Source organism: Meriones unguiculatus, chromosome 12 (genome assembly GCF_030254825.1).
Source record: "Meriones unguiculatus strain TT.TT164.6M chromosome 12, Bangor_MerUng_6.1, whole genome shotgun sequence".
Lineage (NCBI taxonomy): Eukaryota > Metazoa > Chordata > Mammalia > Rodentia > Muridae > Meriones > Meriones unguiculatus.
This window is the reverse complement of record NC_083360.1, coordinates 71,801,722-71,945,900: the sequence shown is the minus strand read 5'-3', so window position 1 is coordinate 71,945,900 and position 144,179 is coordinate 71,801,722.

Here is a 144,179-nt window from a genome sequence, read left to right as displayed (position 1 = left end):
AAATTTAAATAAAAAAAGGTGAATAGAAAAAAAAGGACATGAAGTTAGGACTAGTATGAATGGCAAAGTGAGTCTAGTGGGAGGAATGGGAAAGGTATGTGGTCTGACTATCATCATGGTACATCATGTGACATTGTCAAAGAATCAAATTCCCAAAGAACAACTAACTTAAAAAATTCTAATTTAAAATTTAATAAAATTTAAAAATCTAAGAAAAAAGAAATAAGCATGCTAATCTTTAAGAAAAATTAAAAGGGACTGATGAGAAAAAGGACAGAACATGTGTCTCAGATCAGAATACATTGTCTCAGAATACAATCGTGTGATACATATATATATATGTTGATATATATATAATTTCTTACTATCATAGTGACATTATACAAAAGTTATTTATTCTTACTCTACACATGTTCAACTCTGATTTCCTATAATTGTCTAGTAACTATCACATTGTAGTTATACTCACACATATTTACAACTATACACTGAAAATTATAGACTAAGTTTTGACTTAAGTCATACTCAAATTTCAGAGTTTTTCTGGAATAATTATGGACTTAAAAACCAAAAGCAATTTCCAAACATTTTGCCAAGGTTATTGGCAATGTGGAACTTTCTTTTGTGTAGCTGTTATGTTTAGTTTTAAAAGCTATCCTTCCACAACCTAGAATCATTTGGGAAGAGAGTCTCAACTGAGGAATTCCTAGATCACATTGGCTATGTCTGGGTGGATTATCTTGGCTGTTAATGGCCTATCCCTTGTAAGCGGTGACACTCTTTGGCGGGACCCTGAGCTGTGTTAGTGGCGAATGCTTGCTGAAGCAGGATGCGGGCAGTATGTACAGCCCCTTCCTCCGCACTGGACTATGGATGTGTTGTGCGACGCTCTCTCAAGCTCCTCTCTCTGCAATTAGAGACTGTACCCTGGAAGAGTAAGTCAAATCAAGCATTTTCCTCCAGCTCTTTTGGTCAGGATGTTTCATCACAGGCACAGAAATGAAAGTAGAACAGCAATGTTGACAGAATCCTTTAAAAACAAACTTTTTTTTATGATAGGTTATCATCTGGTTTAACTTGTTAAAAAATTTCACTATCATAAACCAGCTGGAGGAGACAGAAGCCTAATACTTAATCAAATTCAGTAATGTCAGAATAAGTGACTTCTGTTTTCTCTCTCCATTTCTGTATCTTTTTGTCAATCTATCCCTCTGTCTATCTTTCTCTCTAAAATCCCTCCCTCCCACCCTTCTTTATCCCATTTTTGCTAAGTTCAGAAAATGAACATTTACATTAATTATTTTTGGAAACGAAATTATGATTTGAAAAACTACCCTCTTTCAACATGGAAAGCAATTAAATTAGATAGAAACAGAATAATGGATATGCTTTAAACAATAACACAGAATAAATCACTTTGATACAAAACTCATACATATGTAAATCAAGATTAACATACCAATATTTAGTATAATGTACCAAAATTAATTGACTCATATTTACATAAATAAGTTATTGCCAGTAAAAATGAAATGATGGAAATGGATAATGAAGGAAGGATGCATAGAAGCCTGATTTTGTGAAGTTACTCTCTCAGTGTAGATGAACCTTAGCATTCTTCATTCTAGGCTCACATTCCCTAAAGATGCAAATGAACCCACCATTTCTAGCTGATACCTGCGAAAGTTGAAGGTTTTGTATAATCTCCCTAAAGTGAGAACAGTTAATACAATTAAAGAAGATAACATTATTACTTGCTATTTTAAATTTTTTCTAAATATAGGAATTTATGTGAAAAAGTAGTACACTAATCTTAAAATTAAAACAAAATCAAACTTTGAGTATGAGGGAAAACGTTGTAGTTAATATATAGAGAGATTATCTAGACAACAAAATTAGACAGCAGTTTTATTATATAAACAGATCATTCAACTTTATACACAAAATATTGAATGCATGGTCATTATGTCATTGAATCAAGTAGACAGTTCCAATATTTTCACTCAAATTATGTAGCAGATTCACCATCAGAAAGAACAGTGTTCAGCCTCTTCAAGAGAGAATTGTTAGTAAACCCAAAACATTATTGAATGTACATTTCTATATAAGCAAAATTTTGGTTACAAAATGCCTTTTATTAACTTAAAGTGAATCATTTCCAAACGTAGTAAAAGAGTGGCCTGCTGGCAGTTTCTCTGCATGAGCCTAGGTAGGCTCTTAGCTGCATAACGGGGAGCTGTTCCCTCAGTGCTGGGGAAAGGGAGATGCTGGTTGTGAAGTTAGGCTTCTCTATTCCCACACACGGAGGCTTAAAGGAGAATGACTCAGTGCATCTGGTGTAAAGCTCATTAGTTTTCAGCTCCTCCAGATTTAGTGACTAAGATCACTTGGTTTTGTACTGAAGGCCATATTTTGCCACTGCTTCAAAAACTCCTGTAGATAAATCTCCTTTCTTGCATGTGCCCTTCATGATCAGACAGTAAATAAATCGCAGTTTATTTTTAAATTTTAATTTATCTTTTTTAGATTAATTACAATTGTAGCCCCTTCCCCCATTCCCTCCCAATACCACCCACCCTCACACATCTCCTCCAATGCCCCTCTTTAAGTCCAGTGAGAGGGGAAGTTCACCTCCTCGTCCATCTGACCCTACCCTATTAGGTCTCATGAGAACTGGCTGCATTGAATTCCTCTGTGGCCTGATAAGACTGCTCCCCCTGCCAACACACACACACACACACACACACACACACACACACACACACACACACATATACAGGGAGGTGATCACAGAGCCAGGCATTAAGTTCATGTCAGAGACAGGCCCTGTTTCTCTTATTAGGGAACCCACTTGGATAGTGAGCTGTCATGGGCTATATCTGTGCAGGGGTTCTAGGTTATATCCATGAATGGTGCGTGGTTGGACTATCAGTCTCAGAAAATATCCCTGGGAACAAATTTTTTGGTTCTGTTTCTCTCCTTGTGGAGCGTCTGTCCCCTCCAGGTCTTTCTAACTCCCAACTCTTTCATAAGATTCCCTGCTCTCTGCCCAAAGTTTGGTTATGAGTCTCAGCATCTGCTTTAATATACTGCTAGGTAGAGTCTTTCAGAGGCCCTCTGTGGTAGACTCCTGTCCTGTTTCCTGTTTTCTCCCTCTTCTAATTTCTGTCCTGTTTGCCTTTCTGAGTGAGGATTGCTCATATTACCCACGGGACTCTTTCTTCCTTAGCTTCTTTAGATGTACAGATTTTAGTATGTTTATCCAATATTATAGTTCTAATATCTACTTATAAGTGAGTATATATCATGTGTGTCTTTTTACTTCTGGGATACCTCACTCATTATGATCTTTTCTCGATCCTACCATTTGCCTGCAAATTTTATGATTTCATTGTTTTGAATTGCTGAGTAGTACTCCATTGTGTAAATATAACACAATTTCTGCATCCATTTGTCCACTGACAGACATATGGGCTGTTTCTAAATTATGGCTATTATGAATAAAGCTGCTACAAACATGGTTGAGCAAATGTCAATGTTCTATACATGAGCATATTTTGGATATATGCCCAGAAGTGGTATAGCTGGATCTTGAGGAAGTATTCTTCCTAATTTTCTGAGGAAGCACCAGATGGATTTCCGAAGTGGTTGTACAAGTTTACATTTCCACTAACTATGGAGTTGGGTTTCCATTTCTCCACATCCTATCCAACATGTATTGTCACTTGAGTTTTTGGTTTTAGCCATTCTGATGGGTGTAAGGTGAAATCTCAGGGTAGTTTTGATTTGCATTTCCCTGATAAGTAAGGATGTTGAGCATTTTTATTATTATTTTATTTTTATATTAATACAGTTTATTTACTTTGTATCCCAAATGTAGCCCCCTCCCTCATTCTCTACCAATCCCACCCTTCCTCTCTCATCTCCTCCCTGCCCCTCTCTAAGTCTGCTGATAAGGGTGGTCCTCCTCCCTTTCCATCTGACCCTAATTTATGAGGTCTCATCAGGACTGTCCTCCTCTGTGGCCTATCAAGGCTGTTCTCCCTTGGGGTGGAGGGAGAGGTCAAAGAGTCAGCCACTGAGTTCATGTCAAAGACAGTCCTTGTTCCCCTTACTAGGGAAATCCACTTGGATGCTGAGCTGCCATGGGCTACATCTGAGCAGGAGTTCTAGGTTATATCCTTGCTTGGTTTTTCCTTGGTTCCTCTGCCATCCGATATTCCTCTTTTGAGAATTCTCTGGTTAGCTTTGTACCGCATTTTTTAATTGGATTACTTTATTTGTTGTTATTTAACTTCTTGAGTACTTTATTTATTCTGGATATTAGTCCTCTGTCAGATATAGGGTTGGTGAAGATACTTTCCCAGTCTATAGACTGTCATTTTGTTCTGACTACTGCTGTGTCCTTTGCTTTGTAGAAGCTTTTCAGTTTCATGAGATCCCATTTATTGATTGTTGATCTTAGAGTCTCTGCTATTGGTGCTCTGTTCAGGAAGTAGTCTCCTGCGCCAATGATTTCAAGGCTCATCCCCACATTTTCTTTTAACAGATTTAATGTGTCTGGTTTTATGTTGAGGTCTTTGATCCACTTAGACTTTAGTTTTGTGCTGGATGATAAATATGGATCTGAATTTTTCTACATGTAGACATCCAGTTAGACTAGCAGTGTTTGTTGAATATGCTGTCCTTTTTTTCCAAGGTATGGTTTTGATTTCTTTGTCAAAAGTCAAGTATCTGTAAGTGTGTGGGTTTATTTCTGGGTCATCCATTTGATTCCATTGATCCTCCATTCTGTTTCTATGCCACTACCATGCAGCTTTTTTTTTCCACTTTGTATCCCCCCCGTGGTTCTCTCCCTCCTCCTGTCCCAATCCCTCCCTTCCTCTACCTTCTGCATGCATGCCCCTCCCCAAGTCCACTGATAAGGGAGGACTTCTTTTCCTTCCTTCTGATCCTAGTCAACTAGGTCTCATCAGGAGTGGCTGCTGTTGTCTTCTTCTGTGGCCTGGTAATGCTGCTCCCCCCCCCCAGGGGGAGGTAATTAAGGATTTTATTACTATCACTCTATACTACAGCTTGAGATCAGGGATGGAGATACCTCATTTGGCAATTCTGTGTTTTTTGTTTTTCCATATGAAGTTTAGAATTGTTCTTTCAAGGTCTGTAAAGAATTGTGTTGGTATTTTGATGGGAACTGCAATGAATCTGTAGATTGATTTTGGCAGGATGGCCATTTTCACTAAGTTAATCCTTGCGATCCATGAGTATGGGAGATATTTCCATCTTCTGATATCTTCTTCGATATCTTTCATCAGGGACTTGAAGTTTTTTTGTTTTTGTTTTTGTTTGTTTTGTTTTTTTCAAACAGGTCTTTCACTTGTTTGGTTAGAGTCACACCAAGGTACTTTATGTTATTAGAGGCTATTGTGAAGGGTGTAGTTTCCCTAATTTTTTTCTCAGCCCTTTTTTCTTTCATATACAAGAGGGCAACTGATTTTTTCGTATTAATTTTCTATCCAGCCACTTTGTTGAAGGTGTTTATCAGCTGAAGAAGTTTTGGAGATCACTCAAATATAAATTTTATATTCTGCAAATAGTGCTACTTTGACATTTTCCTTTCCTATTTGTATCAATCATCTTGATCTCCTTTACTTGTCTTAATGTTCTCACTAGGACTTCAAGTACTATGTTGAAGAGATATGGAGAGGTTGGACAGCCTTGCCTTGTCCCTGATTTCAGTGGAATTGCTTTAAGTTTCTCTCCATTGAGTTTGATGTTGGCTATAGGCTTGCTATATATTGCCTTTACTATGTTTAGGTATGTGTCTTTTATTCTTGACCTCTTCAAGACTTTAAACATGAATGGATGGTGGATTTTGTCAAATGCTTTTTCGGCATCTAAGGAGATGATCATGTGGTTTTTCTCCTTCAGTTTGTTTATATGGTGGAATACATTGATGGATTTCTGTATATTGAACCACCCTGCATGCCTGGGATAAAGAGTACTTTGTCATGGTGGATGTTATCTTTTATATGTTATTGGATTCAGTTTGTATGTAATTTATTGAATATTTTGGCATCAATGTTCCTAAGAGGATAGGTCTGAAGTTCTCTCCTTTTATTATTTATTTATTTATTTATTTATTTATTTATTTATTTTGCTTTGGTCTTTGTGTGGTTTAGGTATCAAGGTAACTGTGGCTTCATAGAATGAATTTGGTAATGCTCTTTCTATTTCTATTTTGTGGAATAGTTTGAAAAGAATTGGAGTTAAGTCTTTTTGAAGGTCTTGTAGAATTCTGCGCTGAAACCATCTGGCCCTGGGCTTTTTGGAGGAGGAAGACTTTTTATGGTTGCTTCTATTTCCTTTGGATATATAGGACTATGCAATCTATTTACCTGATCTTGATTTAATTTTTGTAAATTGAATCTATCAAGAAATTTGTTCATTTCATTTTGATTTTCAAATTTTGTGGCATATAGGTTTTTGTAATAAGACCTAAGAATTGTTTGGACTTCTTCAGTGTCTGTAGTTATCGCCCCATTTTCATTTCTGATTTTGCTGATATGGACAGTTTCTCTCTACCTTTTCATTAGTTTGGCTGAAGGTTTGTCTATCTTGCTGATTTTCTCAAATAACCAGCTCTTGGTTTCATCGATTCTTTGAATTGTTTTGATTTATTTCAGCTCTGAGTTTGATTATTCCCAATTGTCTACTCCTCTATGGTGTGTCTGCTTCTTTTCCCCCGCCCCCAGGAGTTTTAGGTGTACCATTATTTTGCTCGTATGAGATGTCTCTAACTCCTTTCTGGAGGCACTTTGTGCTATGAACTTTCCTTTTAGCACTGGTTTCATTGTGTCCCAAAAGTTTGGGTACTTTTTGCCTTCATTTTCATTGAATTTTAGGAAGTCTCTAATTCTTTTTCATTACTTCCCTGACCAAGCTGTCATTGAATAGAGAGTTGTTTAGCTTCCATGTGTATGTAAGCTTTTTGTTATTTCTGGTGTTGTTGAGGTCTAGTTTTAGGCCATTGTGGTCTGACAGGATACAAGGGATTATTTCAGTCTTCTTGTATGTGTCGAGGCTTGCTTTGTGCTGGACTATATGGTCAATTTTTGAGAAGGTTCCATGAGGTGCTGAAAAGAAGGTATATTTGAGTTTGGGAGAAAAGTTTTATAAACGTCTATTAGGTCTATTTTATTTAGGACCTCTGTAAGTGTCATTATTTCTCTATTTAGATCTGTCTAGATGATCTGTTCCTTGGTGAGAGTCAAGTATTAGAATCTCCCACTATTAAGGCATTGGGACCAATGAGTGATTTAAGCTTTAATAATGTTTCATTTATAAATGTAGGTGCTCTTGTATTTGAGGTATAGATGTGCAGGATTGTGATGTCCTCCTGGTGGATTTTTCCTTTGATGATAATGAAGTGCCCCTCCTCATCTTTTTTGATTAATTTTGGTTGAAAGTCTACTGTATTAAATATTAGAATAGTTGCACCTGCTTGTTTTCTGGGTCCATTTGCTTGAAAAACATTTTTTCCAGTCCTTTTTTCTGAGGTAGTGTTTATCTTTGTTGAAGAGTGTGTTTCTTGGATGCAGAAGAATGTTTTCACAATTATTTTGTTAGTCTGTGTCTTTTTATTGGAGATTGAGTCCGTTGATAGACAATAGTGACCAATGAATATTAGTTCCTTTTATTGTGGAGTTAGTGGTGTTACTGTGTTTCAATGCTTGTTTTCTTTTAATTTTTTTGTTGTAAAGTTATCTATATTCTATGTTTTCTTGGATGTAGTTCTTTTCATTGTATTTGGAGTTTTCCTTCTGGTATCTTCTGCAGGGCTGGGTTGCTGTATAGATATTATTTAAATTTAGTTTTGTCATGGAATATTTTGTTTTCTCAATCAATGTTCATTGAAAGCTTTGCTGGTTATAGTAGTCTAGGTTGGCATGTGTGGTCCCTTAGAGTCTTCATGACATCTGCCCAGGCTCTTCTGACTTTCACAGTTTCTGTTGAGAAGTCTGGTATGATTCAGATAGGTCTACCTTTATATGTTACTTAGCCTTTTTCCCTTGCTGCTTTTAATGTTTTTTCTTTGTTTTGTAGATTTAGTGTTTTGACTATTACATGACATAAGAAGTTTCTTTTCTAGTGTAGTCTATTTGGTGTTCTGTAGGCCTCTTGTATGTTTATGGACATCTCTTTCTTTAAGCTGGGAAAATTTTCTTCTATTATTTTCTTGAAAAATTTTCTGGACCTTGGAGCCTGGAATCTTCTTTTTCATCAGTTCCTATTATTCTTAGATTTTGTCTTTTTATGGCAGCCTTGATTTCTTGGATCTTTTGTGTTTGGAATCTTTCTGATTTTACTTTTCTTTGAGAGATTTCTGCAAGTGTATCTTCAGCACCTGAAATTCTCTCTTCCAGCTCTTATATTCTATTGGTGATGCTTAACTTTGTGGTTCTTTATCTTTTCTCTAAGTTCTCCAGCTCCAGGGTTTCTCAGTTTATGTTTTCTTTATTGATTCTAATTTTGTTTTCATGTTTTGCACCATTTTCTTTATCTGTTTGAATATGAATTCCTATATTTCCATTTTGGTCTCTATTTTTTGTTGTTGTTGTTCATTTTCTCTTTATATGCCACTGAATATGTCTCTTCTTGTGCCTCTCTTTTTTTGGTTGTATTTGCCTGCATTTCTTTGAGTGCTTTGTTTGTTTACGCTTTACTTGCCTCCATTTGTGTGGCTATTTCTTTGAGAGATTTATTTCTTTCCTCTTTATGTGCCTCTAATAACTGGATAATCATAGCTTTAAAATAATTTCCTGTGTTTTTGATGAAGTAAAATGTCCATTGCTTTTGAAGGTTGCTGATGAAGCCACAATGTCTCCTGATTTTTGTTGTATGTGTTCTTATGCTGACCTCTAGCCATCTGCTTACTCATACCCTTTGCTGTTCAATTCCTAGAACCTGTACTTCAGACTGGGTCCAATTTCTCTGATGTCTGGAGTATTCTTCAGGGAATGAGAGAGGTCCACGGTTTGAGTGTGTGTGTTGGTGTTTCAGCTGTAGCTAAGGGAGGTAGGTCTAGGCACAGGTGCACAAGTGAAGGTTAGCAAGTGCGGGTGTGTGTGTGAAAGTGTGGCTTGAAGGATAGGGTGCTAGAAAGTGTAAATGCATGGAATATGGGGATCAATCGTAGGAGGGGTGCACGTGTTGGTGCTGTTCAAAGGTTCTATCTGAATACGTGGGTTTTCTGAATACCTCAGTGGCCTACAGATCTGTGGTACTATCCTCCTTGCATTCACATCTGTCTGGGCTCCTGGAATTGTTTGCCTGGACACCACTGGTAGACACACAGAACAAGGGCTTCAATGTTGAGAACACTGTCCCAAGAATCCCAAAAATCACTCAGTAATTTTTTTCAGTATTTATTTTTTAATTTATTTATTTTTATTAATTAAAATTTATTCACTTTGTATCCTAGCTGTTGGACCCTCCCTCAGTCCCTCCCAACCCCACCCTCCATCCTTTTCTCCTCCCAAGCCCCTCCCCCATTCTACTGATAGCAAAGGTCCTCCTCCCCTTCCATCTGGACCTAGCCAATCAGGTCTCATCAGGACTGGTTGTATTGTCTTCCTTTGTGCCCTGGTAAAGGTGCTCCCCTCCTCAGGGGGAGGTAATCAAAGAGCTAGCAACTGAGTTTATGTCAGACAGTCCCTGTTCCCCTTGTTAGGGAACCCACTTGGGCACTGAGCTGCTATGGACTACATCTGTGCAGAGGTTCTAGATTATCTCCATTCACGGCCCTTGGTTGAAATATTTCTCAGAAAAGACCTCTTTGCCCAGATTTTTTGGTTCTGTTGCTCTCCTTGTGGAGCTCCTGTCCCCTGCAGGTCTTTCTCCCCTTTCTTTCATAAGATTTCCTGCACTCTGCCCAAAGTTTGGCTGAGTCTCAGCATCTGCCTTCATACCCTGCAGGGTAGAGCCTTTCAGAGGCCTTCTGTGGGAGGCTCATGACCTGTTACTTGTTTTCTCCCTCTTCTGATGTCCATCCCACTTGCCTTTCTGAATGAGGATTGATCATCTTACCCAGGGTCCTCCTCCTTGTTTAGCTTCTTTAGGTGTACAAATTTTAGTATGTTTATCTAATGTTATATGTCTAATATCCACTTATAAGTGAGTTTATACCATGAGTGTCTTTCTGCTTCGGGATAACTCACCCAGGGTGATCTTTTCTAGTTCCCACCCTTTGACTGCAAATTTCATTATTTCCTTGTTTATAATTGCTGATTAGCATTCCATTATGCGAATGTACCACAACTTCTGCATCTATTCATCTATTGAGTGGCATCTGGGTTGTTACCAGCTTCTGGCTATTACAAATAAAGCTACTGCAAACATGGTTGAGCAAATGTCCTTGTTGTATACTTGAGCATCTTTTGGATATATGTCTAGGAGTGGTACGGCTGGATCTTGAGGAAGCACTAGTCCTAGTTGTCTGAGAAGGTCCTAGATTGATTTCCAAAGTGGTTGTACAAGTTTACATTCCTACCAGAATGGAGTAGAGTTTCCCTTTCTCCACATCCTCTACAGCATGTGTTGTCACTTGAGTTTTTGATCTTAGCCATTCTGATAGGTGTAAGGTGAAATCTCAGGATCATTTTGATTTGCATCTTCCTGATGGCTAAGGACAAGAAGAATTTTTTAAGTGTTTCTCTGCGATTTGATATTCCTCTATTGAGAATTCTCTGTTTATTTCTGTACCCCATTTTTTTAAAAAATTGGAATGCTTGATTTGTTGCTGTTTAACTCCTTAAGTTCTATATATATATTCTGGATATTAGCCCTCTGCTAGATATAGGGTTGGTGAGAATCCTTTCCCAGTCTGTAGGCTGTTGTTTTGTTCTAATGACAGTTTCCTTTGCTTTACAGATATTTTTTTTTTCTGTTTCATTGGGTCCCCTTTATTGATTGTTGATCTTAAATCCTGTACTGCTTGTGTTCTGTTCAGGACGTTGTCTCCTGTGCTAAGTCTCATCCCCACTTTTTCTTCTAATAAATCTAATGTGTCTGGTTTTATGTTGAGGTCTTCGATCCACTTTGACTTTAGTTTTGTTCAGGGTGATAAATATGGATCTATTTTCATTTTTTCTACATGTAAACTTCCAGTTAGACCAGTACTAGTAGTTGAAGATGCTATCTTTTTTTTCCATTGAATGGTTTTGGCTTCTTTGTCAAAAGTCAAGTATCTGTAGGTATGTGGGTTTAATTCTGGGTCTTCTGTTCATTTCCATTGATCCACCATTCTGTTTCTATGGCAGTGTCATACAGTTTTTATTACTATTGCTCTATAGTGCAGCCTGAGATCAGGGATGGTGATAACTACAGATGATCAATTGTTGTACAGTATTGTTTTAGCAATTCAAGTCTTTTGTTGTTGTTTTTCCACATGAAGTTGACAATTATTCTTTCAAGGTCTGTAAAGAATTGTGTTGGTATTTTGATGGGAATTGAGTTGAATCTGTAGATTGCTTTTGGCAGGATAGCCATTTTCACTGTGTTAATCCTACCAATCCATGAGCATGGGAGATCTTTACATCTTCTGATATTTTCTTCAATTTTTTTCATCAGATACTTGAAGTTTTTGTTTTTTGTTTTTTGTTTGTTTTTTTGTTTTTGTTTTTGCTTTGTTTTCCAAACAGGTCTTTCACTTGCTTTGTTAGAGTCAAACCAAGGTACTTTATGTTATTAGTGGCTGTATTGAAGGGTGTAGTTTTCCTAATTTCTTTCTTGGCCTCTTTGTCTTTTGTGTACAGGAGGGCTACTGACTGTTTTGAGTGAATTTTCTATCCAGCCACTTTGCTGAAACTGTTTATCAGCTGAAGGAGTTCTCCTGTAGAACTTTTGGGGTAACTCATTTATACTATCATTTCATCTGTGAATAGTGATACTTTGACTTCTGTTTCTATATTTTGGAATAGTTTGCAGAGAATTGAAGTTAGATTTTCTTTGAAGATCAGGTAGAATTCTGTGCTGAAAGTATTTTTGAATTCCTTCTTGAATGCCTTCTTGAAACCAAGTATATTGACTTTCTTTGATTATGGAATTGAATATCAGTGTTTTTTTCAAAACACAGAACTGTAAATTGTTATACCAACTCATGACTGTGAAACTGATGTCAGAATTTGAAGCTCAGAATAAAGCAGTGATTCACATCACATTATTACCAGTAACAGAGTTAGTGAACAGAATAGAAATATTGAAAATCTTTCAGCACATACCCTCTTTCAGATTCCATATGGCTTTAATATAGCTATTTCTGTAAAGTAAGAACAAGATGGTGGATCTCAAGTAACAAGGTATATATTTATCTTTGGTGGATAAAGGCATTTAAAAAGATCACACTAAAGATTCAACTTCCACCTCTAAAAGAGAAGACTATACCTTCAGAAGGTACAGGGTTGTTCAAATATAGGAATTGGAGGAGTGAACATTGTAGGTTATAGGGTATTCACATACAGCGAGATTTTCTTCAGAAAATACTCCCCAACAATGAATGCTATTTGGGATACTCACTTTTGCAATCTCTGTACTTATTGTGGGGAACAGAGTTCTTTCATCATGTTCCTGAATTCCATTTAAATTTATCCATATAGTGCTGAACAATTTTGGTAAAGTGTTTCTCTGTTAACCTTCCATTATTATTCACCATTCCTATTGTTCCTGTTACAGGAGGAGATTAGAATGTTAATTCCAGTTACTGTTTCTGTTTCTTCATGTAAAAGCGGTTTTTGGCAAAAGTTAATCATCATATCCCACACTCCTAAGATTATCCTTGCAAGTGGATATTAAACATTAATTGGCTCCAAAGGGTAACTACTCTCACAGATACCTGCAAGATTAATTTTTCCAGAGTAAAAAGCTGAATAGAGTGTTTGAAATAAAATTTTCCCTTTTAACTCAACTGTCTAATATCTTCCCTTGAATAAATATTTCATGGCTGTTTGTTTGCTTTGTTGGTTAGTTTTTAACACAGGATCTCTTGCCGGCCTGGAACTCTCAGAGAACTTCTAATCTCTGCCTCCCCAGTGCTGGGATGGAAGGTCTGAGCCACCACGTGCTTTAATGAATAATTAACTATTAGGCAACAGCAATGAAGCAAGGGCAGTGGGTACAATACTGAATAAGAAACTTGCTTTTCAAAGATTTCACATTGAATCTGTAGATTGCTTTTGGCAGTATGGCCATTTTCACAATGTTAATCCTACCAATCCATGAGCACAGGAGATCTTTCCATCTTCTGATATCTTCTTTGATTTCTTTCTTCAGAAACTTGAAGTTTTTCTCAAACAGGTCTTACACTTGCTTGGTTAGAGTCACACCAAGGTACTTTATGTTATTAGTGGTTATTGTGAAGGGTGTTGTTTCCCTAATTTCTTTCCTTTTTGTCTTTGGTATATAGGAGGGCTTCTGATTTTTTTGAGTTGATTTTGTATCCTGCCACTTTGCTGAAGGTGTTTATCAGCTGAAGGAGTTCTCTGGTTGAATTTTTGGGGTCGCTCATGTATACTATCATATCATCTGCAAATAGTGACACTTTGACCTCTTCCTTTCCGCAGCTTTATTTATAATAGCCAGAACCTGGAAACAACCCAGATGTCCATCAACGGAGGAATGGGTACAGAAATTGTGGTATTTTTACACAATGGAATACTACTCAGCAATCAAAAAGGAGGAAATCATGAAATTTGCAGGCAAATGGTGGGATCTAGAAAAGATCATTCTGAGTGAAATATCCCAGAAGGAGAAAGACAAACATGGGATATACTCACTTATATAGTCCTATAAGATATGATAAACATAATGAAATCTATACACCTAAAAAAGATAATCAATTGAGCGGACATGGGGTAAGATGATCAATCCTCGTTTAGAAAGACAGATGGGATGTGCATTGAACGTATGACAGGAGTCTACTGAGCGCATCTGAAAGACTCTAACTAGCAGTGTTTTCAAAGCAAAGACTCATGACCAAATCTTTAGCAGAGTACAGGGAATCATAAGAAAGAAGGGGAGTTAGTCTGATGGGGAAAGGATAGGAACTCCACAAGGTCCAAATATATCTGGGCACAGGGTCTTTTCTGAGCCTGACATTCAACCAAGGACCATGTGTGGATATAACCTAGAACCTCCACTCAGATGTAGCCTGTGGTAGCTCAGTAACCAATTGTTTTCCCAAAGTGAGGGGAACAAGGACTATTTTAACAGGAACTCAATGACTGGCTCTTTGGCCTCCCCACCCCCGAAGGGAGGAGCAGTCCTGTTAGGCCACAGAGGAGGGCTTTGCAGCCAGTCCTGAAGATACCTGATAAAACAGGATCAGATGAATGGGGAGGAGGTCCCCCCTATCAGTGGACTTGGAAAAGGGCATGGTGGAGATGAGGGAGGGAGGGAGGGACTGGGAGGGAATAAGGGATCAGGACAGGGCTGGGATACAGAGTTAATAAAATGTAACTGATTAAAAAAATAATAATAAAATAAAAAAACAAAGATTTCACAATAGACATATTACACCTTTAATAATATGTAATGTAAATAGAAATAAAATTCAAGGCAAAATACAAGGGCTGAGCTGAATGGGTTGTACAAGTCAGTAATTCTCATAATTGAAGCTAATATTTGAGGCCACCTGGAAAACCACTATGTATCTGAAAACAAGATCTCACTCATTCAAATTGGTAGTTCTGGGCTGAACTAATACAAAGATACTGAATACTGGTCAAAACTAGATGTTTATTTTTCCTCTGGGGTGAATTTGTGGTAAGAAGCTTGGGGTTTTTACCAATGATATACAAAGCTAGAAACTAATGAAAATATATTTTGATCATTATTGTTATAGAGGTTCTAGGAAACGTGAATACCTGATTTTAAACCGGAATGGTTTGATTTACAGGAAGATTGGGTAAGTAGGAAAGATGTAAGGAGTGGCTTCAGAAAGATGCACATAGCAGCTTCTACAGAAAAGCATTTAAAAGTTACAAGGATCAGCCAGTTTAAGTGACTTTGTTTCTAATAGCACCCTCTCAATACTATTAACATTCTTATTATCCAGTGTTCTGAACAAAAGAGACAGAATTAATGCTGGTCTGTACAGTGTTTGTTTGTTTGTTTTCAGTTTGGCACCTTGGTGTGGAGTCAAAAGGTACTTAAAATTCTTTTCCCGAGGGTAGGATGTTAGAAACTGTTTCATGTGTTCCGAGATTTTTATTTTTATTATATATATATATTTTTAATTTTTAAACTTCCGGCCTTAAACATTTTTTTTAAATTAATTAATTAATTACAATTTGTTCACTTTGTATCCCCGCTGTAGCCCCTCCCTCATATCTTTGTAGTCCCACCCATCCTCCATCTTTCCCTCCTATGCTCTTTCTCTAGTCTCCTGATAGGGGAGGACCTCCTCCCCTTCTGTCTGATCCTAGCCTATCAGGTCTCATCAGGAATGGATGGATTGTCCTCCTCTGTGGCCTGGCATCTCTGCACCCTCCACGGGGAGCTGATCAAAGAGAGTTCATGTCAGACACAGCCCCTGTAACCCTTACTAGGGCACCCACTTGGAAACTGAGCCGTCTATGGGCTTTCTCTGAGGAGGGGGTGTAAGTCTGAGACAGCTGAGACCAGAGCGCAGATGAGCATGACGACTTAGTCAAGAGGAGACTCTCCATCAGGAGGCAAAATGGTTTTATCGTCACCTCATTGCAGACTCACTCCATTGCCTTCAAACTCTGTAACTTATCAGAATGCAGCCAGTTTTTCCAACGATAAAAGTTTGTTTTATTTATCTGCGTAAAACAAAAGTTCTATTTCCTCCTCCAATTATACATTTTCTAGTTAAATTTAATTAGGTAAAAAGGGAAAATTCTAGACATATTTTCTCTTTCGGCCGTGCTTGCCAGCAGACGTGGTGCCATGGGTCATGTGATCTGATGGTGGAGGAAAGGCCCTGGTTCTGTTTACCTGCTCGCACATGAAACACAGGAAGGGCTCCTTGCGCTGCGTGCGTGTTGTGGACTTGGCCCAGCAGCACGGCTATAGTAAGCGCATCATAAAAACCATCATTCATGACCCTAGCTTCCGGGCTTCCCTCCTGAAAGTGGTTTTTCGTGATCTCTACCGATTTAAGAAGTGAGGGACCCCATAAAGTTACACCATGTGACAGATCTCACGTTGGAGGTTTATTAGGAGGTCCTATACAGAGGCTACCTTTGGGCGAAGGTGGATGGAAGAGAGCAGGGAAACAGGTGCGTGGCCTTTTGTAAGTGGATATAGTGCAGGCAGAGAGGGAGGATATGCAACTCTTGGCGACAGTGAGAATATGTCACATCTTGGCTGCTAGTGATAACCTATCCTGCTGTCCCTGGGTCCCTAGAGCAGGCGGTGGAGATGGCTGATTGCTACACTAGACACATCAGCTTGATCACTTATTATGCACACATAAAATGATATAAAACTGTGTATTTAAAACTAAATCTATGGTGTTCTCCATACCCTCTGACTTCTTAAAATCTTTCTCTCTTAAGTCAGAGGATGGAGGACACCAGAACATGGCCCACTGAATCAACTAAGTAGGGCCCACGTTGGCTTACAGAGACTGAAGGGTAAAGCATGGTGCCTGCATGGGCCTGCACCAGTCTTCTTATATGTTATGGCTGTTAGTTTGGTGTTTTCTGTGGGACTCCTAATGATAGGAGTGGTTATATCTGATTCCTTTTCCTGGTCTTGTGAAATTTTTCCACTCTTTTGGTTCTGGGGATAGAACTCAGTTCATAAGAAGTCATCCTACTCTCCTTACCTACAGTTCTGTCTTGCCAGTCTGCCAAACCATACAGAACATGGCAAAAATGTACATGATCTAAAGGTTAATCAAACTTAATTTTATATTTTGGCATTTTTAAAATTTTTTTACAAATAATCAGAAAATTTTATGAAAATATTTGTACTTGTCAGGCTTAGTTCCACTAAGAGTCACACTTGGTTTTGCTGTGTATCTACAGCTCATCATTGTTTTTCCCTCTCTGATAGCCATCTCACTATCCCGAGGAAACAACATCTCATTTGCAATCATTTCCACCTGTAGTCAAAGATGGAAGTATCTTAGAGGCCATGTGAGAATTGCATTGTTAACCAAGAAGACATAATTAAAATTATCTCAATAAATGAAACAGAGTACAGTGTTTCTTCTGAGAAAAATAACTGCTATCTAGCACTCAGTTTCAATACATATTACCATATCAAAGCTTTTGTATGTTATGAAAATTCCAGGAAAACTTTTCTGTCTAGGAATGAATAGGGACAAATGTAGCTGAAAATCATGTGGGGTTGGAAATACTGTGGCCATTAAGACACTATAGAAGACATCTGTGGTAGGTTCTCCTTTTTCCTCTCTTCTACTGCTTCTGGTGTCTATCCTGTATGCCCTTCTGAATAAGAATTAAGCATCCTCCCTAGGGTCCTCCTGGTCACTTAGCTTCTTTAAGTCTACAGATTTTATTATGTTTATCCTATATAATATTGATAATATCCATTTATAAATGAGTATATTCAATGCATGTCTCTCTGCTTCTGGGAATACCTCATTCAGGATGATCTTTTCCAGTTCATTTGCCTGCAAATTTCATGATATCCTCATTTTTAAAAGCTGAGTAGTCTTCCATTGCGTAAATGTACCACAATTTCTGTATCCATTCTTCGGTTGAGGGACATATAGGTTGTTTCCAGATTCTGGCTATTACGACTCTAAACAGCAGAGAATGAAAGCAGATACAGAGATTCACAGACAAACTTTGAACAGGGCACAGGGAATCTTATGGAAGAAGGGTGATATAAAAGGACCAGGAGGGGACAAGGAGACCAACAAAGACAAAACAAACAAACAAACAAACAAACAAAAAACAGCAAGAACAACAGCAACAACAACAAAAACAGAGCCCAGGGAGAGTGTTGAGACTGATGCATAATCAAAGACCATACATAGGGAGGACCTAGACACCCTGCTCAGATGTAGCCCACAGCCAGCTCAGTCTCCATGTGGGTTTCCTAGTATGAGGAGGACAGTCTCTGACATGAACTTATCTGTCTGCTCCTTGATCACTTCTCCCTGGTGGGGCAACCTAACAGCTCACAGAGGAAGAGGATCGAGGCAGTCCTGGTGGGACCTGGTAGGGTCAGACAGAAGGGGAGGAGAAGTTCCCCTATCAGTGGACTATGAAAGAGGGATAGGCAAGGAAGAGGGAGTGAAGGGAGGACTGGGAGGGGGCTACAACTGGGATAGAAAATGAATAAATATTTTAAAAGACACTATGTCTCTGTGCCTCCTCCTCTACCATTGCACTTAATATTATCATATAAAACATGTTCATGCTAATTTAGCTTGAATCTTTTGTCATTCATAATACAGAATAAGTAAATATCCCCTCTCTACAAAAGTTAAGCGTTAGTACTTAATTATTTTGGAGACTACTGCCCTCTTATGCTTTTCCTTTTTGTGGTCTAACACATGAAGTCACTGACAGAAATTTCAACAGGATTTCAGATCACTTTTTACAAAATGCTAGAACTAAGGTGAGCTACTGTGTAAAACACCAACAGGGCCTTAAAAGTTACTATTAAGATGTTATATTAACAGGACTTATGTGAATGGAAATTGTATTATTTTTCACTTAATGGCACACAAAGTCCTTTACACAGCAAGTATTGAAAAGGTCATGTAATATAATATGGCATCTGAGTATTGATCTCAGTTCCTTCATCATTTTCCTCAAACTTAGTTTTCTAATAGAACATTTGATTTTTCATTTGTTTTCTTACTAAACATATTAAATTTGAACAGTATATGTCATGCATAAAAGAAACACAGTAGATTAATTTGATTTTCTTTTTTGAGATTGCAATAAACCCATTTAAACAAATGTCTGAACACGTCACAAAAGCATGATATTCAATTCATTTGTTGTCATAGTCAATGCTGAAAACTGAACAATTTCCTTAATGTTTTTCTTCAAGGACTTATCTAAACTTAAAACCTGTTTTTTCCTGGTTTGGTACTAGTTATTTCCATAGCTGTACCTTTGCTCTACTGGGATGTCACTAGTCTTGCATTATACTATCTCAATACTGCAGAAATTTCCAAGAACAAGAAAAAATTCAATATATGTTAATTTTTTCTCTTCATTCATTTAAAATCGCATCCCGTTTCTCTGACAATTTTTTCATTTGTATGTTTTTGCATGTGTTTCAATATATTACTTTCACTTCTTGTTTTGTTTCCATATGAATTTATTTATTAAAATAGAAATGAAGTTCCTAAGCACTTAAATTATGATTAATAAGCCAAAGAGTGGTCATTATAAGTGCCAAATAATTACTGTATTTTTGATTATTGAAAATGTATAACAAATACAATGTTTGCTTTGCCATACTAACTAAATTATATTGCATATTTAGTATTAAAAATCTGCAGTTGTTACACAGCCATGGACAATGCCAGAGACTCCTTTGCATCTCCAGTATTGGCTTTCATAAGAACACTTGATGCTGTTTAAATTCTGGAGTTCTTTATAGATTCTGGATATTAGCCTTCTGTCAGATATAGGGGTGGTGAAGATCCTTTCCCAATCTGTAGGCTGTCATTTTGTTCTGACGACAGTGTCCTTTGCTTTACAGAAGCTTTTCAGTTTCATGAGGTCCCATTTATTGATTGTTTCTCTTAGAGATTGTGATATTGGTATTCTGTTCAGGAATTGTCTCTTGTACCAATGAGTTCAAGGCTTTTTCCTACTTTTTTTTCTAGAAGGTTTAGTGTGTCTGGTTTTATATTTAGGTCTTTGATCCACTTGGACTTTAGTTTTGTGCAGGTGATAAGTATGGATCTATTTGCATTTTTCAACAAATCATTTAATCCAATTAAAATGGTATACAGAGCTAAACAGAGAATTCTCAATAGAGGAATATCAAATGACAGAGAAACACTTAAAGAAATGTTCAACATCCTGAATCATCAGGGAAATGCAAATCAAAACAATCCTGATATTTCAACTTATACCCATCAGAATAGCTAAGATTGAAAACTCAAGTGACAACACATCCTGAAGAGGATGTGGAGAAAGGGAAACCCTACTCCATTGTTGTTGAGAATGTAAATCTGTACAACCTCTTTGGAAATCAATCTGGCACTTTCTCAGACAATTAGGAATATCACTTCCTCAAGATCCAGCTATACTACTCCTAGGTATATATCCAAAAAAATACTCAAGTATACAACAAGGACTTTTGCTCAACCATGTTTGTAGCAGCTTTATTTGTAATAGCCAGAACTTGGAATCAACCCAGATGTCCCTCAACTGAGGAATGGATACAGAAATTATGGTACATCTACACAATGGAATATTACTCAGCAATACAAAAAATAAGGAAATCATGAAATTTGCAGGCAAATGGTGGGAATTGGAAAAGAACATCCTGGAAAAGTAAGGTATCCCAGAAACAGAAAGACACACAGGGTATATATTCACTCATGAATAGATATTATATTTAATATAGGATAAACATACTAAAATATGTACACCTAAAGAAACTAATCAGGAAGGAGGATTCTGGCTAAATTGCCCAATCCCCATTCAGAAAGGCAAATAGAATGGACATCAGAAGAGGGAGAAAACAGGGAACAGGACAGGACACTGCCACAGAGGGCCTCTGAAAGGCCCTGCCCTGAAGACTATCAAAGCAGATGCTGAGACTTTTGGCCAACTCTTGGGCCAAGTGCAAGGAATCTGATGAAAGAAGTGGAAATAGTGAGACCTAGAGAGGACAGGAGCTCCACAAGGTGAGCAACAGAACCAAAAAATCTGGGCACTGGGGTCTTTCCTGAGACTGATACTTCAACTAAGGAGCATGTATGGAGATAACCTAAGACCCCTGCACAGATGTAACCCATGGCAGTTCACGGTCCAAGTGGGTTCCATAGTAATTCAAAGAGGGACTGCCTCTGACATGAACTGATTGGCCTGCTCTTGGATCACCTCCCCCTGAGGGGGGAGCAGCCTTACCAGGCCACAGAGGAAGACAATGCAGCCACTCCTGATGAGACCTGATAGTCTAGAATCAGAAGGTAGGAGAGGAGGACCTCCACTATCAGTGAACTTGGGGAGGGGCATGGGTGGAAAAGGGGGAAGAAAGGGAAGAGGAAGGGAGTTACAGGGGGAGTACAAAGTGAAAAAACTGTAACTAATAAAAATAAAATTAAAGTAAAAGATTAAAAAAATAAACACTTGATAAATTGCAATACTATTTAATAAAATTGGTGATAAGGACTACACGATTCGATTCTCTATTCTTTGAGAACCTGTGTTATACAGAGACTAGTTAGAGTTATTATGCTGGCTAAATTTTTTTTTTTTAGAGAAAGTTAATGTGTATCGCCTTTACACATCCTGTTATATTCATTATTCTGTTTAGGTTATTTACCCCCTTGAGTTCTCTCATTAAAGTTTTACTAATATGTAAAGTTTCATTCTGTGAATAAAATCCTGTTCAATAATTTTAAAGACTATTAATAATTTTAATTTTTAATTTTTATAATATTAAATATAACATTTGAGGAAGTTAATTGAGATCTTAAAATTAACTCTTGGCAGAAACAAATCAGATCTATCTTTATTCTTTAATTTCATTTATCTGTGTGTGGTTACAACTCAAATGATTTGCTCCAAACACATTTAACTAGGCATTAAATTGAAATTTAAGAGGATCATTATTGAGGTTAAATAGAATCATTAATGATTTCTTAAAAGACACATATTTCTGTATACATCCACTATATAGCTAAAAATCCTCAACAAATACCTTTTGTTAATAATATGATATAAAATCAATGTCATAAATGATTTCAACATGGTCTATCTATTAAATAGAAAAAGTATCATCTGTAATTATTAAAACATAATTTTCGTCTCAAAGCGGGACAAACTAAATATTGACATGTTTATTAATCAACTTTCTATAATGAGTGTTATGGGAACCTAAAATATTAGGTGTGATTTAAACCTAATTTATTCTAATAAATGTATATCATTTGATTATATTTGTACAAATATTTCTATGTAAAAATTATACTTTTATACAAAATGGACTGGACTTTAACTTTTTCTGCTCATGTTTTGTGTGAGATAAAACATGTATTCAGAGAACAATTAAAACAGAACTTCATATTAAAGTAAAGTAAAAATTATGCCAATAATGTATTAATAAATATGAGTATTTAGATATTCTATTAGAAAGATATCTGAAAATTACAAATTAGATAGAAATTCTATAACATTATTATGAAATAATGTCTGTCAAAAATATTTCATGAGAGAAATAATAATTGAATTATTGGAAGTAGACTGAATTGAATTAATGGAAAATTAAAATGTAATACAACTAAAGTAATGTTGCTTTAGATTAAAATAATGTTTTTTTTTCTTTGTAATAATGAATGAAACTTAATTGTATCACTGCATAGGCACACTATGTAAGAAGAATTTTCCCAACAAAAATCATTCCCTAATGGCATAATGAAATGAAAAAAAAATATGATTTAAACAGATGAATTTATATTCTAAAATTATATGGAGTAACAATGGTTCTGAAAACAAAATATAGAGATGACAATGGAGTTGTGACCGAGCTACCCATGCAGATAGACTCCATGTTAAGCAAGTCAACAAATATTAAAGACCCGTAAATTACCAAACTCTTAATATGAAAGTCTTAATATGACTAAAAGAAATACTACATGAATATTTTTTTAATCAGCTTTAAACTACACTTGGGGACACTCTGGAGTCCCCAATTCAGAGAGCAAATCATGCCTACATTTAATGTGGTGATCAGTATTGCTTACATTTACATTTATCTACCTAATAATTTATTATTCTTATTTGTGTGACTCTTAAAAGTGAAATGAAACTAGTTTTAGACTTTGAGATGATAAAACACCCAGTGATAAACTCATCAGGGTATATGTGTATGTGCCTGTGTGTGTATATTAGTACTTCACAGCCAACCTTTGGGCAGAGAGCAGGGAGTCTCATAGAAGAAGGGGGAGACAGAGAGACATGGAAGGGACAGGAGCTCCATAAGGAGACCAACAGAGCCAAAATATCTGAGTTCAGGGGGTCCTGAAAAGACTGATGAACCAATCAAGGACCATGCATGAAGAGTACCTAGACTGCCTGCTCAGATGTAGCCCATAGAAAGCTCAGTCTCCATGTGGGTTCCCTAACTAAGGGAGCAGAGGCAGTCTCTGACATGAATTTGCCTGTTCTTTGAACATTTACCCTTTAGGGTGTGGCCTTACCAAGACACAGAGGGAGAGGATCCAGTCCTAATGCGACTGGATAAGCTAGGGTCAGATAATAGTAGAAAAGGACTACCCCTGCTGAATGGTCTATGTAAGGGGGCATATAGAGGGAAGAGGGAGAGACGATGGGCCCAGGAGGAGATGACAGAGGGGGCTGCAATTGGGATACAAAGGGAATAAACTGTAAAAAACAATCAATTAAAAATTTGAAAAAAGAAACAATGAACAAAGCAGTCATGAATTTGAAAGAGAATGTGGAATAATTTATGGGGGGGTTGGAAGCAGAAGAGGGAAAGGAGAAATGTTGTGATTATAGTGTAACAAAAAAATGAAAATAAACTGGAAATTCCAAAGAATAAGCATCCCTTTCCCCATATACTGCTTAAAAGTTTTGTGTATTTCATTTACTGCTTTGTTTTATCATCCCTCCGCTGCTGAGGCTGAGTACTCTCTTTAACCTATGTGTGGTTGACAGGTTATCTCTGTGCTTCCTGGGTAAGGAATTTCTACCAGCCACCTACTTGCTCTAGCCACTTGATGTCATGCCTTTCTTTCCAAATGGAGTCAGAGTATATCCAGTTTATCTCTTCATTCTTTTATATTTATTAATTTATTATTATTAATTTCTTCATTTTGTATCCCAGTTGGATCCACCTCTCTTATCTCCTCCCAGTCCCACCCTCATTCCCTCTTTCTTCCCCATCCCTCTACCCTGACAAGAAAGTCCTCTTCCCCTACTGTTTGACCCTAGCCTAAAAGGTTCCATTTGGACTAGGTCCTTTTCCTCTGTAAGTTGGCTAAGTCTCCTCAGCAGGGGGAAGTAATCAAGGAGCAGGCAACTGAGTTCATGTCAGACACGGTCTCTTCTCTGTTTACTAGGGAGCGCACATGGAAAGTGAGTTATCTATGGGCTATATCTGAGCAGGAGGTCTAGGTCTGCTCCATGCATGGTCTCTGAAGCATCAGTTTCTGCAGTCACTCCTGGTTCTGCTTTTTTTTTTTTCTTTGTTGATCTCTTGCTGTGGCTCCTGTCCCCTCAGGGTCCTCTTTTTTAAATTTTTTATTTAACTTTTATTAATTACACTTTATTCATTTTGTATGCCCCCATAAGCCCCTCACTCCTTCCCTCCCGGTCCCCCTTCCCCCCCTTTCTGCATGCATGCCCCTCCCCAAGTCCACTGATGAGGAGGTCCTCCTCTCCTTTCTGATCTTAGTCTATCAGTTCTCATCAGAAGTGGCTGTACTGTCAGGGTTCTAGGTTATCTTCATGAATAGTCCTTGGTTGGAGTATGAGTCTCTGGAAAGACCCCTGTGTTCAAATTTTCTTGTTCTATTGCTCTCCTTGTGGAGTTCCTGTCCTCTCCAGCTCTTACTATTTCCCACTTCTTACATAAAATTCCATTCACTCTGCCCGACAGTTGGCCATCAGGCTCAGCATCTGCTTTGACAGTCTGCACGGCAGAGGCTTTCAGAGGCCCTCTGTGGCAGGATCCTAGGTTGTTTCCTGTTTTCTTTTTCTTCTGATGTCCATCCTCTTTGCCTTTCAGGATGGGGATTGAACATTTCTACCATAATATGGTAGAATATAACATATCTAACATCTTCTACCATTTCCTGTGTCTATCCTATTTTCTCACCTGAGTAAGAATTAAGCATCCTTCCTAGGGTCTTCCTTGTTTTTTTAGCTTCTTTAGGTCTGTAGATTTTAGTATGTTTACCCTAAAATAAAGTACAGGACTGGTTTCATTGTCATCCTCTGTGGCCTGGTAAGACTACCCCCTCCCCAGGGGTAGATGATCAAAGAGCAGGCCAATCAGTTCATGTCAGAGACAGCCCCTGCTTCCCTTACTAAGGAACCCATTTGGAGACTAAGCTGCCATGGACTACATCTGAGCAGGGGTTTTAGATTTTCTCCATAACTAAATTAAATAAATAAATGAAGGTGCAGAGCTAAACAAAGAATTCTCAACAGAGGAATACTGTATGACAGAGAAACACGTAAAGAAGTGTTTAATGCCATTAGTCATCTGGGAAATGCAAATGAAAATGACCCTGAGATTCCATTTCACACCCATCAGAATGGCTAAGATCAAAAACTCAAATGACAACACATACTGTTAAGTATGTAGAGAAGGGGGAACCCTCCTCCATTGGTGGTGGGAGCTACCTCAGGACCCACTAAACCTCTCCTAGGCATATACCCAAAAGATACTTCACCATACAAAAAGGACATTTGATCAACTATGTTCATAGAAGCTTTATTCATAACAGTCAGAAACAACCTAGATGTCCCTCAACGGAAGAATGGATACAGAAATTGTAGTACATTTACACCATGGAATACTACTCAGCTATTAAAAACACAAAACTATGGAATTTGTAGGCAAATGGATGGCACTAGAAAAGATCATCCTGAGTGAAGTAGCTCTTTATTCTTTAGGTTGATTTTGGTCAGGGAATTTCATTACAGCAACAGAAAGTAAAATAGTGCAAATGGTCTTATAGGATCACTAATAATATAAATTATTTTATATATTCTTTTAGTTTAGCATAGAATTCTGGAGTTAAAATATTTCTTCTTTTTTGTAGCAAGGATGATCTCACAAATTTATCTATCTATCTATCTATTTATTTATTTATGTATTTATTGTAGTTCATGATTGAGCGTCACGTAGATGTTGGAGGACAAAATTAAAGAATCGCTTCTCGCCTATCATTTCACTGTTCGTGGAGACTGAACTCAGCATGTCTCACTGGAACACTGGTGTTTTTACCTCCACTGTCATCTTATTGGCCAGAGAAGCAAAATTTTAACACATAATTTTCTTACACAAATGGGGTAATAAAGTCTGCAACAAAATGATCAAAGCACATGGACACTCAACTAATACAAGACGCCTCGTATAGCAACCGCTTCTACAAACACGCAAAGGAGTTTTAGAAAGATTGTATGGGGGTAAACTAGATCTCTGTCAGAGTGCAGGAGTTTTCACTCCAGTGTTTAAGCATGTGTGCGAAGAGGAGTGGTGGAGAAAGTAGAGAGACAGCTCTAAGGAACACAGTATTTGTATGGAGAAATCAAGAAGAAAAAAACCTGGCCCTGTGTCTCTTTGTGGTACTTCTGAACTCTGGAGGTTAGCTGAGGGTTCACAGGTGTCCCAGTTCGTGTGTGGTTGGTTAGTTGCTCCATACTGGCACAGGGACAAGGGCCTCATTTTCCACCATGTTGTTGATGTTAACCCTGGTTCTGATTCATCTGCTTTGTGGCTCTGCTACCTTGACCACATTTTTTTGTTTGTTTGTTTGTTATTTCACTGTCTCCTTCAGTATCTGTAACAGAAATACAATTTATTATACTGTACTTCTAAGTGGTTTTATAATCTTTAATGTATAAGAAGTACACATCAATACTCTATTTCTTCTCATCTGAGTCCCACATATGTCAAATATTTACCTTAATTACTTTTATGTTGCATTTCTAGTGTGTTAACTTTGTCTTTTTGCTACAACAATTTACCATACAAACAATGCCTTAAAATTTGCTTGAAATCACTCTCTTACATTTCAGTAAGATAGTATAGCAGGGCTCTCACAGAAGAAGCAACTGACACCATATTTGAATGACACTCCCAAAACAAGCAGAATATTCTGTATAAGGAGATTTGTGAGTTTTACCCATGCAAAAGTTATTGATTCATTTACAGTTATTAATATGTTCGTTTAGTTATATTTTACCTTTAAAATGAAAGAAAATCATAAACCAAAGAATATATTTTTATATATAAAAATAAGTTCTAATTATATATTTAATTAAAACAGATTAATAACTTTCAACTTTAGGTAAATTGTATGTATATTTTAAATTAATTAAAAATATTTAAATGGATTAGAAATAGTAAATCTAATTTAAATTAATTAGAAACGATTATGCCAAATGAAAATACCTTGCTTAGTAGTAAAAATGTGTTTACATATAACATTATGATAGATTTAAATATGTCTACTCGATATTTAATTTTTCTGAGAATGTATCTGCATCATTCCATATATCTGAAGATAGGTAATGTTCAGTGTTTTCACACTGATTACAATGTGCATGGCCAATCTGTCATAAATTGACCAAAGTAAATATTCCCTATGGATTTTCATTTGGAAGTATGCATTGTAACCTCTTCACATGAGAGATTTTTGTGGTTGTTTAATCTCCACAGTGGGTGGTAAAACTGAGGTATTAATTTTTCTGTGGCTTTCAAACAGGATGATGCAAGAATTCAACTTGGTCTCATCAATCTATACAGAGGTGGGTACTCTCCATTACACAGTGTTCAAAAGCAGTGCCATCATCAACTCAGGAAATGTAAGTCATCACTTATTTCCCGAAGTAGCAATTTATATACATAGTGACTTCATCAACATCCTCTTTGTAAGAACTAGTAGAAATATTTAAATTGTTTTAAAGCGCATGGCAGAAGGGAAGTACGGGGATAAAGACAACACGGAAGAGAAGGCAAAGCTATAAAGCATGCAAATCCCTCTCCCTCCCACCCTTGGACACATCGCTCAGCATCCTGTACTGGCTGATCACTACAGACAACAGCGCATGCGCTTCCTCCAGTCCAGTAGCGTCTACGTGGTGTCATTTGTATTCACCTCGGGCAGACATAGAGCCTCTGCTCATTTCATCAAAGAACTATTTATGAGGCTGTAAAAAAGATGAGTTTCTCCGAATAGTCTCCAAATTAAACTTTTTAAAGTTTAATGTTGGCACACAAGAATAATTACAGTTATAAACCGTTAAACATTTAGAGGAAATTTATAGGATTGAAGGGGAAAAATTTACAGCTGTGGCCTAATACAATAAATTCCCCTGTAAAAGCAGAACCACAGAAACATTTCTATCTGGGACTCCTGAAAAAATAAAATGCTATGTTAGCATTACCCAAACATGCAGCCACTCTATCCAGGCATTATTTATACAAAAAGATGAATACCTTAGTAAGATACAGTTAATTAACCTTGCAAGCAAATGTCAGTATTATATATATATATATATATATATATATATATTTACATCAGTGGATAGAGTACACTAAATGAATTTGTGAAATTAGGCCACATATACTTGCTGAGCCTAGAAGACAGTCCAGTGCCTTTGAGCTGTTTGTTTCCTTCAGAGGTTAGGCAAACAACAGCCTCACTCTCCTACATGGTTGCAGCTCTTTGTAGGGATCACATGTTTTGTTTTGTTTTGTTTTGTTTTGTTTTTTCTCTTTTTTTGGTATTGTTAAAACCATATAACTGCAGTTCACTGTTCATGTTAAACTAATCACGTATATTCCTCTATGCCCTTATACCATAGAGAACACTTAGGTTGGTTTTTTTTTTTTTTTTTTTTTTTTTTCTGATTTTTACCCTAATTGGTTCTGAAATCTAATGTACTATTATTGTGATGTAGAGTTGTCAGGGAAAATGTTCATTATTGGTGAGAAAAAAAATATGTGGTCACCATGGTAGGAATATTTAATTAAAAGCTTCCCCCTGTGTAAAGTTGGATTCAGTTGATCAGGCAACTTTACCCATAACAACCATGACTTTCTATGCTAATTTTGTCTGCTTTTGTGAGCTTTGGTAGCATTTAATTTCCATATATATCTTGCACATTTCCTGTTGAATTCTTAGCGTTTCCATAGTTTTAGCTTGTTTGAAAGGATATGTCGTTAACTGTACTGAATATCCAGTGTTTTTTGCAAACCCTTTGCTGAATTACGATAACACTTGTAATTAACAGGGGCCAAGAGGGAAAAGGATAGCTCAGATTATGCCCTGGATTACATTCTTCTATGATAGTCTGAACGATTCTGCCACTTACTAAGCTGCAATTATTCCTGAGATTATAGGACACTTCTGAAAACCATCACACAGTCATACACACATCCATTAAAAGAAGGTGAAAATCATAAATAAGCAAAGGAGACTTATACAACCTTTGATCATACGCTGGTTAGTTATTTATTAAAATAATTTAAATGCATAAATAATTTATTTAAATGATTATGTGCATCTCTGAAATTCTGGAAATGTATATGTACGATAAAGGCTATGTTCTCTTAGACATTACTGAAGGGGGTCATCTAAGTTACTCTGCTCTGTATGAATATGCATAGAATAGACTGTCCATTGCTATAACAAATAACTTAGGGAGAAGTGTGAAAGTTTATTTTTAACTTCCTTCAGAGGTTTCACTCCACATTCAGTAATCATCTAATACATACTTCTTGGATAGACTATCATGGTTGAGAAACACAGCAGAGCAACATTTCTCAAGGTGACCAGGAAACACAGAAAAAGTCAAGTGTTAATGATAAGATATTCTCCAATAGTCAGCTTCTTCCAGAGAAACGACATCTACAAAAATTTCTGCTTCTCCCCAAAGAGTACATATCATCAGTGACCAAGTCTTTACCACATGAGACTCTAGGAACATTCCAGATGCATTCTATGACATCAGGGAAAACACATTAAGTTACATATGGTCACATCCTCCAAGTTACAAATACGCACTAAGGAGAAGAAGGAAATACCTGTTACTAAGAAGGGTTTGAACACACTTTTTAATCGAGATTGGCCTACACTGACCAAAGGAAAAATCTTTATTATCACACTAAAATATACAAACAAACAAAACAGTAGTAGTGATGAAAAAAAAACTTTTAGAGCAGGGAAAAAATATTTAACAGTGAATTAAAATGAGTTATATGGATAGATAATACAAATGCTAGACACTGTTATGTGTCCCTGTGTCTGTTTCTCTCTCTCTTTCTCTCCCTCTGGGTGTGTGTCCATGTGTGTGTTTGTTTGTTTAGGATTCACATTAGGATCCATGGTTTTGACATTATTTTTTTCAAATGGTGAGACTTGAGTATATTTTTCTAGCTTTGTTGAGATAACAGTAACAAAATTGATTCATTTTTTAAAATATTCAGTATCAGCCGAGGCAATATAAACTCTAATGTATGACCCAAATTTTGGACTCAGTAAAAAATGCGGATTATACAATATTAATTTTGTTCTATAATTGAAAAATAAGTAAGCCAAGAGAATATTTGGAATATAGGATATTATGATGACAATTTTGTCAAATAGCAAATACCAGCAACAAGGTAGGGGACATAATATTGTGACAATTAAAAAGTAACCAGAATAAAATCTTCAAGAAGACAACAGCATATTTGAGCATAGATTATTTTAATCAAATTTAATAGTATTTAAAAATAATTTTACTGGGCTGAGAAGATGGCTCAGAGGTTAAGAACACCCACTTCTCTTCCAAGGAGGTGGTTCAATTCTGTGCACGCACATGGCAGCTCACAACTGTTTATAACACCAGTTTTAAGGAATCCGATTTCCTCATGCAGGCATACATGTGGGCACACAAATACACATGAAATAAAAATAAGTAAACACAAAATATTATTTTACATTGGTACTGGAATGAGGGCTTAGCAGTTAAGAGTACTGGACACTCTTCTAGAGGATTTGGGCTGGATTTCAGCACCCACATGCCAAATTACAACCATTTACACTCCAATATCATGGTTTCCAACCGCTTATTCTGGCTTCTGCAAACATCAGAAATGCACATGTTGATAAACATATGTGCAGGCAAAATAACCACACTTATAAAATACAAATAAATGCAAAATAAATGTATGTATGTTTATTTTTGTGTTCATGTCTCTGTATATACATATATGTGCATATTGGTTTCTGCGGGGGCCAGAAAAAGTGCTGGATCCCTTACAATGAGAGTTACAGAGTGGTGGGACAATGACAGACCCCAGAACTTATTAAGGACTACAAATAATTGGATTCAATAAAGTGAAAGAAACCAATGACACAAATGAAGGGAAATAGAGAAGCAGGAGTAGATCTCTAAGGGTTTTGGGTAGGTAGTGAATACGATCAAAATATAAAGTATGGAATTCTCAAGTAATCAATAAAAATAATTTTAAAAATACAGAGGAAAAATAATGAACTTTTTTCCCCTGGATTTTCATAGAAAACTCATAGTCATAAATTACCAGAGAAACCTTAGGTAAAGTTGCAGAACAGTGTGTGGAGTAAGAGAGTGGAGAGAACACCACAGCACTGAGGAAGAGGTCCAGAGGACTGTAAGTATGTAGCCTTTCAGCATAATTGAAATATGTAGTCAATACAAAGCATTGGGGATAATAAGAAAACAAAGTATCACGTAAGTGTGTTACCACTTAAATCAGATCCAGCTTAATATTTAGGAATAACACCACATCCCGTGGAAGGGGATCCTTTTACATTCTGTTTGTTCTGTTTTAAGGAGCAGCATAGCACTGGGGATATAGATACTGCTATTTTTCGTCTATTTTCACAGTTCTGTTTGCTCATTGGTTAGCATTTGAAAAGGGGAAAAAAAAAAGATTGTAGGAAATTTGGGATGTTGTGAACCAGAAACTGTTTCCTGAGTCACCAAGGTTCTTTTCTTTCCTTAAGTCTCAGTTATCCTGTCCAGTGTTTGACTGGTGCAATCAAGGGAAGGAGCAGCATGGATGGGTGTCAGATGATTATAATTTGTGTTTTTGTTCCAGCAATCTCAAGTCTGAAATATTTTCAGAATTGCTGCAGCTGCAACTGATGCCATTTCTGAGCAATGATCATAATAATTTGCAAATATACATGGATTAGCATGGGGCTAATATGAGCCCGGGAAGCCAGAGTGCTGAGCAGCTGCTCATTTTGGTGCATAAATGTCCAGTCATGAGGGGCCAGTGCCTTTCTACCAGACTGGGGCCTGTGGCCTCCAGTTTGGCACAGGCATAAGTTACAAAATCTGTGCTCTCAAACCAATACATTAAAGTTTGCAGCTATGGAGGAATTTTTCCAGTAAGGAAGTATACATGCAGAGCTCAGGGTCATTTTCTGGAGATTAAAAAAAGACTCAAGGTTAAGGCCTTTTCTTACATATTTAGGTTAAAATTATTTGGAAAAAAATATATATATTTTTTTAGTTTTTAGTCTATGCAACTTTTGAAACTTTCCTCAATATGATTTAGTGAAAAGCAGAAGATGGAAAACATTTAATTTTTAATCTGTTATATTTTGTACAGTTTTTTTTCTATCAAAATGTATATTAACGTGTGGGAAGAATCCAAAGATGCAAATTAAATTTTTCTGAGTCAATTTTAACAATTTTGCATTTGTGTGTGTGTAAGTGTGTGTTCATGCAGGTGCATGTGTGCCCTCAGCCACGCCGTGCTTTGCCTGTTGAGGTCATGGAACAACTTGGAGGAGTAGTTTCTCTCCTTTCCTGTGGGCTCCTAAGATTCAGATCACCAGGCTCGGGGGGGAAAGAGCTTTTACCCATGAAGCCTTCCCTCTAGCTCTTGTCGACTTTTGAAGGACTTTTCTTTAATAATTTAAAACGTATTTCTTACTCAACCATTAAAGTGTTTTGCTATTTAAAAGCAACCAATCAATCAATCAAACAAACAAACCATGTTTAAAATAAGTTCTTGAGAAGAGTTATTGGGCTGTGACCAATAATATTCCATTCCATATATGTATCATATTCTCATTATCCATCCATCCATCTGTTGACAGACAGAAGCTTTTTCCATTTCTTCGCTATAATAAATAAAGCAACATTAAAGGTAGATAGATGTGGAAGTATCTCTGTAGCAGAATTCCTTCCTCTGTAGAATTCCTTCACTACATATCTGGGAATAGTATAATTGGATCATATGGCATTTCAACTTACAGGTTTTTTTTTTGAGAAACCCCAAACTAATCTACATAATGGATGTATTAATTTTTACTCCTACCAGCACTGAATGATAATTCCTTTTCCCCTGGATCCTCTCTAGTTTGTTGTCAGGTTCTTGATGATAGCCATTCCAACCGGGCTACGTGATACATCAGAGTAATTTTAATTTGCATTTCCCTGATGAATAAGGACGTGGAACACTTTCTCAGAATAGTTACTGGTAATTTGTGTTTCGTCTTTTGAGAGTTATATGTTCATTTCATTGAATCATTTATTGATTGACAGTTTGAATTGGGGGTGGTTGGTGTTTGATTTTGGAAGATTTTGTAAACTCTGGATTTTAACCTTCCTTTTGAGGTATAGTTGCTAAAAATTTCATTTCACATTATAGACTACCAATGTTTACTTCGCAGTGTCTTTCTCTATGCAGAAACTGTTCTTTCATTCACATAGTCCTAACCATTAGTTCACCGTCCTATTTCCTGTGCTGCTTTGCTTGCCAGAAAATTGTTGATTTTCCCAATATCCTGAATAATATTCTCTGCACTTTTCTTTAGCAATTTCCAAGGTTTCAATTATGGCTTTTGAAGTGCTTCAAGTTGATTTTTGTACATAGTGAAAGACAAGAAACTATTTTTATTCCTGTGCAGATGTATATCCAGTTTTGGCAGCACTATTTGTTGAATAGGCTAGCTTTTATGCCCTGCTTATTTCTGTCAGGTTTGTCAAAAATTAGGTGGTTATAGCTATTTCTGTTTATTTTCCTTTCCTCTATTCTATTTTTTTGATCTAAGTATATATTTTACTTAATTTTCTATTGCAGTGACAAAATACCATGACCTAGTCAACTAATGAAAGATGCATTTAATTTGGGTATTACCAACTAGAGGATTACAGTCCATGGCCATCACAATATGAAGCACAACAGCCAACAGGCAGGTCTGGGATGGAGCAGTGGCTAGGAACTTACATCTGCTTTATAAGAACAAGGCTGTGAGAGAGAAAGCTAGCTGAGAATTTCATGGACTTTTGAGACCTCAAAACATCCCTTAGTAATACACCTCTTTCAACAAGGCCATACCTCCTCCTTCCAAAGCTTTTCTACAAAGTAGAAACATAGGTCCACAAATTCAAATATATGACCCAATGGGTGGATGCCCTTCACTTTCAAACCACCTCATTACCTATTTTTCTGCTATTTAAATTGGCTTTGCCTTTATAGTTCTGTAGTATAAATTGAAGTCTATTGTGGTAAGTCAAGACTGTTCTTTCTCCTCAAAATTTCTTTGGCTTCTCATGCTCTTTAATTTTTTCAAACTCATTATTAGATCTATGTGTGACACTAACATTTTGATGAGTATTGCATTGAATCTCTAAAATTAATTTTAGTTGTAAAACCATGTTTATGATATTAATTCAGAGTATTCCAAAGCATTCACAAGCTTTCCGTTTTCTAATAATTTGTTTGATTTCCTCTTTAATTTTTCATTGTAGATTATTTTTCTTTTTTGGTTACATTTCTTTCTTTTATTTTTATTTTCTGATTTGTTGCTGATATTCTTTTCCTTCTTTTTTTTTTTGAAAAAATAAATTTATTTCTCATACAACATATCCTGATTACACCTTGCTTCCCTCTGCTCCTCCCAATTTCTGTCCACTTCTGCTTCCCTCCAGATCCACTTACTTCTGTCTCTCAATAGAAAAGACTAAGCCTCTTAGAGATAACAACAAAACAAAAATAAAATTATATTATGTACTTTATATTATTTCTCTGGGGCTTCTATGAATAAAGGTTTTTTTTCTAATTCCTTTCAATGAAAATTTATTTTAGTATATGAAATCTACATTTTTTCCTATAACTCTATAAATTGCATTTTATTTTACTAATTTTATTTTCTTTAAATTATATATCTACACATTACAAGTTATTCACTTTTTATTTATTTTATTTTTAATTTTTCTATTTTTGTATTAATCACAGCTTATTTACTTTTTAAAATTTTTCTTTATTAATTACACTTTATTCACTTTGTATCCCCCCCCCCCATGGTTCCCTTTCTCCTCCCATTCCAATCTCTCCCTTCCTCCACCATCTGCATGCATGCCCCTCCCCAAGTCCACTGATAGGGGAGGACTTCTTTTCCTTCCTTCTGATCCTAGTCAATTAGGTCTCATTAGGAGTGGCTGCATTGTCTTCTTCTGTGGCCTGGAAATGCTGCTTCCCCCTCAGGGGGGTAATTAAAGAGCAGGCCAATCAGTTCATGTCAGAGACAGTCCCTGTTCCTATTACAATGGAACCCACTTGGATACTGAACTGCCATCTGTGCAGGGGTCTTAGGTTATCTCCATGCATAGTCCTTGGTTGGAGTATTAGTCTCAGGAAAGACCCCTGTACTCAGATTTTTTGGTTCTGTTGTTCTCCTTGTGGAGTTCCTATCCTCTCCAGATCTTACTGTTTCCCACTTCTTTCCTAAGATTCCCTGCACTCTTCCCAAAGGTTGCAGAGGAATATTGAATGGCAGAGAAACATTTAAGGAAATGCTCAACGTCATTAGCCATCAGGGAAATGCAAATCAAAACAACCCTAAGATTTCACCTTACACCCATCAGAATGGCCAAGATGAAAAACTCAAGAGACAACACATGCTGGAGAGGTTGTGGAGAAAGGGGAACCCTCCTCCACTGCTGGTGGGAATGTAAACTTGTACAACCACTCTGGAAATCAATCTGGCACTTTCTCAGACAACTAGGAATAGAGCTTCCTCAATACCCAGCTATATCACTCCTAGGCATATATCCAAAAGATATTCAAGTACACAATAAGGACATTTGCTCAACCATGTTTGTAGCAGCCTTATTTGGAATAGCCAGAAGCTGGAAACAGCCCAGATGCCCCTCAGTGGAGGAATGGATGCACAAATTGTGGTATATCTACACAATGGAATATTACTCAGCAATAAAAAACAAGGAAATCATGAAATTTGCAGGTAAATGGTGGGATCTGGAAAAGATCATCCTGAGTGAGCTATACCAGAAGCAGAAAGATGCACACAGTATATACTCACTCATATAGACATATAATTTAGACATGCACACAGTATATACTCACTCATATAGACATATAATATAGGATAAACCTACTAAAATCTGTACACCTAAAGAAACTAATCAAGAAGGAGGACTCTTGCTAAAATGCTCATTTCCTATCCAGAAATGCATAGAAGCTGGACATCAGAAGAAAGAGAAAAGAGGGAACAAGTCAGGAGCCAGACACAGAGGACCTCTGAAAAGCTCTGCCCTGCAGACTATCAATGTAAATGCTGAGACTTATGGGCAACCTTTGCTTATTTACTTTGTATCCCAGCCGTAGCAACCTCCCTCATTCCCTCCCAATCTCACCCTCCATCCCTCATCTCCTCCCTGCCCCTTTCCAAGTCCACTGATAGGGGAGGTCCTTCTCCCCTTCCATCTGACCCTAGCTTATCAGGTATCTTCAGGACTGGTTGCCATGTCTTTCTCTGTGGTCTAGTAAGATTGTTCCTCTCTCAGGGGAGGGAGGTAAAGGAGCCAGTCATCCTCCCTCCCTCTTCCTCCCCTATCCTTCTCCCCTAGTCCACTGATAGGGGAAGTTTCTTCCCCTACTGTCCGACCCTAGCCTATCAGATCTCATCAGGACTGGATGCACCCTTTTCCTCTCTGGACTGGTTAGGTCGCCCCACTAGGGAGAAGTGATCAAGGAGCAGGCCACCGAGTTTATGTCAGAGACTGTCTCCTCTCCTCCTTCTAGGAAACCCACATGGAGACAGTGCTGTCTATGGGCAACATCTGAGCACGAGGTCTATGTCCTCTCTATGCATTACCTCTGGTTGATGCATCAGTCTCTGCAGTCTAGCCCCTGGCCCAACCCCAGAAATTTTTTTGTTTTTGTTTCTGTTTTTGTTTTTGTTTTGTTTGATCTCCTTGTGAGGCTTCTATCTCCTCCGGATCCTTCTAAATCACCCTTTTTCCATAAAAGTCCATACATTCTCTCCAAAGTTTGCCTGTGAGTCTCTTAACTATAGAAACATGCCTCCAAATAAACACAGTTTGAATTTTTCCTTTTCTAGTATTATATCTTTGATGTCTTGCTTTTGTCCAATTGCTATACTAATATTTCTAGTATCCTATCTCATTCTGATTTGGGAAGAAACGTTCTCAACTTCAACGCTCAGGGTGTATGTGTGCATGTGTGTGTATGTTACATATTAAGGCAAGAAAAATAGTAATATAAATAATATAATTAATATGTTAATTATAAAGAAATATGTGGATTCATCATTGCAAAGTAAATTGTACATATAAAAATCAAAATATTATGACTTTTTCATTAAATGTAAATATATCCAGTTTATTTGATACAAATTAATTGTAGAAACAGAGTAGAAAACTCTGAAGTCCAATAATGGTTATCATAGCCTTTAAAATATAAATATAAATGTTTAGTTGAAAAAGTATATATAAGATTTTCATTTTATTATAATAATAAAATATAATTAAAACTGTGTTTCAAAAAAAAAGCTAAATGAAATTTCCATAATTGAGAACATGTAATATATTTTAACACTGTGATTTAACTATTCTACAAATTTTAAGAAATTATTTGCCATATTTGATTCATTTGTCTATTTTTTTAAATTGCTAATCTTATACTAATTAAGAAAGACAATGACAGTTTTAAAAAAGTTATTACATTTAGGAAGATTTATTAGATTTAAACAAATATTGTGTTTAAATTTGTTTTCTCTGTGTGTGTTTGTGTGTGTGTATTCACTGTGTGTGTACTTGTGTATGAGTCTGTGTGTGTATATATATATATATATGCATATTAATGTGTTTTTCTTTGCTTTGCATTCTCATGTATGAGTCTGTGGAAGTATATGTATAAGAGGGGTTTCTGCATAAGTGTGTATATTTTGCAAAAAGAAATAATAACTTGAATAATCCCATAAATAAATTCATTTATGATTATTCCATAGATTTAAAAAAGTAAAAGAAAACAAACCATTATAGGTAACAGCACAATTATTCATGATCAAGAGGTATTTGATGATTAAATTCCAGTGTGGGATAATATTACTTAAGGTTCACTATTAAAATAAAATGTAAAGCAGCTACTGTAAGTAGTTTGAAATATAATCGGCATGAAATTATTTTTGTCTAATAAATGTAACGAGATTACCTACTGAATCTCAAAAATTTTAAGTAAATGAAACAAAACAATGGTAGATCAAGCCTTATTTATATAACCGCATCATAAATTACAGTTTTCCAATGGACAAGGTTCATGAAAGATGCTCAAATGTTTATTCATTAAATAAATGAACATCACCTACAAATGTAAAACTAATAGAGAAGAGGTGAAGTAAACAACACACAATGCCACAGTTTATCATAGATGTAGATCAATGGACATTTACCTCTATTTCTATTTGTAGTATAAATTGGTCATGTCACTTCAGGGAATTGTACTGCAAAATCTATTAACATGGTACATATGCCCACTGACCCAGAAATACCCCTTACTCCAGAAATGCTTGCACATGAACATGCATAAGAGTGTTTGCAGAGAGCAGTGCGTACAGTAACCAAACAATGCAAAAATAAGACTATCAGAAATAATGGACCTGACTAATGAATTGTGTAGTCCTAGAATATAGAAGAAGAGATCCAGTGTACAAATGAATGAAATTTTAAGCACAATTTGAGTAAGTACAGACAAAATAGTAGCTATATATTTTATGATTTATATGTTTTTAAGCAGAAAGGTATTGTTTCAAAATGCATGTTCAATCAACATACCTATACAAATAAATAAGAAAGCATTTATTCTAAACAATTGGCTCTACGCAGTCATTAAGATCTGCCTTAAATTCTAACAATATCTACCATTTTGCCTTTGTAGGCATTATGTGAGCATTCTTTTAGAATGATATGGCGAATGGCACAAAACATAAGGTATAGCCTGTTTTATGTGTGCATATTCAACAGAACCCAAAATATCTCCTAATAAATCAGATATATTTTAGGTTGTATTGCCATAATGTTAAATAAAAATTGACTGGAAATGTAAAAATTACACTGCCTAGAATAAACACAATAATTTTGTTTTTGTTCTTTTGTTTTTCTGTTTTATTGCTTTTTATTTTTTTAATCTAACATAGTAGTTTTGTGGATTATTTGGTAATTCCACGTAATTCACCCTGATCACACTCACTTCCCAGTCCTCCCAGGTATATTCCCCAATCCTTGTGACCTCCTCCCAAAAAAAAGAAGAAAGAAAAAGAAAGACCAAATCCAAATTGTGTTGTTCATAACTCACTGGAGCATGGTCAAACTCCCAGTGGCCAGCCCCTTAAGTAAACAGTTCTTCCTAAACCCTTACCTCTGCCAGAAGCCACTAAGGAGAGTAGTAAACCAGCATCTCTGTCACAATTTTTAAGAGTCCTCTTCAGTGTCTTACTGTCTGGAATGTTTCTTTTTGGAGGTGAGGGGTAGAGGGAGAGGTTGTCACAAAAGCCATTTATCTTTCTCAGCTTAAGTGTGCAGTCATTAATACTGAATAAAAAAATTAGAAAGAAAGAAATAAAAAGGAAAGGACACTATTGATCACTATTGATCAGGTTATGATGGAGGAGAAAGTTTTTTACAAGTATGTGGGAAAATATACCCAGAAACAGACACATCTGGGTGAACTCAGAGTGGCCATGACCCTGAGCCCGGTGGGGAGAAGGCCTTGGAAGGAAAACCAAAGGCAACAGACAGAAGGCCAGAAGTACAAAGGGATGGATCATCAAAATGTCTGGATTATATAGGAAAGTGATTTGAGGACAGGGCAGCCCAGTCCCTGGGCTGGAAAGTTCAGAGGAGAGGGTCAGGTAGAGCAGCCATACTCTGTAACTAACATGTAGGAACTATCCTAAAGATGCTGCAAGAACCTAGAAGCCATGTCTGTTTTTATATGTTAAACAGGTACCTCAGCTGCTTGCACTGGGTTCAAACCTTAACAGATACCATTATAAAAGTAGCTTCTTGCTCTTTACAATAAGAGGGAGCACAGGTCATGGATTTCCACGTGGTCTTTGGCATAAGCATGGCCACACACCTCAACATGTAGCAATACAGTCCATGGACATCAAAAGGGCCCTGCGTCACAGCATGGATCATTGACATGAACAGGGCCTCTCGAAATAATAAAAACCAGGAACATCAACTTGCCTTTCTGTGGCAACAAAGACCATGGACATCAACAATAATTTTAGTTTGAAATTTTGATTCAAAATTCGTTAAATATACATTGAGAAAGAAAACAAGTTGATAATTTATGATAACAACAAACTAAAAATTTTAGTTATAAAAATAAAATAGCAATACTTTTTGAAAAAGATATGTTAGGTGCATCAATAGTATTAATTTTTTAGTTGTCAAATACCTATTTTTGTTTCAAATTTAAAATTCAAATGTTTCTCACAAATTTAAGTACATTATAATATATCTAGATGGTATTTATGTACAGTTCATATTGTTAAAGTATGACCTAATTTTTTAAAAAGTTTTGTTTTTCTTAATATGATAGTATTTTGTTCAGTGCCTGTTATATTTGTAGTATTTCATTAACTTCCATAGCCAAAAACTTGCTATTATTTTTCATATTTTTATCCATAGGGTCAGTATATGTTATTCGATAAAATAAAAACAATGAATATATTGCCTTTTCATAATAATTGTTCATATCACCTTGTCAAAAATTTATTTAAGTAATGAATATTCAGCCTCAATTTCATGTTCAGCAGAAAACTTTAAACTGTTGCTAAGACTTATTTTATTCTCTGAAACTTTCAGAATAAAATAATAAAATTAGAACTTTGTTAACTTTTTTGAAAATTTTAACCAACCAGAGTCTTATTAATATCAGTGATTCCTGTAAGTGTGTGGGCATAGGAGATTGAAATATTATAAGAGCCAGAGGATCGGAGAGTTTGAGGTGAGATTGTATTTTCTGCTAACATCAGAAGCTACAGTCATAAGCTCTTATCATTTGCCTGACCAAATGTAATGAACCAAGGATGATACCAATGAACATTTGAAAATGGGTAGGAAAAGAACCCAGCCTTAACAGTATGCGAAGAACTACCAGCAACTGAAAAAAATCTGGTAGTTGAGATGGATCTTCTCAAGAAACATTACACCTCCTGGTTGTCCAATGCTAAACAGCCTTGAAATCATGCACACAAGTCAATTTAAACAGACTGGATCAGATACATGTGAGTGCTAACAACTTATGATAAAGGAGGACATGAATTTGAAGGAGAGAGGGATACATGGGAATGTTTACAGTAAGGAAGGGAGGGTAGAAATTGAAATCTCAAAAATAAGCAGGTTATTATTTCTCTCAGTCACCTAACGTAGCTTCTCAAAACATTTTCTACCCCTTCTGGAATGGAACACTTTACCTTTCACAAGACTTCCCTTCTTGTTAATAACACTACTAAAATTCTCCATCCTGTGTTGGGACTAGAAAGTCTTGTTTGCTAGTCCTATGTCGACTTGACATACAAACTAAAGTGATACAAAAAAAAAAAAAAACAACAACAACAACAACAACAACAAAAAAAAAACGTTATCTCAATTGAGAAAATGCCTCTCGCTGTAAGGCATTTTCTTAATTATTGATTCCTGTGGGGAGGGCCCAGCCCATGGTGGGTGGTTCCATCCTTGGGCTGATGGTCCTGGATTCTATTTAAAAAGCAAAACAAAACAAAACAAAGCAAAACAACCCACAAGCAACAATAACAACAACAAGCTGAGCATGCCAGAGGAAACAAGCCAGTAATCAGTATCTTTGTATGGCCTCTACGTGGGATCCTGCCTCCAGGTTCTTGCCCTATTTGGTTTTCTGTCCTGAATTCCTTTGATGATAAACAGCAAATGAACACTTTCCTCCCCAACTTACTTTCGGGTGTTTCATCACAACAATGAAAATCTCAGCTACGATAAAAGCTATGGACAAATAACTCATGTTTGAGATTGTGTACCTGATATCGATACACTGGATACCTGAATGAAACCATATCTCATTTTACATGTACTCACTGTACGTCTTTCCCTATCGATGGGAATGGGAGTCAATTATTCATTAGAATATGATACTGTACCTAAATATCCAAAGAGTACTAAGATGATTAGGAAGAGCAAAATAAAATGTATGTAGATATACAAGCAGCTAGCTATGTATTTTACAAATATTGTTTGAGTCATGGCTCTGGGTCAAAATAATAGAACAATAGCCATAGAAGACTAATATCAATATTTTAATAAAAAACAGAGATACATCCATGTGTTCAATAGGATTTTAAATGTGTTTTAGATTGGGAACATTAAAGTTGAATAGATAAGATTGCATAGTTACTGTGGAAGTGTTTGTTTGGCTTTATTAAGTAGTAGGTGTCCATTTTACATCAATTGACACTTAAGAGAGGCTTGAAGCTTATTATGAGTGATGCTTTGTCATCAGTTTATAATTTCAGGACGCTAATATAATTAGATTTTTAACACATAAAATTTATAGGAATATTTATGCACTTAATCGAAAATTTAAAACCTAGGGATAACAAGCTAATAATTGTAACAACTAATAGAGTATCTAAATAAATGTCACTATTTTTATTAATTGATATTTAATTTGCTGTTGCTTGCCTTGGTAAATGTTAATTAAATGCCAGAAAATTCCTCATAATTTGAACATATTAATAATTTTATAATTAAGCCTTTATTGCTGCCATAATTATGAGTTAATTACAGAGCTCCTAGATTTACTGTACACTTCACAGAGAACCCAGTGATATCTACTTTTCTCCACAGGTCAATAAAGTTGATTGCCTGGTAATGGTTAACAGAACACCAAAATCTGTGTGTGAATAAATACACATTTTCAAACAAAACAGTCAACACATCAAATTAGGAAAATGAAATAATGGAATGCTGCCATCATTCCTGCGTTAACCTGTTTCCCTTAGGGCTTACCTGGTTATTTAGAAGTAAACAGAATTATTTTTCTCCAGATTTATCTAAGATCGTATTAGAGAACGTTTTCCATTTTTTGGGAACATGTCACAAGATACTTGAGTGTTATCTTTATAATAACCTTACAAACTATAATTATCACCATTTTACCGCTGAAGAAAGTAGTTTAGAAACTAACCTTTGTGCCTCTAGTGTTAACTTTTTCTATACACACTGAATTTTGTTTCATTTCCTCTACTTACACCCCATGTCCTTGGAGCTATCAGTTTCAGTATCCAAGTAAAGCGGCATTACCTGTTCTCTTTATTTTCTGACTGCTAATTAACCATGATGAGGTAATTTGAATGAGAAATTTACCACACACGCTCAGGTATTTCAATGCATGGTCCTCAGCTGATGCTCAGTTTTGCGAGCTTATTGGAAGTGTGCCTTGCTACCAGTATGTTACAGAGTAACATTTCAAACCTCACTGTTCTCTTTTCTCTTTGCTTTGTGCTTGCATTCAAGTTGTAGGCTCTCAGCTTCCCTCTTCTGCTCCAGTGCCTGCTGCTTACTGCCAAAACACCCCTGTTATATTGGACTTCTATCCCCCTGGAGACATAAGCCAAAATAAAACGCTTCAACAGCTGTCTTTGTCTCTTTGTTTTATAATCAGAACAGAAATGGTATCTAAGGAAGAGTATATGATGAAAATGTGACTATAGTAACTGACTCTTCCAAACCCCGTATTTACAAGCTAAACTTTCACCTACATGGTGAAGTTACAGCTGAAGAGCCCAGACATCCATCGGTGTACACATAGCCAGCTAACTGTCACAGAACATTCAGTGTTGCACAAAGGTATAGCAAAATTTACTCACACCACTTCCCTAACATGTATTCTTGGTGACTGGAAGAAAAAGTAATAACTCTGAAGCTCTGCTTTCCAGATCTGATTGGTAAACAGGGCTTTCTCTTGAAGAAAGCCTTCTGCAATAAGCTCCCTGTACCTGCCTTTTACTCTATTTTCAACACGTTTGAAGTAACTTTTTCCCTTTAGAAAGCATGATTTTTTATTATTTTTAAAGAAAATATATGTTGCAGGTCAGTCACATTTGTATTTAATATTCATCTTTCACTTAGTCTTCACTCCCATTTGTTTGGTTCAGGTTCTGTAAACAGATGATGTGTTTTGTTGCTCTCTGTTAATGTCTTCTGTTTCACTTTCTGCCAAGATGCTTTTATGACAGAAAATTGCATTCAATTTTAAAACAGTAGGAACACAAGCACGTGTGTGCATGCACACACAATTACACTAGGGTAATAGAAAATTAATATTGTTTTCCAATTCATAGAATTGTTACACAAGCCACACAATTGTTATGTTTTCGAATACAATGAAACAATGGTCATGTTTTTATACTATTTTGTCTTCCCCTCTATTTACTTTGTTTTATAGTCTATTTGTTTATTTTAGGTAAGCATAGTTATTATATATTGGTACATATACACACAAACATATACACATATATACATACATATATGTGTGTGTGTGTGTGTGTGCATACTCCTATATAAACCAAAGAAAGAATATTTGAAAAGTACACTTGAAATACCATAATAACAACTACTTATTTTTCCTGATAGGACTAATAGGACCTTTGTTTTTGTTTGTTTTTACATATATAGGAATTGAAAACTGGCATTATGCATTAGGATCCAATAAAAAGGAAACACAGGGACAGAGACACACATAGAATAGTTCTTAAAAAACAAAGACCTTAAATGAAAACAGCACAGCTAATAAAGACTGGCCAGAGATTATTGGGAGCAAAGGAAGCTCTCAGGGAAGCATGAGGAATGAGTGTTAGCAATGCTTAGGGCATGGCTCACATGGAACCCAAGTGGGTGATCTCATTGCATCACATCAAGTATCTCTATGAAAAATATATTAAAATGGTTGAATTTACATTATTAGGAGAAGAAATATGCTTTCTTCTCTTTGGATCAAAAAATATTACAAAACAATCAAACATTTTACAAACTCGAGGGCTGTATTTAAACTTTTAATATTTATATGTAAACTTTCAAAATGAATATATTATATTTGTTACTAAAATTAAGTCATATAAATATTTTCTTTACACTATTTATGTAGTTTATAATTAAAAAAGATATAATAATCAAGCATTAAAACAATTATATGAAACCAATAAAACACACACACACACAAGTCTCCTGTTTAATGCCTTGGTTTATTTTTTGATATGAGTAAATCTTTCCCAAAGTGGTTGCACAAGTTTACATTCCCACCACGAATGGAGGAGGGATCCCATTTCTCCACATCCTCTCCAGTATGTGTTGTTACTTGAGATTTTGATCTTAGCCATTTTGATGGGTGTCAGATGGAATCTCAGAGTCATTTGGATTTGCATTTTCATGATGCTTAAGGAGTTTTGGCATTTCTTTAAATGTTTCTCCACCATTTGATATTCGTCTGTTAAAAATTCTCTGCTTAGCTCTGTATCCCATTATTAATTGGATTATTTGGTTTGTTAGTGTTTAATTTCTCAAGTTCTTTATACATTCTGCCTATTAGCCCTCTCTCAGATTTAAGGTTAGTGAAGATCTTTTCCAAGTCTGTAGGCTGTCATTTTGTTCTGATGACAGTGTCCTTTGCTTTACAGAAGATTTTCAGTTTTGTGGGAGTCCCATTTATTGATTGTTGATCTTAGAGCCTGTGCTGTTGGTGTAGTGTTCAAGAAGTTGTCTCCTGTGCCAATGAGTTCCAGGCTTTTCCACACTTTTTCTTCTAACAGATTTAGTGTGTCTCGTTTCATGTTGAGGTCGTTGATCCACTGAGATTTTACTTTTCTGCAGGTTGATAAGCATGGATCTATTTGCATTTTTCTACATGTGGACATCCTGTTAGACTAGCACCATTTGTTGAAGATGCTGTCTTTTTTTTTTCCATCGAATGGTTTTGGCTTTTTATTAAAATCAAGTGTCCATAGGTATGTTGGTTTATTTCTAGGTCTTTTTGTTTTTTATTCTTTTTAAATTTTTTTATTAATTTCAATTTATTCACTTTAAATCCCAGTTGTAACCCCCTCTCTCCTTCCCTCCTGATCCTACCCTCCCTCTTCTCCCTCTCTGCCCCTCCCCCTTTGCCCACTGATAGGGGCTGTCCTCCTCTCTTTTCATCTGACCTATCAGGTCCCATCAGGACTGGCTGCACTGTTGTTCCCTGTTGTCTGGGAAGGCTGTCCCCCCCCCCTCTACTCCCAAGGGGAGATGATCAAAGAGCCAGAAACTGAGCTCATATCAAAGACAGGCCCTATTTCCCTTATTAGGGAATACACTGACACTGAGCTGTCATGGGCTACTTATGGGGTTCTAGGTTATCTCCATGCGTGGTTCTTGGTTGGAATATGAGTCTCATAAGACACCTGTGCTCAGATTTTTTGTTTCTGTTGCTCTTCTTGTGGTGTTCTCTTCCTGTCTTTCTATCTTCCCCTTGTTTCATAAGATTCCCTGTACTCTGTCCAAAGTTTGGCTATGAGTCTGAGCCTCTGCTTTTATACCTCAAACAGTAGAGTCTTTCAGAGACCCTCTGTGGTAGGCTCCTGTCCTGTTCCCTGTTTTCTCCCTCTTCTGATGTCCATCCCACTTACCTTTCTGAATGAGGACTGATCATCCTACCCAGGGTACTCTTTCTTGCTCAGCTTCTTTAGGTTTTAGTATGTTTATCCTATTTTATATGTCTAATATCCACTCATAAGAGAGTATATATCATGTGTGTGTTTCTGGATGTCTATATGTATAAAAATGCAAAAAGATTCATTTTTATTACCCTGCACGAAGCTAAAGTCCAAGTGGATCAAAGTCCTCAACATAAATCCAGACACACTAACTTTGTTAGATGAAAATTGGGAAAGAACCCTTACTTCATTGGCATAGGAGACAACTTCCTGAAAAAAAAAACAAACACCAAAAACACAGGCTCTAAAATCAACCATCAGCAACAATAAATGGGTCCTCATGAAACTGAAAGCTCTGTAAAGCAAAGGACACTGTCATCAGAACAAAACGACTACCTACAGAATCTGAAAGGATCTTCACCAACAGTATATCTGATAGAGGGCTATATATTCAGAATATATAAAGAACACAAAAGTTAAAAAGCAATAAATCAAGTAATCCAATTTAAAAATGGGATACAGTACTAAACAAAGAATTCTCAATAGAGGAATATTGAAGGGCAGGGAAACAAAGAAATGCTTGAGAGTGAAAAAATGGCGGCACCAGGAGGACACTACGTGTGAGGAGCAGGACATTTTCCATACAGCCACCAAGAGACTGAACTCTGGGCCCTAAAAAAACAGGGATCATGTTTCCCAGGTGAGAGGAAACCCCCACAGTGAGTGAATCAGTAGGGTCCACTCTCAGGTCACCCAGCCAGAACCCTAAGAGATCCCAGCAACACACCTGTGTGTCCTGATCACCTTCCAAAGCTGAATGGTGGGCACAAAAAACCTAGAGAATGGGAGTCCCAGTCACAAGAAAAACCCACAGGGAAATAAGGAAATGGGACTGACCTCAGGTCACCCAGTCTTTCCCAGGAAAAGGTCTGCAGAAAGGTGGACGTGTGCACTGAACTGAGCTCCAGCCATGAGCACAGAGACTTTCTGCATGCCCAACTCTCCATCACAGACAGAATTGTGAGCCCCAGGGCACCAGAGACTGGGAGTCCCTGTTGGGAGAAATCCCCAGAAGGAAGGAAGCAAACGGGGACAGACTTAGGTCACCCAGTCTATCCTGGGAAAAGTTTTACAGACTAGCAGCCAGTACTGCCAGCCCAGAGACATGCTATGCACCAACTAGCCTCCTGCTACTTCCATGAGAGATGTGCTCACCTGCCACAGATTAACACTTGGGTACTGGGGTACAGAGCTCTAACCTCAGAACTACAGAAGCCTGGGATCCCTGAGATCAATCCCCAGATACTGCTCTAAGATGCAAACAGTTATCCCTAACAAAACTGACCAAACCATGGGACACCCAGATTAGAGCAGCAACTCACTAAATTTACAGCAAGAAACCCAGAAGCAGGGCAGCTGTCTCCAGGATTTCTCCAGGTGAGAGGAGAGCCCTCTTGACTAACAGGGACCACAGTTACCACTCAGGTCTGTATGCCTGAGGTAAGCTGTGGCAATTCCTGAAAAACACCAGCCATACGGTGACCATACCCAAAAAGCTGAGGAGGGTTCCTTCAGGAAAAACCGTCTTCCTGCCAAGGGGATTCTCTCACCACAGGATACCAGGAAGCACCGAAAACAAACACCCAACACCTAAGATAGCCCAGTGGGTAGAGGCCAGTGTAAAAGCTCAACCAACAAAAGACAGAGCAATATGGCATCTCCAGAACCCAGTTACCCAGGGTCAAGTAGCCCTGAATACCCCAGCATAATTGAAATTCAAGAAGATGACTTAACATCTATGCTTATGAGAAGGATAATAGAAGAAATAAAAAAATGTGTAAATAACTAGAGGAAGATAAAGTCAAACAGATTATGGCCATCTGTAAAAAAAAAAAAAAAAATGGATGGTTTTGCAGGAAGTTGCAGCCAAATAATTTGTGGCCTTTAGAGACGTAATACTTAAATCACTGAAAGAAATAAAAGAAGTAGACGATTGTTTAAACAAATAGGTGAAGGAATTGAAGGAAAAACAGGAAAATACAGTCATACAAATGAAGGAAATCAACAAAACACCTCAAGATCTGAAGCTAGAATTGGAAAACTTCAAGAAAACAGGAATGGAGGAAATTGTGGAGAGAAAGAACTTAGGGAAGAGTGGGGTGTTGAAGTCTCCCACTATTAATGTGTGGGGATCTATGTGTGGTTTAAGTTTTATCAATGTTTCTTTTATAAATGTGGGTACCCTCATATTTGGGGCATAGAAGTTCACGATTGTGATGTCTTCCTGCTGGAATTTTCCCTGGATGGGTATGAAGTGTCCTTCCCCATCTTTTTTAATTAATTTTGGTTGAAAGTCTATTTTGTCAGATATAGAATGGCTACTCCTGCTTGCTTCTAGGGTCCATTTGCTTGGAAAGCTGTCTTCCATCCCTTTACCCTCAGGTAATGTCTATCTTTGTGACATAGGTGTGTTTCTTGTATGCAACAGATTGCTGGGTCTTGTTTACACGTCCATTCTGTTACTCTGTGTCTTTTTATTGGAGAATTGAGTCCATTGATGTTGAGAGAGATTAATGAACAGTGGCTGTTAGATTTTTTGATTTTGATATTGGCTGTGGTCATAAGTTTGTGTGCTTGGTTGCTTTTTGTCTTACTGTAGTGAGGTTAATTATTTCCTGTGTTTTCTTGAAAGTAGCTAGTTTTCTTGGGTTGTATTTTCCCTTCTAGTGTCTTCTGTAATGCTCGATTTGTGGGTAGGTATTGTTGAAATTTGTTTTTGTCATTGAATATCTTGTTTTCTCCATATATGAGGACTGAGAGTTTTGCTCGGTATAGTAGCCTGGGCTGGACATCTGTGCTCTCTTAGGGTCTGCATGATATCCATTCAGGCCCTTCTGTCTTTCATAGTCTCTGTTGAGAAGTCAGGTGTGATTCTAATGGGTTTGCCATTATATGCTACTTGGCCTTTTTCCCTTGCAGCTTTAGTATTTTTTCTTTGTTCTGTATACTTACTGTTTTGATTATTATGTGGCAGAAGGATTTTCATTTCTGGTCTAATTTATTGGATGTTCTGTAGGTCTTGTGTATTCTTATTGACATCTCCTTTAAGTTTGGGAAATTTTCTTCAATGATTTTGTTGAAAATATTTTCTGGTGCTTGGAGTAGGGAATCTTCTTTTTCCTCTATTCCCATTTTTCTTAAGTTTTGTCTTTTTATTTTGTCTTGAATTTCTTGGACAGTCTGTGTCAGGAATTTTTTAGATTTAACATTTTCTTTGATGGATACATCTATTTCTTCCATTGTATCTTCCACACCTGAGATTCTTTCTTCCACCTCTTGTAGTCTATTGGTTATGCTAACCTCTATAGTTTCTGGTTTTCTTCCCTAAGTTCTTTCTCTCCACAATTTCCTCCATTTGTGTTTTTTTGTTTGTTTGTTTGTTTGTTTTTCTTATTTTTTCCAATTCTATCTTCAGGTCTTGAACTGTTTTGTTGATTTCCTTCACCTGTATGACTGTATTTTCCTGTTTTTCCTTCAGTTCCTTCAGCTGTTTGTTAGAAAAATCCTCTGTTTCTTTTATTTCTTTCAGTGATTTAAGTATTTCCTCTTTAAAGCCCGCAAACTGTTTGGCTACAACTTCCTGTATTTTTTCACAGATAGCCATAATCTGTTTTTCATCTTCTTCTATTAGTTTACTGATGGCCACAATCTGTTTGTTTTTCTCTTCCTCTATGTCTTTACAAATGGTCATAATCTGTTTGACTTTATCTTCCTCTAGTTATTTACACTTTTTTTTGTTTCCTCTGTTATCCTCCTCATAAGCATAGATGTTAGGTCATCTTCTTGAATTTCAATTATGCTGGGGTATTCAGGGCTACTTGACCCTGGGTAACTGGGTTCTGGAGATGCTCTGTCTTTTGTTGGTTGAGCTTTTACACTGGCCTCTACCCATTGGGCTATCTTAGGTGTTGGGTGTTAGTTTTTGGTGCTTCCTGGAATCCTGTGGTGGGGAGAATCCCCTTGGCAGGAAGATGGTTTTTCCTGAAGGAACCCTCCTCAGCTTTTTGGGTATGGTCACTGTACGGCTGGTGTTTTTCAGGAATTGCCACAGCTTACCTCAGGCATACAGACCTGAGTGGTAACTGTGGTCCTTGTTAGTCAAGAGGGCTCTCCTCTCACCAGGAGAAATCCTGGAGACAGCTGCCCTGCTTCTGGGTTTCTTGCTGTAAATTTAGTGATCAGCTGCTGTAACCTGGGTGTCCCATGGTTTGGTCAGTTTTGTTAGGGATAACTGGTTACCCCTTGGAGCAGTATCTGGGGGTTCATCTCAGCAATCCCAGGCTTCTGTAGTTCTGATGTTAGAGCTCTGTACCCCAGTACCCAAGTGTTAATCTGTGGCAGGTGAGTACCGCTCTCCTGGTAGCATCAGGCTAGCTGGTGCACAGCAGGTCCCTGGGTTGGGCCAGTCTGTGGGACCTTTTCCAGGGATATACTGGGTGTCCTAAGACTGTCCCTGTTGGCTTCCTTCCCTGTGGAGATTTCTTCTGACAGGTATTCCACGTCTCTGGTGCCCTGGGGCTCACAGTTCTGTCTGTGACGAATACTTGGTGCACAGCAGGTCTCTGGGCTGGAAGCGTGGGCACCTGCCAGTCTGTGGGACCTTTTTCAGGGATGACCTAATTCGGTCCCGGTTTGCTTCCTTTCCTGTGGCGTTTTCTCCTGACAGGGACTCCCAGTCTCTGATTCCCTGGAGCCCACAGCTTTTTCTGTGATGGAGAGCTGAACATGCAGCAAGTCTCTGTGCTACTAGCTAGAACCCAGTTCAGTAATGGCAGTGTGCACCTGCCATTCTGCAAGATCTTTTCCAGGGAAAGACTGGGTGACCTAAGGCCAGTCCCATTTCCTTCCTTCCCTGGGGTTTTTCTTGCCACTAGGACTCCCAGTTTCTGGTGTTATTGTGCCCACCAGTCAGCCTGGGAAGGTGATCAGGACACACAGGCATGTGGGTCTGGTCTGGTGACCTAGTGCCTGAATGACCCGGGAACTCTTCTAGGTTCTGGCTGGGTGACCTGATAGTGGACCCAACTGATTCCCACTCCATTGGGGTTTCCTCTCACCTGAGAAACATGATCTCTGTTGTTTTAGAGCCCAGAGTTCAGTCTCTAGGTCCCTTTATGAAAAATGTCCTGCTCCTCAGAAGCAGTGTTTTGGCACTGCCATCTTTTCAAATCCCAACACAATTGTTTACAGACCTTGAAAGAAAAATTCTCAACTTCATATGGAATAACAAGAAACCCAGAATTGCTAAAACAATCCTCTACAATAAAAGTTCTTCTGGTGGTATCTCCATTTCTGATCTCAAGCTGTACTATAGAGCAACAGTAATAAAAACTGCATGGTACTGGCCTAGAAACAGAATGGTAGATCAATGGAACGGAATAGAAGACCTAGAAATAAACCACACACCAATGGACACCTGATCTTTGACAAAGATGCCAAAACCATACAATGGAAAAAAGATAACTTCTTCAACAAAAGGTGCTGGTCTATCTGGATGGCTACATATAAAAAAGTGCAAATAGATCCATACTTATCACCCCGCACAAAACTAAAATCCAAGTGGCTCAGGACCTCAATATAAAAACAGACACACTAAACCTGTTAGAAGAAAAAGTAGGGAAGAGCCTTGAACTCATTGGCACAAGAGGCAACTTCCTGAAAAGAACACCAATAGCACAGGCTCTAAGATCAACAATCAATAGATGGGACCTCATGAAACTGAAAAGCTTCTGTAAAGCCAAGGATCCCATCATCAAAACAAAATGAATGCCTATAGATTGGGAAAAAATCTTCACCAACCCTTTATCTGACAGAGGGCTAAAATCCAGTGTATATAAAGAACTAAAGAAGTTGGAAAACAACATTCAAATAATCCAATTAAAAAAAGGAGAACAGAGTTAAACAGAGAATTCTCCATAGAAGGATATTGAATGACAGAGAAACACTTAAAGAAATGCTCAATCTTATTAGCCATCAGGGAAATGCAAATCAAAAATGACCCTGAGATTTCACCATATACTCATCAGAATGGCCAAGATCTCAAGTGACAACACATGCTGGAGAAGTTGTGGAGAAAGGGGAACCCTCCTCCACTGCTGATGGGAATGTAAACTTGTACAACCACTCTGGAAAGCAATCTGGTGCTTTCTCAGACAATTAGGAATAGTGCTTCCTCAAGATCCAGCTATATCACTCCTAGGCATGTATCTAAAAGAGGCTCAAGTACACAATAAGAACATTTGTTCAACCATGATTTTAGCATTATTTGTAATAGCCACAAGCTTGAAACAACCCAGATGTCCCTCAACTGAAGAATGGATATGGAGATTGTGGTACATCTACACAATGGAATATAACTCAGCAATGAAAAACAAGTTAATCAAGAAATTTGCAGGTAGATGGTGGAAATTGGAAAGGATCATCCTAAGTGTGCTATTCCAGAAGCAGAAAGACACACATGGTATATACTCACTCATATAGACATATAATATTGGATAAACCTACTAAAATCTGCACACCTAAAGAAACTAATCAAGAGGGAGGACTCTGGCTAAAATGTTCCATCCCCATCCCAAAAGGGAAAGAGGATGGACATCAGAAGAAGAAAACAGGAAACATGTTAGGTGCCTGCCACAGAGGACCTATGAAAGTCTCTGCCCTGCAGACTATCAAAGCAGATGTTGAGACTTATGGCCAACTGTTGGGCAGAGCACATCAAATCTTATGAAAGAAGTGGGAAATGGTAAGATCTGGAGAGGACAGGAGCTCCACAAGGAGAGCCACAGAACCAAAAAATCTGAGCACAGGTGTCTTCCCAAATACTCATACTCCAACCAAGTACCATGCATGGAGAGAACCTAGAACCCCTGCACAGATGTAGCCCATGACAGTTCAGTGTCTAAGTGGGTTCCATAGTAATGGGAACACTGACTGCCTCTGGCATGAACTGATTGGCCTGCTCTTTGAACACCTGCCCCTGAGGAGGAAGCAGCCTTACCAGGCCACAGAAGATGACAATACAGCCACTTCTGATGAGATCTTACAGGCTAGGTTCAGAAGGAAGGAGGGGAAGCCCTCCCCTATCAGTGGACTTAGGGAGGGGCATGTGTGGAAAAGGGGGAGGGAAGGTGGGATTGAGAGGTAAGGAAGGAGGGGCTTATGGGGGATACAAAGTGAACAAATTGTAGTTAATAAAATTTAAAAATTTATGGGGAGGGGCAAGATGGCGGCGCCGGGAGGACTCTCATTCTGAGCAACAGCAGCAGGATCAGCACAGTGACCAGTAATCAGAACTCGCGACCATAAAACACAGTCATTGTGTTTCCCAGGTGAGAGGATACCCCACGGTGGGGGATTCAATCAGCTTTTAACTCACCTGGCTAAACCTCCGAAGAGATCCCGGTTCCACCAGACGCTTGGCTCCCGACCACCAGCCCCAGCCCCAGCCCAGAGCCACAAGCCAGTGTCTCTGGTCACGGTCCCAGACTGAACCAATTCTCTTCAAACTATTCCACAAAATAGAAACAGAAGGAATATTACCAAATTCATTCTATGAAGCCACAGTCACCTTGGTACCTAAACCTCACAAAGACTCAACAAAGAAAGAGAATTTCCGGCCAATCTCCCTTATGAACATTGATGCAAAAATACTTAATAAAATACTTGCAAACAGAATCCAAGAACACATCAAAGATATTATCCACTATGACCAAGTAGGCTTCATCCCAGGTATGCAGGGGTGGTTCAATATATGGAAATCCATCAATGTGATCCACCATATTAACAAACTGAAAAGAAAAACCACATGATAATCTCCCTAGATGCCGAAAAACATTTGACAAAATCCAACATCCATTCATGTTCAAAGTATTGGAGAGATCAGGGATACAAGGCACATATCTAAACATAGTAAAGGCGATATACAGCAAACCTATAGCCAACATCAAACTGAATGGAAAGAAACTTAAAGCAATCCCACTGAAATCAGGGACAAGACAAGGCTGCCCACTCTCTCTGTATCTCTTCAACATAGTGCTGGAAGTCCTTGCTAGAGCAATAAGACAGTTGAAGGAGATCAAGGGGATACAAATTGGAAAGGAAGAAGTCAAATTATCACTATTTGCAGATGATATGATAGTATACTTGAGTGACCCCAAAAAACTCTACCAGGGAACTCCTACAGCTGATAAACACCTTCAGCAAAGTGGCCGGATACAAAATTAACTCAAAAAAATCAGTAGCCCTCCTGTATACAAAAGACAAAAGGGCTGAGAAAGAAATCAGGGAAACAACATTCTTCACAATAGCCACAAATGACATAAGGTACCTCAGAGTAACCCTAACCAAGGAAGTCAAAGACTTGTATGAAAAAAATTTCAAATCTCTGAAGAAAGAATTAGAAGAAGATATGAGAAGATGGAAAGATCTCCCATGCTCATGGCTTAGAAAGATTAACATAGTAAAAATGGCCATCTTACCAAAGCAATCTACAGATTCAATGCAATGCCCATCAAATTATCAACACAATTCTTTACAGACCTGGAAAGAAAAATTCTCAACTTCATATGGAATAACAAGAAACCCAGAATTGCTAAAACAATCCTCTACAATAAAAGATCTTCTGGAGGTATCTCCATCCCTGATCTTAAGCTGTACTATAGAGCAACAGTTTTAAAAACTGCATGGTACTGGCATAAAAACAGAATGGTGGATCAATGGAACCAAACAGAGGACCCAGAAATAAACCCACACACTTATGGACACCTGATCTTTGACAAAGACGCCAAAACCAGTCAATGGAAGAAAGATAGCATCTTCAACAAATGGTGCTGGTCTAACTGGATGTCTACATGTAGAAAAATGAAAATAGATCCATACTTATCACCCTGCACAAAACTGAAGTCCAAGTGGATCAAAGACCTCAACATAAAACCAGACACATTAAATCGGCTTGAAAAAAAAAAGTGGGAAATACCCTAGAACTCATTGGTACAGGAGAAAACTTCCTGAACAGAACACCAACAGCACAGGCTCTAAGAGCAATGATCAATAAATGGGACCTCATGAAACAGAAGAGCTTCTGCAAAGCAAAGGACACCGTCATCAAAACAAAGCGACCGCCTACAGATTGGGAAAGAATCTTCACCAACCCTTTATCTGACAGAGGACTCATATCCAGTATATATAAAGAACTAAAGAAGCTGAAAAGCAGCAAACCAAGTAATCCACTTAAAAAATGGGGAACAGAGCTAAACAGAGAATTCTCTGTAGAGGAAAATCGAATGGCAGAGAAGTACTTAAAGAAATGCTCAACCTCACTAGCCATTAGAGAAATGCAAATCAAAACAACCCTGAGATTTCACCTTACACCTATGAGAATGGCCAAGATGAAAAACTCAAGTGACAACACATGCTGGAGAGGTTGTGGAGAAAGGGGAACCCTCCTCTACTTCTGGTGGGAATGTAAACTTGTACAACCACTCTGGAAATCAATCTGGCGTTGTCTCAGACAACTAGGAATAGCGCTTCCTCAAGATCCAGCCATACCACTACTGGGCATATATCCAAAAGAGACTCAAGTACACAAAAAGGACATTTGCTCAACCATGTTTGTAGCAGCTTTATTTGTAATAGCCAGAAGCTGGAAACAACCCAAGATGCCCCTCAACTGAAGAATGGATGCAGAAATTGTGGAACATCTACACAATGGAATATTACTCAGCTATGAAAAATAAGGAAATCATGAAATTTGCAGGTAAATGGTGGGATCTGGAAAGGATCATCCTGAGTGAGTTGTCCTAGAAGCAAAAAGACACACATGGTGTATACTCACTCATATAGACATACAACATAGGACAAACCCACTAAAACCTATGCATCTAAAGAAATTAAGCAAGAGAGAGGACCCTAACTAAAATGTCCAATCCCCTTCCGGAAAGGCAAAGAGGAGGGACATCAGAAGAAGAAGAAAACAGGAAACAACCGAGGAACCTACCACAGAGGGCCTCTGAAAGCCTCTGCCCTGCAGACTATCAATGCAGATGCTGAGCCTGATGGGCAACTGTTGGGCAGAGTGAAGGAAATTTTATGTAAGAACTGGGAAATAGTAAGAGCTGGAGAGGACAGGGTCTCCACAAGGAGAGCAACAGAACTAGAAAATTTGAACATAGGGAACTTCCCAGAGACTCATACTCCAACCAAGGACTATTCATAGAGATAACCCAGAACCCCTGTACAGATGTAGCCCAGGGCAGTTCAGAGTCCAATTGGGTTACATAGTAATGTGAAGAGGGGCTGCCTCTGACATAATCTGATTGGCCTGCTCTTTGATTACCTCCCCCTGGGGGGGAGCAGCCTTACCAGGCCATAGTAGAGGACAATGCAGCCACTTTTGATGTGAACTGATAGACTAAGATCAGAAAGGAGAGGAGAACCTCCCCTATTAGTGGACTTGGGGAGTGGCATGCATGCGGAGGGAGGAGGGGGGTGGGGTTGGGAGAGGAGGAGGGAGGGGCTTATGGGGGGATGCAGAATGAATAAAGTGTAATTGATGAAAAATTAAAAAGAAAAAAATCATATAAAGTTCTGCTACATTAAAATTTAATTCAAATGAAAAAAAATTTATAAAAAAGTGAATAAATTATAATAAATAAAAAAGAAATGCTCAATGTCTTTAGTCATCAGAGAAATGCAAATCAAAATGACTCTGAGATTCTCTCTCACACCCATCAGAGTGGCGAAGTAAGTGAGAGTACATGCTGGAGAAGTTGCGGAGAAAGAGAAACCCTCCTCCATTGCTGGTGGTATTGTAAACTTTACAACCACTTTGGAAATCAATCTGGCACTTTCTCAGAAATTTAAAAATAGTACTGCCTGAAGATGCAGCTATACCACTCCTAGGCATATATCCAAAAGATGCTCAAGTATACAACAAGGATATTTGCTCAACCATGTTCATAGCAGCTTTATTCATAATAGCTAGAATCTAGAAACAACCCAGTTGTCCCTCAATGGAGGAATGGATACAGAAATTGTTGTCTGGTTCTGGATCTTCTATTTGATGCCATTGATCCTTCAGTCTGCTTCATTACAGTACTATGCCATTTTTATTGTTCATCACCCTAAGGCCATGCATAGAGAAGACCTAAATCCCTGGCACAGATGTATGCCATCGACAGCTCAGTCTCCATGTGGGTGCTCTAGTAAGTGGAAAAGAGATAGTCTCTGACATGAACTTGGTTTCCTGTTCCTTGATCACTTCTTCCTGGTGGTGTGACTTAGCTATCCCACAGAGGAAAAGTATCAAGGCAGTCATGATGGGACTTGATAGGCTAGGATCAGACAGTAGGGGAGGAGGATTTCTGCTGACAATGGACTAGGAGAGAGAGATATTGGAGGAAGAGAGAGGGAGGGTGGGACCAGGAGGAGATGAGGGCAGGGCCATAACTTGGATACAAACTGAATAAATTTTAATAATAATAATTATGATGATAATGATGATGATGATAATAATGAAAAAGTAAATATTTTAGAGAAAATATTAAAGAATGTTACTTTCACTGTAAAACATTTTTTATTACTCATTCATGCATGTATCTCTGTGTGGTGTGTATACATGTGAATGAATGCATTCACAGAATATGGAAGGAGGTATGGCATATCTGGAACTGCAATTATAGGCAGCTGTATCAACACTGTAAGTGCTGGCAGCCAAACTATGTGTTTTGAACATCAACTGTTCTTACTTGCTGAGTTTTCTCTTCTGTAATGTAAGTATTTTTTGCCTCATATAATTGTCTTCTCAGAAGTTTGCTCTTTCTAACTGCTCTCCTAGGCCTAGTCCTGGAAAATGTTTGCCTCTGTACCATCGGATCTAGGCTTAGGATAGCTTCAGCCTCTGAGACTTGCTGCTGAACCAGCTGATATTTTCTAGTTCTTTTTGAACTCTGGCTGGCTGGTTCAATTCAGCCATTTTGGCTCAAAATCTCCAAACTGACTGACTCAAACTGGTTTCTCCCACTTCTGCCTGAATTGCTATGCTTGGCCTCAAACTAACTCTAGAAATCTGTTCTAATCTTCTGGCTCCTTCTCATTATCTGTTCATTCTGTCTTCACTTGTGCCTAGCTTCTTCTTTCTTCAACTTGTCTGTGTAAAATTCTCCCAATAAAACTGCTTCCCCTCTTTCTTTGTATTGTTCCCTCAAGTAGCTTCTCTTTCTCCTCCATTCTCTTGAGAGCTGGGAATATCCTATCTCTGACTCATTCTGTCAAATCTCTCTCTGATTCACCACTTTTTGTCCCCCTCAATTGGCTATCACCTTCAAACATTGGTGTTTCCTTCTACAAATTAACTTTTACCTCTATTGTTTGGTAATGAAGGTGTGTACTAAGGGCGTGTCTGCATTCTAACCAGATCACACAGACCTAAAAATTCTTTGGATATGATCAAAGCAGCCATGTTGCTGGATTAAAATTTCTTTTTATCAGCAGTTCTCACTTATTACTTACTGTCACGTAATGTTTGAGATAAATATCAGTTGCATGTTTGTTTAAAACTGCTCTGGAATTAAATTTTTATTATAATTTTCTTGGGCGCAGTTTTAACACAACAGATTTTATAAGTGTGCTATATACAACATTAAAAGATCAGGCTTAGAATATAATTTGCAGGAAAAAAAGCATATATAGATATTGCCATACAGAGAGAAGCACTAGTGTGTGCTACTTTCTCCTAATCAAAGATACAGCAGAAATGATACCAGCTTAAGCAATGAGTCTGTCTTGATTCCTTATGTTCAGAATGTTTAACCCCCAAGAGGACATGACAACAACTGACTTTCTCTGATTGGAACTGAAAAACACACAGCACAGAAGATTCTCTTCTATATGTTCTGTTCTCAGTGTAGAAAATTCAGGAGGTTTTGCTGTAGTGAAATAGTGCCTCAATTTTAATATTTAAATATGTTTAACTCTGAAGATGCTAGGTCAAGATAGGTTGTGGTGTGAGACGTTGTATTAAGAGCTTTTCAGCAAATGTTATGATTTCCCATCAATGTGGAAAATATGTAGTGTTTGGAATAATTCAGTATTGATACGTACAGAAACACTTCCTACTTACATACTTCAAAATAAACAAGGGGGATTTCCATTACTTGAAAGGAACCAGTAGGTTGAATGTTTATCTCTTTTGTACTGTATACACTTACTTCTAAAGCACCCTTGAAGGAAAAGCTTTTCCTGTAACATTGTGAAAACAGGGGAAGGGTTAAGTGTTTAATTTCAAAAGGAATTTTATTCATAAAAAGTGAATAGATAGATGCAGGTGTAGTTATAAAATAATGAATAGCTTTTGATAAAAGTCTTTAAGCAGACATCAGTTCTGTACACACTGTGATAAGCTATGAAGTGAGCTCATAAAGGAATCAGGGTTTGTTCATGTGACCAACAGTAAATTAGGTGCCTCTTACTTTCTGTATAATTCTAATATTTACAAAGTATACATATACATTAATTAGCTGAAATGTCCACAGCTGCTGACCTACTTTATACTAAAGTGAAATGGTAATACTATAGCAGTAATGCATTCCCCCTCCAAGCAGCAGCTAAAGTTTAGAGCTATGAACTGTAAATATGTAATATGCATATTTTAAGTATTTACCATTAAATTAATAATATAGTAAGTACGAATATGTTCATGTTTAACACATACACATATAAATAAATAAAATAAATCATTTAAAAAATACAGGGTAACTCATTATATGGGGCATCAGTCATTTTGCATAACTTCATAAATCACTAACATCAACCTGAAACATTTTGTCATGCCTCATTAGAGAATTATAACCAAACCTGTCCTACAAAATATCAAATTTTATTGTCTATACCACAAAACAACTTCTTTGATGCATAACACAAATTCAAAATAAACAGAAACACTGACCTTTTCAGCTTAGTTTTATAACCAATTTATTTGTAGATAGAATGAAATTCAATTTGTGGTCACAGAACATAAAGTATTTGAACTATGACTTTTCCAAAATATTTAGATACACCATAAGCAATATCCTCTTTCTTATAGTTTGTGATTCAGGAACATTCATCAAATTTCATTGTCCAAGGTCTGTCAACCGATGAACTATTAATTATTTTGATATAATTTTTTTCTTTGTATATTTTGGCATATGTCATGTATGTTTTTTATTAGCTAAAATGATCTTAATTTAGATATAGGGTCTACAGAATCTTCTATACCCATGGAAAATTTGATAATTACATGTAAAGATGTCCAAACTTTATCTTTGTGTTTATTTTCCACAACAATGAGAACCTTCCAGTTCCTTCTAATAAGGAATAGAATAGCCAAACGATTGTTTACTGCAGAGAAATATATTATTTCTACAGAAAACAATGCTTCCATCATATTTTAATTGATAGGGTGAGGAAATACAAATACATACATACATACGTATTTACTTTTTGTAGGTACCATGTTATCATGAAGATATTGCTATTCCACATGAAGCTTTATGTGTTTTTTATATAAACTGCATATTACATCTAAATGTGCATAATTTCACACAAAATTGTGGTTTTCAAAAATTTTAAGACTGATAATATAGAAACAGTCCATAATTACACGTTTTCTGTACTTTCCTTATTTAGAATAACAGTTTTTTTTTTCTTCATGTGTTTTATAGTGTTGGCATCCCATTTTCCTTGTTGTTCCAACTCCTGGTATATATATTTATATTCATTTTAGACAGGCAATGAATATTTTCTTTTTCATGTATGACTGATTTCTTTTTTGCCTCTATAAAAATTATTTATTTAGGTTTGTATATATGAACACTAAAATTTTAGTAAAATCTTTAGGAAGTACTCATATTATCTTCTCTACATTTTTTTAGGTTTACAACATTGTTTTTGCTTATTATTGAACATTTTTATTATTCCACAATTTCATACACATATGATAAGTATGCCAACCTTCTCTCTCATCTTCTTCCCATTACTGTAAACCTTCATCTTCATTTCAATCAGTTCCTTTCCCAGGTTCATGACATTTCCAGTGGGAGGTGCAGTGATCCACTTATTTTAACAAGGGGGAATCTGTGTGACCATTGTATATACACTGCCACAATGAGCTGGTAGAGTTACCATTTTGGTTCATAATTAATCATTGATAGCAGAAACAAGCATTTCTGGATGTGAAGCCATGGTTTACAGGTTTATTCCTTGAAGAAATTAAATATGTTTCTTTGCCTTTGCATAAAAGTTACTTTTGCAAATGATGATAATCTGTATCCTTTATAGGTAAAGCATTCTATTTTCCCTTTATTTTTTATTTTATGGTAGCATTTTATTACGATTTCTTCTTTTATGACAATTTTGGCTAATCCTCACAGTATGAACTTTAGTTATAAAATTAAAAATTAATTTGAAGATATTTTTTCTTTCCCACAAATTTTCACAGTGCCTATGTTGTTTAGGATCATATAGAACTATAGAATCAATATATTCAATCTAATTTATCTCTATTGCTCATCATTTTCTATTTAGCCACTTATACATCATTATTTTTATTATACCACTATTTTTATGTCAATATGGATCAATTATTGGTGTATGTATTCCTAAAAAAATGCCTATTTTGACAACTATGCAATAATGTTTTTTTACCTTTATCAGGTATGTGTTTACATGCTCCTGTTAAATACTTTAAAACATTTACTAATATATATATTTTTTTACTTTTTCCATGAATTTTACCATTTTGTATAGTGTTCTTGTTTTTCATTCTGTTGTGTTTCCAACAAATAGTTTTTAATATGTTTCTTAATATTTCAGCTACTTTTGACATAGCATATTCAAGTCTTACAATAGCAGTTGTAATAGCATAATTAAAGTATTTGTGATAATCGAGGGCTTGAGAGATGTTTCAGTATCTCAGATCACATACTGATTTTGCAGAAGACTAGAGTTCAGTTCCCAGCATCCTTATCAGGTAGCACACAAACACCTGAAACTTTAGCTCTAGGGGATCTGACACCAACTCCTGGTCACACACACATATTGTCATCTAAGCACACATATACGCACATAATTAAAACTCAAAATACACCTTTAACATATTTGTAAGATGTTCATTATTATTATTATTATTAATGCTCCTTATTGTGTTTATTAATGCTTATTATTTATGTTATTGCCTTAACACCATTTTTTATGGTATTTAACCTACTCTCTTATTTTTTATGTCTACTTGTTTTGATTTCTTTAAAAACACTTTTTGATTCAGATTTATGAGCTTCCTAGACTTCTAACCTCTGTAATTTTGAGGTAGTGTTTAAAATTATAACACAGTGCTTTCTAAAATCATTGTGCTCCATACTTTATACATGTTTTTTGTGAACCTAGATTTTAAGAACTGAGCCATCTCTCCAGCCACATTATTTTTATTTAACTATTCCCTTGGGTTTTCCCTTAAGGTCTCTTCCTTGTTGACAAGATACTTTATAGTTGTTCCTGAAAAGGAAGTGAATTGAAAACAGGCAGTAGAGCTAGATTACACTGAAATTCGACATTTTCTGTAAATTTAAAGGGTAGGACCTAACAAAGGTTTATTATTAGGCTGTAATTATTATGGCAGTATTATTTAACCTGCCACTACAAATAAGAAGACACAGACACCTGTTAGATTTTTTTTGTATCTTTTTAAATTTTTTATTTATAAATGTATTTATTACAATTTATCACTTTTTATCATGGCTGCAGACCCCTCCTTTGTCTCCTACCAGAACCACCCACCCATCCTCTTCTTCCTTGTCCATGGATAGGAGAGGACCTCCTCCCCTTCTGTCTGAGCCTAGCTTATTAGGTCTCTTCTAGGTTGCCTGCATCATCTTTCTCTGTGGCTTGGTGAAACTGAACCCACCAGGGGGAGGTGATCAAAGAGCCAGCCACTGAGTTTGGGTCAGATACAGTCCCTGTTCCCCTTCCTAGGGAAACCACTTGGAAACTGAGCAGCCAATGGACTCCCTAATTGTCTGAAAAAGTGCCAGATTGATTTCCAAAGTGGTTGTACAAGTTTACATTCCCACAAGCAATGAAGGAGAGTTCTCTTTTCTTCACATGCTCTCCAGGATGTGCTGTCACTTGAGATTTTGATCATAGCCATTCTGATGGATGTAAGGTGAAATCTCAGGGTCATTTTGATTTGTATTTCCATGATGACTAAGGACATTGAGTATTTATTTAAGTGTTTCTCTGCCATTCTATATTCCTCTATTGAGAATTTTCTGTTTAGCTCTGTACCCCATTTTTTTATTAGATTACTTGATTTGTTGTTGTTTAACTTCTTGAGTTCTTTGTATATTCTGTATATTAGCCCTCTGTAAGATACAGGTTTGTGAAGATCATTTTCCAGCCTGTAGGCTGTTGTTTTCTCATTTATAAGTGGATATTATACATATAATATAGGGTAAACATAATAAAATATGACATCTAAAGAAGCTAAGTAATAGGAAACCCTGGGTAAGATGATCAATCCTCACGAAGAAAGGCAAACTGGATAGACATCCAAAGAAGGAGAAAATAGGGAACAGGACAGGACCCTACCACAAGGGGTCTCTGGAAGACTCTACCTAGCAGTGTGTTAAAGCAGATGCTGAGAGTCATAGCCAAACTTTAGGCAGAATGCAGGGAATCTTATGAAAGTAGGGGAAAATAGAAAGACCTGGAGGAGACAAGAGCGCCACAAGAAGAGCAACCGAAAAAACTCTGGGCACAGGGATCTTTTCTGAGACTAATACGCCAACCAAGGACCATGCATGGAGATAATGTAAAACCCTTGCACAGACATAGTCACTGGAAGCTCAGTGTCCAAGTGGGTTCCCTAGTAATGGCCATCTCTGACATGAGCTCAGTGGCTGACTCTTTGATCACCTCCCCCTGAGGTGATCATTCATTCTTTCATTAAATGGCACAGGCCACAGAGGAAGACAGTGCAGCCAATCCTGATGAGACCTGACAGCTAGAGTCAGATGGAAGAAGATGAGGACCTCACCTATCAGTGGACTGGGGAAGGGGCATGGGAGGAAAAAAAGGAGGGAGAGAGATTGGGATGGGGGCTATAGCTGGGATACAAAATGAATGAATTGTAATGAATAAAAATAAATAAAAAGGAAAAATAAAATAAAATAAAAAAGAACAACGAGGAAAACCAACTGAAAACAACAAAACAGTTATATTGACTGGAGTGCTTCAAGTTTCTTGCAAATGAACTTTTTGGAAAGCACAGTTCCTAGTGCACAGTTTCTGACTATCAGAATGAGTGTGCTTCTCTCTGTGAGTGTCCTGTACATCTCAAGAGGCAAAGTCTCCTCTTTCCTACATAGGCTCCACCCTCTCTCAGACAACCCGCCAGGAACTGTAAGTAGAACACCACCTCCCTGACAAAGAGTGAGAATACTCCGTTTTTTTCACTTACATATCCCTTCGTAGGCTTCTCCATCAACTCCGTCATTGTTACAGTTTCTTCCACATCTCTCAGTGTCATATTTAAATATTGAACGTAAGCGCGTGATCTGCCTTCGTGCTCTCAGCCGAGTCTCATCTTCACATAGGTCCACTCATCTGGATAGATCCTGATGAGAGCCAGAATTCCTATATTGCCGAATTAGTTCATTTGCCATGTTTAAACACACCTATTTGCTTCTCTTTTTTAATTCATAAGTTTGTGTTTCAACTAACCTAGGACTCTTTCATTAAATGAATGTTTAAATTAGTCATATATTCCTGATATTTAACTCTTTGATCACTAGAGAACTATCTTAATTAACAATTTTTATATTGAAGTTTATGTTCTCTGATATTAAATCGTACATTTTTGGGCCTTTCAGATATTGCATTCCTGTTCCCCTCTCCGTATCTTGTATATCTGGCCATTGTACAATATATAATTGAAATCTAGGCACAATAATACATTTTAGTCTCACTAGTTGCTTAATGCCATCTATTTCTCAACTTAGTTTGCTTACTTATTAAAATTTGTTGTGAAATCTCATTTACACAGAATTGAAAACTGCAACAACAGTAACTTTGTTAGGTTTCTCCTTTTGTCCTAACCTCATCTCTGCTAAGTTTCAGTTTCTCATATATTTGTGAGATTACACCAGTGTTAGCTCGATATAATTTTCAATAATGTTTGGGAACATACATTGTTCTACCATCTGACCAGTTAGATTTGGGCCCAGTCAAGAATCAAAACTGTAGTTTAAATTCAGTTATCACTGTCACAGTATTAACAGGTAATTAAAGGAGGAGAGTATCTTCTCCATGAGTAGGATTAACATTATTATTAAAAGACAAATTTGTCCACTTTTTTTCCCATTGGCCCTTTCATGACCCAGATGTGAGAAGGTGGTGTCTCACACATAAAGATAATGCAGCGTGGGAAGACACCATCTTAGAGGAAGGGAATGGTGTTACCAAATAAAGTACCTGCAGGTGCAGGTACTTAAGTCTCCAGTACAGTGAATCGGTAAATCTATGTTCATAAGTTATCACTCTGGAAGATTTTATTAGGTACCACAAAAAAAAAAATGGATAAATTTGGACATGTTTACTGAGATAATTGTTAGGCCAGTTTTAATTTATTCTGAAAATAGAAGACACAGTCTTAGGCAGCCTTAATTTCATTTGTATCCCTAAGATATTTTGCACAAGCTTTAGAGGATTCTTAATATTCACGAATTTGGCATACAGTTAAACCATGAAACTTTTACTCTCTCATTTGAATGTTGAAGATGAACAGCATTTTGTAAGGAAAATCAATTTTCGGGTTTCTGATTGGATAGGCAATTCACAGACCATTGTAGTAAAAGGCTCCTTAAAATCATCAGAAATTAAAATGAGGCGCTCCCTGAATAATATTTAAAGGCTCAAGATAATTATCTATCAACAAGGTCTTTCTAATGAAGAGTAACTTTTAATAAATTCCACAGTACAAAGTTCTCTATGTCCCTTTCATTTGTTGATCTTTACGACCTTCATACTAACCCAACACATGGACTATACTCAGTCAGGTACCTGAAATGAAGATCACGAGGATTAAATAGGATCTCCTTAAGAAGAGAGAAGAGTTTTGAAGTAAGTCCTAATGATTGTTTGGATTTCCTCAGTGTCTGTAGTTATATCCCCCTTTTCATTTCTGATTTTGTTGATTTGGGTGGTGTCTCTCTGCCTTTTCGTTAGCCTGGCTTAGGGTTTGTCTATCTTGTTGATTTTCTCAAAGAACTAGCTCTTGGTTTCATTGATTCTTTGAATTGTTTTATTTGTTTCCAATTGATTGATTTCAGCCCTGAGTTTGATTATTTCCAGCCGTCTACTCTTTCTTGGAGTGTCTGCTTCTTCTTTTTCTAGGGTTTTTAAGTGAGCCATTAGGGTGCTTGAATGAGCTGTCTCGAATTTCTTCTTGAAGGCACTTAGTGCTATGAACTTTCCTCTTAGCACTGCTTTCATTGTGTCCCACAAGTTCGGGTATGTTAAGATCAGAAAGGAGAGGAGAACTTTCCTTATCAGTGGACTTGGGGAGTGGCATGCAAGCAGAGGGAGGAGGAAGGATGGGATTGGGAGGGGAGGAGGGAGGGGCTTATGGGGGGATGCAGAATGAATAAAGTGTAATTGATGAAAAATTAAAAAAAAAAAAGAAGAGAGAAGAGGCAAACAGCACTTCCTTGGTTTTTCCTTTTATGTCAGCTGATACAATCTCCACATAATCTGATCATAAGTGATGTCACTTGAGCTACACATTTTTCTCTTGATCTTTGGATAGTTAAATCATACATAGCATATATGCCACTCTGTGCAAACAGAACTCATGGAGTTGAACTATATTGAAGAATCCTATTTGATAACACGAATTTTCAGATGTATTTAGTACATCTATATAGTAATATATACTGAAACTTCAGAGCATAGTAATATGATTTTTAATTCATTTACAATTTTATCAGTGTTCATACAATTACAAGTTTCTTTAAACTGGGAGAGTACATGTTTCATATTAAAAATAGAAATGGTAGGCATAGTTTCATGAATTGCACAATACTCATGACAAACAGACATAAATGAGTTATTTGCTAGAAGAATATGTATTTCTGGAAGAGAGGATGTTTTATTAATTAAAATTAGAAAGGGTAGCACTTTGGTCATCAAGATTATCTTCAACATCTTTAACTTTGTACACCTGTGTAGAGGAACTTTAATCCAGCATCGTGGTTGCTCTTGTGAGGGATCACATCCAAAGACCTTTTAGGTCTATATGATCTTGCCAGAATGCAGACATGCCCTGGATTGCAGTATGATATGGCTGGAATACAGACATGCCTTTTGTATATACCTTCAATCCAAAACACTGATAATAGTGTTAGTCTGTAGAAGGAAGCATCCATGTTTGAAAGTGTTATCTAATTGAGAGGACATTTTACCAAGAAAGTGTTACAGATACAGGTGTTGTTTTAAGAAAGAAAAACCTCAGCGTTTGATATTTATAAATGAAGACTCAGGAGCCAGATATTGATGTGAAAACCTGCTAGTTCAGAGAGGCAGCAAAAGCACCCAACTGATCTTTCTACATAGCTGACATACCTGAAGAAAAAAACACTTTTACTCAGTTCACATCCCAGAAGGAAACAGCCAAAAAGCCCCTTCGCCTCCACACTGTCTTAATCATCCTTCAGCGCAGTGCTCTTCCTTGCTGTTTATTCTCCATCAGCTGGATTCTTGCATGCTCCTGTGATCTTGGTGCTGGGATCACAGGATCACAGGTCCTGGGATAACAGGAGGATCCCAGGACCGCTTGACAGCCAGGCTAGTCTAGTTCGTGAGCTCCGGGTTTGATGAAAGATGTCCGAAAACAAAGTGGAGAACCATAACTAAGCAACATCTGGTCCCCACAGATGCTCACCTTCCTATGCCTTCAAGATCATGTACCTCTAAAACAAGGCCAACAACAGCAACACAACATCACACATACAAACACAAACACACTGTTTATCAAAAGAGCAAATAATAACTAATAAAATTTGTAAGAAAAGACATTTCCGTGCATAGTTTCAATACTATTAAATTTGGAAAAGTTAAATTTATTATAGACAACAAAGGTTTTCATGTATTTCTTGTTAGGTCTAAATAACATATTGTTACAATTGGACAAGTTACACTAAAATGCATTTCATTAAATATTCATAGTGTGAATTGCTTATCCTAATCTTTTTCTAAGATGAAAAAAATCCTTAGAATGATATCTAGATTAAATGGGGGTCATCTCTAGGGATACATCATTTTCTATATATTTTTTATTTTATGGGATATTCATATTACTGGCAAAGCACAGAAGATTTAATTTTCCAAGCTGCGATCAAAAGTGAAACCCAGTCTTGAACTCTGATTCATTTTTCTTGGCTATTATAGAATAAAGAATATTAAACAAGTAAATACGTAAGAACTATTGCTTATTTTTCTTCCAGGACAACAAGAACTTCAGTCCACGTAAAGAGACATGCCTTTGTGAGATCAGTTTCTTTGACTCTCTCCAATGTCTGTGGTTTCATAAGCATCTATGAAAACGAGCATCCGTTCTGAGGTTTGCTCGTCGGTGATTACCATAGCAGCATCTATGAGGAAATGTGCTTTCAAGGGTGTTTTATTTCCTATTTGCCACACTTCATACCACAGAGTAGTACCTAAAAGTTAAATGCATTTTCTTGAAATGGGCCACAGGATAAAACAGTGCATAAGAAGAAGGCAATAGGGTGCAACCCAAGTGTGCTGTGCAAGTGAGTAAACCAGATGTCAGCGAGGCTTGAGCTCAGCGGTGGATGTGTTCATTTTCCCCTAGATCTACTCAGGAAGCTGGCAGGCAGAATCCCTTGCCTCACAGATCAGGGAAATAGCTCAGAGAAAGCTCAGAGGCAGAAAATACCATTGACAGGGGAAATTCACCGAACTCTACTTTTTAAAGAGAAAGCAAGGTTGTTTGTAGCAGATTTTTGTTGTTCTTTGTTTATAAGCAGATTTATTCCACTCAAAACATCAAGAACCAGAGTATAACAGAAGAGATTAGAAGAGGGTGCACTGACTCCAGCCTTTCAGAGTGACCTAACCAATCCCTATTCTCATTAATTTGATCAAAATAAGATTGAAATGTAATGTGACTTAGTGGATATTAGTCTCTGTCTGCCAAAATATAATATTTCAGTCTCACAGACTTTAATGTCTTTAAACGTGCATGCTTATATTTAAAATTGAATTAAAATAAAGTATAAATGTCCTTAACTGGGCATGTATGTTTGGTCTCACCCTTCCTGCATTCTGCAGGCATAGTCCTGGCAGGCTGGATCTCAGGCAAAAATAGTTGTTTTAAACTCAATATTTTGAAAACAATAAACTACCAGCCAAAACACATTTTTATTTAAATCCATCTTATATCTTTATTATAGGTTATAATCAGGAAAAATTGATGATTCCATGGGCCTTTCACACAGGTTTATAAATAAGAAGTAAATCCACAGGATTAGATGTCCAACATTTAAAAGTATGATATTAGCTTGTCATCTAAAAATGTGTTGGGATGTACTCATAGCTCTAGTGAGAATCGTGTCCTATGGTCTCCAGATTGGAAATTCCTGAAATAATAGAGATCCTGGATGGAGGATGCTTCCTTCTAGATAACCAGGCTAGTAAAATTCTCTGATTAGCTGGAAATTGCACAAAATTATGAAGAAATGTATAGGTGAATCATTTAGAAACCTGGGAAGCCAGGTAAAAAATCAGCAGTAAGAGATTTTTCTTTGGGGAATGAGGAGGATCTGAAAGCAATTCTGTGTTCCAGGACCAGAATGGTCACAGAGACAGTACTGGGAAGGAGAAAATCTGTGATAGTTGGAGAGTGACAAGTGATAACCTTTTACCTTGTTATGAAACACCACTGGGACATAACTCCAGCAGGGAGTTTTGCGGCCAGACATACCATGGAAATTCTAACAGGCAAATCAACCCTATTCAAAGTTACCATTGCCTTGTCAATTATCCAATGATGTTTTTATTTAAATAAAATATTTTACATTTTAACATTTTCTCAAAAACAGAATGTGTATTTCTGTTTACTGAATGTAATATATGACCTATACATACAGTTATGATCCATATTCAGAGGTTTTATATTTTGCAATGTATGATGGTTTACAGATAATCCACACAGCAACACCAAACTATTTTGAACCTTCATTTTGCAAATAACAGCAAAGTGAACCAAAGTTTCTAGAGATCATTTGTAGATTACTTTGCAGAGCTTGTTTGCACATTTATAAAATCAGATTGGAGACCTGTCTTCCATTTTGGATATTTTCTTAACGAATCTTGCCAGTCAGTTCTTACCATGCAAAATAAAACACCCTTGGCTTCAGTTTAAATAAAAACCATATTATGTAACAGAGAGAGCATTTTAGACATGTTAAGTAGAAATTTCTTCTAACATATTTTTCATTTTTTATTTTTTTTTTATTTTATTTTTTTTCAATGCAGTTTATTCAGGAACCTTGAACAATCATCTGACCCTGGGGAAAGCCAGCCCACAGCTTAAATAGCCTCTGGGTAGCCAACCCCAGCGTGCCCATTTTTTATTTTTATTAATTAAAGTTTATTTACTTTGTATCCCCCCTGTAGCTCCCTCACTCCTTGCCTCCCAATCCCATTTTTCCTCCCCCTTTTCTATCCATGTCCCTCCCCAAATCTACTGATAAGGAAGGTCCTCCTCTCCTTCCTTCTGTTCCTAGTCTATCAGGTCTCATCATCAGGAGTGGCTGCTTTGTCTTTTTTTTTTTTTAATCAGAAGAATAGAAACAGGTATATGTTGAGAATTTATTTTGCTTAAACCTATGTCAAGTGTATGAAATAGTTCAAAAAGGGTTAAAGAGTATCAAATTCATACTGGTTAATAAAAGCTCGTTGGGGTTTTGTTTATTTCTAACTGGTGGAAAATTAATTTGTCATGCACCAGGGGATGCCAAACTCCAATTAACACCCTGTGTGTGCTCAGCACATTTGTAATGGATTGGCTTAATATTCTGATAGGACCAGGGGACTCTGTACTCCACGGAAAGGATAGGGACACAGTTTCTGGGACTTATGTTAAGCCAGAACTAGATCCAGAAGACTAGTTAGCCTACTTGCTGCTCAGTTATAACTGGAAGATTTCCTTTGACTATTCCCCATCTCAGACTACCCAACAACTACTAAGATATTGGGCCCCACTAGAAAGCTCTGCTAGTTACAGGTTGCAGAGTGAACTGCTCTTTTTTATATTAGTTACAGTTTATTAACTTTGTATCTCACTCCCTCATTGCCTCTCAATCCCACCCTCCCTCCTTCGTCTTCTCCCTTACCCTTTCCAAGTCCACTGATAGGGGAGGACCTCCTCTTTCATCTGACCCTAGCTTATCAGGTTATCTTCAGGATTGGCTGCTCTGTGGCCTAGAAGGGCTGCTCCTCCCTTGGGTGGTCAAAGAGCAAGTCATTGAGTTCAAGTCAGAAAGAGTCATTGTTCCCCTTACGAGGGTACCCACTTGGATACTGAACTACTATGGGCTACATCCGAGCAGGGGTTCTAGGTTATAGCCATACATGGTCCTTGGTTGGCAATACAGTCTCACAAAAGACCCCTGTGCCCAGATGTTCATAGATTTCAGTATGTTTATCCTGTCTAGTACCCACTTATAAGTGAGTATACACTGTGTGTGTCTTTCTCCTTCTGAGATACCTCACTCAGAATGATCTTTCCTAGATCCCACCAATCAATAAATGGGACCTCATGAAACTGAAAAACTTCTGTAAAGCAAACAAAATGACAACTTACAGACTGGGAAAGGATATTCACCAAACCTATATCTGACAGAGGGCTGATATCCAGAATAAATAAAGAACTAAAAAATTTAAAAAGCAATAAATCAAGCAATCCATCAGATGAAAGGGGAGGATGTCCTCTCCTATCAGTGGACTTTGAAAGGGGCAGGGAGGAGAAGAGGGAGGGAGGGTAGGATTAGGGAGGAATGCAGGAGCTGGATACAGCTGGGATACGGAGTTATCTACACAATGAAATATTACTCAGCAATAAAAAAAAAAAAACAAGGAAATCATGAAATTTGCAGGTAAATAGTGGGATCTGGAAAAGATCACCCTGAGTGAGCTATCCCAGAAACAGAAAGATGCACATGGTATATACTCACTCATATAGACATATAATATAGGATAAACCTACTAAAATCTGTACACCTAAAGAAACTAATCAAGAGGGAGGACTCTTGCTAAAATGTTCAATTCCTATCCAGAAAGGCAAAAAGGGTGGACATCAGAAGAAGGAGAAAAGAGGGAACAAGTCAGGAGCCTGACACGGAAGACCTCTGAAAGGCTCTGCCCTGCAGACTATCAATGCAGATGCTGAGACTTATGGGCAACCTTTGGGCAGAGTGCAGGGAATCTTAGGAAAGAAGTGGGAAACAGTAAGATCTGGAGAGGACAGGAACTCCACAAGGACAGCAACAGCAACAAAAAATCTGAGCACAGGGGTCTTTCCTGAGACTGATATTCCAACCAAGGACAATGCATGGAGATAACCTAAGACCCCTGCACAGATGTAGCCCATGGCAGTGCAGTATCCAAGTGGGTTCCATTGTAATAGGAACAGGGACTGTCTCTGACATGAACTGATTTGCCTGCTCTTTAATTACCTCCCCGTGAGGGGGAAGCAGCATTACCAGGCCACAGAAGAAAACAATGCAGCCACTCCTGATGAGACCTAATTGACTAGGATCAGAAGGAAGGAAAAGGAGAACTCCCCTATTAGTGGACATGGGGAGGGGCACGCATGCAGAGAGGGGAGGAAGTGAGGGGTTGGGACTGGAGGAGAGAGGGAACCACAGAGGGGATACAAAGTGAATAAAATGTAATTAATAAAGAATAAAAAATTAAAAAAAATGAAAAAAATGAGGCATGGAGATAAACAGAGAATTCTCTGTAGAGGAATATAAACTGGCAGAGAAACACTTAAAGAAATGTTCAATGTCCTTAAACCATCAGAGAGATGCAAATCAAAACAACCCTGAGGTTTCAACTTACACCCAACAGATTGGCTAAGATAAAAAACTCAAGTGACAACACATGCTGGAGAGGTTGTGGAGAAAAGGGAACCCTCCTCCATTGCTGGTGGGAATGTAAACTTGTACAACCACTTTGGAAATCAATCTGGAGCATTCTCAGGCAATTAGGAATAGTGCTTCCTCAAGATTCAGCTATACCACTCTTAGGCATATATCCAAAAGATGCTCAAGTACACAATAAGGACATTTGCTCAACCAAGTATATAGCAGCTTTATTTGTTATAGCCAGAATCTGGAAACAACCCAGATATCTATCAACAGAGGAATGGATACAGAAATTGTGGTACTTTAACACAATGGAATACTACTCAGCAGTTAAAAAAAGGAAATCATGAAATTTGCAGGCAAATGAACTGCTTTTTTTCCCTTGAAAATGTAAAGAAACTGAAGTTATTGAGGTGCATAATCTTTCTAACTCACACTAAGTAATATATGTTAGTTTCAACCAACTGCTAGAAAATTTACAAAAATCCAATTTTTAAATGAGTGTTTGTTTTGGTATAGTCATTTTAAAATTATATCATAAGCTGTTTTAAACATGTTTTATTACCAATATGCACTCATGTGCTGGCTGAAAAAACTTTTAATTGAGGTCAAGTTTGTACTGCTTTAATAATAATTTTTACTTGGGTGGTTGAAACACTGAATTCCTATTTTTAACCAGTGAGTTATTACTGCAATGATATTCAAAGCACTTTTCCCCCAAATTAAATATTGCTTTTGCAACTGAAAATATCCTTCTTGTCATCTACATCGTATATCGCAATTGAATTTTTTTAATGAGATAAAGTTATTTAAGTCCCTCCTCATATTCCTACCTCTATACAGTTCTTCCATTCCCTCATGCCAAGTTAATACTTACTGTTCCAGTATTCTCTTCTAATCCTTTATATTACTGGGATCATAAAAGTTTCACTTTCCTCAGTACTTTATTGATTTCTTTACATGTGTAGATATTTCAAATGAAACACACAGACCTAAAGATTCAAAACTCACAGCCATAAGTGAAAAACAAGATATGACAATTATCTTTTTAGGTTTGTATCATAACACCAAGAATGATTACTTAATATTCTACCCATTTAAATATAAATTTAATAATTTTATTATGTAGATAGCTACATTGTTTTTATTATCCATTCATCTGTTAGTGGTTATTTCCTTTTCTTTTCATGGTGAGAAGAGCAGCAATCAATGTGGATAACCAGATATCTTCATAGTAGGCTACAGAGACATTAGAGTGTATGCCTAACAGTGGTATAGATGAATGTTGTGCAGGAATAAATGACATTACATTTTTTTTCTAAAAAAAATCTCTGAACCCTGTCTACTAGTATAGAATATACCTAATATACATATACGTCCTTATATAAAAAGAGTTAAAATGGCTAAAATGGATCTCTTATAATGGGGTGACAATAATCCAACTAGAAGCCAGACGTAAACAAATGAAGATCATCATGCCAAGAATGGGTTATTTTTATAAAATTGTGGCTAACTGAGGTTCCATAGACCCATAAACATTACAGCCATTTGTCCACGCTATTGATTGTCCTCCAGACCATGATGGTTAGACCCTACTAGTGAAGACTTCACCAGTTTAGATCACAGACAAAAAGTCAAACTGGAACAAAACTTGTAAGGTCCACCCCTACTGCCTAGTTTCCATAGTGCTGGAGAGTGATACACATGCTCCCAGAAGCAAAATATAATCATCAGCCATAACCAACTATAAGTCTTTTGAAATACAATAATGAACATCCTGGCAAGATATGCCCACTGGAGCAAGAGTGACAGAATATCATAGGAAAAATCAACTACTTTCTTATTAGATTACGTTTCCATCCCAAGGTACAAAAATCATAATTTTACTAGGGTCAAAATCCTGTGGCTGGAAAAGTAGACACTAAGAGAAAGGCTACTACTATTTATTAATCTACAAATGAACATAATATTAAAGCTGACTCCTAATGACTTACATTCTTCTATCAATACATCTCTCAAGCCTTATCAGAGACGCATGTATTTTCTGTACATGCTTTTAACACTGAGATCCATGACTGGTTAAATACAGAGGATGAAAGATATTTCACAAATATAAAATATGCCCTTCTTGGTGAAACAGGGCACCAGTGAGACTATAAGTGTGAAAGGCAGCAGATGAACACAAGGAAACAATGTCTTCTGGGCAGAACCGAGCACCTGCACATATGAATTCACGTTAGCGATGGCACACAGAAGACCTGTGAAAAATCATCCTGGAGAAATCCCAGAACAACCTAGGGAGCAGGTCAGGAATTCTCATGCATAGTGCATTGGCTACAATATGTAGCTGATGGAAAGTCAGTTTTAATCTACTAAGCACGTAGACCTTGGGAAGTAGTGCACATTGAAATAGAAGGCTACATTATCAAAAACATATGAGTCACACAATTTGGATATGTTGGATATTAAAAAAAAAAAGACCTATCTTTGTCTGGGTAAGAAAGGGAGATAGATCTGCGATAAGTAACAGCAGAGTGGATAAAAAGTCTCAAAGAATTAAAATAATCTTAAAAGTGATCTAGAAATAACTAATAAATATATATTAACAAGTATAGTAAAATGTTCAGAAAAAGACTACATTGTGATATAAATAACTAATAGTAAAATTAAAAAATTGCAAAAGTTGTATTTAGTTAACATTTCATGGTATAGTCTCCTTTAAATGTTAGCTGCATTTCAGCTGTTTTCTTTCTTTCCTTCTTTCTTTGCAGGATGTTGGTGATGGAAAATTAAAGTAGCATAATATGCAATTCATTTAAAGAAGCTATATTTCTTTTAGTATGATATTCCAAAATCACCCTTCACAAATGATAATGATTTTTCATGTTAAAACTTGAGTAATACTTTCTCATTTTTTATCCCACCTTTGACTTAGAGGACCATACCTAAAAACCCAGTGTTCCTATTCTATAACCAGTGTGGCCTTTTCTATTTACTGTTCAACCTCTCTTTGTGTTGAGAACATAGGTATAGGGCCATTTTCTTTCTTTTTGAAACATTTTAAAAAAATAAAACCTTGAATGGAAACAAACTACAACTGTCCTTCCAGGTTGGTTGCTAGAGTCTGTAGCTTTATCTGCAGGGGACTAAATATCACAGCCATTGCTCTGTCTCCCGCAGTTAATTGTGAATATTCTGGGAAAGGTGACAGCACAGCAAAGGGAAGGAGAAAGCAGGCTGTCAGCAGAAACTGAGGTAGCCCTTCTTCTCCCTCTAGACAATCCACGAGGTGAATTAATGATGCTTCATTTCTGATACCAATAGAGCAGTACCTCTGTTATTTATTCACTTATTTTTTTTAACATTTTAAAAAATGTATGTGTATGTGTGTTCTACCTCTGTGCATGTGTGTGCCATGTCTGTGAAGGACATTAGTGGGTCAGACCTCTTTGAAATAGAGTTACAGGGCATTGTTAGCTCTCAAGGATGGTGGGAAATGAACTTTGGTTCTCTAAAGGAGCAGCAAGCTCTCTTAACCACTGAGCCATTTCTCTAACATATTCATTGTGTTTTTAAATAGTTAAGGATGTGGAACACTGACTTTTTTTCCTCTTAAAAACAACCATTAGAGAAAAGAATAGAATACTCACAGCAAGGACCTATACAAAGCCTTTTATTAAATAATGAAAGTAAGATGATATCAATGTTTTATTTTAACGTGATCAAGAAATATCTCTATAACCGTCTTTTGGTGCCCAGAGTTCTAATGGGTTTGTGATTGCTAATGGATTTAATCTTGTCATCTGTGATGGTTGAGTTTTAAATCTATTTACTTCCATTTCCTGCCATGCATCAGAGACAAAGATGATATTTACAGGCTTGTGGGCTTTGTGTTACACTTTTTATTACATTAGAAAGTACACAGACCTTTACATCAGCAAGTTGACTGGAGAGTTTCAGAGACGGAAAAACAAGAGAGAAGTCATCAAATGCAGCTTCCGAATGACCACTATAAATAGTCCAGAGGTTTATGGTAGACTGGGGCATGGAAGTGCTTTGTTTTCCAGGGACGCTTCGACATTACTGACAAGCTCCTGAGAGTGAAAAGACTTAGAATGAAGCTGTGTGGATCTCCTGCTGCTGTATTTTCTAGACTATACTCTCACAATCATTCACTACGTACATCCCTTCATGTCCTGTGATTTTGCTTTAATTTGACTTTGTTTTATACTGTATGTATAGCTAATATATTTTGGATTTTTTCCTATCTTAGTGATGATGAAAAGAACAACTTGGGTAATATTGACAATTCACTGGGTTTCTCTTGTTTTAACTCTTCAGGTAATAAAGAATGATAGTATTATTTTTCGTGAATATTCCTAAAAGTATATAAAATATTTTATATTATATTACTTCTTCATAAATTTTCATATTTAAAAAATTATATTTTTATTATTCAAAACAAATTTTAAGTTTAAATCTACTATGATCATATTCTCCCTCTCCCAAAGTCCTTCCAGACACATCGCTCCTCTTTACCTACCCAAATTTAAGTTCTTACTCTAAAAACAAACAAAAACCCTTGCTGTGTGTTTGAGCATATTTTGGATATATGCCTAAGAGTGATATACCTGGATCTTGAGGAAGCACTATTCCTAATTATCTGAGAAAGCACCAGATTGATTTCCAGAGTGGTTGTACAAGTTTACATTCCCACCAGCAATGGAGGATGGTTCCCCTTTCTCCACAACTTCTCCAGCATGTGTTGTCATTTGAGTTTTTGATCTTAGCCATTCTGATGGGTGTGAGGTGGAATCTCAGAGTTGTTTTGATTTGCATCTCCCTGAAGGCTAATGAGGTTGAGGATTTCTTTAAGTGTTTCTCTGCCATTCAATATTCCTTTACAGAGAATTCTTTGTTTAGCTCTGTACCCCATTTTTCAATTGGATTGTTAATTTGTTGCTTTTTAACTTCTTTAGTTCTTTATGTATTCTGGATATTAGCCCTCTGTCAAATATAGGGTTGGTAAAGATCCTTTCCCAGTCTGTAGGCTGTCGTTTTGTTCTGATGACAGTGTTCTTTGCTTTACAGAAGCTTTTTAGTTTCATGAGGCCCCATTTATTGATTGTTGCTCTTAGAACTTGTGCTGTTGGTGTTCTGTTCAGCAAGTTGTCTCCTATACCAATGTGTTCTAGGCTTTCCCCCACTTTTCTTCTAACAGGTTTACTGTGTCTTGTTCTATGTTGAGGTCTTTGATCCATTTGGACTTTAGTTTTGTGAAGGGTGATAAATATGGTTCTATTTGCATATTTCTGCATGTAGACAGCCAGTTGGACCAGCACTATTTGTAAAAGCTTTATTCATAATAGACAGAACCTGGAAACAACCCAGAGGGCCCTCAACTGAGGAATGGATACAGAAACTGTGTACAGTTACACAATGGAATACTACTCAGCAATTAAAAACAAGGAAATCATTAAATTTGGAGGCAAATGGTGGGATCTAGAAAAAGATCATCCTGAGTGAGGTATCCCAGAAGGAGAAAGACACACACAGTATATACTCACTTATAAGTAGATACTAGACCTATAAGGCAGGAAAACATACTAAAATCTGTACACCTAAAAAAGATAAACAAGAAGGAGATCGCAGGGTAAGATGATCAACGATGATCAACCCACACTTAGAAAGATAAATGGGATGGACATTGGAAGTAGGAGAAAACAAGATACAGGACAGGAACCTACCATAGAGGGCCTCTGAAAGACTCTACCTAGCAGTGTATCAAAGCAGGTGTTAAGACTCATAACCAAACCTTGGGGAGAGTACAGGGAATCATAGGAAAGAAGGGAGAGTTCCTAAGACATCGAGAGGACAGAAGCTTCATGAGGACCAAATATAGCTGGGCACAGGGGTCTTTTCTGAGACTGATTTCCCAACCAAGGACCATTCATGGACATAACCTAGAACAACCCTGCTCAGATGTAGCCCATGGCGGCTTAGCATCCACTAGTAAGGGGAACAGAGATTGTCTCTGACCTGAACTCAGTGGCAGGCTCTTTGACCTCTTCTCCAGCCACTCCTCCACCAAGGGAGTAGCTTTGCTAGGCCACAGGGCCAGTCCTGATGAGACCTGATAAACTAGGGTCAGATGGAAGGGGAGGAGGACCTCCCCTATGTTAGAGAGGGGCAGGAAGGAGATGAGGGAGGGAGGGTTGGATTGGGAGAGAATGCAGGAGGGGGCTACAGCTGGGATACAAAGTAAATAAACTGTAATTAATATAAAGCAATAAAAATTTAGAAAAACCAATACAACAATAAACACCCCAAACTCAGAAAAAAAATAAAGACACTTCCACTCCCCCAAAACAAAAATTCCACATGACTGTAATCAAATAAAAGTACACACACACACACACACACACACACACACACACACACGCTGTGGAGTTTCTTATATGCTGATCTACTACTCCTGAACACGAGGCTTGTCTTGGAATGCTTTATGTACTCAGTGTCACTCATCTGGAGAACATTGACTTTCCCTCTCCTTGCTGGTATAACTGACAGTTTAGTTAATAACCTTCATACTAGAACCTAAACTTTCACTCATTTGTACATTCTTGTATTTTAAATTAAAAACAGATTATTTGCTCATACACTATCCCAACCACTTTTCCCTCTCTCCATGCTTCCCAGTTCACCCTAATTTTCCTCTTCCTTGGATCTATTCCAGCACCATTTCCATAGACAAACATCCAAACATGACAAAATAAAATAAGACAAGGCAACAACTCTTACACCAAGGCTGCCTAAAACAACCCAATGGGAAGAAAAGAGTCACAAGGGAAGGCAAAATTGTCAAAGACACACGTGAACCCACTTTAAGAGTTCCATAGAAACGCCAAGCTATCCACTACAACACTTAAGCAGGGGACTTGGTGAAGTCTTCTGCAGGCCCCATACGTACCACTTCAGTCTTTGTGAGCCCATATGAGCTCTGCTTAGTTGATTCACTGCTCTGTGTTCTCCTGGTGTCCCCTGTCACCCCCGAATACCACAATGTTTCTTCCCCTTCTTCCTTGGGATTCCCTGAGCTCTGAGAAGAGGACCTGACACTGACTTCCAATTTAGACTGATTCTGTGTATATCTCTGTAGTTGTTCTTGTCTGCTGCCAGAGGAAGCCTCTCTGATGGCGAATGGACAAGGCAGTGATTTATGAGTTTAGCAGAACTTCATTAAGGATCACTTAATTGATTTATTTTTTAAAACCAGTCTTGTTTGGTTCTACCCTTGGTCCCTGGGCAATTCGATCCTCTGTTCCTGGCCATCCAAGCAGTATCAGGTATGGGCTCCATTTCTTTGAGTTTCTCTAGAGTTGAACAGGTAGTGGTTGGCCATTCCCACCAGTTCAATGTCACCAATCCCACAGCACATTTTCCCAGCAGGACAGATTGTAGGGCAAAGGTTTATAGGCTGGGCAGGTGACCATGTTTCTCTTTTGGTACCCTGCAGAGCATTTTCCTGCACTAACGATAGTAGTATGTAGGGGTGAAGGCTCCATGCAGGCACCAGCTCAGTCCCTCCACATTCAACTAAATATGTGGACATCCTCTTGACAATGGGGCCCCACTGTCAGTTTCTGGAGAGGAATACTCTGCCATAGCATCAGTCTGAGTTATTTGAGGATCTCCATGCACCCCCCTCCCCTGTCGGACAACAATTAAACTAAAGACAATCTGACATGGGGAACCTTGCCTGGCTAAAGGAGATGGTCATTTCAGACTCCCCATTACTGGCAGTCTCACTAGAAGCATCCTCATAAGGGCCAGTAGTTTCAACTCTTTTGGATTGCCACACCACCCTCCAAATGCCCCTGCCTCCTATTTCTCCCACCTATTTCTCCCAATCCAGTGCCCATTCACTCCATGTCTACCTTCAAAATCTATTCTATTTCTCCTTCTCTGGGAGATCCACAAGTCCTTCCTAGTGTCTCCCTCTTCTCCTAACTTCTGTGAGTCTATGGATTGTAACTTTCTTACCATTTACTTAATGGCTAACATCCATTTCTAAGTGAATACATACCAAATCTGTCTTTCTGGATCTGGGTTACCTTATTCAGAATGATTTTTTTTTCTAGCTATGTCCATTTGCCTGCAAAAATCATGATGTCATTTTTCAACAACTAAGAAATACTCCATTGTATAAATGTCCCATATATTCTTTATTCAATGTTTGGTTGAGGGACATCTAGGTTTTTCCAGTGTCTGGCTATTATGAATAAAGCTGCAATAAACATAGTTGAGGAAGTATCAGAACTGCACAAGACAAACCAACAGAAGTAAAAGAACTCAAGAGAAGGTACAAGAATCAGACCATTTGTTTGAATTACTCAGGAATCCTATAAAAACTCTCAACTGTGTGGGTTCACTAGTAAGGAGAAAAGGGACTGTCTCTGACATGAACTCAGTGGCTACCTCTTTGACTGCCTCTTCTGGATGGGGGAGCAGCCTTCAGCAGGCCACAGAGGAGGACAATGCACCCAGTTCAGATGAGACCAGATAAGCTAGGATCAGATGAAAGGGGAGGAGGACCTCCCCTATCCATGGACTTGGAGAGGGGCATAAGAGGAGATGAGGAAGGGAGGGTGGGAATGGGAGGGGATGAGGGAAGGGGGCTACAGCTGGGATATAAAGTGAAAAAACTGTACTCTGAGACTGATACTCCAACCAAGGACCATGCATGGAGATAACCTAGAACCCCTTGAAACCCTAGAAACTCTAGAACCCCTGCACAGATGTAGCCCATCACAGCTCAGTCTCCAAATGGGTCCCTTAGTAATGGGAACAGGAGCTGTCTCTGACATGAACTCAGTGGCTATGTCTTTGATCACCTGCCCCTTAGTGGAGAGCAGCCTTACCAGGCAACAGAGGAAGGCAATGTAGCCACTCCTGATGAGGCATGATAGGTTAGGGTCAGAGGGAAGGGGAATAGGACCCCCCCCTATTAGTGGGCTTAGGAAGGAGCATAGAAGGAGATGAGGGAGAGATGGTGGGATTGTAGAGGGATGATGGAGGGGGACACAAAGTGAATAAACCTTAATTTATAAAAATGTAAATAAATTAAAAAATAAAAGAAACAAAACAATTTAAACAAGAATTTCAAAATGATAAATATTTTAAAGGCTTTATTAGTTCAAAATATTGTTGCTTATTGATCTACTTGCCATTAACAGAGCTATTGTCTTTGTTCTGTGTACTTTTCTTGTTTTAATGTTATGATTCTTGAATAGTATTCAATAGGCTAGTTTTAAAATTATCATTGAACATTATATCATCAATACTGTGATGTCAGAATTGTAGTTGTTCGGTGACTATCAATGGGTGATAGAGCTCAGGGTCTTTGGCATATGCTTAAAGTTAAAGTACTCATGGGTACTTAAGGTTAGAAATGATGATTTTCAAATCCATGGTACACTTTACAATTAAATTATAAACTACTTTGACATTAAATATTAAATATAGATCCTCAAAATTTTTTATTAACAAATTTAATTGTAATATCTATTTTCTCTGGTACCTTTGTTAATGGAAATCCTTTCCCATTTGTTTTGTTGTTGTTATTGTTTTTTATTTTTTATTTTTATTAATTACACTTTATTCACTTTGTATCCCCCCATACGCCCCTCTGTCCTCCCTTCCCAATCCCACCCTCCTTCCCCCTTCTTCACGCATGCCCCTCCCCAAGTCCACTAATAGGGGAGGTCCTCTTCTCCTTCCTTCTGATCTTAGTCTCTCAGGTCACATCGGAAGTGGCTGCATTGTCATCTTCTGTGGCCTGGTAAGGCTGCTCCCCCCTCAGGGGGAAGTGATCAAAGAGCAGGCCAGTAATATTATGTCAGAGGCAGTCCCTCTTCCGATTACTATGGAACCCACTCAGACACTGAACTGTCATGGGCTACGTCTGTGCAGGGGTTCTAGGTTATCTCCATGAATAGTCCTTGGTTGGAGTATGAGTCTCTGGGAAGTTCCCTGTGTCCAAATTTTCTGGTTCTGTTGCTCTCTTTGTATGATTCCCATCCTCTCTAGATCTTACTGTTTCCCACTTCTTACATAAGATTCTATGCACTCTGCCCAACAGTTGGCCATAAGTCTCAGCATCTGCTTTGATAGTCTGCAGGGCAGAGCCTTTCAGAGGCCCTCTGTGTCATTTTCCTAGGTTGTTTCCTGTTTTCTTCTTCTTCTGGTATTCATCCTCTTTGCCTTTCAGGATGGGGATGGAGTGTTTTAGTCAGGGTCCTCTCTCTTGATTAGTTTCTTTAGATGTACAGATTTTAGTATGTTTATCCTATGTTATATGTCTATATGAGTGAATATTTACCATGTGTGTCTTTCTGCTTCTGGGACAGCTCACTCAGGATGATCCTTTCTAGGTCCCACCATTTACCTGCAAATTTCATGATTTCCTTATTTTTCATTGCTGAGTAATACTCCATTGTGTAGATGTACCATAATTTCTGCATGCACCTTCAGGTGAGGGGCATCTGGACTGTTTTGAGCTTCTGGCTATTACAAATAAAGCTGCTACAAACATGGTTGAGGAAATGTCCTTATCATGTACTTGAGCATATTTTGGATATATACCTAGGAGTAGTATGGCTGGATCTTGAGGAAGCGCTATTCCTAGTTGTCTGAGACAACGCCAGATTGATTTCCAGAGTGGTTGTACAAGTTTACATTCCCACCAGCAGTGGAAGAGGGTTCCCCTTTCTCCACAACCTCTCCAGCATGTGTTGTCACTTGAGTTTTTCATCCTGGCCATTCTCATGGGTGTAAGGTGAAATCTCAGGGTCATTTTGATTTGCATTTCCCTAATGGCTAATGAGGTTGACCGTTTCTTTAAGTGTTTCTCTGCCATTTGATATTTCTCTTCAGAGAGTTCTCTGTTTAGCTCTGTCCCCCATTTTTTATTTGGATTACTTGGCCTGCTGTTTTTCAGCTTCTTTATTTTTTTTATATATACTGGATATTAGTCCTCTGTCAGATAAAGGGTTGGTGAAGATTCTTTCTCAATATGTAGGCAGTCGTTTTGTTTTGATAACAGTGTCCTTTGATTTACAGAAGCGTCTCAGTTTCATGAGGTCCCATTCATTGATTGTTGATCTGAGAGCCGGGGCTGTTGGTGTTCTGTTCAGGAAGTTGTCTCCTGTGCCAATGAGTTCAAGGCTCTTCCCACTTTTTTTCTAACCGATTTAATGTGTCTGGTTTTATGTTGAGGTCTTTGATCCACGTGGACTTTAGTTTTGTGCAGGGTGATAAGTATGGATCTATTTGCATTTTTCTACATGTAGACATCCAGTTAGACCAGCACCATTTGTTGAAGATGCTATCTTTTCTCCATTGTATGGTTTTGCATCTTTGTCAAAGACTAGCTGTCCATAAGTGTGTGGGTTTATTTCTGGGCCTCTGTTCAGTTCCATTGATCCACCATTCTGTTTCTATGCCAGTACCACGCAGTTTTTATAATTGTTGCTTTATAGTACAGCTTAAGATCAGGGATGGAGATACCTCCAGAAGATCTTTTATTGTAGAGGATTGTTTTAGCAATTCTGGATTTCTTGTTATTCCATATGAAGTTGAGAATTTTTCTTTCCAGGTCTGTAAAGAATTGTGTTGGCAATTTGATAGGAATTGCATTGAATCTGTAGATTGCTTTTGGTAAGATGGCCATTTTTACTATGTTAATCCTGCCAAGCCATGAGCATGGAAGATCTTTCCATCTTCTGATATCTTTTTCTAATTCTTTCTACATATCTAAACATAGTAAAGGTGATATACAACAAGCCTATAGCCAACATCAAACTGAATGGAGAGAAACTTAAAGCAATCCCACTGAAATCAGGGAAAAGACAAGGCTGCCCACTCTCTCCATATCTCTTCAACATAGTGCTGGAAGTCCTTGCTAGAGCAATAAGACAGTTGAAGGAGATCAAGGGGATACAAACTGGAATGGAAGAAGTCAAATTATCACTATTTGCAGATTATATGATAGTATATGTGAGTGACCCCAAAAACTCTACCAGGGAACTCCTACAAGCTGATAAACACCTTCAGCAAAGTGGCCGGATACAAAATTAACTCAAAAAATCAGTAGCCCTCCTGTATACAAAAGACAGGGCTGAGAAAGAAATTAGGGAAACAACACTCTTCACAATAGCCACAAATGACATAAGGGCTGAGAAAGAAATTAGGGAAACAACACTCTTCACAATAGCCACAAATGACATAAAGTACCTTGGAGTAACCCTAACCAAGGAAGTCAAAGACTTGTATGAAAAAAATTTCATGTATTTGAATAAAGCCCGTTTGTTTTTAAGACAGAGAAATGAATGTGTGGATGGATGGATGGGAGGATGCTTGCATGCATGTATGAATGTGTATCTGAATGAATAGACAACTTTGATATAAAATATACTGTATTTTTAAAAGTTATTGAAATATACAATTCATAAGTTTCTCAAATGTATCCACTATCATCATTTACAAATGAAGACTCTTCAATATCAGGTACATGGGTAGTGATACCTTTGGGTGAAGTGGTAATTTCTTGATATGTTCAAAGTTACACCATAACATATGCATAGAAAAAAAGACTAGATATTGCAGTAGAATAGTTTTGAGAATTAACTTACACTAAGTGAACATCATTTTATTCACAATTTCCTGTCCAGAGCAATCTGATGACCTTCTCAATTACAGGAGGTCAGAAGGATACAAGGAGAGTGAAGTGGAAATTTCTGGTTTCATTGAAGACTGAGTTGAGTGATGGGATGTTGTGTAAGAAGCTGTCTTACAGTTCATGCGATGTTTTGTTGGAGGCTACCTTGTGGGAGGGCACATGATGTTTTGCTCTGAGCTCTTGTCAACTGAGTACATCCGTGTGTGGACTCTGAGGAGAGGAGATATATAGAAGCCCACAGAGAGTGAGTCATTGCTCTTTGGATCTGGATCAACATAGTTGCACTGGTTTTTGTGTATGGACTCTTGACTTCACAGAAAGAAACATTCCAGAGAACTTCTCAGGGCAATCCAACTGAGTCTTGTGGCTTTCGCTGACTTGTCCCAATCTGAATCATGCTGATTCATGTTGCTATTTGGTGTTGGCTTTTGGACTGGACTGCTGGTATCTGAACAACAAAGAGTAGGCTCATCTCAAGAAACTACTTCAAAATGTTTTACAACCCTCTTTATCTAATAACCTTTCTTTTTTACCTTTGGTCGGTGGGTAGAAAAGAGGTAGAAACACTGAAGAAGCCTAAATAATGTAGGTATGGTTAAAAATCAAAGCATTCAGGAGAGCAAACCAGCCAATAGTAAGTGACTTTGTCATAAAATAAAATAATGCAATAGAACTTTCAAGATCTTTCTAAAGGTTACTTGGCATGGTGGTTAGTTTTTATACATTGGAAAAATTAAGAGGTAAACAAAGAAATATCAGCATCCCAAAGGCCAATCTGTTTTATGTGTGCAAAACAAAAGGTAAAAGCAATTTTTAAAATATGTCACAAAGCAAAATGATTAGTCTTCAGAAACAGATTAATGATGCTACATATTTTCATGCAAAGAAAATTATTCATCATTCTTATTTGGAAGACGTGAATAGTTGAGCCAGACTGTATGCATTAGTTTCAGTTTTGGTTCATATCACTTTCCACTTGAAATTTGGACAAGACTTGCAACAGCTAATCAGCAACTTCATTTATAAATGGAGAATTTAGAAATAATTAACATAGCCATAGTAGGTATTATAATATTGTAATTTATAGAGAGATGATGTCAGTTCCTGACATAAAATAGAGCATACAAAACAAATATTTTAATATATTAATTTTGGACACATTCTTAGTAGTTTTGATGACAGATTCTGGGAATTTAAGGATTACATGGCAATGGCAATTAAATACATAGATGAAGTAATAAAAGAGTTAAGCCATTTAATCATAATCCCTGGTTAGCCTATGTTCGTCACTATTTAATAAGTCACTGCAAAGCAAACTCCTTTTACTGGAGGCATTATGGCTGCGTAGATAGCAGGCCCAGATTAAACTGAGACATTCAAAGTTGAGTCATAAATTAGACTCATGGATAGGGAAATAAAGTACAAATTAATGAAATAAAAATAAAAAGCAATATAACAAAATAAAATGGCCTGTATAACATTAAGAGGAACTGAGAACTCAGTAGATTTTAACATAGTTGTCTTTCTGTTTTATCAAAAGAATTAAAGTAAGATCATTTATAAATGATAAGATATATAATTATTTCAAGAAAAATATGTTGAGTTCGAAAGACTTCATGATTCCAGAAAAAAAATAGAATTAAATAGAAAGTCTATTCTAGAGAAATGCCACCAGAGAGTAGGAAAAATAAGAGTTCATACTAGAACGAATAATATTTACTAATTCATCTTAAATGAAAACAAAAAGTAAAGCAACAAAATGAAATGTCGAAAATACAAATAATATATAATTCAAAATAATTCTACATAAGCAAAATTGGCTATTAATAAGATGAGGGAGGCATGAACTAATGAATGTTTTGAAACATGTTATTTTGTTGTCAAATCTTAAATTAGTGCCATGGCCATAATTAAGTAGGATTTAGTTCTTTAAAGTCCCTTTTCTGTCTTTTTTTTTAGCATAGAAAGAATGACTGCACACTGCTGTGTTTATCACTGATTTAGAGGTCTTTTTCAGATTTGATGCTACAAGTCATTACTTGAATAACTATAAGTTTAAATAGATACCTATTTGCAAATTTCACACATTTTAGAACTCATCATGATTGAGTAGACTGGAATAAAAGATTCAGTGAAAGATGTCTGCAGGAGGTAAAGATTCATGTAGCTGGAAAATGAAAATAATAGTAAAGGCACACAGCACAGCAAAACAATGTGGTTGTCAATGACATAAAAACATTGGACAGAGAAAAATCAAACTAAAGCATCAAAAATAATCTCAATAGAGGAGTTAATTTGGAGAAAGAATGCAGAACTTGTTGACAATAACAATATACAAGCATTGTATCAATAATATACCATTCACTCAGAATATTTTCAAAGTCAAATTCCAATTTCAAGAATAGCTCTGTGGCAAGCAGACATTCAAGTTAAGTGGTAGAATTCACAAAAATATAGTCACTATTCATAAACCTTCATTTTCTGTTTTGACTCAGCTCAAATATTTGGGAACCTGATACATAACAAAGCAAGTTAAACTGAACACAGTTCACAATATAGCAAAAAAGTGCTATACTAAGAAGCAATTCATGACAGGCATGTAAAAGAAACTATAGGTGGGATTTGGAAAATCCACTAAATTTAGAAAATCAAGAGACAAGGGAAGGTAGTTGAATCATGAATCAACACATTTCAGTAGAATGCACGGAATTCCAAACTTCCACAAGAGTTAATCAAACATACCCCATTACAGCAGAGGAATCTTGAATGGCTGAGAAGCAGTTAAGGTAGTGTTCGACATCTTCAGTCATCGGAGAAATGCAAATCTTCTACAAGTCAGAATGGCTAAGAACAAAAACACTGAAGTCACAATACTTACTGGCATGGAGGTGGAGACAGGGGAGTACTCCTCCTTTGCTGGTGGGAGTACAACGTATGGAACCTTTCTGGAAATCCATCTGATGATTTCTCAGAAAATTGGGAGTAGTTTTACCTCAAGACCTGTGTATATACCACTCCTGGGCATATACACAAAAGATGTGCTACCATATCATAAGAACATTTGCTCAACTATGTTCATAGCAGCTTTCTTCATAATAGCCAGAAATTGGAAATGATGTAGATGTCCCTCAACCAAAGAATGGATACAGAAATTGTGGTACATTTACAAATGGAATATGACTCAGCTATTATAAACAAAGAAATTCTGAAATTTGCAAGCAAATGATGTCACTAGAAAAGAGTGAGGTAACCCAGACCCAGAAAGACAGACATGGTATGTACCCACTTATAAGCGGAAATTAGACCTATAGTACAGGATAACCATATTAAGAGGCACAGGCCCAAAGATACTAAGTAAGGAAGGCCCAAGAGAGGGTACTGAAATGTCACTTAGAAGGGGAAATAGAATAGACAGCAGAAGTGGATGAAGAGAGGGAACTGAGCAGGATAAGGGATGGCGAGAGAAACAAGGGTTGGTATCAGACATGGTGAGAACAGAGGTGGGAGATGAGAGAGCAGGGAACAAGAATGAAAACTGGTGAGGTTCATCTCTTCATCAAGCTAAAGGCCTGTGACAGGGTAGGTTTCTGGGAGGATATGGGTGTGACTCTAGCTGAGACTCCTAACAGAGGTGTGGGAGGGGACATAAAGACTGACGTGCCCACCTACTAGCCAGGAAGAAGTAGTGGAAGGAGGGGAACAAAAACCACTGACAAAACCTGTGATCCAAAAATTACCCTGCCTATAAGAAGTGCAGGGAAACGAAGGAACAAAGATTAAAGAAATGTCCAACCAATAACTGGCTGAACATGAGACAACACCACGATAAAGAACTAGCCCCCGATGCTATTAATGATGCTCTGCCATGCTTGCAGACAGGAGCCTAACATGACTGTCATCTGGGAGGCTCCAGAAAGCAGAGGATCCAGACAGATGCTGGGACTTGTAGCCAAGCATAAGATGGAGCTCCTGCGGAAGTGTTGGGTGAAAGAAGGAAGGACTTGGAGGGGACAGGAACCCCACAAGAAGACCAACAGAGACAACTCACCCAGAGCCATGGGACTTTACAGAGACTGTGACATCAACTAAGGAATAAGTGTGGTCTGGACCAAGCCCCATGCACATATGTGTCTGATGGGCAGCTTGGTCTTCATTTGGGTCACCTGGCAAGTGGAGGGACCAGGGCTCTTTCTATCATGGACTCTATTGCCTGCTTTTTGATCACTTGGTCCTTGCAGAGCTGCTCTGCCTGGCCTCAGGGGAAGAGGATATGCTCAGTCCTGATGTTTCTTGACCTGCTGGGGAGGGTTGATACGGTGGGAGGGGAGCACTTCTTTTTCTAGGGGAAAAGAGAGAGGTGAAAAAGAGTAAGGGGGACTGTGAGGAAAGAAGGGAGGTGACACCTTGGGATATAAAGTAAATAAAGTGAAATAAAAATAGCAGAAAAAAGTTACCAAAACCAGAGAAAAGTAAAAATAAAAATACTCAATTCAAGACGGATTAGGAATGCATTAAATGTAGATATATAATTAGATTTTCCTAACACTCATCTAGCTCAGACTGCTCATTTCCAGAAATTCTTCACAAGCTATCTTTCATGTCCTTCACCTGACCTTGTACTCGGCTTCACAGCACTCCCTTCTTTCCTGGGCGCTGTAGTTCACCTGTACCTCCTTTAGGCTTTGGTAAAGCAGTATTTTATTATGTACAGTAATGAAATAATAATTCATAAAGGTACATTACTAACAAATGACAACTACTAAAATTGCTGTTTGTATATTAATGATAACCCATTTATATTTCCATTGCTACAAGTTCAGGGTTATCTCATAAATCTCATTTACATTAGAGAGAAATGCAATTTGAGAGAAAGTGACTTGATAATTTTTCTTCCTTACATTTTCACCTTTAAAAAAAATGAATGATTTTCCAAAAAAAACAGCATTTTCTTAGTCATCTGATGTTAGTCTTCGTACCGACTTTTAACACAAACACTAAAATACTTACCTACAAAACAAGAAACCCCTAATTCTTGCTAAAGATCTGTTAGTTTGGTCTTTCTTAACTTGAGCAAATGATGACATTGAGTTCAAGACTGTGTTGTGAAAAAAAATGTGTTTTCTAGGTGGTTGGTTACACAGAAGCTTGGTAAATATTTCTCTTTTCTTTTTCTTTTTTAGATCCTGTAAGTCAAAGGACATCATCAATAGGACAAAATGGCAGCCTAGAGAATGAGAAAAGATCTTGAACAATCTTATATCCAATGGAGGACTAGTATCCAAAATATATAAAGAATCCAAGAAATTGGACACCAACAAACTAAATAATCCAACTAAGACTGGATACAAAGCTACACAGAGAATTCTCAACAAGGAATATTTAATGGCTGAAAAACACTTAAAGAATTACTCAACATCCTCAATCATCAAAAAATGCAAATCAAAATGACTCTAAGATTCTATTTTACACCTTTCAGAATGGCTAAAACAAAAAACTCAAGTGATAGCACATTCTGGATAGGATATGGGGAAAAGAGAATTCTCCATTGCTGGTGGGAGTACAAACATGTATGACCACTGTGCAAACAAATCTGTAGTTTTCTCAAAATAATTGGGACTAGCTCTACCTTGAAACCCAGGTATTCCACTCCTGGCCATACACCCAAAAGATGCTCCACATTCCCACGAGGATGTTTGTTCAACTATGTCCACAGCAGCTTTATTCATAATAGCCAGAATCTGGAAACAATCTAAATGTACCTCCACTGAATAATGGATAAAGAAAATGTGGTATATTTATACAATGGAATACTAACTCAGCTATTAAAAACAAAGACATCATAAAATTTTCAGGCAAATTGATGGAAATAGAAAAGATCATCCTTATGAGGTAACCTAGATCCAGAAAGACATGCATGGTATGTACTCACTTATAAGTGGATATTAGCCATAAAGTACAGGATAACCACTGTACAATCACAGACCCAAAGATGCTAAGTAAAAGGGAAGATGTACGGGAGGATACTTTAATCTTATAGAGAAGTAGAAGTGAAATAGACATCGAGAGTGGATGGAGGGAGGAATCTGGGTGGAGGAGAGGGTATGTAGGGGAGCAGGATGCATCAAGTGTGGGAGGACTAAGGGCGAAAGAACTGGGAGAAAGAACTGAAATTTGTTTCAGGGCGGCACAGCTCTGGGAAGAACCAGAAACCGAAGACAACGAAAATTCCTAGGAATCTATGAGAGTGACTCTAGCTAAGAGACTCCTACTAACAGGGGATATGGAACCTGAAATGGTCACCTTCTGTAAACAGTCAAGACTTCCAATGGAGGAATAGGGACGCAAACCACCTGCAACACATTTGGCCCCAAATTGCCCTGCCTACATGTTGTACAGGGATAAAGATGGAGCAGATATTGAGGTAATGGCCAACCAACTTGTGGCTCATCCCATGAGAAAGTGTTAACCCCTGACACTATTAATCATATTTTGCTACACATGAAAACAAGAGCCTTCTGTAAAGGTCCTCTCAGAGGCTTTACCCAGCAATTGATGGAAAAAGATGCAGAGAACCACAGCCAAACTTTAGGATGAATTTGGAAAATCTTGTAGGAGCATGGGAGAAGGATTGAAGGAGCCAGAGAGGTCAAGGACAGCACAACAAAACCTACAGAATCAACTAATATGGGCCCATAGAGGCTCATAGACACTGAAACACCAACCAAAAAGCACATATGGGATGGACCTTGGCCCCCTATACAGACTTAACATGCACAGCTTGGTCTCCACATATGACCCCTAACAACTGGAGCAGGGGCTGTCTCTGTCTTTGTTGCCTACCTTTGGATTCCTTTCCCTTAACAGGGATGATGCTGTATTTTGGTTCAATAGGAGAAGATGCTCCTAGTTCTACTGTATCTTGATTTGTATCTTGATCTCCCCAAAATATCAACCTCTTCTTTGAGGAGAAGTGGAGGAGGGAATGGGGTTAAGAGAGGTAAGAGGAAAGAACTAGGAGGATAGAAGGGTAGGGAAGCTGTGACAGGGATGTCAATTAATTAATTAATTATTGTAAAAAATAATAAAAATAGATATGGCCCCCATAGTATAGGAGGGAAGGAAGATTCATTCATTTCTTTACACATGTCAGTGTTCTTCCTCTATGTATACATGGGTACCAATTGCTTGAATTGTGTTTGTAGAGCTCAGAATAGAATGACTCTGAAACTGGACTTTGGGATGATTGCTAGCACTGAAACATAGCAACAAGTACTTTAAACTGTTAAGACATCTCTCTATTCCTTATTAGTCAATATTACTGCTGGTAATGTCTGGTTTTTGAAGCTGAAAACAAACAAAACAAAATATTTCCAGTCATAAATCTATTTGACAGATTGAAAACAAACTGCCTTAAAATTGTTCAACAGAAAAAAAAAATTACTTATTTCCTACTATTTCAGTGCCTGCTGCTTTCAGATATGTCAATAATAACATTCATGGAGGAAAATATTAGTGTTTTCATGCCTATTTAAATGGACATTTTGTTCAATTTTTACTGCAACATCAGATATCATGTCCAGTAACTAACTACAATAATGGCTTGTGGAAATTTCCCAACAACTGGGTCCAGCAGTTACCATAAGCCACAATAGGACTAATCAGAAAAATGAATGTCAGTCTGGAAGAAGAAAGTTGGAACCAAAGGCCTTGTTGAAGAATAACAGATATCCATTTAAATGAAATTTCTCTCTTTTCAAAAGTCAAATAAGAAATTGTGAAAATAATTGTATGTATATAGGTGTTTTTAAAACCTCATCGTGTAGTATAAAAGAGTTTTGTCAAAGTTAAATGTCCAAGAATAAACATCTGCATTACTGATGATAGATATATTAGCCAAAACTTAGCAATTCTGTTTAAGTTTCACTGAAACTGCATGGCTGTAGTTTATTGCTTCTAAAGTGTTTGGGAACTGCATTAGTGAATTTTTTTGTTGCTGTGACAAAAAACTTTACAAAGCAACTGGAGAAAGGAAGTGGTAGATGAGAGGAAACAAGATGGAAGCCTACAGCAGATGTCCTCTGAAAAACTCTATGATCAGGGGATCGAAGCAGATGCAAAGACTCACAGCCAAACTTTGGACAGAGCACAGGGAGTCTTATAGATGAAGGGGGGATATAGAGGGAATGAGAGGGGACAGGAGCCCCACAAGGAGACCAGCAAAGACAAAAAAGTTGGACCTGGGACTGATGACAATGTATCAATTAAACACCACACATAGAGAGGACCTAGAGTCCCCACTCAGATGTAGCCCATAGCCAGCTCAATCTTCATGTGGGTCTCCTAGTAAGGGAAAAAGAAACAGTCTCTGACATGATCTCTGTTGCCTGCTCCCTGATCACTTCTTCTTCGTGAGGGGACTTAGCCAGTCCACAGAGGAAGAGGATTCAGGCAGTTCTGTTGGGACATGATAGGCTAGGGTCACACAGTAAGGGAGGAGGACTTCTCTATCAGTGGACTAGGGGAGGGGAATAGGGAAGGAAGAGGGAGGGAGAGTGGGACTGGGAGGCGATGAGGGAGGGAGCTACAAGCAGGATACAAAGTGAATAAATGGTAAATAATAATAATAATAATAAAATAATAGAAAAGGAGAAAAGAAGGGATCATTTTGGTTTATAGTGCAAACTGGATATGAGATTTTATGATTAGGAAGGAAAGGAAGCAGAAATATGGTCACCTGCTTATATTATATCCAGATTCATGGTAGACAGACAGGAAGTAACTACTGTTGTACAATCTCAAGTCCTACCCCCAGAGACTTCCTTCCTCGTGCAAATTATACCTTGTTTTTGTCACATGGAAAACCTTTATCTAATTTATTATAAGTAGTTCTCAGTTTTAATTTTAACTATTATTTTTTATAATATGTTCTCTTTGTATTCTCTCTGTAGCCCCCTCTATCATCTCCTTATGGTCCCATACTCTCTTCCTCTTCCCACCCCCCCATATCCCTCCCCTAGTCCACTGATAGAGGAGGTCCTCCTCCTCCTCTACCCTCTGACCCTAGCCTATGAGGTCAAATTATACCTCTTAAAGAACCTGTGGCCTTACAAAAGGTCATGAGCAGTCAAAGAAATGTTTAGAAATATTACCCTTATGGGAATACTGAATATTTAAACCATAACCAAAAATGTATACTTTTGTTGTTACATTTATTTAAATGACCCTAAACATTGTGTAATTCTTTATATGGATTTTATGCATAATCATAGATTTCTATGTGATGCTTTAGTTGGAAATAGTTTCTTAAGATTCTAATTTTTGATATTTAGTTGGTATAAAACTCATAGAAAGGACAAGACTTAATTGATCTGGTCCTGCAGTCCCTCAGCTAACTTGTGGGGTTTCTACTCTGGTGTTTTTCTGAGTTGAAATTCAGTCAATCCCCCATGTTAAGAGCCAGTATGTAAAAGGTCACTTGAAGGTTATTCATCATAGTTACCTTCTCTTTCTCATCACTTAGAGAATATACTTCCCTAGCTTGCAAATAATACAGATATTTAAAATAAAATTTGAAATGGAAGTAAAACCATTTAAAGAAATGATGGTATGGACAATTAGTAAAATTAATGGTTAGGTGGTAAAATTCATATGTTCTTGAAAATCATAGTGATATTTCTGTGAACAAAATGGTTGTTAGTATTCTATGTTAGGTTTACTCAAATACATTGGAGAACAAAATATTTCTTTTGTCAAGTAATTTCAATTCAAATAATATTACCATTGAATAAGGATTTACTTTTAATTTTTATACACTTGTACAATTTTGTAAAGCATTTTTTTATTTTAGTGGTATAGTTAAATATTTGTAATACTAAATCTATTATATAAACCACATAATTCTAGCATCAATCTGGAAAAATCCATGTAATCCTTTTATCTCCTAAAAGAAAAAAAATAATGAATATTGTTGATTTTGCCTTTGTACATTGCATTGAAATGTTGGGGAACTCAGAGTGGGATTATTTTTTAAGCTTACTGAAGCTAAATAACAAGTCACCCACTTAGTATTTGGAAGTCAAGAAAAAATGATTGAGGTCAGAAGCGATTAAACACAAACACTGAACAGTTTCCAGCTGATGGGATGTATTACAAAACACGGCTAGTTTTATCAATATCATTTTTCTACTTCATTAGCTTTATTTGGCCAGGAGGCTCAGAGAGGGAATATAGACCTCTTTATCATCACTCAACTTTTATCCAGCTGTGAGAGAAATGGCCAGGGAATGTCACTGAGCCCTAAAGGGCAGTGGTGAATAGATGTAGTTCTTTCCCTGACTTGACCTCCACAACTCTGTGATGATATTTGATATGCTTTCAGCAGAAGCATGTTCTTTAATTAAGAAAATGCTCACTCATTCCTCCTCCAATTTCAGCTTTGGGGATTTTGTAATTGTACCTTGGTGTTTGGTGGAAGAAAATAAGTGTCTTTGATCAGAGGCAACTAGATCAAGTGATAACATAATATTGATGACTACCCAGTGTGTTATATGACAGTGCAGATGGAACCATGTATTCAGGAAAATTGTGATACTTAAGACATACAAAAGAGGCTGAAACAAACTTTGCTTAATTTTATTAAACTGTACAGTAATGGAGAATGCTTATGTGGCCAGAATATTTTTTTTTCACTCTTTCTCAGTAATACTCATGTATTTCAGATATCCTAAAACCATTATTACACACCATTTTAAAATAATCATTTTTGGGTAAATAATTGTATGTTTTGATAATTTTTTATACAAAAATTATATCTATATCACTGTTGTTCTTTCCCCTCTCTTACAACCCCTCCCATATTTCTATCCCAAATTTATGATTTTGTCTTTAATTACTATTGCTATGCGCAGCATACACAAATGTATTTACACACATATATGTATATAGCCTAATGCATTCACTTAGCTTTACTTCATAAACATTTGTCCAGGGCTGACCAGTTGGGATTGGACAATCTCTATGGGATGCAATCGCTAGAATAAACTGATTCTTTTTTTTTTTTTTCAATGCAGTTTATTCAGGAACATTGAACAATCCTCGGACCCCAGGGAAAGCCAGCCCACAGCTTAAATAGCCTCTGGGTAGCCAACCCAGGCGTGCCACGGGGGCAATGCAGATAGGTCCACATACATGGAAGCAAGCCAGATCCTCGGCCTTAGCCAAATGTGGAGTTGTTCATGACAGAGAGCACTCACCATCGGGAAGGTGGAAGGCAGAAACCAGCTCCATCTTTAAGGCATAGCATTCCACAGCTCTCTACAGTTCCCCCTTTTTGTTTTAGACGCATCAGGCAAGAGTAGAGGTCTGATCTCTGATATTAGAAATAAATTGGGACTTTGTACAGATGTTCATTTAGGTGTCATCCACCCAAAGAGCATCAGACCCGTCTGATACCTTTTTCTCAGAGGCGGGACCTGGGGCATCAACCCGCATGAAATCAGACATGCTCTTCTCTGGGTCCAAAGCGGCTGACCCTGAGTGCAGTGCTTAGCCTCGCATCCTGAGCGTATCATTTTAGCTTTTTATGGTATCCAACCATGCTTGGGGAGAATGTCCTGCTTCAATGGCTGTAAAGGCCTGAATGATCATGGCTGCATCACACTGTTGTGAGACTCTAATCTTGCATATATACCACAGGCAAACCAAGGAGACCAACACCAGAAGGCCTGCTAACACTCCCATGCCCGCCCATTCCTTCAGATGATTCATGGCTGCAGCAATCCATGTTGATAATCCTGTGGCTAGTCCTGCGTCCACTCTGGTAGAATTTACTGTGACAATGGCCACTCTCAGCTGCTCCATCGTAGTATCGAATTCTCCAGTCCAATTACCTAAAATATAGCTCGACAATTGTTTAGACAGATTTGCAGCACAGGAAAAATTCTCATGTTGTATGCTAGTGACACAAAGTCCAGCATACTTTCATTGACAGCCAGGTTGAGAACCACTCTGGAAATCAATCTGGCGCTTTCTCAGACAACTAGGAATAGCGCTTCCTCAAGATCCAGCCATACCACTACTGGGCATATATCCAAAAGAGGCTCAAGTACACAAAAAGGACATTTGCTCAACCATGTTTGTAGCAGCTTTATTTGTAATAGCCAGAAGCTGGAAACAACCCAGATGCCCCTCAACTGAAGAATGGATGATTCTTTTTTTTTTTTTTTGATTTGTGTATATTATTTATTTTCCCATTAAAGCTTTATCATTCAAAAGATTTCAACAGAAAAACTGCAATTATTTCCACTGTTTTTTCAAATAAAAATAATAAGAATCCATAGCTCATTTATCTTTTTTAATCTTTTTTTATTAATTAGACTTTATTTACTTTCTATCCCCCCTCTAGTTCCCTCTCTCCTCCCTTCCCAACCTCTCCCTTCAGGTTCCAGTGGAGAGGATGTGCTTAGTCCTGCTGAGACTTGAGGTGCTAGGGTGGGTTGTGGAGCCTTGTTAGAAGGGGAGATGGGGAGAAGGGAATGTGAGGATGGAACTGGGAGGAGAAGAGTAAGGGGGTTGGGATCAGGATGCAAAGAAATAAAGAAATCTGTGGAAAGGAAAGAAAACATGAGGGAAAAAGAAAATAATTGAGTATTGTATTGATTTAGTAAAATGGCAATATTGGTATCTTCAGTCTAATCCTCTGCAACTGGGTAGCTGGCTAACTCACACTATCAACCATGAATTACCTCCTGTTGAGAGCACCTTAAGTCCAACTGGAATGCTGTTAGTTACATCCAAGATAAAAGTGCTATGGTTGCAATGCAGTGGATATCTTGCTGCTCCAGTCATTCAGCTGAAAAAAAAATCATGACATTTAAACTTATACGTATGGAAGTAGAAGATATTGTACCAATTCGGTAATACTGAAACAGAAATACATATATTTTAAGTTTATTCTTATTTGTAGATCCTAGCTTTAAGTCTTCAGATGTGAATAGATAACCTGGAGTAAATACAGGAACCAAGAGAGTAAAAATGGACCATGGTGTTTTTTGAGAAGGATCTTTAGTGGTTAATAATATGATATAAGTATTTAAGGGGACTAAAGAAAAAGAAGGAAGAGGTCCTGTTTGTATGTAGGGGGAGGGGAAAATCATTAAAAGGGAAAAAGGGAGGAGGAATAACAATCACCAAATATGATTGAATAAGCAGCAAGGAAACATTTGTGTTTAAATTATATATATATATATAATCATATATATATTTAATACAAATTTATATACAATTTATATACAAATTTATATATATATATATATATATATATAATTTGTAAATCGACTTCTATAAGGTAATATCAAAATGCTGAAGCCACCATAAACTTAGAACACATGACTTGGAGGAATCAAACAGAAATTGGCCTAGAAACCTCTTTAAGTATTGTCTCTCAGATTCTATGCAAACTACCAAGAGAGAACACAAGCCCTGCTTTACACATATTAGTTGAATCTGTCTTGCAGATTCTGGAGCTTCAGACTTACTTTTTAGAGGCTGTTTATACTCATTCCTTTTCATTTACGACAAAAACATCCTGATGTAACCCATGGCAGCTCATTCTCCAAGTGGGAATCCCTAGTAAGGGGAGCAGGGGCACTCTCTGACATAACTCAGTAGCTGGCTTTTTATCATCTGCCCCTGCAGGAGCGACAGCCTTACCAAGACACAGAGGAAGACAATGCAGCCAGTCCTGATGAGACTGATAGGCTAGGGTCAGATGGAAGGGGAGGAGGACCTCCCTTATCAGTGGACTGAGGGAGGGGCATGGATGGAGAAGAGGAAGAAAAGGTAAGACTGGTGGGGACAAAGGAGGGGGTACAGCTAGTATACAAAGTGAAAAAATTGTAATAAATAAAAATGAATTAATTACTTAATAAAGATTACATAGTGAAGTCAAATACCATCAACATCATCTTTGGATCTTTTTTTAAATTTTTAAAAATTCTTTATTAATTACACTTTATTCACTTTGTATCCCCTCTGTGGTTCCCTCCCTCCTCCCATCCCAAACCCTCCCTTCCTCCACCCTTTTCATGCATGCCCCTCCCCAAGTCCACTGACAGGGGAGGTCTTCTTTTTCTTCCTTCTGATCCTAGTAAATTAGGTCTCATCAGAAGTAGCTGCATTGTCTTCTTCTATGGCCTGGTAATGATGCTCCCCCCTCAGGGAGAGGGGGTGATTAAAAAGCAGGCCAATCAGTTCATGTCAGAGACAGTCCCTGTCCCCATTATTATGGAACCTACTTGGACACTGAACTGCCATGGGCTACATCTGTGCAGGGGTCCTAGGTTATCTCCATGCATAGTCCTTGCTTGGAGTATCAGTCTCAGGAAAAAACCCTGTGCTATGATTTTTTTGGTTCTGTTGCTGTCCTTGTGGAGTTCCTGTACTCTCCAGATCTTACTGTTTCCCACTTCTTTCCTAAGATTCCCTGCACTCTGCCCAAAGTTAGCCCATAAGTCTCAGCATCTGCATTGATAGTCTGCAGGTCAGAGACTTTCAGAGGTCCTCTGTGTTAGGCTCCTGACTTGTTCCTCTTTTCTCCTTCTTCTGATGCCCATCCTTTTAGCCTTTCTGGATAGGAATTGAGCATTTTAGCAAGAGTCCTCTCTCTTGATTAGTTTCTTTAGGTGTACAGATTTTAGTAGGTTTGTCCTATATTATATGTCTATATGAGTGAGTATATACTCTGCACATCTTTCTGCTTCTAGGATAGCTCACTCAAGATGATCTTTTCCAGATCCCACCATTTACCTGAAAATTTCATTATTTCCTTGTTTTTTTTTTTTTTTTTTTTTTATTGCTGAGTAATATTCCATTGTGTAGTTGTACCACAATTTCTGTATCCATTCCTCCACTAAGCGGCATCTGGGCTGTTTCCAGCTTCTGGCTATTACAAATAAGGCTGCTGCAAACATGGTTGAGCAAATGTTCTTATTGTGTACTTGAGCCTCTTTTGGGTATTTGCCTAGGAGTGGTATGGCTGAATCTTGAGGAAGCGCTATTCCTAGTTGTCTGAGGAAGTGCCAGATTCCTCTCCAGAGTGGTTGTACAAGTTTACATTCCCACCAGCAGTGGAGAAGGTTTCCCCTTTATCCACAACCTCTCCAGCATGTGTTGTCACTTGAGTTTTTTATCTTAGCCATTCTGTTTCCATTACTAACTACTAATTTCAATTTAGATAATCTGTATCAGAACTGTATAATAGTGTATGCTTATATGCTGAGGAATGCTGTCAATTGGAAGTTTTCCTGGATATGAGATATTAACATAACTCACTAAAGAGTCAAGCAATACTCCAAGGCCTTGAAGGGATGTCAGGATCAGAAATATCTACTGGTCACCTGCTCTGTCAAATATTACCACACACTTCTGTTTGTTAAGGAACACATAAGCCATTAGCCCTCCTCAAAGAATAATCTTGAAATTTCTTTCTTCCCTGATTTCAATGAAGTGATATTTCACTGCTTAGTCCATTCTATAGAATGACAACAGATGAAAGAATCCACAGGCTGAAAGCTTCATTTTGTTTTAGAGTTGAGAAGCAGGGCCTCTCCAGAGCTTATTGCCTACTTACAAGGTAAAATTAATGCAGTAACAAAAAACAATTTGAAGTTTCTAATGGTATGCCTTTTTTCAACTATATTTGGTTTAAAAAGATTTTAAATACAGTTTACAATTGAGGAATTAAATTTCTTTTATCACAAATAACTCAAGAGGATCCAATATTTGCTTGAGTGCTGAGAGAATGAGAGAGCTAAGTGAGAAGGAGTTTAAGTGCAATAGATTCTTGAGGGCTAGACAATTTAATTAAACCATTCTGTGTAAAAGAGAAGAGAACCTCACAAACCAACAGATGAGCAACTGGCTTCACATTAGTCCTTGTGTATTATGGCATTTCCAACATAGCAAAACAATTTTGTAGATTATTTCTACTTAAACAAATCATGTTGAGAATACTGCTAAAGTAACAACTTGATAAGTTACCAATCTGACTTGGTAGTACTTACAATTAAAATTTCCAAATGGAGGTAAAAATTAGGTGTTTAGGAGGCAGGGAGTGTAAGAGAAAAAAAAAAAAAACAGTGGGAAGGATACCAATAAAGAATTCCAAAGATCATGCAGTCAAATAAAGTGAATCTCTGATAAAAAGCCAAGCTTACTCAGAAACAGGGTCTTTTACTGATCCTATTAGTTAGGACGTCAAGAAGCATTTATCACTCGATGAATGTATCACATCATAAGAGAAAGGCTCAGTTAATAAACATTATATTTTTACTGTGAAATTCTATCGAGACAATGAAAGATCTGGGAATATAAGCTCTGTATCTGTCTTCTATCTATCTGTCAGCTATTTATGATTTATCATCTTTAATTAGTCTTCTGTTTCTAATTATCTAGCTATATGTATACAAATATAAACATATATATGTAAATATATCATTATATGTATATATCCTGTATCAACTATCAATCTATGTAATCTACCAACCTACCATCATATAAAAGGTATCATCATGTCAAAGTTATACTACACTTAAACAGAAGTATACTTGGTAGATTTGGGCGAGAGAGTTATTGAATAGAAGTAAACATTAATTTGATAGGTACCTGTTAATTCTGTCTTTGCAGAATATGAGGTTAGGTCTACATTTTATTTAAGTATTGAGTCGTAGATACAGAAAAAGAAAGAACCGTAGTAAAAGAAGAAGAAAAAAGCAACAAAGAAGGAAGCACAAAAGGAAAAAAAAAGAAACATTTCCAGAGTATTAGTTCTCTTTGTACAAATAAATAAAAAAAATAAATAAATGTTTTCCCAGAAAAAATATTCATATGTTTATACTATTTAGAATCTTTAATTAAATAATATTAAAAATAAGAGATCAAGTGAAATTCAAAGAATGATAATTCAATACCCATGTTCGAATACCCATGTTCAAAATACCCACGAGAGAAATACAAATCAAAATTACTTTGAGGTCTCATCTTATGCCTTCCAGAGTGGCTATTATCAATAACACAAGTGAGTTGTCATGGTGGTGAGAACGTAAAATAAGGAGAACACTACTTCAGTATTGGTGGTAGTACAAATATATACAGCCACTATTGAAATCAATGCTATAGCTTCTCAGAAAATCGGAATCAATCTACCTAAAGATTCAACTGTACAGCTCTTGGGCCTATACCCAAAGAACACTTAATTCTACTACAACAACACTTGCTCAGCCACTTTCTGTGATGCTCTAGTCCTTTATTTTTTTTTAATTTTTTATTTTTTTTAATTACACTTTAATCACTTTGTATCCTCCCATAAGCCCCTCCCTCTTCCCTTCCAGATCCCATCCTCCCTCCCCCATCTTCACGCATGCCCCTATCCAAGTCCACTGATACGGGAGGTCCTCCTCTCCTTCCTTCTGATCTTAGTCTATCATATCACATCAGGAATGGCTGCATTGTCTTCTTCTTTGGCCTGGTAAGGCTGCTCCTCCCTTAGGGGGAGGTGATCAAAAAGCAGGCCAATCAGATTTTGTCAGAGGCAGTCCCTCTTCCCATTACTATGTAACCCACTTGGACACTACACTGCCATGGACTACATCTGTACAGGGGTTCTAGGTTATCTCCATGAATAATCCTTGGTTGGAGTTTGAGTCTCTGGGAAGACCCCTGTGTTCAAATTTTCTGCTTCTGTTGCTCTCCTTGTGTGGTTTCCATCCTCTCCAGCTCTTACTGTCTCAGCCATAAGTCTCAGTGTCTGCTTTGATAGTCTGCAAGGCAGAGCCTTTCAGAGGCCCTCTGTGGCAGGTTCCTAGGTTGTTTCCTGTTTTCTTCTTCTTCTGATGTTCATCCTCTTTGCCTTTCAGGATGGGGATTGAGTGTTTTAGTCAAGGTTCTGTCTCTTGATTAGTTTCTTTAGATGTACAGATTTTAGTAGGTTTATCCTATGTTATATGTCTATATAAGTGAGTATATACGGTGTGTGTCTTTCTGCTTCTGGGACAGCTCACTCAGGATGATCCTTTCTAGGTCCCACCTTTTACCTGTAAATTTCATGATTTCCTCATTTTTTATTGCTGAGTAATACTCTATTCTTAATAGCCAGAAACTAGAAATAGAAAAGATGTCCCTCAACAGAGGAATGGATAAAGAAAAAATTTTACAGTTACACGTGGAGTATTACTCAGATGTTTAAAAAAATATGACTGGGTACAGGGTCTTTTCTGAGAGTGACATTCAACCAAGGACCATGTATGGATATAACCTAGAACCTCCGCTCAGATGTAGCCTGTGGTAGCTCAGTAACCAATTGTTTTCCCAAAGTGAGGGGAACAAGGACTATTTCTAACAGGAACTCAATGACTGGCTCTTTGGCCTCCCCACCCCCCAAGGGAGGAGCAGTCCTGTTAGGCCACAGAAGAGGGCTTTGCAGCCAGTCCTGAAGATACCTGATAAAACAGGATCAGATGAATGGGGAGGAGGTCCCCCCATCAGTGGACTTGAAAAGGGGCTGGGAGGAGATGAGGGAGGGAGGGAGGAACTGGGAGGGAATGAGGGATCAGGACAAGGCTGGGATACAGAGTTTATAAAATGTAACTGTTAAGAAAAAAAATAAAATTAAAAAAAAATGGCATCATGAATTTTTCTGTCAAATGGGTGCAATTAGAAAAAAAATTATTCTGAGTGATGGAACGGAGATCCAGAAATACAAGTATAGTATGTAGTCACTTAAATGTGGATATTAGCCATTAAGTGAATGGTAATCAGAAGAATAAGTTGTTCTGAATCAACTGTGCAGGACACACAGAGTCAACATGAGTCTGTACCAAGTCCATTAAGTATATATTAGAGCTTTCACCTTAGTATTTTTATGGGAAAACTGAGTGTGTGAATGAGTGGGTCTCTTATTATTGTGCCATCTCTTGGGCTCTTTTCCTTCTGTTGGTTTGGCAATGTAATAGTCTTTGCCTAGTTTTACTATATTTTATTTTTACCATGCTTTGTTTTCATCTCTTAGAAGCCTGTCCTTTTCTAATAAGAGACAAAAGGGGAGTGTATCTTTAAAGGAAGGGGAGAAGAACTGGGAGGAGTAGAAGGAGGCAGAACTGTAATCAAAATATACTGTCTGAGAAAAGATTCTATTTTCAATGAGAGGGGAAAAATAAAATAAAATAAGGTTTGGCAAGTTTACAGGAATACAATTATGGACTTCATACAAACTGAGCAGAGAAATGCCAGAGTATCACAGGCTGTGGGGAATACAGTGTAAGAACAGCATTGGAACCTAAAACTGAGTTTCACTTGGCATGTCACAGATAGTATACCCTAAGGTACCACTTCCACCATTTTCTGGACATACGATAACACACAAGAAGTCTTCTGAGATTGACTCAGACTCCCCCCATATCCCCTCTTTGCTCTCTTTCAAATTTTATGGTCACGTTTAAAAAATAATTGTTGCAATATATATATATATATATATGTGTGTGTGTATACATTCACAAATATGTTATAATGTATGCTTAATATATGATTATAAAACATAACAAAAAGGAAAGAGTTGGTGGTAAGAATGTTCAGAGTACAATCCAGTATAACCACTAGCAATATAAATATAAATATAGATTTTTTTCACAAACTGAAACAGAATTACCATACCCACCTGTTCCATAGTCAATGAATCTATATCCAAAGGACTCTAAATTCTGCCATAGAGATATAGCAATAACTTGCTCGTTTTTTGAGGGTTTAGAGCAGGCAATTAGTAGAACCAGCCTAAATGTCGATCAGTACAAAAATGGACAAAGAAAATATGATATGTGGATATTTATTTAGAACAAAAATGAATTAATAGCATGTACAGGAACCTGTATAAAATTATTGGATATCAACAGGTTCTGTGACATAAGTCCAGAAAACCAATTTTATCTAAATTCCTGTGTGTGTTTGTAGTCATGAAATTATAAAGAATACCCCAAGAAGCAAAAAAAAAATTATTAAGAAGTAGGAGAGAGATAAATAGTAGAAAATGGAATATATGTGAAGAATAGGAGCTACTTTGAAGAGTGAAGGACTAGCAACAGGGTAGCTATGTGAAGAAGAGTGGGTATGTGCTATGAATTAGAATTATATGTATCAAAAACTATTACATTTTCATTATATCAAAAACTGAAATTCAGCATCATAAAATTATTTTATTCGTCTTGTTTTGGGGGCTGTGATGTGGCAATTAGTCCTTTTGTTGACGTATTTGAGCAGGATCATGTGAAAGTAAAGCCTTTGATGGCACAGTTCAGAATTGCTCTGCACAAATATCATTGTAAGCTCACAACAGAACTTTGATACCACATTGCCACTGCACATCTGAAAACACCTTGAGCAGCTCTTCCGTGTAAAGGGAACATTGTGATATCGCAGTTAAGAATAGTGATGGCACAGTGCTACAATATGATGGCTAAACTCAGCGCCGTTGTGCAAAAAGTAAGATATTCTGATGTCACAATGAAGCACTGAGTTGTCACAGATGAATACCATGACATAACTAAAATTTAGAAATAAAATTTTAGGAATGTATTAAAGCGAATGTTTGATAATACACAGAGAGAAGGGAAACACGAAAACGATAGCAACAATTTCAAAATATGAAGTGTAGTAAAATTTCTTTCATCAGTTTTCTCCATCCTGGATAAATGATTTTATTTATTGATTGGTTTTTGTATTTTACAGCAGCCCTTTAATTCTTTTTAAATTATTATTTTATTCTTTGATAATATATTTACATCATTTTCCCTTCTCTTTCATCCTTCCAAAGCTTTCACTACACTCCTCCTTGCTCTCTTTCAAATCCATGGTTTCTTTTTTCATTAATTGTTTCTATGTACACACACACACACACACACACACACACACACACACACGGGCACACGCTCCTAAATACATGGATCAAAATTCTCAGTCTACATAATATTACTTGTTATGTATATAATTTATTCTTAGTGTTTTTAGTGTTATTGCACTTAGAATGCATATATATATATATATATTTACACACACACATACATACAAACACACACACACACATATATATTGTATATAACACACGCACATATTTTTTCTTTAGGACTGACCATTTAGGATTGTAGTCTATTTCTCCTATTTATAGTATTATTTTGGTATCTACACTTTGTGTAGCACTGAGACCTCATGGGCTATTTCCTCTCAACTTTGGCATGTCTAGTGTTTGCTGTTCTTGCCCAGTTAATGTTTAAGCAGTCATGTTCAGATTTTATGTTAAAGCTTCTAGGAGACACAGTCTCATATCAAATTCCTCATTACTCCGGCTATTACAATCTCTCTGCCCTTTCTTCCCCAGTGATCTCTGAGTATTAGCTGTGGGAGCTGTATGTTTATTAGTAGACATTAGGCACCCTAGCTCTCTATTCCTCTGTAAGGAAACTGTGGTTTTCCTTAATATTCTTGGTATGTTGCAAAGAGAATTTCCCTTAATGATCTACAAGTAAATGATCTGTGAGTAAAGGACACATAATTGGAATGCATTTAGGGATGATGCCGGCTTAGTGAAGCGGTACACATAGGTTGCCCTCCAAGACTCGTGACTTCACTATCCCTGAGAAGTTGCCTAGGTTTCCAGTACCCGGCATGATCCCTCCATATCTGATATCAAAAAGCATTTTAGATATCCTGACTTAGTCCTCTGCTAATATTTGCTGGTTTTCTAAGCATTGCAATCACAGCTTTAATACTAGAACTAAAACTGTCCTTGGCCTAAAACTTTATATAAAAATCTGTGTCTTAAGCATCAACTTTCTTCAGTACTTGGTCTAACACTTTTTATAATGATCTGGGGCTGAATGTTCCTAAAAAGTTAATATCTGTTTCGTAATTTATAATCACTATTTCAGAAAACCAACTTGATTCTTTTTTATTTTTTGTTTTATTTTTTAATTTTTATTTTTTATTATTAAATTTTTATTTTTTATATTAATTATAGTTTATTTACTTTGTATCCCAGCTGTAACTTCCTCCCTCATTCCCTACCAACCTCACCCTCCCTCCCTCATCTCCTCCCTGCCCCTCTCTAAGTCCACTGATAGGGGAGGTCCTCCTCCCTTTTCCTTTGACCCTAATCAGGTCTCATCAGGACTGGCTGCAATGCCCTCCTCTGTGGCCTATCAAGACTACTCCTCCTTCAGAGGTGGGGAGGTCAAAGAGCCAGCCACTGAGTTCATGTCTCAGAAAAATAAAGTCTTTGACTAATTAATTTAGTAATTAATACAATTAAATGGAAACTAAAAATATTCTCATACAATAAAAGTATGTTATGCAGACAGTGATATCTGTTGTGTGTGTGTGTTTGTGTCAGAGAGAGAATGGCATAAAGAGAGAGAGAATATAAATCCACAATTGTTATGCAAAGTAGATAATACTAATATTTTTATGATAAATGTTATTTTAACTGAACAGGTAAATCTGTTACTCTCTATGTATGCTTGTTCTATTTCTAAATGTCTAGATTTGGCTGGAAGAATAATGCAAAGGTGTGATTCACAAGGCCTGAAATAAATATTTCTCCTTTGTTCCCTTCAACATTTCAAAGATTCTGGTAAAGTCTGTGACAGAGCATATACTTAGTCTTATTTTAGATGGCAATTCTTTATCTCTCCATAAGTATATACAGAAATTATATGAAGAAGATTCACTGAATTCTCCTAACTATGTGTTGAGTTGAATTCATACACATTTCACCCATTATTTCACACTGATAGGCATGATAGATCATCACTTCTTTATTCTTAATAGTCAATATATTTGAATTCTCTGCCTATAACTTCAGTCCTCAATGGCATCCCTCCCACTATGCATTTTATTCAGTCAAACCCTACGAGAAATAATAGATTTTTTTATATGTCTATTTTTGGCTATTTTTTTTTCTCTGTGATTGAGTAACAATTATCTAGGCCACTGATTCTAGTCCCTAGAATTGACTTCCATAATCCAGACTCCAATAAACTCTGACTTAGAGAATTTGCCTTGTATCTATTCCAACTGCTCAGAACATTACTCTGCGGATGTATATGTTATATTTTCTGTGCTTATAAGACAAGGCAGGACATCCTAAAGCTAGACTATGGTACCCTTGTAAATTGCTGTCTTGCACTGCCCAACTTTCCCAGTGCTTATAGGCTATGTGGACTGTGGTTTCCTAGGATTAGATGGCAAAAACAGATCTTTTCTTTTTAAGATAAAGATCAGCCATGCTTTCTGGGCATATTTCCTTCCTTTGTCTCTACCCCTGCTTTGATGTTATCCAAGGTCTACAACTCTACTTGCTGAATACGTCTTTCCTCCCATTCCATCTTACTGCATATATCCTCTTTTCTTGTCACTTTCTCTTCACTCCTCTCCATCTTTCTCTGCATCCTGACTCCTACATGTTTGGTTTTGTTTTTAATAAGAGATTGTACATTTGCAACTGAAACTAAAGTACATTCTTTTGAGTTTTGTTTTCTTCCTTTGCTCAGTCTCTGACACTGGGTTCTCTTGACACTGTTATTTTTTTTTTTTTTTTTTTTACTGAAATTGTCTTTTGTTTCCTTCTGTAATGTGTTTTAGATACAGGGTTATGCTACATAGCTCAGGCACTCCTGTAAATTATCTATACAGAAAGAAATCACAAAAACTCTCAGTTGAAAGCCATAGAATCAATCAGGAAAAAAAAATAGAAGAAGAAGAAGAAGAAGAAGAAGAAGAAGAAGAAGAAGAAGAAGAAGAAGAAGAAGAAGAAGAAAACTCTGAAAAACAAGGAAACACAAGAAATATTTGTTCAAAAGTTAAAACTCTTAATTTGTTTATCCCAACATTCATTAGAGATGGAGAAATAAGCATTACTAACGATGATACCATGAAGCCACACAAATCTCAATGCCTGTTTATAGTGTGCACATGTATGCACACACGTACGTGTGTGTGTGTGTGTGTGTGTGTGTACATATACACTAGGTTTTTATGAGGATGAAACTGAAACTCACTCAGTTCAAGAGAAATGAAAAGGAAACAGTAAGATCTGGAGAGGACAGGAAATCCACAAGGAGAGCAACAGAACCAGAAAATCTGACCACAGGGGTCTTTCCTGAGACTAATACTCCAACCAAGCTAGAACCCCTGCACAGTTGTAGCCCATGGAAGTTCAGTATCCAAGTGGGTCCCAATGTAATAGGAACAGGGACTGTCTCTGACATGAACTGATTGGCCTGCTCTTTAATTACCTCCCCCTGAGGGGGAAGCAGCCTTACCAGGCCACAAAAGAAGATAATGAGCTACTCCTGATGAGACTAACTGACTAGGATCAGAAGGAAGGAAAAGAAGACCTCCCCTATCAGTGGACTTGGGGAGGGGCATGCATGCAGAGGGTGGAGGAGGGAGGGAACCACAGGGGGATACAAAGTGAATAAAGTGTAATTAATAAAGAATTAAAAAAAAGAATTCCTGTTCTATTTTTATGGTCATCAAATTTCTATATTTTATACTACTTTGAAGCAGCAACATCTTATATAGAATGAGTACTGTTAGAATATTGTTTAATTCCATATTTCCATTTCAAAACTTTCAAAAATCATTTTCCAGTAGTGCCTGGAATGGTTTAATAGTGTTCATCTAATCTCGTTCTACTTTGCTCTGAGACTAGGGGTCTCAGATTTAGAGAACAAGGCTGTCACTTGACAAAGGTTGATTCGTTCATCTGCTCATGCTCAATGTGTTGCCTGGATAGTTGCTTAAATGCTTTTTTATAAACAATTTAAAAACATTTTTCCAACTGTAAGAACACAAATTGAATCTAAATATTTATAAATAAGTTATTAGCCTCAACATTTACTATCAATTTTAGATTCATAAATAAAAAAAGAACATTGGAGAGTCCCCATTTCACTAATACTCAAGTTTTCTTTATTTTATAATCTATTTTGCCTGCTTTATTTTATCAATTATGAGAAGCTCTGAGATTTCCATGTTGTATGAAAGATCTGGCGCTTTCTTTGTAGTTCTGTGAATGTATGTTTAATCATGTTTTGACTATGTTGTTGGATATATGCAAATTTAAAACTATCTTGATTGATTGAAATCTTCATAATCATATAGTAACCCCTTTACCTTAATAATTTTTATAGAAAATGTGTTCTTCTCTCATACAATACCTCCCAACCGTAGTTTCTCCTCTTTCCAATCCTCCTACTCCCCCTTTCCCCCCCATATCTGCTTCCCCCTTTCTCCTCTCTTACCCTTTAGAAAAGAACCAGCCTTCAAGAGTCAATAACCAAATATGTAGACCGAGATAGTGTGGCCAAACAATGTCCGGTTTAACTTTAAGCCTGTGCCATGAGAGGAAGCCCAAGCCTTGCAGTGCCTGGAAGACCAGAAAAGGAGATTGAATAGCCCAGAGACCTGGGGTAGATCCAAACAACAATAGCAAAAATAATCAATTAAATGATTTCTAGTGATATAGGCATATATTGGGGCCTTATACAGTATTCATCAGAGAATCTTCCATCAGCAGCAGATGGGAGTGGGTGCAGAGTCCTACAGCCAGACATTACGCAGAGAACATGGCTTGTTGAATGAATGAACTAAGCAAGATTAATATAGGCTCCATGAGACGGAAGTGGCTTACAGGGGATTGCACTGGGTCCTCTGTTATGGCTGTTAGCTTGATGTTTTACTGGGACTCCTAATAGGGAGGATAAGTGTATCTCTGACTCCTTTTTTGTGCTCTTGTGACCCTTTTCCTCTTCCTCACCTTGTCAAGCTTCTATATGAGGGCTTATACCTTAATAAGGTTTTGCTTCTCTAAATTTGTTATATTAAATATATCATGGAAAAAATCAGCTACTTATTGGTCCATACCTATTTTATATTGTAACTTTCAGAAACTCAACAAGCTATATCTAACTATTTACCCCTGCCTCTTTATAGGGCCTTATTTATTAAGTTTCTTTCAACATTTGTCTTTTTATTCTGTGAGAACTCTGTATTTGCAATGTAGTTAGCACATAACTCAAGTAAAATTCTCAGGTGGTTATGCTTTTGACTACATGAGTAATATGGATTTCTCTGTTTACAAAATTGAAGGCCAGATTAACATTAACAATGAACAGTGACAATCAAACTTAGAAAACCAGAAGTCAAATTGTCTCTTACATTTATTTGAAAATTTGGGCAGTTAATTTTCTCTCTGTAAAATGAGGACATACAGTAGGTTCTACCTTCTTAAGAGTCAGCCACCTAAGTCCTACTTTCATATGAAGGTCTAGGTGAAAATAAACATTAAGAGATAAATATTTCCCAAAACAAAGAATCTGCAGCTGGTCCTGATGAGACCTAATAAGCTAAGGTCATAGGGAAGGGGAGGAGGTCCTCCTCTATTAGTGGACTTGGGGAGGGTTATGGGAAGAAAAAAGGAGAGTGGGATTATGAGTGGGTGAAGGAGGGGCTACATGTCCTCCTCTGTGGTCTCATAAGGCTGCTCTCCCCTCAGGAGGAGGTGAGCAAAGAGTCAGCCATTGAGTTCATATCAGAGACAGCCCCTGTTCTCCTTACTAGGGAACCCCCTTGGACACTGAGCTGCTATGGGCTACATCTGAGCAGGGATTCTAGGTTATCTCCATGAATGGTCCTTGATTGAAGTATCAGTCTCAGAAAAGACCCCTGTGCAGGGGTTCTAGGTTATCTCCATGAATGGCCCTTGGTTGGAGTATCAGTCTCAGAAAAGACCTCTGGGCCCACATTTTTTTTTTTTATTCTGTTGCTTTCCTTGTGGAGCTTCTGTCCCCTCCGGGTCTTTCATACCCCCCTCTTCTTTCATAAGATTCCCTCAAAGTTTGACTATGAGTCTCAGCATCTGCCTAAGTACCCTGCTGGGTAGAGTCTTTCAGAGCCTCTCTGTGATAGGCTCCTGTCCTGTCCCTGTTTTCTCCCTCTTTAGCTGTTGGGAACTAAGCCCTGGGACCCTTCCTAAGGGCCTGGCCTGCCAGATAAGCACCGGACGCCAGCAGGCCATAGTTTCTTAAGACCCATTGTTCCCGAAACTGTTTGCTTTGGGACACATCCATGGCCACAGATGTTATCTTTGGTCCTTGTAACTCTTTAACCCACCTTCTTAGCCTTGGGAACTTCCCACCTCCCCACCAAGGGCCTTGGTATTTTTCCACTACTACTCCCCTTTTCTTGCCCCTCTCCCCCACCCTGCCAGAACCGTGCTTTAAAAGAAATACCAAAGCTCAATAAAGCTGACACTTGACCGGCAACCGTCTGCTTATGTCCTTTCTCTCTCTCTCGCCCATCTTTTCCAGGATTGACCCCCTTCGCCCCCACGAATAACTAGGTCCCGCGGGTCGGGGCATTTAGCTGTCCATCCTGTTTTCCTTTCTGAATGAGGATTGATCATCTTACTCAGGGTCTGCCTTCTTGCTTAGCTTCTTTAGGTGTGCAGATTTTAGTATGTTTATCCTATATTATGTGTCTAATATCCACTTATAAGTGAGTATATACCATGTGTGTCTTTCTGCTTCTAGGATACCTCACTCAAGATGATATTTTCTAATTCCCACCATTTGCCTCCAAAATTCATTATTTATTTGTTTCTAATTTCTGAGTAGAATTCCATCGTGACTAATGTATATTTTTTCAATTTTTTAATTAAATTTTTATTTTTACATTAATTACATTTTATCACTTTGTATCCCAGCTGTAGCACTCTCTTTCATTCCCTCCCAATCCCACCCTCTTTCCCTCATTTTCTTCCCTGACCCTCTTCAAGTGCACTGATAATGAATAAAAATGAGACAAAACAGTCTTATAGCCTGGTTTATTGCTGAAGACAATATTTTCTCTTTCGTACTTCATTAATAAAGTTCTGTCATTGATTTTGGCTTTCACCACAATCTGACTGTCATACCTGTTGTGTTTCTCTGTAATTTGGATCCTTTGTATGTCCAGATCTCAGCATAATCTTACTAATTTTATTTTGTCTATAACTGTTGGAGGACCCTGTTGTTGGAGGTTGCAGTCCTCCTGGTCCAGAAAGCTTTTCTGAGCTCACAAGATGGAAAATTCCCTGTCCTCAGAAGGTCTCCTATTCTCTGCCTGACCTCACCTGGAGAGTGTCTTTAAGCACAGATGTCTCTAACCATCTCTGGTGCATGGCATTTGGCACAGTTCCTTCTCCACTCCCCATTCACTGTGCCAAGAGGATAATTAGGTATTGTGTTCCTAGTTCATATACATGTTGACAAAATGAAAATTAAAGCATCCCTGGAATTTCCAGCCTTAACTATTCATGAGTACCTATCCTGGGAGCCCCACACCCACTCCCTAAGACTATAAAGCCTCTGTTCACCTCAATAAAGCTGAACACTCTTGCTGAAGTGGTTTCTGGAAGTCATTCCTTCCTACTTTCTGGCCACCTGAATCCCATGTTTGTCGTTTCTGTTTCCTTATTGCTGAGGATCGGTGGCCAACAAACCCAGAAGCAAGGGAGAGACACATAAAACAAGTCTTTCTCTAAAGTTAAGACTCAAGTTTCAAATTGCATTCAAAGAAGATATCCTAGAGTATATGAATTTACTTTAAACTCAGTATTTATGGATGTTGAAAGAATTATTTCTTCCTCTAAATGCTTTTCACACGTAGCTAAATGATACAGAGAGGGTGTATTTTAAAGTCCAATATTCAGTAGTTATTTACGGAGGGGAAGAGAAAACCAAAACTATCAATAGTAAAGAAGTCTTTGCAAGGCTTTCAAGTATGTTTCAGTTTTCTACTATTTTTTTAATAAGTTCACAAGAACAGTAATTTATCTTGTATCTTAAAACACTTTATGTCATACACATCTCCCAGTCATATGCTAGAAAATTCTTGGAAATATTCTACGTAAAGTTTAGTCATATATTTTATTTCTCATGTTTCCTACAATTAAGAATCATGGCAGGTAAGGAGGCTTTGGGAAATGAGTCAAGAGGGGCTCTATTTAAGTACACTTTGATCAATAATGCCACGAATATATCTAATTCCATGTATGCCAATAAACAAAATTTAAATAGAAGATGGGAGAGATGATTAAATAGTTAAAAGCATGTACTGCTCTTGTAGAGGTCCCAAGTCTTGTAGAAATCTCAAGTTCATTATCCAGGATCTATCTTTTGTGGTTCAGTCCATCAGTAATCCCATATACAGGATTCCTATAACCTGTTTTTGATCTTCTCAGGTATTTGCATTATTATGTGCATTTTACAAACAAGTACATATAAACAAATTAACATATATATATATATATATATATATATATATACAAAAGAAGTAATTCCTTAACGTAGAAGACAATGTCTTATTGGTAGCCAACTTAAACTTACTTTAAAACAAAACAAAAAACAAAATTGTCCTTATGTATTAATGTGATCAAATACCGTGACTAATGCAATGCTTAGAAGAATGAGCCAACTTGGGTTTTTTGTTCCAAATAGTGTTATAGAGACAGTAGGAAGTAAGCAAGGCAACTGAAACAGCAGCTGGTACTTACATATCAACAAACAGAAAGAGAGAGAGTGAGAGAGAGAATGAAATGGTGCTAGGTTTTAAACTCTCAAAGCCTGACCACAGTGACGTGTTTTCTTCTAAGTCTACCAAAACATGCCATCATCTGGAGAACAACTATTCAAATTATATTCAAATTACTAAGGGGAAATATGTTATTCAACCCACCAGAAAAAAGGCTCCTCCATCTTCTTTCCAGATTGATTTTCTTAATTTTCAATGAGGATTGTTACAGTGCCTTCAATGGTTTGTACAAGTACCAAACAAAGGGAAAATACAATTTTCTTCAACCTACTTGCCAGTGCTAATACAAAAATGGGATATTTAAAGGCATCATTTTCAAATTCTAACTCATACTTATGCATAACCATTTTTCAGATATTACAGATTTAAACATGGGATGCTCAGTAAACAGTAATCCTAAAACTTGGATGATTATTTTGATTCCTTTAATTCATTCACTTATAATTCATTCATAATTCACTTATAATTCATTCGTACACCCAACTATAATTCATTTATAATACCCAACTACATAACTTAATCTGAAATACTTTTGCAAGGGGATTAGAAGAGATATTTCTTTCTTTTAATTTATTTTTTTATAAATTACAGTTTATTCACTTTGTATCCCAGCTGTAGCCTCCACCCTCATCCCCTCCCAATCCCACTCTCCCTCTCTCATCTCCTCCCGTGTGCCCCACCTCAAGTCCACTGATAGGGGTGGACCTCGCCCCCTTCCTAGCCTATCAGGTCTCATCAGGACTGTCTGCATTATCTTTCTCTGTGGCTTAGTAAGGCTGCTCCCCCATCAGGGGGAAGTGATCAAAGAGCTAGCCACTCAGTCATGTCTCCAACTAGGGAACCCACTTGGAGACTGAGCTGCCATGGGCTTTGTTAGTAAAGGGGTTCTAGGTTATTCTTATACATCCCTTAAATGATTCTAATATGTCATCATATTTGAGGTTCTTAGTTGACTTTTCAGAAAACCTTACTGTCCCAAGGTATATTGTCAAGTTTTACCATGTCATAAAATTATTTTTTCAGAGTTCCATTTGACACTGTTTTACCCCTTAAGACAAAACATAAAAAGATAACATAAAAAATAATGCTTCTGGCTGAAATTTAGAGAATTATTTTAGTGGTGAAATTTTAAAACATATTTTTCTTTAATACTTAATTTTATCCTCTTTAGCAAACAAGAACGTTTCCATTTCCTGTCTTTGGTTCTAGCATAATATGAAATTATTCATTGGGAATTCTCTGAATTGTGTTAGATTAGTTTCTTTATTTATCTTATGCTTTAATTATTGATGTGTAATTTTGTTCAATTTTTATTTTTTTAATATTTCATTAATTATATTTCTTCATTACATAACAGTATTAAGTATTCACTTCTAAATTTTAAGCTGGTGCACATTATTTATCTTTTAATATCAATGCTTAGCACTACCTAACAGAAAACTCTGTGAACACTATTCACATCATCTTTGTATTTTTATTCCAGAAGCTAAAAACTCGATGGTAAAACACCCAGTACTATGTAATTTTAAACACATCATTTTAAAAACTCAAAGCTAGTACAACATTTGAGAGAAAACATTTATGTGTTGTTTTAAAGAAAGAAATCCTAAACTGTTTGATTTTACCAATGAAGACTCAGGAGCTAGATGTTGGGATGAAAACCTTCTAGTTTAGAGAGGCACAGACAACAAAAACAAAAACAACAACAACAACAACAAAAAACAGCTGCTATTCATACTCAGCTGAGGTCCCAGAAGGAAAAAGCAAAGAGCAAAAAGTCAAAAAGTCTGAGACCAAAGTTCACTAGCTCAAATGACAGCCCAGGAGAAAAGGCATGCTAGCTCACTAGACAGTCCAGAAGGAAAAAAACAAAAGCTCAAAGCCAAAAAGCTCCTACTCCTTCTGGCTGTCTTAAATAATCTTCTTTCAAAGTCCCTCCTTTTCACTTAATACCTGTCATCTGGTTTATTGCTCTCCCTCTTTACCTAGGGTTAATTTTATTAAATCCTGTGTACAGAAAGCTCTTGGATTAAAGGTGTGTGCTAAGGCTGAGCCATGTCATAATTACCTGTTTACAATAAACAGAAAGTTTTTGGATTAAAGGAGTGTGTTATGGCCAAACCACACCAAACAAGAAACAGGTTTTTATAGTTCACAATCTTAGGGTTCACAACGGTATTAAACATCCTGCAACATATATGTTTATCTTTCTGATTTTGTATTACTTCATCTGAAGTACTATTTCCAGCTTCATCTACATACCCACAAATGCTATAACAATTTTCCTAACAGCTAAAAACCACTCAATTATATAAACAGACCATATTTTCATTTCTATTCATTACTTGATAGACAACAAGGCTGTTTCCATTTCCTAGCTATTATGAATAACGTCACAAAATGTTAATATGTCCAAGAGTGCTATGGATTATATTGATATGTGTTATTAACTTTTTGAGACACCTACTACTAATTTCCACAGTCTAGGAACAATTTTGCCCTAAATTTGACTTAATTCACCATAAGTGAATTAAGTGTCTCCTTCTTCCCACAATCAACAGGACATTTGTCCATATGAATTCAAAGTAGTTGTGACAGCACACACAAAAACTGCTCAAGAACAAGCCAATCAAAAATCTCAACATGGTTGTTTCCCTGTGATATTGATGGTGAGTAAAGACCCATGGGCGATTGATGAATGCTGAAGTAAGGAGAGTCACTTTCTTCTTGATCATAAGAAATAAGAGGACACTTAGACTCTGTTACATGATTCTGGACCTATGCATCAACAGAAGAAAGTAAGTGGACTCAGTAGGCACAAAATTTAAAAATCGACCACATGAAAACACTCATGAACACAATATAAAAAATAAGGATGAAAATACTTTAAAAAATAATAACAAAAAATAAACAACCCAAAATACCTTGGTAACCAAAGGTATAAAAGACAGGAAACATTTTCTTTTTCTTTTTTTTTAAGTTGCTTGAACATTTTATTATTGTTATTCAATGCCAAACTGGAACATAGAAATTCTTATTGACAAAATATCACTTCTGTAACAGTATTGATTGAGAAACATCTGAAATATGTCATTCATAAGAATGAAGAAAATAAAGTAAAGTAAGATAATTAAAGATCAAACAGACTTTTTTAGCATTATCTTCAGTAGTTTCCAGTGGAGAAAACTAGAACTCAAACATGTCTTTACCTTTGCTTTACATTTTCTTATAACATATTTTGTTGTTATTTTTGTATTTATACGGGTGAATGTTGCCAGAGATAATTAAAGCAACTCAACATTCAGACCTCCCAACAAAATTTATGAATGTTGATTTCATATCTGTACCATTCTTTGTAGAGGAACTTTAATCTATCAACATGGCTGCTCTGGTTACATCCAAAGACCTTCTACATCTGTGTGATCCGACTGAAATGCAGATATGCCACACACCTTTAATCCCTCTGGGTAAATACAGATATACCATTAGTACATACCTTAAGTCCTAAATAATGAAGTTAGTTAGTGAAGTTAGTTTATAGAAGGAAGCAGCCATGTTTGAAAGTGATGTCTACCTGAGAGGGAGAAAAGTGATGAATCAGAGAAAGAGTTGACAGGACAGGATATGCCCAACTCTCAGAAGAACAGAAAGGAAAAGGAGGCGACTTAAGAGAGGGCAGCACATGGGTAGGAGGCAGGAGCAAACTTTATCAGGACAGTTTTACAAAGACAAGTTATAGAGAGATCATGTTACATACAAGTAAAGACAGAGGAGCCAGAGAAGGTGTCAAAAGTTTAGAACAGATTGCTAGAGTTAGTTTTACGTTAAGCAGAGTGATTCAATCAGAAGTTGAGAGAATTCAGTTGGAATCAGTTAGCTTTGAGAGGAATTTGAACCAGAACAGTTGAGTTGCACCTGCCAGCCTGAGTTCAGAAAGAACTAGAAGGTGTAAGCTTATTCAGCAATAAGCCTTCTAGAAGAGAATTACCTCTACTGAATAGAAGATACAATTACAGTAACTCATCATTATAACTAACCTAAAAATGAGCATAGTAAAACATGAAACAAAATATATGTATTTTTAACTACCTGCCTTAATAGGTCCCATAATATACCTGCCTGAAACAAACTAGTTATTTTCAGTATTGAAAGTCAAGCACATACAACAGCAAAAATTAAATTCTACGTAATTGTACGTTTTTGGCAATTCCATACTGAATTAATAATATGGAAACTTGAAACAATAAAGAATAAACAAATTTAGACTTTCACAGTCATAAGCCAAAACAGAAATATACAGAAGGCTAATATATATTTTTATTTATAAATAAATAACTTGACAAAAATACTTGTGTTGTTGCATTTTGCATACATTGTTTCTGAAGAAAACTAGTTTGTTTTAAATTACATAATCAAATAAGTAATGACAATGCACATGCTCTTAAAATAATGCCCTAGGAATATGTATGAGAATATAAAGTGTTTGAACTATCTGCTAATTCTAAGCATTGGATTTCTTTATTAATTATTTATTACAATTTATTCACTTTATATCTAGGATGTGGCTCCCCCTTGCTCCTCTCCTCCCAATCCCTCTCTACTTCTTTCCTCTCCTCCAATACCCCTCCCCTAGTCCACTGAGAGGGGAGGACCTCCTCCCCTTCTATCTGACCCTAGCCAGGTTTCATCAGGAGGGGCTGCATTGTCTTCCTCTGTAGCCTGGCAAGGCTGCACTCCCCAGGGGGAGGTGATCAGAGAGCTTGCCACTGAGTTCATGTCAGAGACAGCCCCTGCACCCCTAACTAGGGAACCCACTAGGAGACTGAGTCTATGGGCTACATCTGAGTAGGGGTTTTAGGTCCTCTCCATGCATGATCCTTGGTTGAATAATCAGTCTCTGCAGGGCTCCCAGGGCCCAGGTCTTTTTTTGTTTGTTTGGTTTGGTTTTTGTTTGTTTGTTTGGGTCTGTTGGTCTCCTTTTGTAGCTTCTGTCCCCTCCAGGTCTTTAAAATTTAATGCAATCGGCTCATAGTTTGGCTGTGAGTCTCAGCATCTGCCTCCATACCTCCATCAAAGGATTCTTTCAGAGGTCATTTTTGGTAGACTCCTATCTTGTTCCCTGCCTTCTTCTGCTTCCTTTGTCTCGCATTTGTCCTTCTGAATGAGAATTGAGCATCTTCCCTAGGGTCTTCCTTGGCATATATACCTGTCAGTGAGTCTATGCTATGTGTATCTTTGTGTCTTTCTGCTTTTGGGTTACCCCACTTAAGATGATCTTTTCTAGATCCCACCACTTGCCTACAAATGTCATGATTTCCTGGTTTTTAATAGCTGAGTAGTATTCCATTGTGTAAATAAACCACAATTTCTGTATCCATTCCTCCGTTGAGGGACATGTAGGTTGTTTCCAGATTCTGGCTATTACAAAAAGAGCTGCTACGAACATGCTTGACCAGAGAATACTTAATAGAGGAATATCTAATGGCAGAGAAACACTTAAAGAAATGCTCAAAGTCCTTAGTCATCAGGGAGTTGAAAATCAAAACGACCCTGAGATTTCACCTTACACCCATCAGAATGGCCAGGATGAAAAACTCAAGTTACAACACATGCTGGAGAGGTTGTGGAGAAAGGGGAACCCTCCTCCATTGCTGGTGGGAATGTAAACTAGTACAACCACTTTGGAAATCAATCTGGCACTTTCTCAGAAAATTAGGAATAGTGGTACCTCAAGATCCAGCTATTCCACTCCTAGACATATATCCAAAATATGCACAACTATACAATAAGCATTGGATTTCTACGTTTCTAGTGATTTTTTCTCATCGTTTGATTCTTTCACATCTTTTATGTACCAAGCTCATATCTTAATATAAAACCACATTTTAATATTAACCTCCAAGATTATCTAAACACCTATGGAAGTTCCTTTAGCTAGCTCTGCAATTTTTGAGATAAAACGGTGAATTGAAACATGTAAATCTGCTCTTGACTATTTCTTCCTCAGACCCAGGAGATATTGAGAATAACTATTTTTCAAAATTTCTTCATCATTGTAACAAGCAATACAAAACAATCATTTAAAATATTTACAGTAAATTCTATTTACTAGACTGTTTATTAGATAGTCTGGTATTAAAGTTCTAGCCTGTCCATAAATATGGTAATTTTAACATTTGCCATCTATTTCCTTCCCAGAAGTAACATTCTCAGCAGGCTCACCACTTCTGACATTTTCTTTCATTTAACAAAGATAAGTGGCATCCTGGAAGCCTCTTCCCCACTCCCCATTGCATTAGCATTCATAATATTAATTGCCAAAAATTACCAGCTGCAAGAAGTTTCATCTAACAAAGCTGTTCCATGGCTTTCTCAAGACAATTTACTACCATTTATGTCCCAAGCAAACACTTAAGTATGTAAATAGGAAGAAGCCCACAGTATAATTAATATTTAAAAGGTAAAATGTCAGACTTAGCTAAGCAATTTTTAACATTCTTCACTTATTCACTCCCTTTTCTTTAACCACAAGTTCTTCTTAGAGAAGCACTGGGGTTTTACTGAAAAAGCTACAATTGATCTCAGCTAAGTGTTTTGCAATAAAGTGCCAGCATTTTCCCAAGCATACTGCTGAATTCAGGCATACAAATGAATGTATTTGACTCTGAATTTTCTTTTTCTTATTTGAATACTTCCACTGAAATTATATATATAATACTCTAAAGTGAATTAAATAATCAAATTAGGACACGATATACACCGAAGCTGTGCAAACAATTAACGACTGGCAAGAAAGTTTTCCTCCTAATGTGATAGGCATTGACTAATCACCTGTCAATTAAAAGCCATGCTTGGCAGTCTTCTCAAAAGTACAAGGTGCCTCTGTTTAACCAAGAAATGATCTTTATTTAGATGTACTACCAACTGTGAGAATCACATCAACTTCTGTCACACTAAGGGGATTCGTTGAAAATCAAGAATAAATTAATTTAGTTTAAGAACACATAGGTATTTTGTGTAGTCTCCATCTGTGGGTGGAAAGAGGATGAAGGAGTTTGCTGTGACACAGCCTTAGTAATGTAAGAAGCTATACCTATAAACGCTCACCACCATGACTGCGCAAACATGAGGTGAACAAGGACAACAATGGCAGATATTCCAAATTGGATAGGGGAATGACCACTAGAGAATAAACTGGAAGCAACGAAGAAATGCAGAGTCAGGGATATGTTCTCCTCAAGGGAAGAGAGGAGTTTATTCAGTTCTTTGTTTATTCAGTTCTTACTCATCAGCCCTGAAACAAGTAGAGGCCACAAATGAGAAAGAGATTAAAAAAATGGGTATAAGAGAGGAGTTGGAAGAAGAAACGGGAACAGTCAAATAGTGTAATTTGTATTAGAATATCAAAAATTAAAGTAAATAAAATCCACATTGGCCAGAACCAAATATATATACATATATATTTACCAAATATATATACATACACACACACACATATATATATATGTATATATATTTGGTTCTGGCCAATATATATATATATATATATATATTGAGAGAGAGAGATAAGTATATGAAATATTTGCTTATAAAAGACATTATTATTTCTATTTAATTCTAAATTTTTTATCAAAATACCAATAACTTGAAATATTATGTGACTTAGAAGTTCCTTTTGAGTTGAATATAAACAAATGACACATTAAAGAAAAGTAGCAGTGTGGGTTTCTATTCCTTCACAGCCATTATGATCTGAATTCTCAACAACTCTAGTCGATTTCACTGGGTCTTTATAGTACTAGACCTAACAACATCACACTCTTAGGGGAAGGATTCATGGATTATACTCTTGCGTGTGTCACTCTTGGAAATCAAAATTTTCGTGAGAAATGGGTGACAATGTTTTCCAGCACATATGTACTGGCAAAAACACATCATTTAGATTGTTCTATACTCACGATGAATCAAGGGGTTCTGGTTAAACTTGGTGAAAAAATACCTATAAAATGGCAAAAAACAGATAGGGAAAAGAGCTTGATATAAGAGTGTGATAGAGGTGAAAGGGTCAGGGTGACTATAGTGAGAAACAGAGACTGTATAGCCCAGAGGCCTAGGGAAAAAAACAAATATTACTTGTCTAAAATGTCTCACAGTTTAAAATAGAATAGTTAACTAATGGAAAAGAAGAAAGCAGCATGGAATGAGGGAGGGTTTGGAAGACATGCAGAACAACTATATAAGACCACTATAGCATAAAAAAGCATAAATACAAGAAATACATGTTGATATTTTAAGGGGATCTAGCATGAAAAGGTCTGGGAATATGCCACAAGTATCTGCTATTTATCCTGAGGCAAACAAGTAAGATAGCAGAGCACAAAATCCAGAACATTTCTGAGATTTGAAACTATGTGGGAATAATCTGAAGATAAGGACAATGGTATGCTATCTTGTCCACTTTCAAAACATAAGTCTTCAAATGTTTGTATAGCTATAAGCTATGTGCTATGTTACCTATTGTGCTATGATACATATTGTTATATATGTTATCTACTTTACATGTTTTTTTTAATTTTACATGCTTTTCTTGCTTGTATGTCTGTATAATACTTGAATGCTTGAGGCCCATGGACCCAAAAAGGACATCAGTTCTTCTAGAATTACTAATGTTTATGGGTTACCATCTGGGTACTGAAAATTGCCCCTGAGAAGTATGGAAATAAGAGCACCTAGTGTCCTTAATCATTGAGCCATCTCTCTAGCTCTGAATTATTGTCTTTAAAGCTGGCTTCCTAGCTGCCTTTCATCTCATTCTATTTACTATCATCAGGAGCATTATTACAGTGTAGCAGAACAGATATATTTTATCCTAAGATAGTCATAGTTATTTTGTGTTTTTGTGTGTGTGTGTGTGTGTGTGTGTTTTGTTAATTTATTTTTGCATTATTAGGCATTTAGCTGTAATGCGTGTAAACTCTCATGGAAAAGTGAAGTTCAGCTTAGAAGGTCTCAATACAATGCCATAACTATTGGTTGAAATTTATGAAGAAATTGGTCACCACTGGAAATATAATAATGGTCACATTAAAAAATTAATCAGTGTGATGTGATTCATGTTTTTTTAATCTTTTTATTTTTATTAATTACAGTTTATTCATTTTGTATCCCCCATAAGCCCCTCCCTCCTCCCCTCCCAGCCCCACCCTCCCTCCCCTTTCTTCTCTCTTGCCCCTCCAAAGTCCACTGATAGGGGAGGTCTTCCTCTCCTTCACTCTGATCCTACTCTATCAAGTCTCATCAGAACTGGCTGCATTGTCATCTTCTGTGGCCTGGTAAGGCTGCTCAGGGGGAGGTGATCAAAGAGCAGGCCTATCAGATTATGTCAGAGGCAGTCCCTCTTCCCATTACTATGGAACCCACTTGGATACTACGCTGTCATGGACTACATCTGTGCAGGGGTTCTAGGTTATCTCCATGCATGTTCCTTGGTTGGAATATGACTCCCTGGGGAGACCCCTGTGTTCAAATGTTCTGGTTCTGTTGCTCTCCTTGTGGGGTTCCTGTCCTCTCCAGATTTTACTATTTCCTACTTCTTACTAAGTGCATGTTATCTTAAGTAAGAAGTGGATCATGTTTATATATACAAAGCATATTAACTGTACAATGTATGTCGAAAGTTATTACAAGCTATTACATGACATCAAAGTCATGCTGTTTAACTTTTGTTTTATTGTCTGCTAATCTCAAACACGTTTCTTTCTAATATGAATACATAGGCACTGCATAATGACGTATTTCTCACTTATTGACTATATATTTGATAGAGGAATTTTAATTTATATTATGGCCACTTTATGTAAATATACCACTCTTTACAATGATAGTGGTTGCAGATAGGTAGATGATTGTGAATTGTAGTCACAAGGTACAAGAAAGCAGAACATATGAGTATATTTTGAGAAAAGGAATAGTAAGTAAGCAAATTGGAAAAATAATTTTACAAATAAAAAACACAGCAAAATGCCATATTTTTATAAGTTTCTGAATGACATTTGTTGATCATGACATCACCCACATTTTTAATGCTGTTCCTATACCACAATCTATGTTCAATATATTCTTCCTGTACTTCCATGAACTGTCATTCACACTGAAGCACAGTCTCTTTCATATAAGTCACTTCCTTCTATAAACCAGGTAAAATTGTGTTTTAGTCATATTAGAGCTTCCAGATCATCATGTACAAATACACATCACTGAATTGGCTTAAATGACATTTAGTCATGTTTGCATTCACAGAGCACATTGTATATACTCTTCCATAAAGGACTTTAATGAAATAATAATGAATCAATGAATAAGTAAATGGTATTAAAATGTTTCTGTTCTATTTATGACAAAAGGGTTTCAAGAAATATGTTTCCATAGTTTTTATTAATGCTCTGGGGATCAGGAAGTTTAGGAGTAGATTAGAAGCATCTGAGCTTGTGTTTGGTTAAAGGCCAAATAAATAAAGACACACATTGCTGTTACTATAACATTATCCTGAATTGAACTACTCTGTTCTTCATAAGATCCATACACAAAGTTGGGAAATGTGTTTTTCTACTTAGGAAAAAAAAAAGCTCTTCATCATGTGTGACATCCAGATCTCCCCTGACCAAAAAGCACCTCCACATGATTGAATTAAACGTCCCTCCTGAAAAGACAGGAAGAGAAATCTCTTAAGCAGTTAACATCAGTAATCTTTTCTATGTTTGTGTATTTAAAAATTTTTGTTGTACTTACTGAATCACCCTGGATTTCTCCCAGGACATATTTGTTTCATTTATTTATTTTTTCTGTCTACACAATAAATGTAGTTTCAGTGGATTCCATCTTGGCATCAACAGATTACCTACCGCAGAGTTTGTTTTTCTGTGTAACTTTCCATGTTAACATTCAAATAAACCAGTATTAGTAAATCCTTCAACACTAGTTCTTGCCCTCATTCCTCAGGAAACTTCCTTTGCTTAGCTCACAAAACTGCCAGAAGTGTGCATGAGTAATCACACACAGGCACTCTCGCAGAGTTTTTCTAACACGTTTTCTACTTGTTTCCTTACTATTTGTTTTTTTCATAGGTAAAATATAATTGAAATACAAAAATTAAAAAAGTAGCCTGGAGTAACCCTAAAATTCTACATGCTTTTCAAATCATTTGTCTCAGCCATCCTTATAATCTTTGACTACAATTGAGTGAGACGCATATTATTTGGATTGAAGTTTTATAGACTCTTTAGTAAATACTAGGAATATTCTCTTGTAAAGATTTGACTCAGTAGTTTTTATTCAGTTTACATCCTTGTTGTAGCCCAAACCTTCCTATCCTCCCAGTCTCACCTTGCCTCCATTTCCTCTTCCCTAAACCCTCCCCTTTTCTCAGGAAAAAGAGGACTCTCCCTTTCCCATCCACCACAGTTCAAGTTGCATCAGGATAGAGCATGTCCTCTTCCCCTGTGGCCTGTTAATGTAGTCCTGCCAGGGGGAAGTGATCAAAAAGCTAGCAAGTGAGTCCTTGTCCAATGCAGTCCACACTTCCATTGCTAGAGGATCCACGTGACCCACCTAAGATGCCTGTCTGCTACATCTTTTAGGGGCCTAGATCCAGTTTGCGTATAATGTTGGTTAATGCTATGTGAGAAGGACTCAAGCAGAGACTCCTAGGAGCAGAGGCCACGGAAACTGAAACCTCTAGTTAGACTAGTCTCCTAGCAGAGAGAAGAGAACACAAACTCACTCTCAAAAACTTTGACCTAAAGTTTAGCCTGCCTACAAGATGTGTAGACAGAGCAGAGATTGAGGGAAAGCCCGGCCAACGCTTGGCCCAAAGAACCACTCTATTGGAGAGTACCAACCCCTGACACATACTCGGCTAAGGTTGCAGACTAGAGTCTGTTTGAATTTTCCTCTGACAGGCTTTACACAGCAGTGCCTCAAAACAGATGTTGAGACTCACAGCCAAACATTGGTTCATATATATACAGAGTCTTCTGGAAAAGGGGGAGAGAAAAAGAAAAGGACCTGGAGGTGACAGGAGCTCCACAAGAAGACCAACAGAGCCAACTAACCAGGGCCCAGAAAGGCTTGCAGAGACTGACTCATTTATTATGAACATTTATTATATTTATATAATAAAATATTGATTTTTAAACATCAACATTATGATACACTGGTTGTAATATAGATTCTCATTAAATTTTAGTAGTTTTGAAATTGTACCACATCTTTGAATTGATAAGTATATAACTTCATGGGGAGTAATAGCTCAGTGGTTAAGAGCACTGGCTGGGTTCAATTCCCAGCATCCATACGTCAGCTCACAACTTTATGTATCTCCAGTTCCAGGGCTTCTGGTACTCTGACACAGACATACAATCCAGCGAAACACCAATGAACGTAAAATAAAAATAAATTATTAAATTAAGAAAGTAACTTCAGTTATCTTATGGTCTTTTATGATGTACTGGCAATTCTGCATGAACAAATATAACCTGAATTCACTCATCTTTCAGAATATATTTATATAACTAGGAAAAAATCTGGGGAGAATAAAATGTCACATGATAACATTTTAGAAATCAAATATTTAATGAATGGAAGATATGACAGTAGGGTTGAATTAAATGCTATTAGATTTTCTTACCATTAAAATTAATGTAATTTTATGCATAGATTCAGAAATATTCAGGAACAGCATATCAAAAATTGATGATGAAACTGGGAATAGAAGGAAACATCATTAACTTAATGAAGAAGACCTATAAATCTATCTGTATATCTATAATCATGTATGCCAGTAATAGATAACATGGCAGAGATGTTATTTTTTCTACTCCTAGTAGATGTTGTAGTAACATCTCTAGAAGAAAACCGCAAGAAAAAAAAGAGCAGATTTTCAGTCTTGTAAAAATAAAAAGACACAAAGTATGTGTGTTCACAAATGATTTTCTTTTTTCCCCTTTAATGAATATATGTATTATGTATGTATTTAATTGATTTAAAGTCTGATCTCAGACCTCTCCCTCCTCTCCTCTTAGTCCCATCCTCCGTAACATTCTCCAGCCACAATTATCTTCTTCTCAGTGATGGGGAGGCCCCCAAGAAGTACCAACACACACTGGCTACTCAAGTCACAGCAGGACTAAGCACATCTCCTCCCACTGAGGCTAGACAGGCCAGCCCAGCTAGTGAAAAGGAATCCAAAGCAGACAACAGAGTCAGAGGACAGCCTCTATTCTCATCGTTAGAAGACCCACATGATAACCAAACTGCACATCTGCTACATATATGTAGGGGTCTAGGTCCAGCCTTTGAAGTCTCTGAGAAGCCTCCTGGGCTCAGGTTTGTTTAATCAGTGGGTCTTCTGCTATGTCCTTGAATCTTCCAGTGACCTCAATCATTCCCCCAACTCTTCCAAAAAACTCCCCAAGCTCTGCCTATGGTTTGGCTATGGTCCTCTTCAAGTGTTTACATCAGCTGCTGCTGAAGCCTCTCAGGAGACAGTTATGCTAGGCTCCTGTCTGTGAGCATAGCAGAATATTATTAACAGTGTCAGTGGTTGACCTTCTCCTACAGGGTGGGTCTCAAGTTGGGGCAGTCATTGGTTTGCCATTTCCTCAATCTCTGTTCTATCTTTATCTCTACACTTCTTCCATTGAAATATTTTTCTCGTTGGTATGACTGAACAACAGACAGAGACAACTTAGTGAAGGAAAAGAGTTTTTCTGCTGCACAGGTCAGGGGAAACAACCCATCATGACAGGGAAGGAAAGAGGCTAGTGACTTCAAGTTGATGGTAGCATTCAGCACCCTGTTACATCATTTGGCAGTCAGGAAGCAGATACAGGAAAAAAGGCAGGACCAGGTTATAAATCTTCCAATGATCATGCCCAGGAATTCATTTATTCTATTTTAGCACTGCTTTTTAAGGCTTTTATTATCTTAATGAAGCCCAGTCCACTTTGGACCACATCTTTAAACACATTTTCTGTTTTAGGAAAAGCCACATTGCAACTATATGAATAGGAAAGGTGCTTCAGGATGAGTCACTCAAACCTTTGATAGACTGAAGAGTCAAACAAACAACTTCATTTTTAAGTCAAAGTTGTCAATTTTTAATATGGTCATTGTTTCTTTTACATAAAATATAAATAATTGTATTTTTACTAAAATTTTAACAAAACAAATATATGAGCCAACAAAACATCCAGACAGTTATAAATTTCACAAAATATTGTAAAAATCTGTAGAGGAAAACATCAGATGAGATACCAAATAATTACATAAATAAGGAACTACTTTAAAAGCAGTTTTTTTTAAATTTCTTTACATATCAAATTCAAATTCCACACAAATGTGAAAGAAGAATATTGTGAATATTGTCAAACCAATACTAATTTTTTTCTCCCTCATAGGAAGTAATTGCTTATAGCTGTTCCTCAAATGGTGGAGCCCATTAGCTTTCTCTGATCCATGTTGGCATAACAAATGGTATTGTCATTCTTTAGTTCTTGTTCAGGTAGCCATGTTGTTGAGCTTTCCTGGGCTCAGCTTCCATGTCATAGTTAGAAGTAACAATCTCATAACACATTTCCTGCTCCCTTGGCTTTCAGTTATCCTCTCCATTCCAGGAAGTTCCCTGAGACTTAGATGTAGGCATCTTGTTTTTGATTTATCAATTGGTAATAGACACCCAATTCAGTTTTTCTCTACATTTTGATCAGTTATGCTTTCTCTAATGGTCCCTCTGCTGCAAAGAGAATCCTTTTGGTGATAGCTAAGTATAACTATATATATATATATATGAGAGAGAGAGAGATAGCTAAGCATATATATATATATATATATATATATATATATATATATATATATATGCGCGCACGAGAGAGAGAGAGAGGGAAAGAGAGATCTGTCTGTCTCTGCCTCCCAAGTGCTGGGATTAAAGGCATGAACAGCCATTCCCAGCACTAAACTTATTTCTCAAGCATAAAGGTGACTGTTTAGAGAGAAGTTAGGTAGTAGAGGTTTTTTTGTTTGTTTTGTTTTTGTTTTTTAGGAATGTGGCAATAATAGGTCCTCCTACATGTTCCATGACCTCCTTATCCACAGAGATCTAGATATGTTTTGGTTTCATATTTTCTGTTTCTGCTTCCAAAAACAGAAACAAAAAATTTTCTGTTTCTGTTTCCAAAAACAGAAACAGAAAATATTAATAATAAAATCAAGTTGTCAGTGACCAGTTAATTTTAATGTATTAATAAATATTTATCAGTAACAAGCTTGGGAGCTATGTGGGTCTGAATCCACGTTTTCTATGTATATATTGTAGCTTTTAATTTAGATTTTTTAATGGGACTCCTGAGTATTTGAATGAGTTGGTCTCTGCTTCTTGTGCTTTCTCTTGGGTCTCTTTTCTTTCTTTTTTATAATTTTTTTTTTATAAATTACAGTTTCTTCATTTTGTATCCCTGTTGTAGCCTCATCCCTCCTCCCCTCCAAATCCCATTCTCTCTCCCTCATCTCCTCCCATTCCCCTCTCCAAGTCCTCTGATAGGGGAGGACCTCCTTCCATCTGACCCTAGTCTATCAGGTTTCATCAGGAGTGGCTTCATTGTCTTCCTCTGTGGCCTGGTAAAGCTGCTCTCCCCTCAGAGAAGTGATCAAATAGCCAGCCACTGAGTTCCTGTCAGAGACAGTCCCTGTTCCCATTACTAGTAGCATCCTCTCAGTGCTATTGAATAACTTAGAGATATGGTAACTGTATAGAGTTTTAAAGAGTTTGGACAAATTCTCTCTAATTTCTGCCTAGTTATTCTGTACTGTCAAACTTCAAAAATATAGTTTATTAATTTGAAAAATAAAGACATCCTGACAAATAGTTTTGAGGATGAAGAGCAGGCACTCATGAAGGTGTTCTAAGTTAATGTTCTAAGTTAATGCTTATCAAGAAGTGCCAATTTAATTTGACACTGAAAATTCAAGGAGTTTAGTTCTAATTGAGTAATTAATATACATTAAATGAAAATATAATGTAGCCAACAGATGATCCACCAACTTTTAGAAGGCAGTTTATATAGGAATAGATTAACAGAAAGAGGAAATAGACAAATAATGAGTGATTGAAAAAAAATTAAAACTTATACAAAGTATGAAACAAAAAGGCTTTTATAGAAATTCTATCAAACCTAAGGTACCTTAGCCTTTTAATGAAAAAGTAGACCTACATATTTCTTAATGATCATGTGGAAAAATCCATGAACTAGTTATAATAAAAGGGACTCATCTCCAAAAGAAGGAAAGGATTAGTACATTTGATTTATACTTGTGTAAGTACAAGGATCTGACAATTTCTCCTTAATGACAGACAGAAACAGCCTACATGGGAGGTTTTTGAGAATCTGAAAGGATGATGATGATGATGATGATGATGATGATGATGATGGAAAGCAAAGATGAGCAAAACAATCTTATTACACTGCAACATGATTTCAGTGAATCTGGAACAAATTTTGTAGCAATCAGTATTTATGTAGATTTTGTTTTAAGAAACTACCATTTGAAGGTTGATATAATCAGGAAATTTACTGAAACTTAACTTATGATGAACAAAGAGGGCTTGAGTCCTTGAACTGATACTTAATGTTTTATGGCTCTCAAATTGAGACTTTATGTCATACCCTGTTAGCAGCAGCAAAGGCATTGCCAATTTTAAATTAGCATGAATGGTCAGATTTATATCATTCTATCCATAGTGATGACTCTTTTTAAGCTGTCTTGAGCTCTGTATCGTTAGTAGACAAAATGACCTTCACAAGTTAAAAAGCACAGTAGAATTTTTGAGATTCAGATTGTTTTCCTTGAAATTCAATAATTTTCTAGAGACAACAATACTTACAGCAGCAAGTGATTTTTAGTAAGCTAGACCGTATCAGATGAATTTTATACCAAAATAATAACCCAAATATCTCCAGAAATGGGCTGAGTAAACTTTTCAAAATGAAATTGAGTTTGTGATATAATGAAGAAATGCTCCTTCATACAACAAAGAAACTGGGAGAAATGTAGAGAAGCCAGTGTGCTTGGAGGAAAAGGAAGAAGATGGTGGAAGACTTTAACTGCTACAGCTAAGGTTTCCTTACTCTATGTTGAAAACTTGATGAAGGCATGATATTATATTTTTTGGATGTTTCTACTAAATGTTTTTTTTTTCTAATGCTGGCATAGCTAGAGATTAACAAATGGTGATGTTTATCAAATTGTAGCCAGAAGCACATAATTATTACACATACAGAAACAAACAAACACAGTCAGAGATAGAGAGGGACAGAGTGAGACAGAATCACAGAAAAAACATAGAGACAGAGAAAAATAAAGAAACAGAGCGACAGAAACACAAAGAGACAGATGGATCAGAGATACAGTGACAGAGAAACAGAGAGACGGGGACAGAGAGAGACAGAGAATGTCAAATGAAATGCTTGTTGTGTCAGAGTCTACAGTACCAACTGATGAAAGTGAGCTCATTGTCAGTGTCACTGAACAGCTACTTCTTGGAAGAGATGGAATAACCTCTACTGGAGGTCATTTTGATGGAGCATTTTGGAAATCAGAATTCATGCCAGAGTGCTGAAGTGAAGCTTGCAGATAGAAATGAATCTGTTCTGGTAGTTTGGTTTCAGTCTTTGAAGTAAGTTGATAAGACATTGGCTTGACAGGAAGTCTACATGTTCATAAAGTATTAAGTCATGATTTCTTTTCAGTTCAACTGCTTTCATAGGAAATGGAAATATTACACTGAACTCAAATATGCAGTTAAAGTCAGTTTAATGATTCGATTTGTTCAGCTTTTGATAATAGATTTTCAGGTCAAGTGAAGACAGAGTAAAAGAAGCAGTACACAGGCAAATTGTCTCAATTTAAATTTAATATGACAGTGAACAGATGGAATATCTGAATTATCATTAAAATGTAGAAAATACGGGGAGCAAGATAAATGGAAGTATTACATTTGGATATTTGCATAGATATATAACAGAATGAATGTATGTCCTTTCTCAAAAGTCTGATTTTTAAATTACAATTACACTGACATAAGACAAATAAAACTTAACTATTGATTATTGATGTGATTCAAATAAAATCATATTTAAGAATTCTTAATTCTAGTAACATCAAATAACTACTTTAAACAGTACCAGCCTGATATTAATATAAACACCCTTAAATAAATTTTCATATTATTTAAACACCCTTAAATAAATTTCAATATATTTACCAAGGTCAATATATTATCAGATTTATCCTTCTTTTTGTATTAGAGAAATGCTTGGCAAGGAGAAAATTATGAACTCTAGAATATTGTTTCCAGTTTTTTTATTAATTAGCTGACATGGGTGAATCACTATTTCCTTAGTTACTAACCAAGATACATTGTATAGATTCACTTTGGCTTCATATGGGAACAAACTTGCCATAGTTCAAAATGCTTTACTTAGATATCTCATTTAGTACATTTTATTCATTCATCACTACAACATAGCACTGTACTATCTTGTGATCATATGACTGATCACACAACTAAAATATCTTACCTTGAATTTTGAATGTTTTTAGGTTAGCTGTAGTAAAAATACTTAGTCATGGTTTCGGTTGACAGAAGAAAGTCAAGATCCCAGTCATTGCTGTCAAGGAGATGAACAACCATGACTTTCAAATGTATTTTATTGATAATCTCTGTTCAATAGGCTACAGTGTATTTTGTTTACCTTCTACTTTTGGTATTTTCTACTTTATGGTGATATTATTAAAATATGACCATATATCTTACATTGAGAAACATCTAAAATCACTTTAATAAATGGTCAGTTTTAGGTTAATCTTAAGTGCTTTTTAATACTAACATTAAAACTCAGACAATCCTCACTTTTTTTCCTTCTATTCCTGAAATTAACAGCATCCATTCTTTTTTTGATAAACTATAAGGCATAAAACAACACCAAAACAAAAACAACAACAAAACAGTTCTGATGTCTGAAGAGTATAGTAAAAAATTATATGATAATGGCTAGAGAATTGGCTCAGTGGTTAAGAGTATGGACTGTTCTTCCAGAGGACGTGGGTTCACTTCCCAGTACCTACATTGTGATTAAATAGCATCTGTAACTCCAGTTCCAAAAGTACCCAACACCCTTTTCTGACCTCCATGGTCATTTCATATATGTGGTGCACAGACATACATATAGGTAAAAACTCAAAGGCATAAAATGAAAATAAATAAACCTCAAAAGAATGATATAATTAGTTTAAAAATTATGCCTGCCTGTATACCACCATGCTTCCTACCCTGATTATGAGCTACTCATCTGAAGCTATAAGCAAGACCAGAAGTAAAGGCTTCATTTTAAAAGTTGACTTGGTCATCTTGTTTTCTTATATTAGAGCAGCAACTAACACAAAGATGCAGACATAATTCTATACAACCATGGACATCTGATTTTTGACAAAGAAGCCAAAAATACACACTGAAAAGGAAAAAAAAAACTAGACATCTTTAAAAATTATTCTGTTCAAACTGATGGCAGTGTAAACACTAATACATGTAGATTAATATTTGCCACCCTGCATCAAACTCAAATCCATACAAATGGATCAAGGACCTCCACATAAGGCCAGATACCCTGAATCTGAATGAATTTTTTGAAAGTATTGAAAGCTCTTAAATTTACTGGTACAAAAGACTTTCTGAACTAGATACCAATAACACAGGCACTAAGACTAAAAATTAATAGATGGGACATCATGAAATTGAAGTTTGTGTATGGCATAAGAAACCATCATTTGGACAAAACATAAGGCTCAGAATGGGAAAAGATCTTTTTCTGTTACAAAGCAGGTAGAATGTAGGATGTGTGTGTGTGTGTGTGTGTGTGTGTGTGTATTGACTAGCAGAAAAACAGATTACTCAGTTAACAATAAGGAACATAACTAAACATAGAGTTTTCAAAAGATGAAACACATGTGATTGAGAAGCAATTACAACATGTTCAGCATTTAGTCATTAGAGAAATGCAAATCAAAACCATTTGAGATTTTATTTTGTGCTAGTCAGAATGAGAAGGATCACTAAATCAAATGCCAGCTCATGCTGACAAGGATTTGGGAAAAGCGAATTCTTTTTTTTTTTTCATTTTAATTATTTTTATTTTTATTAATTACAGTTTATTCACTTTGTATCTACCCTGTACCTCCTTTCCTACTCCCCTCCCAATCTCACCCTCCCTCTTCCCCACCCATGTCCCTCTCCAGTCCACTGAAAAGAGAGGTCCTCCTCCCCTTCCCTCTGACCCTAGTCTATCAGGTCTGCAGGCCACAGAAGAAGACAATGCAGCCACTCCTGATGAGACCTGAAAAGTAAATTCTAATCCATTGCTGATGTGATTGCAAACTTGTATAGGTACTATGGAAATCAATTTGTTGGTTTCAGAAGAAATTAAGAATAGAGCTACCTTAAGATCCAGCTGTACCATGATTGGGTAGATACACAAAGGACTCTATATCCTACTACACAAACACTTTTTCATCCATGTTCACTGATATATATACAATATAATATTGCTCATCTTTTAAGAAGAATAAAATTATGACATAGCATTTAAATAAGTGGAACTAGAAAAGGTTCATCTTGAATGATTTAACCCAGACTCAAAAGGGGAAGTATTTTATGCATTCTCTTATACTTCAATGTTGGTTGTTAATCCTTTAGTAGATAAGCTACAATTTGCATAACCACAGAACTTAGATATAGAGTAAGTAATTAGTGGGGAGGGGATGATTTCCTATGGAAGGGGAAAGGAGGAATAAAATATTAAGTTATGAATATAGGGGGGAAGAGCACTGGAGCGGGTGCATTAAATGGAGAGGGAAATGGGGCGAAGAGAGGGAAATGGAGAGAAACAACACACACTAATGGCCTCTTTAGGGGTCGTATGGAAACCCACTACTCTGGAACCTTCTTAAAACATACTTAAATGAAAGAAATTTTATTGGAGTCACCAAATAAGTAGGGACATAATGCCCAACTAAACATATTATTTTGCCACCAAGTGAACCATCCTGTGCCAGGAATGGGTCATATTTAATTTTGTTGTTGGCAAAGGGGCCATATGGAAACCCTCAAACAACTCACACTGTTGCCAAGGTTATCAGTTACTCTGTACAAGTGGTGGTCAGGCACCATTACTGTAGACAACAATTTCCTATCTAATTGATCCCAGGGAATTTGAGCTTGTGACTGACTAGAACCATCACCCCTTTTGACTAGTGTTTATTGTACGGGGAAGTACTTTGCAGGCTACCAGAGGACAAAGACAACCATAGACCAAGCTGTGAGACCTGTGATCTATCATGACAACTTTCCTGGAAGTTATATTGGTGCAACAGTGGCACAGACACTGTTGAAGTACCCATGCTCTCTCTGATTCTTATTTCAGGCCAATCAATGAGATGCAACAAATGCTTGACACTGACAAGAGCCTGAGATTTGATAGATGACAAGATCAGGGGGGAAAAATGCTATTGTCTTTCTGAAGGAGCATGGCAATAAAATGACTCTTAGTGACATTCCGCTAAACTTACATATCAGCGCCTTGATCAGCCATTGTAAGAATAGCTTTCTCTTACAGTACACTGGCACTAACATAGAGATCCACCAATGGAAAATGGACAATGAATCGGTGGCTTCAGAATACTCGGTCCTAAAGGAAGCAACTTTATTAAACCCTTCCCTCAAGGATCAGGGAGCTATGCTGAAAAGGAGATGGAAAGGAAAGGCCGTAAGAACTAGAGAAGGTAGATGACACCAAGAAAAACATGTCTTCCAGACACAACAAGACTGAAAACATATGAACTCACAGAGACTCTGGAAATATGCAAAGGGCCGGCACATGAGCACTGAACAGGTACAGTGGAAATGGGGTGCCATCCCTAACCACGCTTCTGTCTTTAAATGACAGCCATTTAAAATGAAAGATTAATTTTCTCCAATTGAGCTTCACTGAACAAAAAAGCCACACTTCAGGGAAGACTATTGCCTATCAGTAGATGGAAAAACATAAAATGAACTGTTAGGAACCTTGAAATTAAATTGTTTAATAATTTAAAATTTCAGAGTTTTAGAACTTTTCATTTCATGGAATTGAGTTGTGGACGTCATATTGTTTGTAACTCCTCATCAAACAGACAATAGAGTTCCCCTTCACTTGTCTGACTTATTTTACCACATATTCTGCTTTTCCCTTTGTTGCCTTATAGACATGATTTCAGTGAAGAGATTTTTCGGTAAATAGATTTACTTCTAATGTTATCTCAGCTCATTCTTTCCAGTTTCACCCACTCCAGTCTTCTATATAATTTTCTTTATTGTTAATACTTGATGTCATAAAATATTATAAGTTCAAACTTATAAGGCAATGTTCTCGTGTAAAACATCTATACGAATGTAAAATGTGAATGCTTAAACAAGGCATTTTACCAAAATCAACTTCACACTGATAATACACTTCATAACAACCACTTGCCAAATGGAGAATCGTCAGATTCTGAATGAGCATTATCCTTCATCCTGATAGGTGAAATTAAGGAAATATTAAAAAAAAAACATAGGAAAAAAGTATCATAAGACACCAGCAAAATGGAAAACAAAATATTACTGCCACGATTATATAACCACTCCTAATACCTTTTCATCTAATCTCAAAAGATACACAACTAAATTTTTTTCATATAGTATGTTTTCTTTAACCTGTGAGGCCAGTCAGTGTCACAACATAACACTGTACCATCCTCTGTCTCATTATGATAAAGAAAGCTAGCCTGTTCATACTTACAGAAAATTTTAAAAAAATTAGTAAACAAATTATATAAGATAACAATGACAATGTGGAAATGGTTGATATTTTCTAAACTGGAAAATGCCAATTAGAAAGTATCAAGATGTTCATGTAGTATCTTTCTATTTATTATACACTTATTATTATTGACACTTCTCTTATTTCTTGAATATTAATGGGTACTAGAAATGTACTGTGTAAAGTTAAAGATCAACAAAATGTGCATTGTTTTCCTCAGAAAAAAATAATATCAAAATAACTTCCAACTGAATATCTCAAAGTCAAACAACTTTTGAATATTTTGTCTTTTCAGGAAGTCAGATGGACCTCTTCCACAATCAGAATATGTTCTCTTATAAGAAGAGACTTGTCTTGAATAAGAGGATCTTACTTGTTTAGGATGTTTTCAAATCAAGCAGAAGACAGAATAGTAGTTTCCTAGTGCTTGGAAACTGAAACCAAAGGAAACAGGGTGATAGAATTTCTTGTTATCTCAAACACAACTCTATTCCTTCACCCATCTTCACTCATTTGTACTCTAATAGGACACACTAAGGTTTTCTAGCCATCAGGGATTATATAAACTGCATCTGGTCCATGATTTTTCCATTATCTTCTCTATTTTGTATTAAAATATTATTCTGTAGTCTATACCTATAAATCAAAGGTCATAGAAAATAGGAACCCATCACGTGATTCAGCTGGTCCAAATTCTAGGAGGAAAATTAGCAAATTCAAATATGACTATTGTATTTCTGCATGTATATATTGCATTGTAAAAGAAGAAAATCTTATACTACCACAATGAAGTGATATTGAACCTGGAAAGGAGTATTTATTACATTAGAAGTATTGTTACACTGAATAAAACAAGTACTCCCATGTAATTTTGATTATGTAATACTTAAAAAACCCTGATAAAAGATTATCTCTAATTCTCCATTCTATATACATGCATACATCCTTGATATTAAGTTGATGCATGTGCAGTTCCATTGCTGAGGTATTTTTGGCAAGACCTGAATTTTTCAAGGCCTGCATTGCTTTCAATATGAAGGTTTCAAGTAATTTCCTGAGAGATGAGCCATGTCTAAGCACTTTCAAGAAGGTAAATCGTCATTCTTGGAATCCTGGCATTTCTGACATGATGAGCCAGCTATCATCAAAAAATAAAATTGGGGTGGGCCATTTTTCCCACATCTTGTGTAATTTAACATATTTTTAAGTAATAATGTGAGTAAAACTTCAAGAAAGCCACCACGGTGGATGACATGATACACCACCTAGATCTCTTTTTGTTATTGAAGACTTTACTCTTTTCCAGCCAGTGGACACAGACAAATACACATCATTACAGAACTATAAGGAAACAATTTTATCAACTTACAATGGGACAGGTAGAAATATCCATACAGTTGCTTGTACTTCCCCTTCCTTACTTATTTTTTTCTTGGTCTTTTAGAAGAGCCTTAATCAACAACTGAATGTAAATCTGATTTTGGGGAAGCCTAGGTTATTGTACATATTAGAACCTTTAACAATGACAGTGAAAAAGATTATATTTTGAAGACCAGTGCTGTGTTACTTTTCCATACCTGTGAACACTCTTAATATTTTAGTGTATAGTGAACACCAGGTAAAGTTGAGGAAAAGGAGGATATAAGTGGTACTGCGCGATGCAGAAGAGACGTGACTGAACATCCCAAAATTTCTCGTGTACTCAGGTGTTAATAGAAGTTCCCTGTCTTTTCATCTTCACAGCTAAAAGGATCAGAATGATTCAAAAAAATATGTCACTTACTTTACTTTCTTCTCCAGCTGAGAAAAAAATGTACCATATGATAGCTTGTAGAACTTACACAACAGTGCAACGTGAACACATCTTTCAAGTAGACAAGAAAACTAAAAATGGAAACATTTTGTTTTGGGTGGCTCCAATATCAACAGCCATGGCCTAACCTAGGCTTCTTACATCTGCCAGTTACATTTAAAGATATGAGATGAAGTTGATATTCTATTTTTGTTAGACAAATGAAAAGTTGATGTTCAGAAAGATTAAATGATTTGATCAAAGTCAGGAAAATGTAGGAGCATTTAAAGCTCCATACAGTGTTCAAGTCAAGGTCATCTACTTACAACATACTCTCCAGAATGGCATACATTTTGCGCATGTCTATTTTATTACTAGAAAAGCCTGAATAGAACAAATAATACTGTCATGTCACTTGGATTTTGGAAAACATAAATCTCCTCAGCAATAGAAGACCTCACAGGTTTTGCAAAGTACAACATTTTCTAGCTTGTCATGTGCTCTTCACTTTACTATTAAGACTCATTCAATAAAAGATTTATTGTAGTCAAGATAAGCATGAAAATACATACAATTTTGCATGAGAAGTTATTTCTTAAGATGAAAAAGTACTTATGTATAAGAAAAGTCATGTCTTGAACTGCAATCTGTATATTTATATTACTGACGATCAGATAGTCTTTGCCCTGATATTCAGAAATGAGAATCGCCTACATTTCAAATTACACTTTTATTCATCTCATAAAGATTTTAATCCATTGCCTATATGAAAAAAAGTTTTTGATGGAATTGGTCTTTGAGGAAAATACATTTTCTGAAATCAGCAGTCTTCAAACTGCAGGCAGTTTGTCAAGGCCAGTTGGTCAAGTTTGAAGTTAGTGGCTAAGAGCTAAGTTCCCTGGCTCATGTTAATGTTAATCTAAAACCCTCCAAAAAGTCAATGCAAAAAAAACCCAAGTTAAAGCAATGACTTAGTACATACTGTGTATTTATAATCAATTTGATCAAAGATTAAGTCTTGTAAATCTTTGAGAGTGAATAATATGATAAACCTTATGACTTCCATGTAGCAGAGGCATCACTGAAAAAACAAAACCAAAACCTGTTGAAACCAAAGGAAAAGCAAGGAAAGGTGCTTATCTTCAGTTATTCATGATTTATCGTGGCACAGAGACTGGAGACCATCTTTGAGAAACAGTGAATTCCTCTTCTATTATGCCTTTTAGCCTAGCCAAAAAAGAAGATAAAAAGGTTAGCTCAGGAGTGTCCTATTATATCTATAATTCCTCAAATCTTTTTCGAGTCAAAGTTGTGATATCTGAAAATGTAATTTACTTCATTCTGAGCACTGGACAATGAATTTTTCCTTCAGGAAAATATTTCAGTTTTATCTCTATGATAATCTAGTTGAATCAATATAAAACAATTACACTTGGCGTGAAAGAGAACTTCAGACCAATCTCTCTTATGAACATTGACACAAAAATACTCACAAACCAAATCCAAAAAGACATCAAAGATATCATCCACCAACCAAGTAGGCTTCATCCCAGGCATGCAGGAGTAGTTCAATAAATGGAAATCCATTAATGTAATCCACTATACAAACAAACTGAAAGTTAAAAAAAAAAAAACAACTCATGATCATCTCCTTAAATGCTGAAAAAGCATCTGACAAAATCCAACACATGTTCATATCTAAAGTCTTAGAGAGTTCAGGGATACAAGGCACATACCTGAAAATAGTAAAGGCAATAAACAACAAGCCTATAGCCAATATCAAACTAAACAAAGAGAAACTTAAATCAATCTCACAAAACTCAGGGACAAAACAAGCCTGCCCACTCTCACTGCATTTCTTCAACATAGTACTGGAAGTAATAGCTAGAGCAAAAAGGCAATTAAAAAAAAAGCAAAAGGGATACAAATCAAAAAGGATGAAGTCAAAGTATCACTATTTATACAGATATGAGAGTATATATGAGTGATCTAAAAAATTCTACCAGAAAACTTTTACAACTGATAAACACCTTCATCAATGTGGCTGGATACAAAATTAACTAAAAAAAAAGTCACTGGCCCTCCTGAATACAAAAGACAAAAGGTTTGAGTAAGATATTAGGAAAAGAACACTCTTCACAATAACCACAAATAACATTAGTAACGTTACCCAAGCAAGTGAATGTCTTGTGTGAAAAAAAGCTTCAAATTTCTGAAGATGGAAACTGAATAAGATATCAGAAGATGGAAAGGTCTCCCATGCTCATGGATCCCTAGAATTAACACAGTAAATATGGTCATACTACCAAAATCAATCTACAGATTCAATGCAATTCCCATCAAAATACCAACACAATTCTTTACAGACCTTAAAAGAACAATTTTCAACTTCATATGGAAAAACAAAAACACAAAATTGCTAAAACGATCCTGTAGAACAACAGATTGTCTGGAGGTATCTCTATCCCTAATCTCAAGCTGTACTATAGAGCAACAGTAATAAAAATGTCATGGTACTGACAGAGAAAAATAAAGGTGGATCAATGGAATATATTCAAAGATGCAGAAATAAACCTACACACCTAAGAGCACCTGATTTTTGATGAAGAAAACAAAAACATACAATGAAAAAAAGACAGCATCTTTAACAAATGGTTCTGGTCTAACTGGATGTATACATGTAGAAAAATGCAAATATATCCATACTTATCACTCTGCACAAAATTAAAGCCCAAGTAAATGAAAGAGCTCAGCATAAAAACAGACCAACTAAACCTGTTTGAAGAAAAAGTAGGGAAGAGCCTTGAACTCATTGGCACAGGAGACAACT